Source organism: Nyctibius grandis, chromosome 30, assembly GCF_013368605.1.
Source record: "Nyctibius grandis isolate bNycGra1 chromosome 30, bNycGra1.pri, whole genome shotgun sequence".
NCBI classification, from domain to species: domain Eukaryota; kingdom Metazoa; phylum Chordata; class Aves; order Nyctibiiformes; family Nyctibiidae; genus Nyctibius; species Nyctibius grandis.
In genome coordinates this window covers 2,659,808-2,801,331 of record NC_090687.1, presented here as the reverse complement: position 1 = coordinate 2,801,331, position 141,524 = coordinate 2,659,808, and the positions used below count along the sequence as shown (strand labels likewise).

Here is a 141,524-nt window from a genome sequence, read left to right as displayed (position 1 = left end):
CTCAAGTTGAATCTCCCTCCGCCTCCTGTCACAGCTCTGACTTCCCGAGTTTCTAAGAGTTTAATTTGGGACAGTTCCATGAAGGATTTACTGACTGATTTATTCCTGGATCAGGTTTTAACCCCAATTACCCCTCATCTATTTGGGCTGCAAAAGGAGAACCAAGCTTTGCTTGGCTTCACAGACTGCTTCTTTGTTGACAGCTGTTACCTGACCCCAAATCCCTTGCAGGTCCTATCTTGACATTTGGAATAAAGTCAGACAGATATGTTTAATGGACAATTCATTACAATACTTTTGCCATATAGATTTAAAAAAGAGGAGGAAACTCTGCGTCTTTCACCCATTTTTCATCCTTCCTGCTGCTGTAAATAGATTAACAGCAATAAGACCATCAGGAGTGCTTACAAATGTAAGTACTTACAGAAGCCTTTGGTCCTTGCTCTCCTGCCAACTATTCCATTTCGACCAGGACTGACGGCAGATATTTTTACCCATTCCCACCTGTTCACACTCCAGACAGTTTCCAGGAGGAGTGCGATGGGAAAGGACTTGTGATTTGAGACAAAATTCTTGCTAGAAGGGGCTCCAGGTCTGACAGTGGGAGGCAGCACCAAGGAGCACCCTTCTGTCATGGGTGCGAACGGGAAAATGACTGTCCAGGCAGATCAACTCCCCTCCTGGGCTGGCCTGTGTTGCAACCACAGCATTGGCCACTAAGTGATCTAGAGAAGATGGAGGTTAAGTGTAAAGGGGGAGGTAAAGGAGAAACAAAAGATGATTCTGATTGCAGAGGGAGAACAAATGACTTCTCCTGGAAGAAAAGCTTCCTGCTGATGAAAGAAAAGGAAAACTTGCGTTCAACCCACTCCAGAAGCATCAGGAGGTGAGCTGTCCTGGGTCAAGAAAGATAGCAAGATAGATTTTAGCATGCCACCCTCTTCTTCCCAAGCAATAGGGGAGGCAACCAGCTGGAAAGGGCTTTGTACAGGATAATCTCAGTAAGCAGCCAAGCTTCCAGGACTCCTCTAAAATCTAAGGAATTTTTGAACCCCAGTGTTACTGGGAAAGCCCATGATGTCACCAGAGAAGGTTTGGGCAGACCCAAAACTGCCCTGGGAAGCACTTCCATACAAGTGGGGTATTGGGCAGAGATGCTGTCAAAGTTGCCATTACATTTGTGTTGATGCCTCATCCAAACCCAGCAGGTATTTGCCTTCATGCCTCTGGATCTTGGAAGGGGTTTGTTTTGCTTTGTGCTGGGATTCTGAGTCCTGGGCTGTGTCCCCAACTCAGATTCACTGTGTTTCTTAGGGAAATTCAATTAAGCTTCATGCAGACCTTATTTGTACAGTAAGAATAATTCTGACTTACTTCACAAGGAGAGTGGGAGGATTAATTAACAACTGAGAGGCCCTACAGAAGTGCTAAACATTATTAATGGCTCCCAAGTTTTCTTCTTTTGGAAACAGTGGCCACTTCTTCCCATAATGTTTTAAACAGTTGCTGCTCAAGGAGCTTAGATTGCAGATTCCTGGCCTGTGGTTTGTCCATAAATCACGGACCTGGAGCCTACCCAAGACACTCTCGATAGTCTCAGCAGGAAGTCTGGACGAGAGAAAACTCTGTTCTCAATCTGGCCCAGTGAACTACTTTATGAGCTGGTCCAGTTTCAAGGACCTAAGCCAGACGTGAGAGGGCTTCTGTCCAAGTTTAAAAGCACGAGGTCTCAGGAATGTCCTTTCAAACTGGATTTCGCTGCCTATAAAGTTTTTCCATCTTCTGCCCTGGAGGATACAGGTTTGACTCCACAGCTGATGAGCCTGGGCAGAGCAGGAGGGAAGGCCACGTTGTTTATCACCAACGGTTTGTCAGCACACAAAGTTTAACTTGTAGAAAAATGAACAACAACAACAAAAAAAACCAAAAAGCAACAAGAGACAGGAAAAAACAATAAAAATCAGACCCAATAGATTGATTTTCTGCACAAAGCAGGGTTCAGCATTGCTTACAGCCGGGAAACCAAATAAGCTCCATGAGATTCTTCCAGGTTGGAGACCCCTAATTCCATCCCATGGGGACTACCACCACCTCTCACCATGTTTGATAGCAACGGTGACAAAGGCTGGGTTTGCACTCCAATAGCAAAAATCTTATTTGATCTTTTAGTCATAAATCTCTCGTGGCAAAAAATTAGCACCTCAAGGGCTGCTGGGATTCCCGGAGGATTCCCAGGACTGGAGAGGTTAAAGATGTGTCAGGCTGTTCATGACCATCTCACAGTAAGCATGCTCCGCTTCTCACTGCATCAGATTTTAAAACCTAACATCCAGCTGAAGTCGATTCCAGCTGAAGTTCAGGCATTGTATCAACTGATCCCATTTTTAGGCACTTTATCAGTGAGCACCAGGTGACCAGCGTGCAGGCTAATGCACTCACCTGATTTTGTTAGCATCAAATATCACCAAAGGTTTTAATTTCTTCAGTCTGTGGTCATGAAACAGCCCACATTGTGAAGTGGCCACATTGTATTGCTCCTTGCAAGTGTCCCACAAGGCTCTGTGCATCCATGTACAGCTCAAGTAATTTTTCCTGCGTATTTATGTCAATTTTGATGGCAAAGGATCTTACATCTACTTGGAAGACAGGAATAGTGCCCAGTCTGCAAAGTGCATAGCTGAACTCCACGTATGTTGTCTGTTTCGGGAGCAAAACCTTATGCATGTTCACCTGTGACACCTTAGCTGCTGGCTTACTCTTCTAACTTTGAGGATGGACAATTTAAGGGTATTTCATTATTGCACAATCAAGGAATCTCAGCATAATCAAAAGATGCCATCTGTATCTTACCAGGAGCTGGATCAAGACTCATGGCCTCTAGCTGTGCTACACAGCTACCCTAGGGATGTAGAAGGTGGCTCCTTGTTCTTCTCAACACTCCCTATCACGTTCCTCTTCTGCAACAGAATAAAAATTAAATTTTAGGTGATGTTAATAAAACTTCTAAAATGGCATCCCACGCAGCAGACCCCCTGCATTCCTCTTTGCACAGCCAGGCTTCCTTTAGCTTAATGAGCTGGAGGTTGTCCCATCCAGCAGACCATCCAGTTATCCAAATCCAGATCCAGAATCTTAATCTGGCAATTTAAAGATAAGCTAAACAAACATCACAGCTGCCTCAGAGAGGCAGAAGAAAGAATTCCTGTAAACAAGTTTGCATGGTGTAAACCAGACACACAGAGGGAGATCGACTGTGGCGTTTTCTGTTCCAAAGGCCTCTGCTGAACGGCCATTGCTCCTCAGAAAGGATTCAAAGAGCTAAACTCCACTTTCACAGACAAGGCTAAGAGGGTTCACAGCTGCAGATGCTCTCGTTTTCCCTCCACACTCTGCTACTACCTACTGTTTTCACAGCCCTCTCTTCCCACATAATGCCCTGAAGAACCAAGCAGCATCTGAAGAGAGAAGAACCAACAAATCACCAGCTGGAAGACACAAAGACCAAGACAGTAAGGGTAAGAGAGAAGAGTGGAGGGGTCTGGAAAAGGAGTTTATTTATCACAAATACAGATCAGCTAAACACGCAGTTTAACCCACAGAAGAGGTAAAAACCCTGGAGACTCCCCAGAAAGCCACACGCTGGAAAACTGTTTCCCAGTTACTCCCCTTTCTCCACAGCAAGACCAGGATGAACTCAATTACCCAGCAGCTCAGTGATCTCTTCTGCCATGGGATTGTACTGACATGTTCCACCAACAGTACCTGTGTCTGCTAACGGCAGCAATCTATCTCCAAGCCGGCAAACTCCTCCTGCCTGGTCAGAGGTGGAGGTTTCTTACATTAATTAATTCTGTCAGTGCTTGTTCAGAGCACAACAGTGCACAGGGATTCAGTGGATGGGGGGGATGTGTTCACAGACCTAACTGGGGATCTTGCTGCCAACATCTGTTTTGGTAAAGGCCATTTCTAGAAACAGTATGGAACGAGGCTCTCTAGGCTTGTGTCAGAAATTTGGGCGTATTGTTTTAGCAGCCACCTCTGGATTTTGTTCCCACTAAGAACACCACACTTTGAACAGGCTGATGACACGTGATCTAATAATTACAACGGGCTCCTCCCTGTGCAGTGAGGGTCAGAAGTCCCCTGCATTCCCCCTGGCCCTCTGCCACATGAACCCCTCGCTGCACAGTGCCTGCAAGCAGATGCTGCAATAGCTGACAGAGTGACTGCATGTGAGAGAAGAGATATCAGCACAGAGTTCATCCTTCAGTCTTCTGGGGCTCAGTTCTTCTGCAGGATTCTGGTGAGGAGTTCGTTCAGCCGGCTCACCATTGGTCTGGGATCCTCATTCAGCCCGGCTGTTATCATGGCATTCTCATAAATCTGAAAAAGAGAAGAAAGCATTAAATAAGCAGCAAGAGCGAGCTGGATGAGAAAGTGAATGTCACTCTCCAGGACTTGCATGCTGACACCAAGCATGTCTTCTAGGCCATCTGGTAGGAAAACACATGTACCACAAGTTCCAGAAATACCCCGAGTGGGGACCGCAGAAGGATGTGATTCCTGCCCACTACAAGGGCTTCACCCCGTTCCCTGTCACACATGGCCTGTGAGCTGGTTCTGGGGAGGATGCTGCTGCTTCTGGAGAATGCCTGGCTCTCACCTGATCAAGTAACAGCTGGGCCAGATCAGGCTGACTGTCCTTCAGCTCGTTAAGCTTCTTAATGAGAGCATGCCTGTGAGAGTGAGAGAGATCAACACTGAGACTTGGTATTTTTGGACACAATGAGAAATTTATTTCCAGAATCAGGAGCTAAGCCAAGGTAGGACAGAAAAGGTTCTATGTAAAGGCCAAAATAGCTCCAACTTCCTTGCTTCTGTTCTGGGGCCTTCTCTCTTCTCTCCCATCCTGTCCCTATGACCCCCATGGTCCTCAGAGGGCTGGACACAGTGTGTGTGGGTGGCTCATGTCAAGGCACTGTGGCACACACTGCATTTAATGGGGAGGGCTCTGCTAATTGGGAGCCTTATATTGCCTCCTGTCTGCCTCCACCCAACAAGACTGCAGCGCCCCAGGCTTAGCACTGGTCATGCTCCCCCTTACCCTGTGTTGATCTCCAGGGTGGGCTGCAGGAGCTGGGCACGCTCCTCTTGGGTCTTGGCCAGCTGCTGCATGCGAAGAAAGTGGCGGGCAGCCCCCATCTCGAGCACAGTGATCATGGCGGGGTGGGTGTCCAGCCGTGTAGTCACCTGTGGCAAAACCAGCAATCAGTGCTGAGATGGAAAATGCACGTGGGTTAGAGGTGGGGGCTGTTCAAGGACTTGGGGTCAGCACAGATCCACACCAAGCCCCCATGTGATTTGTCCCAACCCCACAGGAAAGCTGGGGCCCCCAATGGCCCCACTGGTCCACAGGCAAGACAGTCACCAGCCTGTTCTTCTGGTAACCTGAGCATGAACACTAGTTCATGGGCTTTGTTTATCACACATTAAGATGTGGTTCTTCTGCTGCCATGCTGACCATCCGAATGCCAAATGCCAGCATTCATACCATTTACAGAAAGGAGGCACAGAGAAGAATGATTTCTCTCAGGGTCCAAAGAAAAATCCGTGGCAGCAGATCCCCAGTCACCCACCATCTTTTTTTCCCTAGATTATTACCTCCATGGATCTCCTGTACTCAGTTACCCAGGCACAGCACACCTACCTTAACATCAGTGACTCGAGAGCCCAAGGCATTTCTCATCCAGGCCATCAGATCCTCAGCCTCTTTCTCTGTCAGACGTTCTGCAGCTGGCAGGGGAAAGAGGACACATCTGAGCGTGTGTCTATAGCATGCCAACGGACAGTGAGCTTTACACCTGAGCTCAGTCCACTTCATATTTCCATTTATCTGTTCTCTTGTGGAAATGGGAAGGCAGCACCACTCAGCACACACCTACGTATATGCCCTCACCCCGGACTGTGCCATACCCAGAGAGGGCAGGCTCCTGTCCTGCCAACGCCTGCCTGCCTCTGTCAGGGCACCAGATGTGCGCGCGTTGTTAAAACTCACATCATGGAAACTCCATCTGTGACATTCCGTCTGTTTAAATTAGCAAATCGCTTAAACCTTGATAATGAGGGATGAAAGGGATCTGCAAGAACTGCAAGTTGCCTCAGATCAGGAGAATGGCAGGGTGGAAAGGAGCGCTCCTGCTCACACACTCAGGAGCTGCAAGAGTGCTGGACGAGGTGCACCCTCAGTGGCAGGCACAGGGCAGCAGGACTGCATGCAGCAGGAAGGGCCAGGGGAGCCTCACATACCTGGGCTGCTCTCCTCAAACTTCTCTTCCTTATAGTGATCAACAACAATATCTGTCTCCACTGAGATCAGCTTCTTCTTGTCAAACTCCCGAAGGTGCAAGAGCGTCAGCTCATCAAATTGCTCATAGCAGAACAGGACCTGTGCCAAAAAAGGGACGGTAACACGTTGTTTGGGATGTAACAGCGTGTCCTCCTTCCCAAGAACATCACAAGGGAAACTAGCAGGTTCAGCCCCATGGTGACTATTGCTCAGGGCCCCAAATGAAAGCAAACCCTTGGAGGGCTCTGTACCATGGGTGGCAGGTCTGCAGCTGAACAAGTCCTGCTGCCCCACGGAAAGTGAGAACCAGCACTGGCTCCAGCCCTGGAAGGGCCACCTGCCTGCAGAGGACATCGGTAACACGGTTCCCAGCCCTGCACAGCCGCTCCTAGGCTCCTGCTCTGGGGCTCAGTGAAGGTATTACACAGATGTTAGAACTAGATGTCTGCACAAGCACTAACCTGCCTGCACAGAGCGTGTCACGGCTCCTTCCTGGCCTCACCCTGCTGTAGCCAGTCTGAGTGGAGACGGAGGAAGCCCAGGCAAAGACACCACAGTGGTGGGGGTCTACCACAGGCCTCACTGCTCTGCTCAGCTGAGATCCAGGTGAGCCCTGACCTCTGATGGGGCAGCTCAGGGTGTTCCCCTGGCCATGGCACACTGCTTACCCACCTCCATGTCCTTTTTCTTCATGGCCTCAAAGTACGGGGAGTGCTCGGCCAGGTGCCGGTTGGGCACACACAGGTAGTAGATGTTTCTGCTCCCGGCCTTCATGCGGGAGGCGTAGTCGGTCAGGCTGGTCAGCTGGCCTGCGGGCAGGGCAGACGATTCGTAACGCAGCAGCTTTGCTATGTCCTCCTGGAAGAAATGTGCTCCTGTGAGCTGAGGGCAGGTGACTACAGCTCTACCCGACCACTCCCAGCCCCAAGACACCCCTTTGTAGCATGCAGGCCTGTTTGCAGCCCCGCAAAAAGGCTCAGGGGATTCCGAGTCCCTCCTTTCCTGCTCCAGATATTAAGGAGGCAGAAAAGCGACCTAGACACGATGTAGGTCAAGCTCTCCTGGAAATGGGAATCCAGGCAGAGGACAACAGCAGGGGAAAGCCCTACTTTATTGCCTGTTGTAGTTCATATTGCTCCAGGGAGGGCTGACAACAGTGTGGGTAGAGAGACTCTGCAGTGTCTTGAATTAAGTGGGAAGCAGCACTCGGTCAGAGGGAGAGTTGGGGCACTAGAGAACATGTAGGTCTTGTTAGACCCAGGAACACAAGTTATGGGCCTGTAAGATTCACAGAGAAATAGCAGCCTCCCTCATCCCAGGTCATGGTAGGAGTTACTTTCCCACCAGCTGCAGTGTTTCGGGACTCCTGGTACCTTGACATCCTGCTCTGCTATCGTGACAATCCCCTCTCTCATGAATACCCCGTAGTCCTCAAAGAATTTGGCATATTTCTCAGGGTCCTTCTTGCTCTGGTCAATGAAGAACTTGACCAACCTCTTCTGCAAAACATCTCGGAGCTTCCTGCAGCAGGAACAAGCCTTTTTAAAGATAGCTGCTAGGCCAAGACAAGAGGTTTTAGGTGAACATCCCTCTCCCTGTGCAGTGTTTTAGTGATGCATTTGCAAATATGAGGATGAAGAAAAAACTCTAGGTCCACTGTCTCCTTTACCTCATGGCTCTACAGCTGTTCTTTGTACCTCAGCCAAGAGCAGTTCTTGAGCTGGAGGTAGCTAGGGCTGTGACACAAATGAAGTTGAAATCTCCAGTGACTCGGTGATGCTGCAGTACACAACCAACTGTGCACAGGGCATCTGTCTCATTCCCACAGCTACCCTTAAACATGGGAAGGAAGCAGCTATAAAAGGGTTACAATTGGAGGAACCATTTCTGAAGGCCTGAAAATCCACTGTGAAGTGCCAGGGTTAATTTCCTGACTACAGTGAGGCACTTTACCACCTGCAGAATACAAAGTCAGCCATCAAACCTAACAAGATAACAGCACCAATGCTAAGGAGTGAGAGCCTGCTCTTATCCTTCCCTCCAGTCCCAACAACGGCAGGTGCTTGAGAAGGGACTCGAAGCACAAAAAGTAAGGAAAAACCAAAGCCAAATCTAAGGGGTTCTTCGAGGAGACTGGCCTGCCAGCAGTCAGCCTCCCTGCGCCTCAGCACCAATGAAAACCCTGCTGGCTGGCACTAGGTTTTGACAAACGTGTGTGTGAGCACAGCAGAGCTTCGAAGGAAGTCTGGAGACCACAGGCACAAGGTGCTATTTGAATATCTACACAGAAATAACGGTGACACTGAAGTACAGCCAAGCTTCCCAGTATTGACAGCTGACTTACTGCTTGGTTTTGTCTTCCAAACCACTTGGTGGTGCAGACCGGACACTTTAAATAGCAAACCCACTGCTACTGCTGTAGAGCAGAGATACCAAAAGGCAGCCTAGGACGTGAGGGGCACGTGGCCCAAGCTGGTGGCAGCAGATTGTACGACACAGGACACTGCTCCCACACCTCAAGATGTGACCAGCAGGGCTGAGAAACAGCTCACTTTATAGACTACAGAAATTCTCAAGGATGGAAATGCTGCAGCTTACATGCCAGGTCCCTCCAAGCCCCTCTAACTATCCCACCATGTCCCCTCCTCAACCACCAAGAAGCCAGAAGAGCCTCAGCAGTCCACACGATCTACCTCTTGCTTACCTGATAAGGGCACTCTCCTGCAGCAGCTCCCTGCTGAGGTTCAGGGGTATATCCTCGCTGTCCACAACACCTGGAACACAGAGCAACCCTTGAGCAGCGAGGCAAAAATGAGTGCCAGGCTCAGGAAGGCAGCCTCTCGCCCCACGGCCTGCAGAAGCCATGGCCCACAGCCCGCTATTCCTGGCCCCAGCACGCACCTCGAAGAAAACGCAGCCATTTAGGCAGGATGTCTGCAGCTTTGGTTTGGATGAGAATTTTGCGGCTGTAGAGGGCAACGCTGGAGCCCAGTTCCCTGCTGATGTCAAACATGGATGGTTTCTGCAGGAACAAGAGACAGAAGGGTAACACCAGCACTGTGCAGGGTGCCGAGCTGCACACCATGCTGCAGTATCTGTGGCTGCACCAGCTGACCAGGTCACACTGTGGTCTTCTCTACCAGTGCTGAACCCAATGAGAGCTGAAATCTTGCCTGTCTTCCCTAAGGACCTACCCAATCCATCTCCCTGCTCCTGTCGTGGCTCAGTACCCCCCCAGCCCACTGCATAGATGCCACACTGGATACTCCTCCTTGCAATTCTGCAGCCTTAGCTGCCTCCTCTCCCTGGGGAGCTCTCCTATTCTCTTCAGAGCAACGGGGCAGATGTCCCACTGTTCCCTGGGCAGAAGGGCACGTACTTGCTCAGGCACGTAGAAGATGCTGCGGATGTTGAGGGGAGCGTCGGTCTTGTAGTGCAGGACGTAGCGGGGCTTGTCGTAAGCCTGCGCTATGAAGCGGTAGAACTCCTCGTGCTGCCACTCGCCGATGTCCTTGGGGTCCAGCATCCAGAGTGCCTGCAGAGGAGCAGGGAGATGAGTTCCCATCAGCTCTCAAGACCTGTGGCCTCCCAGCGCAGGAGGGAGGGAATACGATCTTTCAAACAGACACGACTCCTCCGCACAGCCCGAGGGCAGTGGGATGTGTTATGCTTCAGGCACGTTATCACAGACTAACAAATTACTGCCCCTCAGCTGATCTCGGGTCACCTCTCACAGAGGTACTCTTACCCTGCAACACATATAAGGCAGCTTTGTTTAGCCCAAAACAAAAGGGATTTGGCTAACATCCATTGCCTCACACCTGCTACTGGCCAAGAGCATCCTGGACAGTCACCGCAGCTCAGCTGACCGGCAGTACTAGCCCAGGGCCTCAAGGCCTGACCAGCAAGCAAAAGAAACGTGAAAGCTGAAATGGGTCTGTTGCAACCGGCCTGCCTCCCTGATGAAGGTCACTATCCCACTACAAGGTCAGCTGAGTGCTTGTGAAGCAACTCCTGGATTGCCTGTTTGCTGCTGATTTGTTTTGGAAAGGTTCAGAAGATGCTTTATGACCTCTTGGCCACCCCTGCTGCAGGGTCAGAAAGTGCTTCAGCAGCACCCTTTCACACATCAACACATGAGTTAAAGTCACGAGCTCCAGCCCAGCTCCTTCCCCGTGGCCGTGCTTTCCACCTGCTGCTGCTCTAAACCCCCCAACGCTTTCTGGAGCGCTCAGCCCATGCTCACACCACTTTTCAGTTTCCAGTACCTCAGCAAAAGACCAGCACCTAGCAAAGACGTGGGAGGTTCTGCCCATTTAACAAGGATGGGGACTCACATAAGGATCTCATGTTTCCAGATGGGTGAAGCCCACTACGCTCACTGCCACTCCCTTCTACACCAGCCCTAATGAGCGACAGGAGCGATTGCTGGGGGCAACACAAACATCCAGCCCACCCTCCACCTACCAGTCCAAGGGATTCAGGGCTCTGTCAGCCCTGCCATGCTGCCATACTCCTTAAAGCATCTTCTGCCTCAAAGCCTTGTTCCACAAATGGCTTCATAACATTTCCAGCACTATGTCCTGGAGGGTTTGCAGGATCACAGGTAGGATTACGGACTCAACGGGGTACGAAGGTGCTTTACAGCAGCTGTTGGTAGGTGAAGTGCTGCTTTCCCAGAGGCTTACTTGTAGCTACAGTTATCACAGTTAGACTGGAAAATCCTCTAGCTCCACATTGTCAGCTCCACGGCAAGCAGGCAAGAGCTTATCTAGGAAAACCCACAGCAGGGATCTAACTAGGTAGTTAGATCATCTGTTTACAGCGAACTGATGTTGATGTGTGGAAAAACACAAAAACAAGCTCCTGGATAAAGAAGAGGCCTGAAATGGTGAGGATAATGAGAATAAAGCTGTGGCTGTATCCCAAGGGAAAACAGACTTTCTGAGAAGAAGATAAAAGTACACGACTCTATTAAGGGTATCTCACCCCTTGCTCTAGCACTGCTCTTCTCTAGGGAGTCTGTTCTATCGATCGTCAGGTAGAAAGAGCAAACAGCTGTCTAGATCTATTTCTGGTTCTGTAATTTAAAGGAAACAGCAAGCCTTTGGAAGAGAAACACTATTATGCAGGAATCCAAATAAATATCAGTAACTACTAACACCAATTACAGAACCTTAGATAAATTAACATGATAAAATATTTAAGTACAGTCTTGAAGGTCTGTGCATTCAGTGCCACATTCCAGGAAACTAAAAACCCCCCCACACACTCTCTACCTGCTCTCTTAGGTAAGGAAGCTTTAAACAACCAGAAAAGGAGATGCTGGAGGAAAACAATTCATAGATTTTTGTTTTAAAGATAATTAATTTCATCTAGGTGATCCCTGTAATTGGGCCAAGAACTTCTGGCTAAAATGGATCTGGCTGCTATGTAGTTTCTAGTGGTCAGAAAATGCCAGCACCACGCAGTGCTCTGCTAAGAGCTGTGAATAAAATCAGGCTGTGAGCTGAGCCGCTAAGAAAACCAGCCACCCACTGGCACTGGCTACCTCACACTGAAGGACACAGAGAACCACAGGAAGAGGTGCCAGCCCACCAGCGACGAGAGCAACCCTGCATCACTAACCTGTCACCTGGCTTAAACACTTAAAGTAAAGTATTATAAAGCACTGAGATAATAATTTAGATTGAGGGAAAATACAGAAGATATCTATAAATAAAAACTGCTTTGCTCATCTGTAAGAATTCTCTCCAACAAATGCACAGCAAGCAGTTCCGGGCATGACTTCTGCTGGATTGTCTCCTTTTGTTCTAATTAACTGATCACTACAGGGTCTATGACAACCTGGACAACCCTCCCCTGACTTCTAGGGACAGCAGTGGCTTTATTCTGTTTCCCGTCTCTAGTGGAGGAATACAATGGTTCTTCTCCACAAGTGACCTGCCCGTGGCCCTCCTGCTCACCTGTAACGTGTTAATTCTTCTCCCATTGAGATACAGTGGGAAGCTGATGAAGTTGCTGTATTTTGTCACCACCTCTGGAATGGAAATAAGACACAGAGGAGTCACATATGTGAAAACAACACAGTCAGGATTTCTTCAGTAACAGCAGGTGAAAGGTGTCGCAGCAGAGGAAAACCACTGTAAATTCACCTCCTGCTCAAGGGGCAGCAACAGACTTCACAGCCCTCAGCAAGTAACAGCATTTCCCTCCTCCACTCACCTCTGACTCGGTCTTCATTTGCAAACTCCTTGCAGTCGTCTTTGAGATGTATAATAATCTTCGTCCCAGTTCTGACACCAGATGCTTCGGCAATCTCAAACACTCCTGAACTAGGATTAGAAACAGACTTCATGTCAGCTTGTGCCTCAGATACATCAACGATGGGGGATACAAATATTTTATTAAACTAAGAGCACACACAACCCTTCAGCACCGAGAGGAAAAGGCAAAAAGCCTTGAGTGCCTGAATGCTCTCTGTGCCTCTGAGAAGCCCCTCCAGAACATGTGGCTGTCTCCCCTACAGAGACTCCAGACCCAGGACACACTGCCCTGCAGTTTCAGCCCCAGGAGCTCCAACTTCACCACGGTCCAGCAGTCCACAGCTTTGCCATCACAGATGTTTGCAGCTTCAAGCAAAAAGCAAAGGATGAGCACACAGATCCAACCCACAGAAGACACCTGCCTACAGAGCCACAGCCCTGCACGAGCCCTGCCTACTGTGAGGGCCCTCGAGCAAAAACCCAGGGGACGACTAGGCCAAAGAGGTTAAATTTCTCTCCGCAGTCTGGGGCACTGCTAAGATGACTGTCTGCCAGCAGGGAAGGAACAGAAGAGGCAGGTACTCTGTCCACAACACGCCTGCTCTGACAAACCAAGCTCGTCCCCGTGGTTTTCACTCTGGCATGTTTGGCCACACTTTGTTACAGAATCACAGAAACACAGAATCAATCAGGTTGGAAGAGACCTCAGGGATCGTCGAGTCCAACCGTTGCCCTGACACCACCCTGTTGACTAGACCCTGGCACTAAGTGCCATGTCCAGTCTTTTCTTAAACCCCTCCAGAGATGGTGACTCCACCACCTCCCTGGGCAGCCCAATCCGATGTCTAATAACCCTTTCTGAAAAGAAATTCTTCCTAATGTCCAACCTGGATAATCTGAGCAGGACCTAAAGCAGTAAGCCTGGTCATGAAGGACCACACAAGCCCTGTCTTGCTTCACACAGCTTTCAGTCCATGCCCGGTCTGGACACAATCTCCCCACCCACCCCACTTCCCTCCCATTCTGCAGCCTTACCCGTCTGAAGACCAGTGGTAGCCTGGGCTCCCCGGCTCTGCAGACTGCGAGAACACCTCCACTTTATCAGCCACCATGAAAGCTGAGTAGAAACCTACTCCAAACTGGCCAATGATTTTACTACTGGCTTCAGTTTGGCCCTGTAGAGCATCGAGAAAAGCCTGGAGGAACAAAGGAGATATAAACCAGTGCACAGTGACTTCAGGTACCACTGGGAGGCTGCAACCCATCCTCCAGCTGGGCTCCTCCGAGCACCGATCCAGCCCTACGCCAGGTACCGCAGGCCTGGCAGTCCAGTACCCCCGTCCCATACCTCTGCGTCAGTGCTTTGAGGAGGGTGCCCACAGGGACTGTACCTCTGGAAAAGGGGAGCCTTGCTTAGGGCAACACTCACTGCCGCTAGCAGTGAAGGAAAACAAGCGAGGGCTCAGTCAATGAGGAGCACGAAACCTTACGATGGTGACTCCAGAGATGAAAAAAATAAATCAGGTACATACATATAGCAACCTGCCAGCATGAGGACACAGCTGCTGCCCTCCCGCACACAGGGTGAATACCCAGTGAGCATGTGCCCCTCTAACAATGGCCTGGGGAGGAAGGCACTTGCTTTTGGGAGTGAGGGCAGCCAGGCACCGCAGCATTACCCACAGGGCCCATCAGCGCTGCCTGGGCACCACGGGCCTCCCACGGCACACAGCAGAGACCATTAAGAGCTAGAAGACTCCACAGGTAGGTTTCACCTTCCGAGGGGTGTAATTTCACAGCTGGGCTGGTAGCCAAGGGACAAAATGGAATGAGAAATTACTCGGAGAACAAAAGCGGCTGTAATTGGAGCAGACTCTTCCAAGGGGGGAGAAGGGGTGCCTCATCCCACGTTACCTTTGAGCCTGATCGAGCAATGGTACCGAGGTTAGAAACCAGCTCCTCCTCCGTCATCCCAATACCTGTGTCCTGCAAAGAAACGGCAATTATAGCTGAAATAGCTGTAGAGAAGCATTGCTTGAGCAACCAGCACCTGAGCAACTTCCACCTCTGCCTCCCGCTCTCTCCCAGCCAGCTGAGCAGTAAATGCACCAGCAGACAACCTGCACGTGGTCAGGACAGTGGACTCAAGAGGCACACAGCTCCCAGGGGCAGCCAGCTGCCTTGTGGCTATAAACCATCAGAAAGCTCAGAGACTGAAGCCCTTTATTGAGAGAAAACAAAACCAGACTAGGCTGCAACTTCATTTGTTGCCACAACACGTTTGCACGACCCCAAGGCAACGTGGATAACAGCAAACCTCAGCTAGAAATGGCCACCCTGTCACACAGGACCACAATAAAAATCTTTCCCACTTTGTAGTCCAAGGTATTTTCAGACTTGCTCCACACGCATCTTCCACAGAAGCAAAGCGCAGGCTAACGCTCTCCAGGATGCCACTTCTGAAAACCAAGCGCCATTCCCCCTCCCAGATCCCAGCAGCTTCTCTGCCTGGCAGAAACATCCCGAGAAGCCACTCTTACAGGTTCTCTGAGCCACTCCGTAAGGTGGCAGCAGCGTGAAAATTAGCCAAGTGAAAGGTGATTCTCGTTTGAGTGAGGAGTTGGAGTACCTGTGAGCACAGTTATCAGCTGACAGCTGCCTGCACACCCAGAAGCGGGCTGACACACTCCAGGGTTGTTCGTGCAGGGGTGGGATTTGGTGTGCAGGGGTCAGCAAAACGAGCTAGAGTGGAACTTGCTGCTGCCGGATTGCTTGGAGGTGAGATGCCAGAGTGACTTCTGGCACAGCATGCCTCTGCCACCCATGTGGGGCACTTAGTGGGCTTATTTACTAGCAAAGTAAGTTAATGTCAGTGCATATTTTTTAATCTAGTGTTATACTCCACTGAAGGATCAAACTGTGATCAACTTATGAGGTTACTGAGTGAGGTGCCATGTGGGTAATATTTTTCTGCATCCCCAAAAGCCACAGCACAGCAGCACCTTCCCCTTGATTAAATATGGTAAGGCCAGTCAGTCATCTTGGCTGAGAAGAGGGATGATGCCCGGTAAGATCTCAACAGCGGGAGGTGAAAAGCCAGAAAAAACAAACAGGGTATGGCAAAATCTCAGGAATCTGACATGGTCCCTTCCCCCAGGGAAGAAAAAGCCAGAAAGAAAAGTTTTCAGCATCTGGTTCAGGTTTTGTTCATGCCAGACCCTGAACAGAACTCTTAACTCCTCTGATCCCCTCCTATTTATAGCACAGCGTGTCATTCCCAAATTCCAGCATGTTAAAAAAAAATATATCCCTACCCTGTGCATTTATTTGGCTATTGAATTCCGAACTCCCTGCCAAACCTATTGCAAAATGCTTAACGACAAGTCCTGGAGACTAGTTTGATGGGGGTGAATCGCAACGAACAAAGAGAGCACGGCTCAAAGCAGTCTGCTCCCCCGACAGCGCCGAGCCGCTGCCAGGGGAAGCGGAAAGTGTCCTGTTAGGGGGCCGGCCGCAGAGCTGGCAAAGCCGGCTGCAGGAGAACACCTGGGTGGACAACGACGCAAACGCCATGAAGATTCAAACTGCTCTTGCAGAGCACGCGTTCCCTGCGGCCGGCCTTCGCGCTGCGCCTCTCGGCTGCCTTCACCAGATGGTGCTGGTCCGGGGAACCAGTGGCAGCGGAGACGGCAGCTGGGCTTCTGCAGAGCAGGCCCTCTTCAGCCACGGGAGGCAAACGAACCTGCCCACGAGGAGCCTGCCTTGGGCTGGGCCGACGCGAGCGCCGTGTCATCACACAACCCTCCGCAAACACTTTCTACCCGCGATCAGACAGCCTAACCGCAAGGACTGCTGCTGCTCCACCATCAACATCACAACTCTTCTACCCTTGCGGACAGTTTCAAGCCCTCCCTTCAGTCTGCAAGACAAGTTTTACCAGGCTGAGAACAGCCACAGCAGGGTTATTCGTAAAAGCACGAAGCAAATTGTACGTGGGGCTTCACAAATCGCAAGACGTGAGGGATATGATCGAAGCGCCAAACACTACTCCACAACTGGAGGAAACCAACCACCGTATACCATGAAACAGAGTTCAGTGCACTGACACTTCATTAGCTGAAGGTTAATTACAGAAACCCTTCTGTTACTCAGCAGAACAACAATCTACTCACCTGGTTGAATTTCCCTTCTGGGATTTCTTAGACTGCAGAGTTAACAGCCTCCCCCTGAACCATCCCCTCTACAGCTCTGTCCTTCTGCAAGACAACACAACAGGCTGCAGACCTTCAGCCCACCTTCGGAGGGACCACGATGAGCTCTATGGCCACACTTGTGGAACTGCACTTCTCAATTAAGTAACACTTCCCCTGAACAGAGAGCAGCTGAACATCGATATTAGAACTCTTTGTGTGTGTGGAAACCTCCCAGGGACCCTGGTGCTTTCTCTGCACTTTGTTCTAATCTTTGTGGCCTGGGTGCCGGACGTTTGCTAACGGAGACCGTTCTGTGTAACGACGGCTGGATAACTGTCGGGCACACAGCACCTCAGGGCTCCACCACGGTATCCTCTGCGTTCGCTCCACAGCCCTGAGGAGCTCCGTCTTCCTTGACAGAGGGGTAAATGAACACCTTCGGCCCCACTACCTGTCTCATCAAGTCAGTCAGCCCACAGCTCTTGTATTCATATAGTAATTTTGGTAAAGCAGAAACAAACTGCAACAAATCTAGTTTAAATCAACAATTTGCTCAGCTGGTAAACAAGAACTTAGGTAATGTCACACCTTTGCTTGTTACCCGAGTCCAATTTAAGGTATTGCAGAGCCTCGTTACACCAAACAAGCCATTAACTAACTATTACCTGCTGCCTTTGCCACGGCTGCATCTGAAAGAATTCTTGCAGTTAGAGGCACATGTGTGAGCTACTGAGCCTTTCATTTCACTTGTTGCAAAACGAACACTTGAAACACTTATTTCAGTGCAAAATCTCGACGGGGCATCAGAAGAACACTGACCACATTACAAAATAAGGACATGCTGCTTTCACCAACTGATAAGGTAATAAAATCCCCAAATGTCCCATTAGCAAGTGTCCCTTCTGTTATTTAAATACCTTGTTTAAAGAGACTTAACAAGACCAGGACAGCAGCCGCACTGGGGCAGTGTTCTGGTTTAGAACCAATACAGCATCTGCAGCAGCAACCAACAGAAGAAAAGGCACAATAAAACTGATGCACACAGATTCGAGGTAATCTTGGCCAAAGCAGAGAGCCTGAGGTTTCCTTTCCAATAGTGTTAACACAAGGTATTTTCAACAATGCTACAGGCTCAGCCTCCACCCATCCAGGTCTAACCACCCCTGTTCAGAAAAGCATTTCCTTTCATCCACTTTGAATTTCCCATTTTGCAATGTGACATGCTCTTATTCTGGCATGAAGAGGAAGAAAAGATTCTGCGCTTCCTTCCCTAGGCCGCAGGTTATTTGGGATGCTTTTATAATTTTTGGCTTATTTGTTAAGGATGATGCAACAGCTGGAAGCTCTAACCCACCCCTGCAATCAGTGGCACGTTTCTGTAAGCTCAGATCCACCTCGGGCTTGTCCAAGGACAGCCAGCTTTACCCCTCCATCGCTACCTGCGTTGTTGTCCAGCTCCTGCTCCCCCAGCCCAAGTGGCAGACGGATGCTGCAATGCTGCACGCAGCTAAGGACGTAACCCTCTCTCTGCTGCAGCCTGGTAGCACAGGGTGGCTGCCAGGACGCGAGCCAGTGTGGAGGGGGACGGGCTCCCCCACCTGCACGAGCTTTGTTGGACATACCAGTGCACCTGCACCGAAGTCCAAACACCTCCATTCCTTATTAGAGCCCCAGGACAGCCCAGTCCTTGTAGCAGCCTGTTTATAACTCGTAAGCCAGGAGAGATCTGCTCAGTGACACAGGGAGCTGTTGCAGGGAGGAGTGGTGTTTGCAGTCATTTTAACTCCTCCCCAACACAGCAAACGTTATTTTGTGGTTTCATAAACACTGATTTTGGATGCCTGCAACAGCGAGGAGAAAGCCCAGCAAAGAGCCCTGAGCAGCCTCAGCTCTGGCAGCAATTATGCTGCTTACCCGTGTCAAAACAGCAGTCACACTCCTTCACCCAGCAGCAGCTAGGAGCTCTGTAAACATTTCCAACAATTTCCTCTAAACTGCTCGCACTGCCCTAGCCCTAAATTAAGCACCAGCAACCAGCACAGCTCCCCAGCTCACACGAACGCAGGGTTACCACCAGACACTGCTGCGAGCAGCAGCACCGACTGCACCACGGGTGAGCCTCGTGCAGGTGATGGAGGAGAGCTCTGCGGTCACAGGGCTTTGGGGTCTGTAAGGGCTTCGCTGTTCCCACCTCAAAGGGTCCAAAGCCAGGCCTGTAAAGCCTTAGCACGCAGAACTGCGGAGCTCTGCAGATCCGTCCTCATTGAAAACACACCCCTAATGTTTCAAGTGGATTTTCTGAAGAGATTTGACCTTGCAGGCTGTGGCTGCTACCAGATGGAGCCGTCCTAGAAAGAGAACGAGGCCGTTTTCAAAGGGGTGGAGGAAAGAGTGCCATTTGCTAAAACAACAGGACTTTGGTGAAGGAACTGAGGTGGCGTAATCCAGTCAACTAGACAGTGAACGTTTTCCTCTGAGCAGATAAAACACTTGGCAACGCTTAGGTAGGATATCCCTGAATGAGGACATCGTATTAAAATTCTGAGCCTTGCTACACTTACAGCTGAAATTCACTCCTGACAGAGAAGTAAGCAGAACTGCAGTCACTTAACAGAGATCAACGTAGTCCTTTACTGCAGCTAGATCATCTCCTCCAGGAACATGCCTGTAACAGAGGCCATCACACCTTACAGACCTGCCTCTTCTCAACTGGTGAGACACAGAGAGATGCTACAGGGCTTGGAAGGAGAGAGATCCAGCAGATCCAGGGGCCAAGAGCAGCATGAAGATCTGAGAAGGCCCATGGGGTCAGAGAGACAACGAGACCTTTCTAGGAAAAAAAAAATGGGGTGACCATTGCTACAGATCACATATGAGGGACCTGCTGCCTCTGTTTTGGTGGGTCCTAGTGGGTACAGAAAACAAAACAGAGACTAAGGGACAGGTCCATCTCTGCCTCAATGACTGCAGGCAAGCTTTCTTGCACCTTTGCATTCCCAGAAGGCAGGGAAATGTTCTGAATGAGGCTTGTTCAAAGTAATCATTACATGCAGTATGTTTCTTCAAGAGGTTATAAATAAACCCTTCACTGGAGGTAAGGAGCTTTAGGCACCACTGAGAAGGCAAACCTATTAAAAGGGATTGGAGCAGCGCCGTTCTCTCTCCCTTCTCACAGCACAGCACTGCTGCAGTTAAAAGCTTCCTAGTTGAGACTCATTTAGTCGCATTAGAGATGCGCAGCCAGACAGACGGGGGTTATGAAAAGGCCAATCCCTAACACGTCTAATTGGGTATGACACCAAATGCACCCTACCTGCAAGGTGGGCAAACAGGCGTCTTGACCACACTGCCAAAAAGGGGACAGCTTCCACAGTTACAGGGCAGGAGTTGTAAGGATGTCTCGATGGGTTCAGAAGCTACGTTGTCCAGTATGATCTCAAAAGGGAAAGAGGAGAGCAAGGCAGGAATGACACCCTACTTGGGGCTAAACGAGAGCTCATTAAAGAATCGGAGTTACGCAGCCATTAGAAAAACGCAGCAGTTGGGTGCGACAGGAATAGCAAAGCCTCTGCATCACGGTTTGAGAATCTTTGGGTTGAGGACTGCGTTGCCCACTGACGATCACTAACTTCCCCATGGCAACCGCAGCTGCTTGCTCTGCGGAGAAACCCAAGTGTAAAATAACTAAGCAGCCTCTAACAGCCAGCACTTTTGTCCCACGTGAAAACTACTAGACCGTGTGCTTTGGCTGTGCCACATCTCCATGGACCTGCTATGGTCAGCCTTCACGCACACGCTGCTGTCTGCCTCGACCTCTGCTCTCCTAAGAACAGTCCACAGCTACGCTCCCACACCTGACACTGGTCCATGATGAAATGCAAAGCAAACTGGTAACTTAAGAATTTTGCCAAGAAACCACCACAGATGATCCTCAGCCTTCCACCCTGGCCAACAGCCACGAACAAGAGCAATCAAAGTACAGAGAGAAGGACCAGCTCCACGCTCCCTCACCAGGCTGAGGCCCACAGCTCAGCAAGCTTATGCTCATCGTCCCCCTCCTGCTACGCATTTTGTAACTGCATTGGGTCTGGCTGAGACGGAGTTCATTCTCCCCCTAGCAGCCCTCCTAGTGCTGCACTGGTAGCTAGAAAGGGGTTGATAACACACCAGTGTCTTGGCTACTGCACCGCGCAGCATCACGGCTGTCCCTCGGACACACACCCCTCACCAGCAGGCTGGGGAGGGGCCAGATCTTGCGAGGGGACATCGCCAGGAGAGCTGACCCCAACTGACCCAAGGGATATTCCGTACCATGTGACGTCTGCCCAGCAATAAAAGCAAAGAGAAAGGAGGAGGCGGGGGGGCATTCGTTATTACAACGTTTGTCTTCAGAAGCAACCGCTACACGTACTGAGGTCCCCCTTCCCGGGAAGCGGCTGGACGTCACCTGCTGATGGAAAGTAGACAAGAAATCTTTTGTTTGCCTTTGCTTCCTTGCATAGCCTTTGCTTTTGCTTTATTAAACTGCCTTTATCTTGACTCTCGAGTTTTTTCCATCTTATTTTCTTCCCCTGGCACCATCCTCCTGAGGAGGGGAGTGCTAGAGTGGCTTGGTGGGCACCTGGTGTCCAGCCAAGGTCAACCCACCACAGACACCAGTAGGGAACAACTAAAACCAGGGCTGCAGAAAGGAGGACGGACAAGTGCTACGGTACTGCCATAATCCATAGTCCCACTTGCACGTTAGTGCAGAGCATCAGCTGGACTGGCCTGTCCTGGAGCAGGAGAAGATAGAGACAATCAGCAATGGGAGGTTCTTCTCACCACCCCAGCATCTCCCAGCGACTCAGGTGAGAGGGAAGGTCTGTGAGCTACCATGAAACACCTCAGACTTAAGGAGGTGACAGAATTCCTTCCCAAAGGTCAGGATGAAACCACACTCCCAACTTTTCCACTAGTGAGAAATGCACACACAACCTGTGAAGGCCACCAGACAAGGTACTGGGAGAAAAGCTACTGGTAGTTCCTAGTAGGGAAGGAAGGAGCAATGAATTTCGTGAGGAACAGGTAAGTTAGTGGTTTCTCATTAAATCCTGAGGTTACAGCCTCATAAGCCAGAGTCCAGCTAAGGGCAAAACACTTCTTCAGGCAGGTTTGGGAATCCATGGGACTGCGCTGCCACTCGGCTTCCACTGATCCTTCACGGGACAAAGGCTAGTGATGACAGCAGGGAATAACGCTCTCCTGTCACCAAAGGGAGGTACCTGGATCGTGATGGTTCCCTTTCTGCTGTCTGTCTGCAGATGGATCTCCATCTCTGACAAGGCCTTCCCTTCTGCCATGAGCTGATGGCGCAGCTTCTCCAGCGCATCGCTGCCGTTGGAGATCAGCTCCCGGATAAACACCTGGGGACGAGACACAACCTGACACTGCAGCCTGGCCTTGCCCGCTGCACGGGACTCCCAGAGCCCTGGGAACTCACTGCCTACTCACAAATGAATTCCCAGCTGGCTAGAAAAAGAACTGTGTTGCCCCATTATCTGCTTGGAGAACAGTTTGTCTGAACTGAATATTAAAGCGCAGAGGCTCTGAGGCTCACAGTCACCTGGCCATACCTACAAATGGTTTTCAAAACACATTTTCAAGGTGTCTTAAGAAAACGCCATGACGTGTGAACAGCACAGGACTGGCTGGGAAACTGAGCAGGTATTCTCTTAGCTCAACCGTTTTGGATGTACCTGCTGACAGAGACAGGGCTTTGCCAACGGAAAATCTACCAGCGAGTAGTGGGTGCCTTACCTCCTTCTCCGAGTACAGGGAACGGGCAACGATGTCCAGCAGTTTCTTCGTTTCAGCCTGAAACTCATGTTTAGAGGCTGCACCTAGAATAAAATCACAAACGCGCTTTTAAGGCACTTCACCAGGGTCCTTTTGGGAAGGGAGGCCACACTGCAGTCTACCATGTGCTTCAGCTTCCCAGAAGCAAAAGCCTGAAGCAGGATGGGACACGGGGAGCTGTGGCCTCCAACAAGACGACAACAACGGTGGTGTTTACACACCCCTACGAGGCAGCACGCTTGGCCGAGCAGACACTTGGCCTCTGCACCTCAACTCCTGGCACACAAACCTCCAGGCAGTCACAGCCTGTGGTGCCAGCACATCACTCACCACGCCTGGGCTGCAGAGCAATCAGCAAACGAGAAGTGAAGGGTGGTTCCTCTTGCTCCTAACGCGTGGCTCCATGCAACCCCCAACCACTGTCCCAAGTGCCTCCCGTGGGTTATAGCCCACCCTCCATACTCTTCCTTGACTCAATTTTCAAGGGAACCACCTGCACATTCCCTGCTCCAAGAGCTTCTACGGCCAGGTAGCATTTCTCATGCCCAAACAAGTACCTGGAGCCTTGGGCAGAACAAAGTAGATTCTCCAGTGTCTCTGTGGAGCAGGCAAGGGAGGGCATGCGTACAGCCACCTACACAGGTAGGCACCTGTGCCCAGAAATAACACTACAACACAACTCAGCTGAAAGACCATCCCTGGCCTTTTAAAAACAGCGTATCTCCTGCCAGAGGCATTAGAGAACCCTGAAGCAACATGGGGAGAGCCACGGGTCACACACCACCTCCGCCGTGCCTTCCTGTTGAGGACCTACATTCCCCAGCGACAGGGGCGAAGCCAGGGTGTGGACAGCAGCAGTGCATCGACCCCACTGGGGGCTTCACAGCCTGGCAGCCTCAAAAGTACCTGCCAGAAAAGCCACAGGAGCATGGAGTTAAGATGCTCTTTCTGTGCTTTAATAACTCGTGTGACTTTGCTTTAAAGCCCCTCTCCCTGGGGATGTGCAAAGGAATTCATTCTAACTAAAAGGTGGAGACCAGGATTCTCATTAGACCTCCATGATCCACAGCAACGACCTGGGCAGGCACAGCTTGCTTCTGGGACAAAAAGGCTCTTTTTTAGGCAAATTCTAGTGCCTGCAGAGCCTCTACACACAGGCATGACCACAACTGCCTGGCTAAGCCCACTTCTTAGCCCTGGCTAAGCAACTTCTTCCCACAGTCTCGATGGCCTCATTTCTCAGCAAAGGCCATTCTGACCTACACGTTTCCGTTTCGGGGAGGTGATGGCACAACACAGATTCAAACTAGGATGTGATGACCAAGATCTGCACCTCCTCCCGAGGCAGAAACACCTCCGCAGAGGGCTCACCCTCACAGGCCAGGGCACCGCTGCAGCCAGGCAATGTTTTGACGTTGTCCCGGGTCTGCCTGCACCCCAGGAGCGCTCCCCCAAGACACCTGTGTGGGTGCCCACCTTTCACGTTCTCCGTGTTGCTGATGATGGTGTGCAGGGGCTCTTCCTCCTTGCTCTCCGCTGTCTGCGTGCTGTACGTCCGCACAGCAGAAAGGCTGGTGGCAGGAACGTTGTACCGGAGGCTCCAGCGACGCAGTGTTTGTCTTTGGAGACATGCTGCTCCTTTTGCTAGAAGACACAATTCAAGGTATTTCAGTATAAATCACAAGTCTCAGCAGCAAGAGGAGCACGCTTTAAAGGTCCCACTTAAGCAATCCTGTGGGGAGTTGCACTGTCCAAGCAAGGCTGAAGCCCCCTCGCAATCAGACACCCACCATTTCCTTCCAGCACTGCCTTCACCACATAAGGAGGGCAAGCTGCTACTTCAGACTGTCTCTTCTGAATTCAAATTCTAGCCAGGAGATGTCAATTAGTAGCTTTCACAACGAATTAACTGGCGAGGAAGAGGCAGTCTGCAGCTTTCATTGCTGTTACCTGGCCAAGCGGAAGACAACAGGAAACGCTTCAACTCCCACATCACTGTCAGGGAAAACGTGAAACCCCGGTGCAAGCACGGCAGCCTGAACCTCCCGGAGATGCCTCTGCTCACACGCAGCTTTGCTGGGTGCTGCCCTGACCCTCACCATCAGGCAGGTCTCGAGGCACCCTCCTCCTGCTCGCTTTCATCCCGCCGACTTTAACCAGCTCCTTTACAAGCAGCTCACTCCCATACCCAAGAACAACTCCAGCCCGCCCTGCTTGGCCCCTGGCAGCCAGCTCAGCAGTTACTTTATGGCAATAAATATTTGGCCCATGACTCTCTGAGCCCAGTTCACAGAGCACAGGGACGACACCCTCCAAGGAAGCCAGCTCTGGGGTAAGCAGCACATGCAGCGACAAAGCCACTCCTCAACAAAGCGATCAGCGGGGAAAACGAGAGACAAGCCAGGAATGAGCACGAGCCCCGTTAAGGACTGGGGTTCCCAGTTCTCCTGCTTCCATTGCACCCAGGTGAACCAAATAGTCTTCTCTGTGGTGGGGGATGAAACAAAGCCAAACCTGGCCACACAACGGCCACTCACAGCACAGCAGAGCAATGTCCAAAGCCTGTTACTTTCTGAATGAGCCCGGAGGGTGTGGATACGGTTGGACTCGATCTTAAAGGTCTTTTCCAGCCTAAAGGATTCTACGATGTGAACACGCAGCTGTGCTGGGGGCAGGCGGTGACTTGGCCTTCCCCAACCCCACAAGGAACATAAACGGACGGGGCTGTTTTGGGAGGCAGAGAGTGACCAGGATGGCCTGGGCAGAGGGGACAGAATCTGGATAAGCCCCTGAAGCTGTTGGAAGCAGTGACAAGCCCAGGCTTTTCTTACATCTCTCTGTGCTTGCAAGCTGTTTCATCAAGCAAGGAAAGGAGACAAACCCTACGCACCAGGCCTGCAAGAGGCACATTTTCAGGTGTCCTTTCTTTAGATGAATGGGTACAAAACCACCAAAAGACTCTGCAAAACTCCTGCCCACCTTAGCAGGTCCTACAGCCACTATGGCCATCAAGAACAGGTCTTGCTGCTCCAGACCATCAGGCTGGGCTCTCACTCACTCCAGATCCGGTGAACACGAACCCCTGAGCCTTAACAGTGCTTCTGGGTCCTGCACCTCATCCCCAAGAGCTGCTCGAGGAGGCTGTCAGTCCTCATTCATCCTCCTCCTCCTCACAGAAAGCTTTGAATCAAGATGCATTTCTCCAGCCAGAAGCTTGAATTACTCCCCAGTCATTCTGCCCTTAAAGCAAAGAGCCCACAAATAGTTCTTAATGCATCCCAACACCTCCTACACCCAGAGCTGCTCGCTCTCTGTGTCACAAACAGCTCTGCCGCATTACCGCAGGGCACATTCTTTATTGTTCATTTGACTGCCTTTGAGAAGGCAACAAAGCAAACAGCCCAGGTGACCAAAGGGGAAGGCTGCGGAGAGCTCACCGTGTGGCTGTCCACGAGCTGCAGAGAGGGAGGGCCTGGATCAGCCCAGGGTTTGCATATTTTATTTACGTATTTACACAGGGTTTACATACTTTATGCTAGATAGTGTAGGATACTCCGAAAAGTCTGCGCTTGGACGTACACACATCTCCCAGCCAGCAGAAATGTTTGTGTTCAGCCCGCACCCAGGGCTAAACAATAACAGTTTTTCTCTCACCCAGTGTCCCTTTCCCAACTGAGGAAGGGAATTGGGAAAAAGAGGGAGACCCGTGGGTTAAAATTAAACAGATTTAATGAAATAAAGAAACCAATATCAATGCTAACACAAAACACACAAAAGTATACTTAGCTACAGGTTGCAGCAGGTTGTCCAGGAATAGCAATTGTCAGCAATGAGGAAAAAAGGGAGGCAAGGAGAGCAAAACCAAATCCCCCTCTCCCCACCAAGCCCTCCCTTTTATAGGGAACTTGATGTTAATGCTACAGAACACACCTGTGGGCCAGCCTGGGGCAGCTGCCCTGGGTTTAGCTGCTAATGGCCTTGATCACCACGGCTGGCCACCAACTGAAACAAAATCCCAGGACAAGAAATAAAAGAGGGAATGTCGCTCCCTCCCTCACTCCAGGATCCAAAAGAGCAGCAGCTCCGTGCTAACCTTAAGGCCACTCTGTCAGATCTCCAGGCAGCAAGGCCCTGGAGCCACCAAACAGCTCACCCCCCAGCCCATAAACACTACCTGCCTCTAGAAACTACAACTACTCATAATTTTTGATGTGTTCACAGTTCTTTTCTCCCTACCTCTAAAGCACAATAATAAATCACCACCAATGAATTCAGAAATTGTTTTTGGATTTGTGTAATGTTTGGTCTTATAATCTGTAATTAACAGCCCGTCCTGTGCCAGGCAGAGCCAAGGCTCGGTAAACGCAACCTGCAGCATCTTCAGACCATTTGTCTCTTGCCTGGCCAGAAGGGAAAAGGCTCCAGGGAATTCTGGATATAAACCCACAATTATCAGCCCACAAAAGCTATTGGGAAAGTATCTGCTGAGTTAACAGGGTAAAGTGACACTCAGAATGAGCCCAAGAAACACATTCCTAAGACCAAGAAGCAAAGAAGGAATGGCTCTTGTCCCCAGTTGAGCGCTGCGATGTGCTGGGGCAAATCAGGCCTTTTTATACCGAGTTAATCAAGTGCTGGGCTTTATCCCAGCCCACGTACCTTCCCATTTGCACCACGGCCCCACCTGCACCGCAGAAGACAGCAGATACCCCCGTTACTCTCCAGCTTCCAGCTCTCTGTGAATCCTAAGTGATCCCCTGCGTACAACCACAGAGCAGCCTGGCACCCAGGGAACATGCCACGGAACAGAGAAGGGCCCTCGGTCTCAGGGGCTCCTTTCAATCCAGGCACCAGGATGCCTCAGTGACTCCCGAAGCCAACCGACCCCCTGGGAAACACGGCCTCCTCTGGGAGCAGGGCTGCAGCGAGCATCCAGCCAAGCCGAATGGCAGTTAAGAAAATCAGGGTGGGAAATCGAGCACAAAGCAGTACGCAGCTCGAAACAAAAGAGGAGAATGTAGGTCAGCAGAAGTTACCATAACAGCTCGATGGCTGTGCAGCCGCCAGCCTGAGGGTGCTCTCGCAAAGAAGAGTGCTGGCAATAAGGTGCTTCCAGCTCGGATCCCACTAGAAGAAAGGGCTCTCCAGCTGGGCACCAAACCCCGTGCAGATCTAGGGAGTAGAGAGTCCTCGACTGATCCGCTCACACCAACACAGCTCCCAAAAAACTCTGCCCCAGCTTCAGCCTTCGGCATCGTGCGAGCCAAGAGAAAACGCGGCCAACTTTGCGCGGGCGAAGGGCAGGGCTGGCTGTGCCCACAGCCAGGGATTTCCGCCTGCAGCCAAGCGAAAGGACATCACCTCCTGCTCCTCCCTCTCCATTTCCACCCCACACACCTTCTGCTCACTTTTTTCCCCCCCCGAAGGAGGTGAGTGACAGGTTAAGGAATAAAACCCTGGCTCGGCTGGAGCACGTCTAACCCAAGGGAGGCACGTGGCTGTTTTCTCAGACACGGATGCTAACAAGGCACTGGGGATTTCTGTGGTGGAAGAACTGAATTGCCCAGAAACACCAAAGTGGCCCTGGATGGCACAATAAATCTAACAATGTGACCCTGACAGTGACCCTATCTGTCAACGCAATTTCCTCTCTGTCATGTTTTCTCTTCATAACCCACAGGGAAACCACAGACCGCACTGACAACTTACAAATCTGTCGATGAGGAGCCAGGCGACAGATAAGGAAACACTGAGCACAGCACGGGCTGCTCACAGCGGGGAGAGAGACGACACACAGGACGCTCCTCACTGTGCCTTGGTTCATGACAACTCACCAGCACGTTTCCAGACCTGCGCTATGGCCTCGATAGCACAGCACCTCCCGTCACCAAGAGCTCAGAGTTTGGATTTTCTCAGCCCTCAATCTCATCCGGTCTCTTCAGCGAAACCTTGGGCTCACCCCTGGGAAACACCAACCCTTTGGGCTCACGGTCAGGTTACCTCGTACTGAAACGGCCAGAAAAGAGAGACACGGCTGCCTTCGGTTCCCTTCCCAGTCCCCAGCTGACCTGGACGTGCTACACACCCTATATGAGCCAGCAGGTGACCCTGGACGTGCTGTACACCCGACGTGGCCAGCAGGTGACCCCCACTATAACACTATACCCTATAGAAGCCCGTCTCCACTCACCTCCCGGCAGAGGGTCACAGCTCACAGCTGCCGTCGCGGCTCCCCAGGAGAGCGGCAGCTCTGGGGAGCAGCTCCCGGGCAGGCACCGCGGCAGCCCGCCGCCCCGGAACCGCGCCTGGGGGCGCCAGCAGCCCCCGGGGAGGCGAAGGAGCGCGACAGTCGTTGGTGCTGCGGGCCGGGCCAGGCCAGCCGCCCCCTCAGCCCCGCTCCCGCCGCCCGCCCCCCGCACACCCACCCGCCGGGGCTCCGCGCAGGCCCGGCGCTCCGCCCCAGCTCACCTGCGGGGGTCCGCGGCCCCGCCCCGGCCCCGGCCCCGGCCCCGGGGCGCAGCAGAGCCGCAAGGCACCGTCCCCGCCGCGCCGCCGCCGCCATACCGCGCGCACCCGTCTCCCGCTCCGCCGCCGGCGCCTGGTGATGACGTCACATGGCGGGGCCCACGCGGGACGCGCACGTACAGACGTTACGCCTCGTCCCACCGCCGCGGCGGGGCCTGCCCTGGCCTCCCGCGTCCGCAGCCCCCGTCCCCGGGTGCCTCCGCAGGCCCCGTCCCCGCGGCGCGGGTGCATCCCCGGCCCCCCCACAGCGCCGCGCCCACCCCCGGGCCTCTGCCCTTCCCTGCCCGCGACAGCGCCTCTCCCCCCGTCCCAGCCACCGCTTGGGGCCGCCTCCGCGGCTGCTGCGTGGGAAGGCCCCGCGCGGGCCTCGGCCGCAGGGCGGGAGGCCCGGCCCCAGCTCCTCCGGGGAAGCCGCCCCTCCGCGGCCGCCGGCCTGCAGCCCGCCCGCACCGAGCGCCTCCTTGCCCGGCTCAGCTCGGGCCGCCCCACTTGAGCACCGGCAAAGCACATCCCAGCCCGCGCCGGGGCCCGCTCTGCCGTGGGTGTCCAGGGCTCCTTCTCCATCCTGCGACAGGTTGTAGCTGTGGGCGCCAATTCCAGGACACCACTGCCAAACCTCCCCTGGTCTGATGGTTAAGATCCCTCCCATGTTTCTTCTACCCTGAGGACTTGCTAGCAAGGGGAGGCCAGACACAGGCTACAAAACCACCCACCTGGCCCCGTACAGACACCCGTGAGGGTATCTCACAGGTAGTGACCCAGTGTTTGCTGCAGGGAGCCCGTTGCACGCACAGGTCGTGGCAGGAGCTCAGCTACTGGAGCTGTCACGGTGTGGCACCTCACGTCTCTCCCAGCTTCCCTGTGGAGGCGGCTGGGGGCCAAGGAAAGGCTGGGAGCAGCCCTCAGGCAGCCCCCGTGTGCCACACCTTGGCCAGGCTCCCCTGCTCAACTTGGGGCAAATTGCTTAATCTCTCATTTTCCAGTTTCTCTGAAATTCCTTGTCTCCTGGGGCTGCTGTGAGTGTAGATCCTTGAGACCTTAAGGGCCGAGGCATTGGAGAAAGGCTTCGGACGGGCTGGGTGTGAGAGAGGAAATAAACCGCTCAGCTGAGAGCCAAATTTGGAACGTGCGTGAGAGCAGAGCCTGGCCTCAACAACCACCACAGCTAAAAATAAAAGATGGAGCAGGTCTCGTTTCAGTGAGCGCTAACCACTTCCAGACAGAGGAGGCGAGGGCCTTCAGGAGGGAACCGTGACACCGAGCAGCGACAGCTTTGTGGTTCCCAGGCTCAGGGGAGCTCGCTGGAAAAGCTACACGTGCAATTCACTCGTGCTTGTGACTTATCTTTGGGCCTATGCCGATCCGCATGGTGTTTGGAGGTTTGCATCTAAGAAACACTCGCAGGCAGTGGGGTTTGTGCAGTGCTGGATGTTACGGATTAGGTGCAACAAACCTAGCGCGAGCCTGTGCATCACTCCGGCACCCCTCTGCTGGGCTGCATTTCCACCTGGAACCAACCCCAGTCCCTCCTCGAGACTGTGCTGCAGCCAACACCAAAACGACTTCTGAGCCTGTTTCAAACACTTCCCTCCTGCTGCTGCGTTCGTTGCTACCTCCAGCTGACCCCACAGCACTCCTGAGCACTGCTCTGCCACCACACCGTACCAGAGCTCTTGTACCAGCTGTGAAACACCTGAATCCTCGTCCAACCTCACCTTGTGCTGTGTCACCCTCCCACCTTGGGTGTGCTTTGAGCACTTTGCTGGGAAGGCTGAGGGACCGCAGGGGATCTGGCACGGATCCTCCCCTCCCCTCAGGCTCATTTCGACTATCCCACGGTTGGCACCGACTGGCTTCTATCGGTGTCCTGGCAGCACGCTGCGGGTGGCAGAAATCACCCCGCTCCCCATTTTAACTTCCCAGACATGGAGAGGAAGCACAGGGAAGGGCAGATGTCTCCCAAACAGCAACCTGTGCGCTCTGCCGTGCTCCCCCAGCACCACAGTGGCTGCCAGATCTGCATTGCACTGAGCAAACCATCAGCCATAATTTGCCTTGGAGGAAGCACCTGGTGCACACCCAGATCACCTCGTAAGCCATTAACTGTGCTGATCGACAGCTGGCTAAACACAAGCCAGCAGTGTGCCCAGGTGGCCAGGAAGGCCAATGGCATCCTGGCCTCTATTAGGAATAGTGTAGCCAGCCGGTCTAGGGAAGTGATCGCCCCTCTGTACTCGGCACTGGTGAGGCCGCACCTTGAATCCTGTGTCCAGTTCTGGGCCCCGCACTTCAAGAAAGATGTTGAGGTGTTGGAGCGAGTCCAGAGGAGGGCGACCAAGCTGGTGAAGGGTCTGGAGGGTCTGACCTCCGAGGAACGGCTGAGGGAGCTGGGGGTGTTTAGCCTGGAGAAGAGGAGGCTCAGAGGTGACCTTAGTGCAGTCTACAACTACCTGAAGGGAGGTTGTAGTGAAGTGGGAGTCGGCCTCTTCTCCCGGGCAACTAGCGACAGGACAAGAGGACACAGCCTCAAGCTTCACCAGGGGAGGTTCAGGTTGGACATGAGGAAGCATTTCTTCTCAGCAAGGGTCATTAGCCATTGGAAGGGGCTGCCCAGGGAGGTGGTGGAGTCACCATCTCTGGAGGTGTTTAAGACTGGTCAAGGCACTTAGTGCCATGGTCTAGTTGACATGGTGGTGTGAGGGCAATGGTTGGACTTGATGATCCCAGAGGTCTCTTCCTGGACTCGATGATCCCAGAGGTCTCTTCCAACCTGATTGATTCTGTCATACTGTAACTGCTTTCACTCGCTGCTGTACACTGCCACTGCCTCGAAGGAACCTTACGCTGCTGTAGCTGTGGACACGTACTGCTTCTGGCTTCAGACAGAGCGACTGACAGGGTCAGTCCCCAGCTTGTTGGCACCTGCCGCACCCCTGGCAGGAGGGCTCCTCTTCCTCAGCCCGCTGCTGCAGTCAGAGCCTCACCCCTTCGCTCCAACGCGCCCAGGTGGAAGTCCAGAGCAGGCAGCGCTTACACAAGTGCTGGGGGCAGATCTCTGGCGCGGTGGGAGAGCGACGAGCAACTGAGCAGGTGAACCTCAGCTTGTGTGTCTGCAGCAAGAAACGAGCTCACAGCCTGCTGCAGCAGCACGGTTGGTGGATGTCAGGACAGCCAGGAGCAGAGAGCAGAGCGTGGCGGACAGCTGAAGAAAAGAAGAGCAGAGAAGCAAGTTGTTCAGATTTAAGCACCTTCCTCCCCTCGGGAATTCAGTAACGGGGAAGGTCTCAGCCGCTCGCTCTGGTCGTAAAGATCCTGCATCGATCTGCAGTGCCTTCTTGCCTGATAACTGGAACCAATTTATCACTAGTACCTCCCCCACCAAAACGCAGGCAAGGACCTCAAAAATCAGGTGCCCGTCCAGACTTCAGCTAGGCTGGATTTCCTATCACCAAAGGAGACCGGAGTGAAGCCCCCCTGACTGTCGGGGCTGTACACCAAGCCCAGCCCCTCCTCGGGTGCGACATCAGCTTTGCACTTCCCTTCTCTCCCTGGTCAAACACCTGCTCTTATCTAAAACAACTGCTCCAGCAAGCTGGGATTATCAGATCCAGATCCTTGCTCTTGCCGTACTTCAGGTTGTACTTAAAAATCCTCCGGTATTTGCTTCCCCTCAGGTTTATTTTTCCACTCTTCCCCAGGAGCGGGAACCCAAGCGAGCTGCAGCCCGAGAGCCACACACCACCTCTCCGTGCTCCAAACAGGACTCGGTTTATCCAAACCCAGGAGTGGTGCCAATGCTTTTAAAATGGAGGCCACTTAAAGGTATTAACGAGATTGAGTGCCTTTATCTTAACCGTGGGTGCCAGGCTTCGCCGATCGTAGTGGGCACCAGCCAAGTGCAACCATCCTTCAATCCACGCAGTTTTACCAGCTTTTATTAGAAACACCAGCACACTTCCAAGTTTCCTCTTTTTGACCACAAATGTAGTATTTTTCCCTCTTTTTAAGTACACAGCATGAGACAGCATCAGGGCTTTCCATTGGTTTTTTTTTTTTTAAACAGCAATTTCTTTTGGACAAGCTTTGGGTTAGCATTCACTGGCCTCACCCCAGCCCCAAATTTTGACATCTTGAATTGCTGAAGACAATTGCGTGGGCAGATGAATCCAATGGTAGTGATAAAGCTACAAGAGTTAAAAGTTGGCAAGAAAAGTTTCAGCAGAGACCCTCTCCAGTTAAAAAGAAGGAAGCAATGCCGCAGCGCATTGTTTTCACAGCGTGGCGATAAAAGTTGAGATAAATCATTTGCTCTTCTCCCCTCGTCCTCCCCCAACACCGTTCTAATAAAATCGTCAAGGCTGGAGGAAGCACTGACTTCAGCTGAAACGCCGAGCGTGGCCGGAGCTCCCCGCCGGAGTGGCAGCCCTTGCTGGGTTTGCTGGAAATCCCACGCCCTTCAGACCTTGAGGCTTCTCAATGACATTTTTTTAGGCTAGACGTGGTTTTAGCTCACACCTACGCTGGGAAAGTTTCCCTGGACTTTTTAACTCCAAGAAAGTAATTCATTGGCGGGGAGGAGGGGCAAGTGTCCCAGGAACATGAGGGCATGGTGACAGGATATTAAAGGGAACATGGACATGATTTGTTATTTTTTATTCCACAGAAAACCCTCAAATCTAGACTCAGAGTTAACAGCAGAAAAATAGTGTTAAAGTCAATAGGTTCATATTTTACTGTAGACTAAATAAATTAGCCTAGAATTAATACTCTCTATTTTCCTTTCATCGGTGATCCTTCCCTAAATTAATGCAGTTTTATTTAAAAAGCAACGGCTATTAATAATTTATTCCAGTTAACCCTTATGGATGAACACCTGCAAAATATTCCATGTCTGGGAACCATTCCCCTTCTCCTCTTCCTCCCCGAAAAGAAAACAAATCACTAAAGGGTGGTGTAAAACAGACATACTACCTACAATAATCCATGTATCGTGCCACTGCTACCGCCGCCTCTCTGCTCTGTGTAATGAGTGAATATTCATAGCCAGGTCTACAAAGAACCTGAACCAAAAAAAAAAATATATAAATAAATAAAAACCTTAAACATTCTTACATGGATTTTAAAGAACAGAATACATGTTAAAAACTTCAGTAATTTATATCAATTTTAAGCAATACTTTATATACAATGGAAAAAAGACATGCATAGTCCAAATACAATGTTGAAAACAGCATTTTCATAACAAAAAACCCAAACACTAAGTGTTAATACCATGTACATGAGTTCAAGAAGGACCACCCTTTTTGTCTGTTGCACACAGTTTATTTAACAATATGATATTATAAGTAAGAAATGAGTTTGCTGTTTTTGTTTTTTTTTTTACCATTCTATACAGTGATTGAATCTTCTTGGATTTTCTTATTTATAGTAATTATAGCGCTTGCATGATTTACACTAGAATTGCTTTTCCTCATTTCAAGTTTCACACAGAAAGAAAGAAAGAAAAGAATGCTTCTTCTCTATTCAAATCAGCACGGTCTAAGAGTGATCATCCCTATTTTCAGCTAAAACCAGTTTTATCAGAGAAACAAAGCAACAATTTCTACATCTGCAAGACAAGGATTTTTGGCATTGGCCAATGTGTGGTTTTGTGTGCAAGAGTCAATTCCTATCCTTCCAGGGGTAATACTTCAAACGTCTGCAGAGTTCACTATAGAAAAAAAAAAATATCTTCCCGCAACGTGTCAAGGTTACCGGGATACATTACAATGTTGCATTATTTCAGGAAACAGTTTCTGAATATTATTTTTTTTTTTTTCTTCTTTTAAACGCAAGTGTTTAAAGTCTTGAAAATACAAATAAAAAATATGAATATAATGAACTTGTTTTCCCCGTTAAAAAAAAGGTATGAGTCAACAGCAACAAAAAAATAAAAACCAAAAAAAAAAACCAACCCCCAAAAGAGACCAGATATTTTAACCTCCTGGCTTTAACAAAAAAATATATTCTTTGTATTGTTTTTTCTTTCTTTTTTTTTTTTTTTTTAAACAGCAATTCATTCTTCCATGTGTAGGAAGCAGCAGTTCCATCTAGGATTCAAAACAACCCAGATGTCTGAATTTTCAGTACAAAATGTCCAAGAACACGAAAGAAAAAAACCCAACAAAACAAACAATAAAACCCCCCCAAACGTGATGCTCCCATAATGCTACAAACCCTCCACAAATTTTTCTAATGTGTCCCCGGTGGTGTCACCGACCAGAGACAACTCGTTAGACAACGCACTCCTGTTGGGGGTGTTTAGTTGTGGAAGCATTGCACTCTGTTCTGGGTTGCCCAAGTGTCCCTGATCCATGGAGCTAGCCATAGTAACTGCGAGTCCTGGGTGGGGGGAACCAGTCTGGGGAGAGACGTGGTGAGGCGACGGCTGGGGCTGTATCCTGGGTGACGGGCTGGAATGTGGCGGCTGGGACTGGGGACGGGGAGACTGAACGGGCGCTGGGGACCGCACCTGGTTGCTGAGGGAGGTGGCGATCTGCTGGCCAGGGAGATGAGACGCCTGCGGTTGTCCTGAGAGCATGTGCTGCTGCGGGCTCATGGGGTTGGGCTGCCCGGGGGACCCTATCTGCTGTTTCATCTGCTGCTGCTGCAGGATGCGCTGCTGCAGTGCCTGCTGGATGTTGGGGGTGCCGTCGGCCCCCATGCCAGGCTGGCCCATCTGGTTCAGCTGCCCCATCTGAGCCATCTGTCCCATGGAACCCCCCTGTATCGATATATGCTGCTGCATCCGCTGCTGCTGCATGGCCTGGGGGTACCCGCCCGGTCCTTGAGGCTGCTGGAACTGGTTGTGTGCTGCCATCCCTCCTGCCATGCCAGCCCCTCCTTGCTGCTGCTGCTGCTGCTGTTGCTGCTGCAGCAGCTGCCGCCGCAGTATCTCTCTGTACTGCGGACTCATGTTTGCCATGCCGGGGTTGTGCCCGGGGTTCATGATGTTTATCGCTTGTCCCTGGGGATTCATCGCTCCTATCCCTTGCTGCTGGGGAGGAACGCTCGGTCTCTGCACGCCGGCTTGCATCGCGTTCATGTTCTGCAGTCCCGCCTGCGCGTGCATGCCCGCCTGTTGCATGCCGGTCTGCGGCTGCTGCATCCCGGGCTGGGGCTGTATGCCCGCCTGTGGCTGCATCCCGGGCTGGTTAGCCACGTATTTGGCCGTTCTTTGCTTTATAAAAGCTGCCATAAGCTGAGGGTTGGATTTAAGGATATTAAGAACCTGCTGTTGCTGCTGCGGAGAACTCGGTGATTTCAAGGTCCTCAGTAAGTCCTGAAGTGCATTCGGGGGGATGCTCCGTGGCGGCTGCTGCACGCCCGGCATCCTTGGCCCGGCCACGGCCTGTGGCGTCGCCATCGGCATAACCGGCCTGGCCATTCCCGGCTGCATTGGCTGCTGCTGCGGCATCGGAGGTGACTGCCACTGTCCGGGCTGCATGTTGGACATCACCGGGCCGCTCACAGGGTTGGGCCGGGGTACATTCATGCTGACTGGCTGCATCTGGTTCACTGAACCCACCGTCGGGTTTACTAGTCCTGGGCGACCAGGAGGCAAACCATTGTTAATGTTGTTGACCCTGTAGAGCTGCTGCTGCTGCTGGGCAGCTTCTCTCTCAATCTGCCGAGCCGCTTCCACCGCGGCCGGCGGAGGCTGAGCCGGAGGTGGAGGTGCAGAAACCGGGTTTGCAGGTTTTCCTGTTGAAACAGTAGTAGGGGGCTGAGTTCTCGACACACTGGGAAAGCCAGCCGGTGACATATTTACAGGGGAAGGCTGGGGCTGGGGAGGAGGCTGCGGTGTTTGCGGTGTACTTGGCTGCTGTGTAGGGGTACCAGGCGTTGCTGAGGTAGGAGAAGGCAAACTTTGCTGAGGCACGTTTCGGGTGTTCATGGTCGCCATCCTTCTGCGCATGAGCTGAGCCTGCTGCAGGCGGTGCTGGATCTGCTGCTGTCGAAGCTTGTGTTTGATATTGAGACAGAATGGCACAGGGCATTTGTTCTCTTGGCAGTGTTTGGCATGGTAGCAGCAAAGAGCTATGAGCTGTTTGCACACCGGACAGCCACCGTTGGTCTTGCGCTTGCAGCCCTTGGTGTGCTGGACAACCCGTTTCATCTTCTGGCAGGATGGCAACGAGCAGTTTGCATTGCGGCACTGACAGGCGTGGACAAGGGACTGAATGCAGCGCTGGATGCTCAGCCGCCGCGACTCCTGGGGGCTCTTTGACTGTTGCTCTCCTTGGCTGTTGCTCTCATCATCCAGGCCCAGGCCCCACTTAACCATCTTGTGGTCATGGCTCTTAGTGTTGTAGCAGTTAATGCAGAGGTCGTAGTCCTGAAAGCAAAGAAAAAACACAGTTCAGTTGTCTGCAGACCACCAGCTGCACCAGCAAAACAGCAGAACGGTTGAGAGTGGTGCTAGGTGAGCAACACGAGCCTGGTGTGGAAGCACGCTTTGGGTTTCAGTGGGTACAAACACACGGAACAAAAGCAGGACAACAGCCATGTGCTGTGAGCAGCTGCCAGTTTTGATTTACACCTCATACACCGAGGTGGAGAAGCGGCTGCACAGCCTGCAGCGACAGTGGGAGTGGACCTTTGGGGCAGGCAGTGCTGGGCAGCTGAGGGCAGAAGCCACGTCAGTGCCTCTGCAAAGCGAGCCTGAAACCACAAGGCTCAGCTACGGTGGGTAACAATGTGAATAGGGGCTGTAATTGTGTCTTCATTTTATTACATGAAAAAGTCTTGCAGGAATTGCCTTTTTTTCATTTTTCCCTTTTCATGACAGGAACTGTTTACTTTTCTGTGATGTCTACTGGGGTACCTACACAAGGAGGGCCAAAACCTCCAATCAAACTACTGTCATTGCCTAAAAAATAGGGTTTGGCCCTCCATTTAGCTATTCTTTGTGTAACTACTGACTAATAATTACTACCCTGAAATATGTACCCTTTTCATCTCTAAAACGACCCTCAAATCAAGTGCAAGTTTCATGCTAAGACAGACACTTACCTGAAAACCTGCTCACCCCACCACATTTGCACTACCCTGTCCTTTTTTTTTGCTGGAGGAAGGGCACTCCCTTATACACAAGTACCCAGAAGACACCTAAAGGCCATACCTCCTTCCACCACTTAATTCCCCTCGCGTGTACGATCCATTTCCTGCAGTCTTGCCTCAAGAAGCCCCGTTCAATGCTTTCCTCAGAGGGATTCATTAAGACTCTTCCACCACAAACCTGGCAATAACTTGCAGTGTAAAAACTAGGCTGCACTTATTCGCTACAGCCAGAGGTCATCACAAGCCCTCTGGAGGCTGCCTTGTCCTCAAGCCCACCGCTGTAACTCGGTGCGTAATTGCTCTCTAACAGAGTTCAGTGGAAGTGATCTATGCTGTAAAAGGACTAGTCATTAAAAGCCTTGAGCCAGGTTAGGAAGCAATTATTTGGGCTGATCTGAAGGGCAGGTAACCGCTAATGCTCAGCCGAAGAGGCAATGATGAAGAGCCGTGGCAGCCTCCTCACCCAGCTTTGCGGCAGCCTGGACACGTGCCTGGCTGCCCTCCTGACAGCATGAAGCACCACGTACAAAGCAGAACGAAAGCCACCTTGCAGGAAGGTGCGCTAACTTCTCTCGTGGACATCCATTTAATGGGGATGAGCTGGTGCCCTGCAGATTCAGACTAGTCTGACGCAGTCACACCCTACTACCCAGTCCTAAAGTTCTTAATATTAAAGTTAAAAACTTGTCTATGCAAGTTCTTTTAGAAGAGGTACCCCACTGTGGTAGTCACCTTCCCTTAAGGCTCAGGAGCCCTTTTATCAGGACAGGCTTAATTTGGAGGAACTTTGGGGCAATATCAAAAAAAAAAAATCAAGCTTGGCTGTAGGGCAAGAGAGCAGAAGTCTCTGGTGATATACACCTACCTCACAGACAGTGCAATGCCACCTTGTTTCCACATGATGTTTGCACTCATTGCACGTGTAGACAAAGCGATCCTGCCCTTGAGTGTGTAGTTCTACCAGCATGCAGAGCGTGGACCACTTGGATCGGCGTAGTGAGGAGAACTCCCAGTGCTTATCTCTGGCTAGGGTGAGGAAGGCGTCTCGCCCATCCATCAGATCACAGCTAAGTAATGGATCAGGGTCCACGATGGGATGCAGAGTGTTAATTACAGGCCCAGCATGTAAATGAATCACAAAAAAGACCTGCAGATAAATGGGGGGAAAAAAAATAAAAATCAATGAGGTTAGATCATCTTGCAGGAAAAAGCTCATGTTCTGTTGCAGTAATCGTGTGCTACACATGTTATCTAATTAACTTAATCTCTTCCAATATGTTGTTACACAACAGAAAAAGTTCTAGCACAATCACAAGCTTTACTCCTCCTGAGTTCTGACTATCAATCACCATGCCTGGATCTACAGGAATAAAGTCTTCTCTTTACGCAGCGCATTTTGACGGTACCTCTTTATGCTTCTCCATGGTGGCGTACAGCTTCTGAGACAGATCATTGGACACATTTGGCATGCTGGGTTTCTTCTTGTTAGCTCTGCTGATGCTACTCTTATTCTTGTTGGTCTTTTTGTTGTTCTTTTTCTTGGCGTTTTTGCTGTCACCCTGGCTTCCCTGCAATAAACACACAGGGAAGATGTTACACCTCATCGAGCTCGCTCCCATTCGCTGTAGCTGAAAGTCAAACGCTTTGGCTGTCAATAACAGAACTTTGTTCCAATGCCTGCAAAGCAGCCACACCGTGTTAAATATATCCTAACTCCCAGGAAAAATCAGAAGCCAAACTGGCAGGCAAACAAATTCAAACACTGTTTAAAAATAGATTTTTAAAGTACGCATATACATTAAATAATTCGTATCTTATTTTTTACCTTCTCAAACACTGTACTTCAGCTTCCACTGCTTTGCTTCACAAGATCTTACAGATGATAAAATGAGTTACAAATAAAATGGACTTTAAAAAAATTCCAGAAGTGCAGTATTTTGCTTTGCTGTGCACTTGGGGTTTCATGTACTTGCTTGAGCTTTGATCTAATGGGTTTGGGTTCTGTTTGTTCGTTTTTATTGAACGAATTTAGGGCTAGTACACAGATAAGAACATGTAGGATTTGAAACTAACAAAATACATTGTTCTCCATCCTGAAGGCTTACTGCTGCATATGCAACTCCAAAAAAAATCCCCAAAACCTTCACTTGTGTCTAAGTTACAGCAACATAGACCACAGTGACATATACTGAATCCTACATGTAAGTAAAGCATGTTTTACTACATGTAAAAATAGCAGATGATGCTACTTAGATGACCTGTGAAAACAGAAATAACTTTTAGACTTCATGTCCTTCAAAAATAAAAACCCAAACCCTCAGCAGGGAGCTCGCCACTCAGTAAAAATCCCCTCTCTAACTGCTAGGATGTTGGTTATCATAATATTAAAAATAAGCTACTGAAATATTCTGATATATATACACACATGCAAGGAAGCTTCATGAATATTATGTACAAGCAAACACAGGGCTCACCCGCATGCATATTTATTCAAAGAAAACAAAAATATTCCAACTGAAGAAAGCAATTCTATATATAGACTGTTGCCATCGTTCCGTTCTATTAATTAGGCTTAGAGAGGAATTCCTTGTCCAGTCTTGGCTTTTCTATAACTGATTTTATTGACTTTTTAACCAAATCTGTTTGGAAATTAAAATTATACTATTTTATGGGAAACCAGACAGAGAAGATATTCAGAAATGAGCTATTCTATGTCCCCATCTTGACTTCTTTCTCCCAAATTTTCTACCGTGCAATGGAATTAGGGCACGTCCTCCTTTGCCTAATCATTCTAGAGCATCGAGATAGATTTTAGAATTTAAACACCAAAAGGAAGAATAGATTGAAACTTAGCTGACAGTGTCATTCTGTTTTCTTCCTCCTCCACCTTTAACAAGTTTATATTTGGTTAATTGTAAAAAGCTATTCCAAAATGTTTTAAGAAGCTGCCAGATTGTTATTGTACCACTTCATTTTGATAGCATTTAACAGATTCAGCCAGGTGAATTCACCACCATTCAGAGGTGCCGACAGCACGGTTACTCAGTGAGCCTTGTCCCTTTGGAAGCTTTTTCAAGACCTTCTGAATATTTACCACCTCTTTAGACTCTCTTGTAACTAACACTCGCAGCACACATTGACTTTTAAGCTCTCTCTCCACGTATACGAAGTTTAGGAGTAAGGATTTAACAACAGACAGACACATTCTGTACCATCTCAATACAAGGCACATTGCAAAGATTCATCAAGCGCTTCCACACGTGGAGATCCCCGCTGCTGGGCATAGTTTCCTCCATAAAGTGACACAAGTTTAGGTGACTGCTCTGGAGAAGTTCTCATGCTTTTAATCTCACGCCTTTTTCTGAGCCAAGTGGCAAAGACCACACTGTGATGGCTTTTTGTTGCATTCTTGGATGACACGTTCAGCAACCTGGGTGCAAATTTTGCTCCCCCGCTACGCCAAGTAACATTGATGGCATTAAGTGGGGACGTAGGGACGTTAGCAGCCAAGGTTGCATCTTCTCACTTCAGGCAGACAACTTGTATGAGTTTCACAGTTAGCTGTTCTGGGCTTTTTAAAACACCTTTTTTCCCCTCTTAGATGTAGAGGTTTACACTGGCTTTTCACTGGATGGGCATGCTATGATTTATTGATACTGTTAGCAAAAGAGGACTGCAACTTAAATGCCAAGCCTTGGCTTTCAGTTAACTTTTATACTGCTATGTTTGTTGAAATATTTCAATATTAAAACTTAAATTCAGAAGGAACAAGGTGGAAACTATTAACTTTATGGCTCCATAAAAAAACCCACAGCAACAAACTATATTAGCTTTGAAGGAGCTGCTACGGTTTAATAGAAGGAACTTTCTGACATAATCAAATTGATGGATTAAGGACTATCACTTCACAATCACAGGTAACACATACTATATGCAAATTGTCATGGCATCTAAGCTGAATGCAGTCCCTCTCCAGGTAAAGTTTTTGGTTCCACCTTCATCTGTTAGACTTCAGATTTTCTTACTATATTTATTTTCAAAACACCTTGCTGCAAATCACAAGTCAAAGGGAGAGTATAAAAGCGCTAAGACCATTTGGATACAGATACAATCAAGACAGAAATCAAAATGAATAATGAAATTCTGGCCAGCACCCTGAGAAAGTAAATTTTTTTTTTTAAATATACAAAGAGAGAATGCTGGTGAAGGACCACCCACCATCAGGATCAACGTTTCACACCAATGCAAAGCTTGCAATAAATACTTTTAAATTTCAGCCCCCTACTGTTGCAAGCAACTACAAGTACCTTTGCTTAAATAACAGCAAAATTTAATCCAGCTTTGAAAAATACAGTGTCTTTCAAAACGCAAATACTGAAGTCGATTTGCAACGGTGTGAACCAGAAGCTCAGCTGAGTGACTGCAAGCAAATGTAGCAGTCATGATGCAATCCAAAAGTAGCTTAACACATTTCTCTGAGAACAGAGATGCTGAACTGACATAAGAGACTTCTGATTCCGCTACAAAAAACACAACAAGCCATCAGTATATTTGTTATCCAAGAAGAAAGCCAGAAATGCAGCTAAAGGGAACCCTGATTTCACATCTGATGTGAATGACCTTCTTTTCTAGTTTACTGGATGTGAACTCTCTAATTTATTAAAGTGTTGTCAGCTTTGTGAGGCAGAAGCAAACACAGCATGTGAAGTTAACTCACCTCTGTTGTTTCACTAGCTGCAGTGCTTTCTTCCTTCTTCCTTTCCTCCTCCTCCTGCTCCAACTCTTTAATGCTTTCCTCCAGCACATTGGGCCAAAAATCACCTTCAAAGTAAGGCAGCTCCTTGGCACTTGTCAGCCTGTCCTCAGTCGCTTGTTTGAAGATGTCCTGTTAAGCGTATCACACAACACCAAGAATCAATAAATGAAGACCACTTAGGACAGAGAGGAGAACCAGAGACACGATCCAGTGCTACACGGAACAGCTGTGTCTCACAGCCCACGGCCTTCTGGCTGCAGCTCAAAAACTGGCCTGGCAATACTGATAACAGCCCATTCCCTGTTTCGTCTCAGAACGACCGCTGCCGAGGCTCTCCTGAACCTCCATCGTGCCATCGGTTCATGCTCCTGCCACGATGGGAGAGACTACAATACCTCTGGAAAACATAACGAACCCTGAAGCCTACACCACTTAGCTTTGCCTACGCTGCTCCTGGACAAGAGCAGGAACTGTTCTAGTGACAGCAAGTGTGTCTCATCCAGCCCTTTCCCTTACAAACTTGGAAGTGTGTAAGCTGGGCAGTCTGGGCTGTGCATCACACGTGCAATAAGCCTGGTAACGCCAGGCAGAATCGCTGAATGCGCCGGCCAGCTATTACACACAGGACTACTGAGGTCTGGTTGTGGGGGGGGGAACTGTGTGCAGGCCGTGTCCTTCGCCGACTGCAGCTCTGGGGACCACCCAGCCAGAAAGACTGGGGACCGCTGCGAAGAACAGGTATTCTGAAAAGGGACAGGTATTGTACACAGCTGTGCTGGAGGAGGTTTTTTAAGTGCATTGCGTTTAATGAGCACAGACAAGACTAGCCAATTTTCTTCTTAGGATTAATTTCAAGACCACCTTATTAGGAGAGACACAGATTTTCTAGCTCTTTGCTATGCCAGACCAGATGACAAGGCTTGCTATACTGTTCTATTCCACATATTTAGTAACTGTCACTTGCAATCAAAACATCGAGTTTTGTCCAGCACTGTTACTACCATTAAGAAATTCTTGTAAATTTTAGCATGTAAGGAGTGGCAAATGCTGCCTTTGCCATCTTTAACTTATTTCCTTGGGTACATGTGTGGTATTCTCCAATTACGAAAATCATCCTCCTATTCAAGTAAAGCAGCTGTTTTATAAGCAGTTTTTTTGATTTCACACTGGTGGGGACCAGTATTCCACCTGATCCTCCCAAATTACCAAGAAGCAAAGAATTTCTATAAACCTTAACAAGCTACATACATCCTTGCCTAGAAGATTGCAGTGGAAGACAAGCACGCAAAGACACGCTCTTGCACACTTCTCTTAATGCAGAAACCAAACCTAGGGAATTTTCAGTCTGAAAGGCAGAATCTTCAGAAGATGTAAAAAAAAAAAAAAGAAGACACTAGCTGAGAATAAAACCCCTTGTACAACACCACCACGGTTTAATGCCTTATAAAATAATATCAGCTACCTTCAAATGAAAAGCCCATAAAAATTAATTCAGGAAGTAAACAGTAGCAAACCTTGTAGTCATGGATGATTCTCTCAGCAAATGCCTTGTCCAGCATCTTCTTATACCATTCTTGCAAACGTTTGGGTTTGGGTATTTTCTGGTCAGGTGGATGGCAATGAAAAATATAGTCATCTCCTTCACTTGGGGGACAGGCCCAGATGTGTCCTGTCACATACCTGCGTTTCACACACAAGAAAAAAAATCTTAACCATTTTGACTACCATCAACATTAACTCAAACTGAGATATAAATTCAGACCTCTGGCTTTGTAGGTTTTTTTCCTCTCTTTTCCTTCTGTTCTTTTTTCTTTGTAACAAAGATGCTGAGGCAATAACCTCTATTTATACAAGAGAGGAGAAAAGGTCCGGGATATAAAAATAAAGCTTAAACATCAAGTGAACCTCTGACAAAAAGAATGATATGCTGTCAGTTTAGGAATCCTAACAACAGAAAAACCACCTTAGTGATAAAATCCAAATTTCTCTCTCAACTGCAGAAGAGGCGTGTGTTCCACACGTCAGGGCAGAAGGAAAGAGAGACTATCCCAAGTGAAAAGCTACTTGGCATCCTGGATTTTTTTAAAAAAAAAGAAAAAAAAAAGAAAAAAATATTTCTTTTTTTACAAAATCTCACTCACCCAAGTTTCTTCACGTACTCCAAATATCCAATGAGGATTTCATGATAAACTGCAGTTCGGAGACAACGGGGGCGGAAGAAATGAATACTATCTAGGTACGATATGTACACACGCCTATAGTAATGAGAGAAGAACGACAGAAAGTCATGTATGGCTGAACGTCTGTTGTGTCTACTGAGAACTGACTTTTATACTAAATACATATACAGCCATACTGAACAAGGAAAAATTAGATGACATCATTTTAATGCATATTTAAGCATCTCAACATGGTATAAACAGTTCTGAAAAGATGGGTAGCATTTTTTTTAGACAGCAAGAATATACATCGAGAGGCAAAATTAAATACAGAATACAAAAAACTGTAACATTTTTGTTGCGATACTTGTTTTCCCCTTCAAAATCACCCGCAGTCATACAGTAGGACTTATTGATGCCACAGAATTGAAACACATCTCCCAGTCTTCTGTATTTGAGAGTAATTGTCCAGTGAATGTAGCAAGATGTTCTCTGTGCATGCACCACTGGGACAGAAATGAAAGAGTACCTTGTATTGGGAGGGGGGCAATCCGAGCCATACTCCTGTACGTGCATCCCAAAGAAGCACACATCCACTCCGTCTATCTCCTCAAATGCAAACAGAGCTTTGGTACGGTATGGAAAAGATTCTGACATCTCCCCAGAATCCACAAATCTGAAGGAGAGGGTGGTAGGAAGGAACAGGGAGGGGGAAAAAAAAAAAAACACAACAAAAAGCCAATTATTAAACCAGTGTCCTACCAGAATGAGGAAATTCTTTTCAACCTTATTTTTAACTCACTAGAAACATTTATGCAGAAGTTAAACAGGATCAGAACCAAAATACGGTCAGACTCTCTCTCCAGATTTAGTAATACAAAGCCATAGTGTTATAAGCCAAACCAGGATGTCCCCACTACCTCCCCAAACGGTCAAAATACCATTGTCACCTCCTCGGGGTTCACTTACTGCATGCTGCTTTTTCACCTTTCACAATCTTACTCATGCCAAAGTTTCAAAAACATGCAAAGGGACTAAGGTGCAAATTGGCACAGTTTTGCAATAGTTATGCAGGGAGACTTCAAAAATAATAATAAAAAATAAACCAAGATTGCATTTGTTGTAATTAATAGAACTAACCTGGATTTCATTCCTGGTTTAACTTCTACTGTTTTATCTGAACTTGCTACTACCCTCACAAAGACCTCTCCAGCTTCAGGATGATTCTGTCGCCGCAAAAATTTGTTTACTCTGTCTTCCAAATGGTTTCCTAAACGCGTAGTCTGTAGCCCTAGAAATGAAGGGGGAGAACACGACAACGGAAACGTTAATACTGGAGAAATCACTGTTCAGTTCAGGGTGTTACCACGCTTGTAAGAGCTTTCAGCTTGCTTCTCTGTATAGCAGGCTTTTTTTCCTTTGTTTTACCTCCATATGACAATTTTGATGGTTTTATTTACGCAGCCAAAATTAAAAAAGCAAAACCATCCACGTTTTTACCCAAGCCTTAAGTGTTCACACCCTAACGTGGAAGCTAAAACCACTATAGTGGGAAAATTACTTCATAAATGAGCTAACAAAGGCAGCTCTACACAGCATTTTTAAATTTGCAGGCTTATTTTATGAACACTGCAAATGTTTTCTCCTAACAAAAACACTATCTGGCTGTTTGACAGAGATTACATCACTTGATAGATCTGGCTCCATGCCACACCTTTGCAAGCAAAGCAAAGCAAATCAACAGAAATGAAAAGCTGTTTGACTTCAATGGAGATTTCATTGCTTTTTCTTTTCTTTTCAAGAGAGCTTTTAGATTGAGCAGTTACAGTAGTTCAAGTCCGCATATTGTCCAGATCCCCTCTCTCGGTCTTTACATTTACAATCAGCTTTTGTGGGGATAGCTGGTTTTGTAGTATTACAGGATGTGATGGTTTCCAAATAAATCCACAACAAATTACAGAAATTAAGATGAAGATTTTGATTTAAATTAAGAAAACAGAAGTCGTACGCCGTTTTGACTTGAAGATTTACGACTATTTCTCTTATCCTGCTGTACTTATTTTACCAACTAGTATTTCTGCTTAGTTTTTTATGGTCAATCTGCTCTCTTTGCCAAAGCGATGGCGCAATCTACAGATGTTCACTTTACTAAAGTGCATTTAATTTTCAGCTCTCCATTGCTTCATTTTTCAGTCGTTATTTGGCTACTGACACAAGGCTGTTGGTTCTTCTTCCTGACTACTGAGCTTGCATACAGAATGCTGCAGTGAAATATAGATGGTAAAAATTATTTTAGGCTCCAATACTGGGGGAAAAAGTCACATAAATTCAAAGGAAGATCTCACTTTCTAAGGGATTTATATACTTAAAATTTTACTTTACAATCAGTTTATAGAAATTGCCGAACGCAGCAATCTTGTTTTACATCTTTTAGTCTATCCCCTTGTCCAGTGAGATTCTGTGGTTATAACCAGCACAACATAGTCTAAATATCATTTACCTGGGAGCCAATAATTAAATTCAAAGGCAGGTGAAAGTAAAAATACACTGTGCTCTTTACCAATTCCAATACACTGGCCTTTCCCAATACAATATATTGGGCTCTCCATATGTAATAGAAGGGGGTTGATTTTAAAGGAAATTCAAAGGATTTTTAAAGAAAATTCACAAGTACTTTCTGAAGAAATTATTTCATTTTGTTGATTTCTCCAAAGACAAACAGAAAAAAAAAGAACCGGCTCCACTTCAGCTGATGAGTTGGTACATTTTTAGAAAAGCGATTTCAGTTAACTCTACTGTCTTCTTGTGTTTTCATTTTATCATCTTTCCAATGCTAAGCAACCAAAAGATATCTGCTTCCTTCCTTATGCTGCAATACATGAAGACTTGAAAAAACAAACAAAAAAAAGACCAGATAAGAAGATAAAAGAAAGAGGCAGCACTAAGATTACATGCACCGTAAGGAAAGGATCTAAAAGCCGCATATTTTGATAGGATGTGCAAATTCTTTTGGAAAACAACTGGATTTTGGTTCTTGGACACCTCTACCATAGGTACTTCCTATAAAAGCTCAGGTCTCAATGAAAACTGCAGTGTAAACTTGACAAAATGCATCCAAACTGGTAACAACACAGAAGGCTTTTGGGACGTTGGAGCATAGGAGTTTTGTTGCAGTAGCTACGGCCAGACATTGGTTACTGGATGAGTAATCGGACAGATCGGAAGAAAGTCAGACTTCTGGCTTACTGTGACTTCTTGTCAGGAAACTAATTATAGTGACTTACTTGTCAGGATATCTTTTGTCTGTGAACATCTCTGCAGTAGCTACTGGTTAAGTAATATTTGTAGATTTTCTTAGTAAGAACAGTATTGCAAAAGTTAGGAATTTCACAGCATAATCCAGCTGTACACTGGTTTATAGGTTATATTCGGCATGCTCTCAGTCAGCTTTATGCAACTTCCTTGCGATGTGGTGAGGATAACCATTTTTACTTAATACACATTAAGAATATGAATGTTACTGTAACAGCTGAGCAAGAGCATACAACCTAACTTAACTATTAGCAGTTGTGCCAATGCTTGAGAGGGCACAGAAATACTGATGGCAACTCAGTAAGTAAAGGTTTTTATGGGGAGGGATGGAGAGAGGAGAGGAAACATGTTAATGTTTCAGACTTTCATTGTTCATGTTTGGTTTTAGGTCAGTAGTAAGAGCAAGGTGTTGACAACAAGAGCAGGCTTTCCTTCCCTGGTCTTGTGTTTCCACTAGAGCACTGTTAAAGGAAACTGATTGCAAGAGCTGAGCCCACCAGTGGATTACAGCTGGCAGCAGGACTCAGACCATCATGGGAAAAAGAAAACAAGATAGCCAAACAGCAGGGAAAGGAGAAGGGAAAGGAGATCAATGGAAATGAAAAAAAGCACTCTTATTTCCCTGTCCAGATCCCCAAAGAACTGAATAGTTACCTTGAGCTAAATGCTGGTTACAAACTTTAAGCAATGTCACAGAACAACTGCAGACATCCAAGGAATCACACACTTAAGACAATTGACATCAATATACGCTGTAAAGGCAGCATATGATAGAGGGGACATCTGCGTAAAACGGTTATCTAAAACTACATTTGTATTTCATCATTTCATTAATGTTCTCTTACAATTTTCATGTCTTTAATGAGACTAATTTTAATCTTTTTAACAATACTATCTTGCATGCCTCAGGTTACTCCAGAGACCGTTTTGATTACTGTAACCTATTATGTCTCACACAGCATTATCATCTCCAAATTAACCCCCATAAATCCCTTTATTATGCAATCAACCACACACGAAGTTATCAAGAAGTTACACTCAATGCAGAACCACTCCTCTACTATAATTTGGAAGATTCAGGCTTGCAAAGTCACAGGATGACAAGGTAATGCCCAGAACTTCTAAGGACCAAAGCAGAACAAGGGGGGAACCAAGTGTACCTGCAAGTTCTAGTTGTTCAAGTGTCTGAATCACCCTCTTGATTTCTACACTCGCTCTGTTTTTCTACACTGCATTTCCAATGCCAGCCCCACTCTTCCCCCCACCAAATGTGTATGAGTAGAAGTTATCAAATTATGTTCTCCGATGTTAAATGCACGCAAAGAATGCCGCGTAACGATTCCTAAGGAGACTGAGACAACTTGACCTGGCAGCTTTTGGCACTCTTTTTAGTGCACATTTCAACAAGATTATGACAATGGTTACTTGCAAGAAAATCTAGCCGTGTAGTACAACTGGTGACTTATTCCAGCAGACAGTTCTTATAGCCCAGACCACTCTAGAAGCAAGAACATCTCTTCAAACACATTAGTACTTGGCACAACCACAGTACACCTGAAATGCAGTACAACTTGTTACTACATGCTATTTGAAGGGCACAGAGGTGACAGTAATTTACTACAATTTCAACACTACATGGAAACATGTCTAAATATAGCCAGTAAAGTGCATGCAGCCTTACGTTTCTCCTGTTCTGTGCCCCCATCCTTTTTTTTTTTTTTTCAGTCTTAGAAAGGACATAGATGCCAAATACCTCAAGCAACATTAAGACTGACCACAAACACATAAAGAGCAGGTCTTTAAAATGTTGATTAAAATTCTGACAGCTACTAAAGCCTTGAGCTATGCTACTCCCCATTGTGCAAACGTTCCTGTACTGTCTATCATGACAACAGAAAGTCTCAATCAAAAAGCTATTAGGGGTGGCAGAGGAAAGATGAAAGTTAAAGATGAAAATAGAAATATCAAACTCACTTTTAGCACTGAATTTGTTTTCTTTGCGTGTTCTACCAGTTTTCTTCAGACAATTATCACAGACAAACCTAATGAGAAAAAAAATTGCCAAAAACTTAGCACAGACCCATTACTGGCTAGCTTAAGACCAGTGTTTGAACCCATAATTTAAATGTCAGAGTACAACGTATTTTTCCTGGATTTGAACAGCCTGTATCTCTGCATTTTTGAGGAACTTAAAGCCTTTATGAGCTGGTTTAATTCTGCCAAGCAGTTACACCTGCGTTTGTGCTCTGTGCCATACAAACTTACCTCCAACCAGCTGCCATTGTTTAGTAGTTAGAAAGAAACCACAGAAATCTGCATATATGAACAAGTTGGTTTCATGCACATTTTCATCTGAATACCCTGAAATAAGACCCCAAACACCAAGAAGAAGTACTTTATTTAGAAAGGCTTTGTCCTTCTGTACTCCGTTCTTAAAAGGCAGTGACTGCGTATTAAAGAGCAAAGGCAGAAAGTCTTAATTATATAAACTACATTGGTCTTATTGTACAAGGGGTAAAAAACTAACAAACATCTTACCCTGAAGGCCAAATAATATCATAATGTAGTACACAAATCTGGTGCATCTTCCGACCACACTCTTTGCAGTCAACAAACCTGAGAAGAAAAGACAGCAGCCAATGACTTTTGTTGTTAGGCAAGTAATCTTCCAGAATTCAGCAAAGGAGGACTTTCCAACCCTCTGCTAAGAACGGAATCAACTTCAGCAGGCCCAATTTATGTATCAGTTTAAAAAAAATACTCATTAGAATAGCTTCAGATATACATCTATCAATCTCATGTGCAAATAAGAGAGATATATATAAAAAACCCTGTAAAAAGTACTAGTTTAAAGATGTGAAATGGGCTTTCAAGCACAACTTTTTCTGGATCTTTTTTATCCTTTTCTAAGTGGAGTTCTGAGAATTCTGCTCAACAGTACCTCTACAGATTTAATTTTTAATCATTGCAACAACCACAAGCTGACTAAATGGTTGCTCAACTTACTGCAAATGCAAAAACTAGTCATTTGTGAATCACTGTGCCAAGAAAACATGTATTAGCTTGTCTTCACCTGCATGGCTCTGCTGTAGTCTTTTTTTTTTTTTTTTTGTCAAAATATGTCAAAATTCTTTTTTTGGATGGGAAAACCATCAGAGGTTTTCCCAGTCAAGACTGCAACACTGGTTATGGAGCCAAATGCACTGGGGTCTCGCTCTCTTCAGAGGTCTGGGGGAGGAGCTTTATTTAGTGTTTGCAAAGGTGAGAAAAGGAATTCAAATGTAAACTGCCAAAGAACAAAGCAGCAGTAAGATAGAGTCTTGCTTCAGCTACTTAAGGATGGTAGGAAAAGTAGCACTAAAGAAATGTTCGACTTGGCTTTTACTGAACTTCCTGAGAGTAACACCACAAGGAAGGAGGATGCCTCCTTCAGCGGGCTAAGCACTCAGGGGAAGAGAAAAATGTGTTCTAGGATAGCAATGGTAGACGTCAAGTTCCTATGTTGTGCTACAAACTCTAGAGAAAGATTCTGCAGCCTGTTTGGGCAGAGATCGGGGACCAAGGAAGACTTCTTTATTCTCTGCCCAATTTCTGAAGTGCTGGCTAAAGGACAAGTGAAAGCGGTGAGATTATCTTAACAGAAGAACAGCCTGGTACTTACGGCTCTGGATCTAGTGTATCATTTTTCTTCTTTTCAAACTGATCCTTAGAGATGGTTCTAGAGACAAAGAGTTAACATGAAAACTCAGTAGAACATGTATATCATAGGCTGAGACAATATCATGCTTTTCCGAACTGCAGCAAACCTCAAGTCTGAAGAAAGCACATCAGTATTTATTTTCTATTCTGAGAAAGCAATTCAGTTCATTTTACTTTAAGCTACAGAAAATATTTTTCCCATTTCACTTTCTTTGTAAATTAAAAGCAAAATAAGAGATACCCAAATATACACATAAATTTAAAATCATGCAGAACAAGGGAAGCTATCGTCAGTAAAGCAGCCACCTTCCAAAACAGCTTGTGTTCCTCAGATCTTAGAGCATCTTATTTTCTGGCCAGGTTAAAGACAAGCCATTGGTTTCATAAAACAAAAGCTGTGCTTCAAAAGGTGAGATAACAGAATCAGACAGTCTTTCATTTGAAAAGGCAATGGATTAGTGACATTTATTGACACAGCTTCCATTCCCCCCACCTCCAACCACATTATCTAGTGTCTGCCACCCCCTGCAACCGGTCTACGGGCAGCTCTTCAGTAGCACAACTGGACACAAGCGACATTGTTGGGCAGATTAGTAAGACCCAACACAGTAATGACTGTTAATCATCTGTTACTGTAAAAAAATCTCCTATTAGTAGGCAAGTAGGCATTTCCCCATGAACACCACCACTGGCCACAGGTTTTTACTATCAAATCAGGACTACACATCACCCCACCTATTTAAAAAGGCGGCATGCAGAAGAAAGGAAGCGACTTACGTTTGAGGCTGGGAAGGGTCATCACCCAGGGTGACATTCTCCCCCTGGATTTCAGTGAAACACTTCTCACAGAAGTGATACCTGTCAGCAAGAAGGCCATATTTGGGTGAACTGGTCCAGCACAACATACAGCCACCCAAGCACGGAGCCACCAACCAGAGCAGGGCAGATCACCACGACGGAAGGGGGAACGTTGTTGGTTGATTGATGGGTCAAGTGTGGACAATGAGGAGGAACAGAGGGGAGGGGAGGGCAGGATTAGAGAACAGGGGAGGGAACAAACAGCACAGACGTAAGAGGTAAGACGCAAACACCAAGACAACACAGAGCAGAAAGCCAAGGCAAAGCACAGATTAGCATTCGGTCTCATTTTAGACATTAAAACAAGTCGTCGGGCGTCAAATTCAAAATTTGGGGAGGATTAATGGAGTAGCTACCAAGTGCTACGTTTGTATTGACTTCAAATTTAAGAATTTGGATTTGATTTGCATTACTTAGGAAAAAATGCTCTTTGATTCCAGGCTTGTGACTGATCGAGTTTCCTTTGGGTAGAAAAATAGCCTGTCAAAAAGCTTTAAGAACACATTTATTACAGTTTTAAGTAATTAGAAAAGATGCTGAAAGCATTTACTGATTGTCAGTAAAAACTGTAAAAGCAGAAACACTTGGGATTGAAAAAAAAAATCTATAAAAATATTAAATTCAAAAGTTATTTGACTGTAAGATTAAATGTGACCAATTGCTCAGCTAATATTATTTAATATAAATGAAACCAAATCCATACTCTAGACAAACATTTAACAGAAATGCAATTATGGGTCAGAGTTTCCAGCCATTTATCTATGTAAGTACAATATATGTATATATGTGAACAACATTAAATATTGTACATACATATTTATCAGGTACATTAAAGATGTGGAATTAAGCTTTACAAATTGAATATGAGGCTAGGTACAGTTTTTGGTCACCAGACCAAAAGCCAATCCAAGTTATACTCAGCAAAACCAATACTGCAGTTTAACAAAGCCAGCTGAGTAAATTGGAATACAACTCTATGAAAATACAATCTGCATTTGAAAAAAAATAAAATCAAAGTTACATGGATTTTGGGTTTGTTGTTTTTTTTTTGTTGTTTGTTTCAGATGAACTGGAACCAAAGTTGTCAGGGTCATTTAAAAAAAAAAAAAAAAAAAGGAGGCTAAATGTTTGGAAAGGATATGAATTCACACATGAACAAAGGTAACAAAGAGAGGCCACAGCTGTAAAATGCAGGAAGGCCACAAAGGGTCACCAAAATAAAGGAGCTTTATGGAGGGTCAAGAGTGAGAGAGTATAAGCAGCAACAGCAGCACAGTAAAACGCAGGTTTAGTACTCAAACACCAGAACCGTAAGAGTGGTGAGTATAAAAGGCATCAAACGAGACTCCGTGCCACAATGAACCAACAACTTAAGGGACGGAGATTAATAACCGTGGCAGCTTGCCCCTTCAAACCCATCCTCATACACTTAAACTACTGTAACGCAGGTGACAGATCCCCAAGGCTGTGCGTTCCTGGGGACAACCGAAGCCATTTATAGCCACTAATTAAAATGTACAGATCAGAATTTCCTCCTGCAACACACACCAGCCATCACGTCACCACTACACGTTTACTAAATGCTCGTGAAACACAGCCCAAGCGAGCGGGAGCGGGTCCTTCAGCAGCGCCTGATGTGTCGGGGAAGACGTTCTGCAGCGCAGTCCGCATCCTCCCCAGGCTGGAGCCAGGTCCGTGTTACCACAGCGTAATTTGCAAGAGCCTGAAAACTTCTGCGCGCTCTGCCAGCTGGCTCGGGCTTCAAGAGCTACTCTGCTAGCCAAGAACCACTTAAGTGCAGCAGTACGCTGAATGCTCCCCTCTGCTGCGGGACTGACACAAAGAGCAAAAAGGTGTATTTTATTCTAGTTAATGTGGCCCGTACTGACACATCCACATCATCATCTTATCAGCAGGGCAGCTAACTTTGATAGCAGCCACGTGAGCTAAAACGCCGCGCTCCCTGCCACAGGGCTGCCTGCCAGCCTACCACAAGTTAAACTGCAAGTGACTTCTCCTGGGTCAGCTCAACTAGGATTAAATACATCACCCTCCCGAGGAAAACCAAGGCTTTTGGGGCTGATAATGCAACAGAACAAGGCCAGGGGAAAAAAAAAAATGTATTCCATTTAATTTGTAATCCTTGGGAATGATAAATATATCATGGTTATTACAGAGCAATGTTACAAGAGAATTTCAGGAGTGGATACTGACACTGCACATCTCATTTACACTGACTTCACTTGCCCCTCACCCCATATCCCGAAATTGATACAGTATCATCTAATTTTTTTTAAAAAAACAAACATAACAGGTTCAGAATTTTACATCCTTTTACACAGTGTCCATGTCTTTTTTGTTTTTCTTATAAAGTGTTTCTTTAAATTTTTCTTCGATTAAAAAAACCCCACTCATTATTGTCCTTACTAACAAGGTTGCTCATTTTAAGAGTCAGATTGGGAAGGACCCAAACACAGGAGCATGTAGCCAGAAAAATCCATGCTCACGGCTCCTATTAATACTCTGCTACCCTTAAACAGTCCAAGAAAAGGTTAATTCAGATCCATTTTCAGAATAATTTATGGGCTTTCAAAGCACCCATGAAACTGAGCAACGAGGCTGCCTTCGATACCGGATTTAAGTTACACGGCAGAACCTAACTAGCTCCACCAGCAGAGATTTCACTCCTGTGGCCGTGGGAAGCTCACTCTCGCAGGGATGAGCCCTTTGGCTCGGCAGCGGGTTAAGCTCGTGCTCCGGCGATCCGCGGATGCGAAGGGCAGCACAGGATTTCACACGCCGCAGAACCGGAGCCTAACGCTAGCGAGAGTGAAGCCTTCATCCATGATATTAAAATGAGGAAATAAAGATTGAAATACAGTGGAAATGAATCACCTAAGGATCATGAACGTTTGCCCATCAAATAACCAAGGTGAAGCAATAGTTATAACTTATTATGAATACGGACCTTCAGAAACAGACTTGCTGTAATTCACTGACTTTTGCATGTCACTACAAATATTCAACAAAACCTACAGAAAGCGTACAACATTCTAGTGTTAACAGTCATAGAGAATCCAAAGAATGTACTTATTGCAACACATCAGACATGAAAAGCTTTTCAAATGCAGACTGTTCAGGTGACTGATTCCCATTTATCAGAGAGCAACGTTATGGTTCAGTACCAAAGTCCAGAAAATGCTCAATCTCTGCATTAATAGGTGAATTTCCAACTGTAATTAAGTGCATTCAAAGGAAATTCTAGATTAGTAACTGGATGCTAGCACTGATATGAAATACCCATCAGTTCTCAACTGGATATTCACACATGAAGGATATTTTCTGAATGCTTACTTTAACCTAAACTTCTGCCTTATTATGGAAGCTACACAGCCCTACACAAAATAATTAACTTTTAATCACTGAACTGTAGTGCCAGAGTTCATTTACTCAATGCTGCCTAAATATTCTTAGTTGTAATTTAGTTATGCGACACGCTGGACTTCAAGTACATCCAATTTTGTCTGTTCCGTAAATGGAAAAAGTCAAGAACATCTGACTAATTAAAGATCTGCTGGAACCACAGAATTTGTTTTTCACTGATTTGCTACTCAGTTAAGAAAAATCTAAGATTTGAAGATCACTGTCACGGGAAACAGTAAATTTGACTCTTTCAGAGCAATACAGTTGGTGGATAAGGGCTTTCTAGGATCTGACAGACAAATGCACATTAAAAATATGGTGATTGATCTTTAGAAATATTTTGTTAAAAACCGAACCCAAAAAACCATTCATCACTCGATTTAGTTCGCCTGACATGGAAAACCTCACAGCCCCCCAGCTCAAAACCACCCCAAACCCCAACCCTTTCTCAAGACATCTGCAAGAACAGAAATCTACACCTATTTCTGTTCTGCTACTGCCTACTGACACTTCGACAAATCACCTCCCTTTTACTACTACCTTTTTAGACTAAACTCAATGTCAATGGACTATCACACTTACAACAGGTAGGAAACTGAAATATTGCATCTCCGAGTCCAGAGGAACCTGTTGCCCCATCAGCTCTGTACTTCTTGCTAGCAACCACCATCGCCTTCCACCGAGTAATCCAAATGATTTAATAGTAAAACTTAAATCTGAAAGGTATAACTGAAAGAAAAACGACCCCTTCTTCAATTATTTTTGAAGTTGCTATTCTTTTCAAATACAGTACTACCTGGATGCATAATACGAAAAGTATTTGAAATTCTACCACACAGAGTTGGTATTGGAGGGTTATTTCCCTCAAATTTCCCTTCCAGTTCTGAAGTAGTATCTCTTTAAATGCATTTTAATGGCTTTATTTCTTTTCAGATTGATTTTTTTTTTGGAGTTCACAGCGGCTGTACAAAACCTTTTATGAGAGCTCATGAATTTACATTCCTCTGTGTCAACATCTGCCTTACAAACACCACCTAAGACCCAACATACAATGTAAGACAACGCTTTTTTATCTCCTACACGTGGTGCACAACAGTCCTGCACCATCTTACACCACGTTTGGTGATGTAGGGATCACCCTAAGAGAGACTAAATGCAAGCACCCCCATCTGAATTAGTTCTGTAACTTCAGTTCGATAACAAGCCGCTCTGCACGTCAAAGCTGGCAAGAGTTACAGACTGCCAAGCCTCTGGAAAGCAATTCATAACTTTGTTTTAAACAGGGAAAAGGAAATTTCTGTCTTAGCCCTTTTATGTTTTGCATATTTTACAGGGGGGGGGAATATCTAAGAAACCAAAACGAAAGCCAAGTTCTAAGTTTGCTTTGTTATTATAGCACTGTTGATGTAAGCATTACATGGAAAATTAATATTATAATATAACAATTGTTCAATGATCATGCAAACGCCAAATCCTAATATCAATTGAAAAATAACAAAAACTATTGTTTTCACAGCTTCTCATGGAGTCTCTTGGTAGTTTTCAATGTTAACTCAACTCTAATTTAAATAGAATTAAATACTAACTAGGAAGGGAGAACATAAGTCTTGCAATCAATCACTGTACCCCTTACTTTGCAAATTCTGACACTAATTTGAAAACAAACCTGCATAGTTTTACAATTCTCCCAGAAAAAGGCAACATGATTTCTCAGTGCCTTTTTGCAGTTCTGCCCTTCTCCCTCCACCAAGCCCCGCTACTCATTTTGTGGAAAACATGGACAACACCCACTTCGCGTGGCGCAGCGTAGCTAAGAGCAAGCGCTTAAGTACAGTGTGTATCAAGCTGCAGTGCAGGAAACTACAGGGTCACCTGCGAGAGGACAGCATGCAAAGATATAAAAGTAACTTTTTCCTGACTTAGCTGACAAAGGAAAGAGAAAGTTAATAATCCTCTTCCTCTGTACGTGCAGAGAACTCAGAGGATCTCTCTTCCTGAATACGGAAAAAAAAACAAAGTCAAGGACTTACCTATTCTGGTAACTGTAGTAGGCAGCATCACGAGGAATAGTACACAACTGCTTGCCATAGCAGCACAAGGTCTGTGGAGAAAACTCATACTGCAAAGCAACGGTGAGAAAAGAGGCTTTAAAATGTGATCTTATGTTAACCAAGTATCTATCAGGCAAACCTGACACTTACGGATATCATAATACATTATGTTTATCACACTTTTCCAAGCGATTTTAGGTATATTAGCACAGCTCTCAGTGTAATTACAACTATATAAGCTAAACAGCTGACCCTCAAACCACCTACTTTATTGCAACGGACATGGGAAACAAGCAAAGCATTTTAATATCACTTATGACCAAAAAGGTGTTCTCTGAGGGAGAAAAATACAACACTAATAATACAACAGCAGCAAGAAGGATGCTATCTATCCTTTTTAGCTCTCAGTATGCTTATAATAAAGCCAAGCTTTTAGCAACCGTTTCATTCAGCATTTCAATTTTTTAAAAAAGAGCATACAAAGCTAATTAATATTTTCTCTGATTAATCAAGCTAAGCTCTTTGGAAGAACACAACCCCATCCCTGGAATACACACCTTGCGCCCACAACAGTAGCCAAGTGATTGCATAACAGGATCAATTTCTTGTTCAAACACCTCCGCCAGTTTAGTGCAAAACTTATAGACCCTGGAAGTCTTGCGATTGTAAAGCCAGGCATTGTTAAACATTAGCCAAACATCGTCCACATACTGCCAGGGTTCTTGGTACTGCCCTGTATCCAATTTACGCTTAATGGTTGAAAGATCCATAGGATTCTTCACAATGTCGAAGTAGTCCTTCAAACACACACACAAAACCCATTATTTTTAAGATGTGAACTGTTCACACCATGTTATATAGAAAAGGTGAACCGTTTACATGAACAAAGACAAAACACAATAACATTTTGCGTTTTTTTAATGCCCACTCACCGGAATCCCTAAAAGCTGGGGATCCACAGGCTGTCTAAAAGGTAGGGACTCTGGGTCCTGCCGGTACAAAGCTTCAAGGGTAGGCATGAGAGCCTGGCGCAGCTCCTCAGGTTTGAAAACTGTTAATGAAAGTCAGAAAGGTTAGAAAATTTCCTTCCACGTTGCCTAACCTCTTGAGTCCCCTAAAAAAAAAAAAAAAAAAAAAAAGTAAAAAACTACGTTAACACAAAAAGCTTAAGAGGGATTTCTTGATCTGCATAGCTGATTAGAGGCAAAACTTACAATTAAGAGGCTACCACACAGCCTTTAAGTTTACTCAAATCACAGCAGGTGATATTCACAGAGTAAGGCGACAGGAACAACTGTAGCCCTTAATGATACATATTCTAGAGTATAAAAAACCCCCACACCTTATCCAGAACCAAATTAATTCCACTGCTTCACCATGGATGAACCGTAGCTCTTCAGAGAAGAGAGTAAACATATTTTCCTCTCCCTTACTTCTAAACCTTGTTTGCTATTTCCAAGCCAAGATTCTTCTAGCAAAAAAACACCGTAGTGGTCAGGGCCAAAGAGCCAGCTCTACAGAGTGTAACCAGATGTCTTGCTAGCTGGGCACAGGAATTTTCTGGCAGTAGTATACAAACAGTCCTGGTCTGATGGACTGTTAATTGATTTCGAAATTATTAATACTTCCAGATTTATATGCATCATTACAACCACTTGGCAACAGTGGCATGGCAACAGCCATGCTTCTTTCAATAGTGGATGACAAGGACAAGAAAGGCAATGCATTTTCTGAAAAATAATGATAACTTGGAGAGCTCTTTGAACATCTCAGCAGTGTAATTACATTTATTTCCTTAGGAACAAAGTCTTTAAATAGGGAAGAATGCCTATTATTGAGGGGAAAGGCAACTAAGGAAAGCAGGATGGCATCTAATATTTATCCACCTGGCTGAAAAGAGAACGATATCAATAAAAGGGAGCAATTAGGAGTTCTGTTGGAAGCACTTAAATCAACAGGGCTAAAGTGACCCCTTCGAGGCTGATCACTGCTTTTGTCACTCAAATGGTGTTTCGGTAAGATAGAAATTGCTTTTTTGGGACTTCTAGTAAAAATCTGTGATTTTAAAGAAGTTTTTTTTCCCTTTTGCATTTGGGTGATATTTCGGAGAGGAAGTCTTTCCATCTCAACTACACTCACTGAAATTACACACAAAAATAAAGCAAGACAAGACATTAAGTTAACACTACTCGAAAAACTTCTGAAGCATTAAGTTCTCAAATTTTTTAGCCATTTGTAGATGCTGCAGCTCCTGGAAACTGTTAGCCAGGATGAAAACTGTAAGAGTCTGAGTGCACTGCCTCTGACTAGAGAGAGGATTGCTGCTCATGCACACAACAGGCACGATCCCACCCAAGGGCAGCTAAACCATGGCAAAGGAGGGAGCAAGGTGCCAGAAGAGCTTCCACAAGGGCTTGCCTTACAGACACACCAAGAGCTCGTGCTGCCACTGCTGAACTCAGACTCGTCAGGTTAAAAACGAGACGAGCCAAGGAGGCCTGCGTGTGTTGTTACAATGACGAATGCAACTCGATGATCATTTCAGCTGTTGCCACAATCTCAGTCCCGATAAAATGGCAATCTCTTAGGTATTTATTGTATCATATATGCAGGCACTCTCCTGTGAAAGGAACTCTGCCATATACTCTCAAAGTTTTATAAACAACTACTAAATTATATTATGGAATTCTTGAGAAACGAAGGAAATATTGAATCCCATTCATGAGAAAAAGTATTCTCTATTGCTTCTGGGACCATCTTGCTCTAGCTCAGGTAGTTCATAACCTGAATATCTGAATTATTTCATTTAATGAATGAAATAATTAATAATATCATTTAATGGAATGTAAAGGTCAAAAAGCACCTTTTAATAATCTATTCTGGCCACCTGCTTGACATTGCTTTTAGAATTGTCCCTGTACCAACCCCTATAACAACACACCGCTAAGCTAGAGTTATCTTTCAGAATAAATCCCACCTTAATTTAAACCCAAGCTAGAGAGATTCATCCCAACTTTTGCAAAGTTCCTTAAAGCCTAATTATCTTTGCTGATAAAGTTTACAACCTACTTTCATTCTGAAGTTTGAAAAATAAAAATCAAAATCCAGTCATTATTTCAATTTATGACTTCACCCAAAAACTTAAACACAGATTTTACAAGAAAGTCGCTGTTCTCCCCTCTCCCCTTTTTCCACAATTAAATGCTTTTGGTCTCCTCCGGTAGCTAGAAGATCTTTGTAAGGAGCTGGCATCCAGTTATCCCATTTTGTTTTGGACGCGTGGGTGGTAAAAAGAAAATGGGATCTTTGCCTGAATCATCATGATGTATTATCTGCCAGAGAAGACTATAACACTACCTTTTTTTACCTTTTTAAATTTTTCTTTCTTTCAAACAGAGGAAATCCTGCTTATGATTACTAAGGAGAAAATGCATAAAGGAAGGTGAAGACATCTTCAAAACAATACAGTCAATACACCTGAATATCCCCCCCAAAATCAAGCCCTTGCAGTTTTTGCATTATTATGACTTATAAAGAAGGGAAGAAACCAGTAAAACTAATCTTGAAGTTCAACCTAAGGCAGCAGTCTACAATGAGAAGAGGAGACAGGAGCCACCCAAATGAGTATTATACTGTTTCTTTTGAGAAGACTGCAGGGGAAGAGGCAAGGAACCAAAAACCTTCCTTTCTGGCTTACATTAGATTCACAGAAGAAAAGCAAACCAAACCCTGAATTTGGAAGGGTTTGGTTGCCCCCATTTATGAGGCAAAACCTTGATGAGGAAGAAGAACTTGCTGAAGGGGTGTCTGCAATGCTCCGAAAAAGCTAAACTAAAAAACCTCAGGTGTCAGTGAACTGAGCAGACCAGTATCTCAGCAGTATTTTCTCAGCCTTCTCTAGCCCACAGAGATTTCCCATCACTTAAGCCAGGTTACAGCCTAGTTATACGATGTGAGCACAGCCAGGCCGGTGGTGTTCAGTACATCTGGATGGGTGGTACAAGCAGATGAGACTCCCAACTCCATAAGCCACTTGTACCCAGAAAAACGCTCCATTAGGGTCCAGAAGAACCTTTTCAAACATTAAGGTATCAGGCTACAACTTGCTAAGTTATCTCACAGCATACACTCCACGACACTTCCACCTGCAAGCCTTCCCCTCAGCAGCAGCAGCACGTATCTGCCACACCCCACGTTACTGTGGGGTGCACCTCAGCAATCTGGCTGCACTGGAAGAAAGAAGAGTTTCCAAAACTTTTGTAACCCTTCAAAAAATCCAGATGAGTCTCATAAGTAGTTTAAAAATATTATATAACCCTTAAGCACACTTCACTGTACTTGCTCTCAAATACCTCTTGGTTTATTTAGCATTTTAATACAAACGCTCTATTAAAGTTGGACCAACTACTTGGTGAGAAAACGTCACCATTTAAAATTGTGTATGCTGCTGAACCTGCCCATGCTGCACATGCATTACACTATACGGTTACTTAGTGACAGTATTTCTAAGACAAAAATGTGAGGCTAAATGAGGTATTGGAAATAGGTAGTAACCCAGACTGAATCAGAACGACAGTGCAGCTCTTCCACGGACTAATTCTGCAAGAACCTTCCTCTTTCAACCACTTGCCTCCATTTACTTGCAAGTGAACTCCTCCTAACAAGCAGCAATGATTCTTTCCACTGGGAATATAACTGGTTTATAAATGCTAATAAGCTTTCCACTCCCTATGTTACATTTTGTTCGAAATAGGCTCTGCCAGTTAGTTCTGCAGCACACTCATTTGGCTGGCCCACTGTGCTACAACTGCAAATACAATCTACAGGAAAATGTGTTTCATAGCGGTTTATTATAAAAAGATTATGCTTAGTAATTAAATGCAACTTAAGGCATATACAAAAGATCAAGATTCAAGCTGCACAAACTTTAAAACTTTACGATTTCTTGATCACACTCTGGAAAGCACACACCCATAACGTTCTCCTGATGTAGCTATGTGCAGCTTCCTTTGCAAGGGAAGAAGAAAAAAGTAATGAAATGCATCATCACTTTCCTTTTTTTGACATTTGCAGCACGTTCAAAGCCTACCTTTGGCCAAAATCTAAAAACTAACCACAGCAAATGTCATCTCAAAAAACTGGATGCGAAGAGACAGAGGTCTCTAAATAGCTAAGGTTGTTGAGCTCAAAAACTTATCTTGCATGCTCCCACAAAGCCTGCACTACAAATGGAGTAATTTCTTCTTGCCTGTTTTCTTTAAGAATCATATTCATATATTTCTTACTAACACAAAGTACACAATCATTTATGTAAGTCAATCAAGATCTGTAATGCCATGAAGTTTCCTTTTGGAAAAATATACAGTATGCACATATAGTCACACCTAAATCTGTGCTAACACTGTAGATTAATTTAAGAGACTACTTGACCTAACTATTTCTTTGCAGAAAGCTTTCACATGAACACTACACAGAAAACTACACAGGACTTCAAAGATTAAGGCTATTGCAGCACACCAGCCTTGGACGAACACAGATTCAGCAGAAGAGTTCAAGCACCCGACTCTCAGAGAAGTGAAGGCTAAAACTCAGTATGAAGGGGGTGTGTGCAGCCTCTAACGGAAAAGCAAAGCAATGGACAGTTCTGGTTACTGAGAGCACTCTGACACTAAGCTCCCTCGAAAGAGCACCAAACAAGATGTACAGGGAGAGATTTATGTATATCATTTCTCCAGCAATCACTGCCTTACTGCCTTGGTCCTTCTGGGCAGAAACTGGAAGCTCTGAGAAGACTGCTTGAAACAAGACCACAATGACATGCTTTTCTCACCTGTGATTCATATAACATTAAAGAAACACTACTTTCAGAGATAAATGACACAAAGCATGGGTCTCCTAGAGCTTCATGTGCAGGAATACGTGTGCAAAACATCCCTCCCTGCAGGAACGGAGACCGCGGAAAACAAACTGTACTAAAACAAAGTACACAAGAAAAACTCAGTTTTCATACACGTACTTTTTTTGCGGGGCTGAGATGGTGATGTGGATTGTGAAGTGGTTCCGTTAGTGCCGCTCTCCTCTTCCTCTTTAGCATCTACTTTTATTTCAGGCTTCTTTTCATCTATTTCCATTGGCTCCTGTTTCAGTTCTGTTCCATCTGTTTCTTCTTTTGTTTGTGAAGATCCTTGTAAATCCTCCTCCACCTTAAGAAAGGATGCAACAAGATGTACTATTACATCTACGACCCAAACTTGAGTCATTAAAATATTAGTTTGAGATTGTCAAAGCACTCTCCATCCATGGCTTTCCTCAGGACAGTTACTTTCCAGTAACTACCCTCCTCTCGCCCCTTAGCTCACCAATTCAGACACATCATTAAGTGCTTTTATATCTATCACTGCTTTCAGTTAAGCTGTATAGAATCTCATTTACCTCAGTCTTAGCTTCCACTTGTGTCTCACTAGTCTCTGGCTCAGTTTCTTCAGTTTTAACTTCTGATTTGATTTCTAGCATTGGTGCATCTGGTCCTAGTTGCTGGGAATTCGTATCAGCACTAGCAACTGAGGCAGGGGTGGGGACCCTGTTATCAATACTAGCTGCTGCCTGGGATAGCTGTTGTAAAAACAGTACAAAAGAAAGACACTGCATATATAGAAATATTTTCCTTTACTAAAAATGAACAGCACAAAAAAGACATGAGATGATATTCTAAAACAGTGCAGAACATGGATACAGGAGCCGACTGTAGCCAAGTTTTGATATAACACATTTATTAGCTCTGCTTTACAGAGGAGAAGCCAAGGAAGAATTCTGCCCCAAAGAGGCTTCTTTTACAGAGAAAACACCTGCCCAGCAAAACAGCGTACATTCCTTGACACGTGCATTCATCCTGACTAAAGCTTAGAAGAAAAAATATATGCAAATTTCATGATCAAAAAAGACTGATTCTGATTAAGGCCAAACACAGTATTAGGCCTGTTTTGCCTCCTCTTTCTGCACACTGCTGCCATTTTTACTTTGAGCAGTTCAAAGCCATTCAACACACCCCCCTCCTTCAAACAACACTGAACATCTGAACGCACACATTTTTTACACATCCCTATAATGAACCCTCTGGTCTAAAGTAGAAACTACTATCGACAGCTATGGGCTCTATACATTCACGACATGGTGCTATACATATGGAGAACTCACGTGGAATGCCACTACACAAGGAAAATGCAACTAGCTGGTACTTACTGGAGTGCCAGGTTGCTGTGCCTGCACAGATGTCGGCTGCTGTTGAGCTGGCTGTGGGGTTGGCACAGACTGGGGCTGAACTGGGGTCTGAGGTTGCGGTGTGACTTGAGCCTGTGCCGCAGTCTGCCCCGTAGGCGTGCTCTGTGTCTGTGTCGCGTTGGGAACAGAACCCGGTGTCGGTGTTGGTGTTTGTCCTGAAGATGAGACTGGTGTCGATGGCTGAGTGGGTGCTGCTGGCTGAGGAGGAGTCATACCAGGGGGCGTTTGGTGCTGGATAGGTGGCATCCCCGCAGCAGTGGACACGGGAGGTGTAGTCTGATGTAGAGGTGGCTGGGTCACTGGTGGACATGGTAGCTGCCCACTCTGCGGTCCTAGCATGTTCATGGAGTTGGGAAGAGCAGCACCGGGAACCTGCCCCTGCTAGAGAAAGAGATTCTCTTACAGATGTGTGACTCCCAAAACTCTGGGAATCACACTTATCCTTTAAATCACAGCACTGAAGTCTTCTTTAACAGAATACTTTAAGTCTAAACACAAGATCAGCTATAAACAAGTGCTGCTACTGCAAATGACTACGCTCTGATTTCTCTAATCATTTTCATCAGCTCTTAGTCAAAGACCCTGCTCCTAGACCTCGATGTGCCATACACGTCTTTTTACATTAATTCTGCTGGCGCAGAAAGGAAATCCTCACGATCTCCGAGTCACACAGAAACCCACAGGCAGACAACCTCTGTATCATGCCATTAGCTGGGCAAAGGTCAGACTTTGCATACTAAATAGTTTTGAGCAAATACATGTTTTAGGCCAGGAATCTAGAGCAGCCCTGCTTTAGAAGACAGTTCAACACATTCAATGCCCACCCCACAGCACAGTGCAAGACTTCAGAGGGATTTGTTTGGTTTGGGTTTGTTTGTTTTGTTTTGTTTTTAAATTCTAATTAGACAACTCCAGGTGCTTAAGAAAACTGTGGATGTGTTTTTCAGAGCAGCAACAATAAAGTTTTCTGGATGTGCACAGATTTTAAAACTATGTATTTTACTAAAAATTGCATCAGATAACTAGTGATAGAATACTCTATCCTCAGATGTACCTCTTACCCTTAGAAATCTAAATCAATTAATAGTTTCCTGCAGATGAGGTTTCAAATTTAAAACATGCTTCTATATTGCCTGTACACAGTCAGTGTTAATGAACTAAGTGCATTAGGAGAAAAATGTTCACCACAAACGTGGTCAAACAACTGAGCCAGGCCCAAGAAATTGTAGATGCTCCATCCTGAACATATTCCGAACTTGAATCGACAGAGCCCTTCGTAACCTGACCTAAGTGACATCTCATTTGAAGATGTGGCTAGATGAGAGAACTCTGGAGGTCCCAACTAACCTAAACTACTTGGACTCTCAGTTAAAAAACAAGACTCTCCCTGGGGAAAAGCATATACTTTGGCATCATAAGCACAGCTGCTACTTCACTGACCACTACTGTAACAGAAAAATGTTACAGGAAAAAAAAACCAAAACAATTTTCTCTTCAGAAGTAGAAAGGTTAAAACAAACTTTAAAAGATCTTCCCCAACCACTTTATTGTAATTCTTCATTTAAAGTTAGCTACTAAGGTCCACACAAAGACAAAAGCACATATGCTCATAAACGTCCCATAAACTAACTTCTGATATTCCCCCTGAAAATCTCATCAGCATGTCATTTTTTAGAATTTAAATCAGCAATTACAGGGTGTTTACCCCAGTCAGCATATGCACATAGGTTATATAAGAGATTATGAAGAAGGCAGTTGAAACCCAGGATCCCCCAAAGTCAGGGGTGCCTACAATAAACAATGGCTACATAAATATAAACAAACATACATAAAATTAAATTAGAACAAAATAATTAAGAGTAAATAACTCAAATATTAGAAAATGCATCTTACCTGTGCCACCCCGGCCTGGGCTGTTGATTGACCCATGCCCACATTGTTCACATTCATGGCTCCAGTGGATGCTGGAAACTGATTCTGGGGCAGGAATTGGTTCTGAGTAGGAGCCTGACCCATCATGTTGTTGGAATGAGCTCCCATCATGTTCTGCGGCTGAGGCATTCGGGAAGGAGACATTGCCATCTAAAAATTAACACCCAAATTAAAGATATTACCATTTAGTATTACGTAGCAAGACAAAGGAAAATACCCTCAATGTAAATGACCAAAATATAGGACAAAAAAAAAGAAAGGAAAACTAGTTTCAGTAAACCAAATGGAAGTGGGCATACGCATATAACTTCAGCATTTGTTCCACAGTATTCATGAGGCAGTTATATTTAAACAGGTAATATTCAAAACTCTACTAAGAGCATTAAAACCTGTTTTGTTCTCTGAGCTAACAGAGATAATCCAGTGAAACTTAAAATATTTTTGTTTTTCTAAAGAACAAAAACATGTTTTCCGGAGGAATAAAGAAGGTGTATATACTGCAAAGACAGAGTTTCTGAAAGAACTCTGCTTTTCCACAGACTGTTGCAGATTACTGCACTCTGGCATCTACCCCTGTAAAGATTTGTTTTTTTGAAAACACGTAAATATTGAAAACAAACGCCTCAATAAAAGCCTGACAGACTCAGTATGTTCCTATGAAATTATCCTACAATTTACAGCACTACTCTATGACACGGCCTTTTCAGAACAGCATTAACACTCCTAAGGGTAATCAACCAATTTTGAGAAGAACTTGGTAGCAAGAAGTACGAACCGCAGGAACGGCACCCATGTTGTTCATCTGTACAGGATGGTTCATTGGAGAAGCTGCACGGGGTCCCATGGGTGCTTGTGGCATCTGTACATTCCCTATGGACATGGGGTTAAACTGATTCATTCCTGCAAATGCACCCCCAAAACAACTCATTAGGAACAAGTCATCAGAATTTATGTATTTATACTCTACTATAAAATTCACATTTATTATGACTACAGCTTGACTGCCCTACACCTCATCTTTTTCTTCTAACTTTGTTCAAGTAACTTGGCTTAAGAGACAAATCAGGATGCAAGAAGTATGTAGAAGAATACCAGTTAGGGTGAAATACAACTTTTGGTGTCTAAAAAAAAAAAATAATGCCAAAGATGAAGAATGTGGATGATCTGCAAAGACAGGATGCTATTTGTAAATAATACCTCGGGACGGTTTCTTAAATCAGGCATTTGCTTTGAAACACCAATGTCTTACTCAGGCCTCGCTGAAATGGTTGAAGTAAATATAAAAATACATATTGTATATAACGAAGACAACTCCTAGCCTCAAATCAGGACAAAAGCTAGCAATATGCTTAAACAGGTGGTGTGCTTTTTATGCAAAACATTTAACCCCTCCAAAAAACCCAAAGTTGTCTAACAGGAAGAAAGGTGTAAATAAATAATTATGGAGCTAATACTTGCTATCAGCTTTTTCTCCTATTGAAAAGAATTTTAACTTCTCAAGGACATTTCAACACAAGTTTCAACTTACTACTAACTCTGAACCAAGAAATAAAATAATTGGGGACGCTTTTTGGAGGAAGCTGAAGCACCTCAAAGTCACGGGTCTGTATTTTTCAGAAAAAATACCACCCATGAGCCCACAGCAGCCTAAATCAGTGATGGCAAAGCCATCAGTGCTACTAAAAAGCTACAAGGCTTTTTTAGATGCACTTTGCATCAGAAACCAAGAAAGGATATCTTTAGTTATACAGATTCTAGGATTAATGTGCTAAATTTCCAGCTACAGGTATGTTTTGGGCTAATTAACTGATGAAAACATGCTAACATGCTCCCCCCGCCCCATTACAATGTTTTAAATGAGATTATCCAGAGTGTTCTTGCTTGTGCTCTCCACTTTTTGAAAGGACTGAATTACTTCCCAATCACTAGCAAACTATTGTGCACACATTGCCAGTTCTTAAGACCCCACTGAGACAGTTCTTGCCACAGAGCAACAACAAAGACTGATGCTGAAAAAAGGGAGACCCAGTAGTTCCCCCCAACCCCGGCTCCAAAAGAAAAACAGAACATCAGCTGTTCCCCCTAACAACCATTCTGAACCCACAAATTGAAGTTAGAGAGGAAAACATAGATACCTTGAGAAACCTGCATACGACTTATAGGCACGGTTGGCATGGACATAGGCCCATCTGCAACACAACAGAAGAAAGGTCAGCAAAAAACCAATTTAAAATACAAACTCAAGATCAGCACGAGAGCCCAAGGACCCAAAGTGTGCAGAGCTACGGCTGAAATGCAGAAGTACCTCCTACAGAAGTACTTACTGGGTGGCCTCACGGGCTGTGCCTGGCCCATGGCAGCAGCCACCTGGGGGATACCAGGGGGCTGAGGTCCTGGGGTCTGTAAGGCTGGCTGGTTCCCCAACATTCCTTGCTTATGTAGACGAGACCTCCGTTTCTCTTCTAGTTCCTTTTGTATCTTATAGATTTTCTCTGCTAATAAATGATAGTATTCATCCTAAAAGAGAAAAAAATAGTGCTCAGTGTCAAGTATAAGAAACCAGCAACAAAACTCATGTAGTCTACCAGAGTGCTGTCACCTGTTTGTGTTTTTTTTTTTTAACGTATACACCTGCCTATTTAAACAAGAAATATTTCTTTTCAGAATTCTTATAAACTGAGACAGTCTCATCACTGCTTTAATGCAGAAAAGGAAAAACAAAGCTTCCAGAAAACATGAGACTTGGTTTTATGGCTATCCATCATATCTACTGAGTAGATTAACAGACAAAGACGACTGTAGGTTCTCTGTTGCTTGGACAAAAAAAACAACAGGAAGCTGTGATTGAATTTGTAAGTGTTAATGATTTTTAAGTGTTATTTTCATAATAAGCATTTCCACTAACACATAGATGAAAGAAAAAGATGTCCCCAGCAACCCAGTTATGTTGAATAAACTTCAGGAGACATGTTAAGCACAGATCAATTTTTATACAAAGAAAGGAACCGATCTTTTCCTAAAGAGTCTGACTACCAACAGCCATTGCAAGGAATAAACAAAACCAAACAAAACCCCAAAGGAATGGAGGAAATCAGTGAAAAATAGTCCACAGGCACAGACAACTAAACACTACATCTGTACAAGATGAAAAATCCATTTTACTCAATCCACATTGACAACAGATCAAATAAGACAGTCACAGTGCCCAGCAAGGCAGACAATTTTGTTTGTCAGCAATTGCTGGACACATTTGCCAAGTGCATGAGATTATGCACCTGCTAAAGGCATAAAAACACCACAAACCCTCAAGTCTGTATTTATTTTGTGGGGTCACCTATGCTCTTAAAACCCAGTGTTACATGGAGCAAAGACTGAGTGATGCTTGCCCCACAATCATTTTGTCTTCACCCAGTTTTCATCAAAACTAGGATTTGTAGGATCGAGTTCATTTCAGAAAACTAACACGGGACAGGTATTCCTCACCAGCCTTGTTCAGAAAGTCCAGTGCTGCAATGTAAAGCTTTGTTTTTAAGTCACTTCCCTCCTCCAAATGTCTCAAAAATCCATCAGTGCAGACACCTGCTGTCCAATTTAAAAGCACTACAGCCCCTTCCCTCCTCCTGCTCAAGACACTTCACCTATAACTACCTACTCGTAAATTTAATATTGTACTTTCACACTGCAAAGATTCCTGGAAAAGGATGTGTTCAGAGGGAGCACATACTACTAAAACTACAAACTGCTTACAATGATGCCTCATGCTAATCTGTTTTTCAATGTCAAAGTAGAACGATGCTCCTCAGAAAGGAGGATGCGATTCCACATGGCATTGTTAATACATTCTAAACTATTCCCTTCTTCCAAGTTTGCTGCTTGGAGTCAAATACATTAGATGAATTCCCATACAAGTGTCTTCTGGCAATGAGGCTCTGACAGCTGTTTTAAGGGGTGAAGAAAAGATACTTCTGGGTATTTGTCTGGCATAGAGGTCAGAAGACTTAATTTTATAACCAGAAGACTACCAGGGTTCATCCTTACTGAGAAAGGTATTTAGATGCCTGTGTATGTCTATGAAATCCTCATTCTCTCTAAATTTGTTCTCTAAAGCTGCCAGGGCGATCAAGGGTGATCACAAAATAACCTCTTGGTAGCCACAAGGAGAACAGGATACTGTCACTGACCAATGCTGACGCAGCAGTGGTATTATAAATACGGCCACTGCCTACCTGCCTCTAGGAAACAGAACTTGCATTCCATCTTCAGCTCTTCTGGGAGATGGTCTCAGAGGCACAGATTAAGTCTTACTGGATGATTATCACCTGAAGTGCCACTAACTACTCTCTTCAGACATTTTATTTAAGAAAGGACCTCAAGATTCTGATCAGGTAAGATCTCACTAGCTATTATTACTGGCACTACTAACATTGTCTTCACCTGATGAAAACTTTCAGGGAGTGGTTCCTTTAGGGTAGAATTACCAGTGTGTCATAACAAAATAGTATCCTCAGCATGTCAGTCAACAGGGGTTACCCCTCTGAGTAACAGAGATTTGCACTGACACCTCTTCGCAGACAGGGCAAAAATCATGAACAGGAATTCTGCCTTGTTTCCCACGCACAAGGACAAACGCAGGCAAACTGACTTCTTATGTTGAGACGTGAAACAGCTACGTGTCGTAGCCGAATCACTCTCAGCACTGCTGAGTAGAGGAGAAATAATTCCAACAGCATGAGGGAAAGGTAAGTAATTTAACAGGACTGAGTCCTAGACAAAACCTCCAATGGTAGAGAGGCATTAAGAAAGTTTTAAAACTACTATTTACACAGACTCCCAGATAGGAGAAAGTCAGCAAGGGAAATATCAAGAACAGCAAGCTGTGCTCCAGTCCTCATGCACGTCAATCACACTTTCAGGAGGAACGCAAATAGGGCTGGGACAATGTTGTCTACTTTTCATGAAGCTGAAGGAGCTGAATTAGCCTGGAGTGACACTAATCAGAAGGCCTGGGACTACACAAACGCTGTCACAGACTGAAAGCATGACTTTCCTCATCAAGAGGACAGTGAATGATTCTCTGTGGTTTTCATTATGCTTGTAACATTTGTGACATTACTGTTCTTTAACATATACTGAATACCTGGACTGAAGCAACATACCCTGCTATTAGCAGATTCATACATATCTCCTTCCACTTTCCTGGCATAAGCCACCAAGTTCTCCATGCGGCGATCCTTCAGTGCTGCTGGATCAGGAGTGGGGAAGATGGCTTGGACACTACAAGACAGGAGAAAAAATAAAAGAAAAATTATTCAGAAAAAAAAATAATTCAATACGGCTTTATGATATTCACCCTGCACATTCCCTTATATATCAGATATGTAAAAGCATATTGAATGTTTAAAAAAAAAAAAAAAATCAATATTGTACTATTTCCCACAAGATTAAAGCAAATTCAATGATGAAAAAAAATGTGAAGCTTAACAGTCTGGAGTCTAAATACTTGTTTACTACAGCAGAGTGAATTTACTAGCAATATAAACTAATTTCATGCCCACTCCTTAATGAGCATGAAGAATGAACTGAAGAGGCGGGTTAAACAGCTCATCCTCAGCGGCCCAGCATCACAGAACCACTACTGGTAACTTTCTAAACAACTTTTCAGCTTAATAGCAGAACCACTGTATTGAAATTCTTTAAAAACATTCAGGAAAAACACGCAGTCTTGGGTGAATACTTACAGTTTATGCACTAAATGATTGCGCAGGTCCTGAGTGACATGTTCATGCCATGCTTTCCTTACCCCGGTGCTAGAAGGGGGTGCAGCCGTTGGCATTGAGCTGAGGTTTCCAACATTGCCAGAATTTGTGCCATCGTTCATTAGTGGGCTAAAGCAAAAAGAAAAGGGAGTGTTACAGTACAAGGATGCAGACTTTTGTTGTATGTTTGATGCCTAAAGTAATTTTTGAGTAATTGCTTTCATCAATTCTAGCTATTGCATCAAACATTCTCTAACTGAAATTTTGATAACAAACTGCAACGTCTAAAGCTGCAAAGCTCAGCAGTTTACAAGACACGGTATGAACAATAAAGAATCACAACTGTTAAGATATTTTTACACTTAAACCCACAAAATATTCTTCCTTTGGGAGTTCATTTAAAACTACTAAATGTTCTGGGGCTCTCTGGGGGGACAAAGTGGTAGATACAGAATAGAAACAGGAAAAAAGAGCATAGCTATAGATGTGACCATTTCCATGCCAATACAATTAGTTTTTAAAGCATGCTCTTTATTTACATTCATAAGCATGTAAATAAATGTTTAATTGAGTAAGAATGAAAATGTGTGCATTACTTATTTGTCCCAAGGGATGTTGGAAGAGCAGTTTCAGAAATTAGATTAGCTTGCTGGTCTGTTGTTATTCCTCCCGCGGGAAGGTTCATCTGGTTGGCTCCTTTGGGACAAAATTAAACATCATTGGTACCCAGTTCACAATTTTGACAATAACATGGCAAAACCACACTTTACTGGCCCAACTGGTGAACAAAAGCAGCAGTGTATTGGATAACTACTTTTATGATAACACCTGCTGTGGTGCATATATGTAGCTACTTATGGAATCAAATAATTTTCAGCCTGAACAATTTTTTTTTTTCCTACAAAAATTAGACTATTAAAATTTCAAATTAATAAACTCTTAAGACTAATTCAATAAGTTAAAAAGAAGATAATACTAACAATTAAGTTCCAGAAAGAAATTAGCATTTGAGACAATATTGTGTGCTAGAACTGGTGAAATGGTTAAACCAAAATCCTTCAGCAATTCTGTCTAATCACCTCAGACAACTACGCTATGGACTGTATTTTAAAAGAAACTAAAACTACTGCTATTTGCCAGAAGCAATATATTCAAAGCTTTCTAATATTCAAATATAAATGAAAGGTAGTGTTTATAAACAGTATAATTTTAAGTTATTAATCAACATGAACAGAAAGTCACTACTCTGATCAAGTGAAATACTAGACTATCCTAAAAATTCAACAGTTCAGTTTATTTTAACACCTTAGTTTCTTGGTATTTTTTCCACCTACCCAATGCATTAATGGTCCTCATCTGCTGGTGAGCCTGAGGCTGGGCCGGCTGCTGGCCTTGTACCTGGGGCTGCAACTGTGTTTGAGGCTGGTTGCCATAGGGCAGTCCGAGAGCAGCGTAGGCTCGCTGCATGGAGCTGGGGTCAATCGGATTAGGATTACTGAGCGATGGAGTGTTCTGCTGGCCTGTGCCAACAGAACCAATGGAATTTTGGATTCCACCAGCTGGAGACCCTAAAAGGGCTATAAAAAAGAAAGGATAAGAGAAAATTGAAAATCAATTAGGACAAACAGTAAAACTTGCAAATCATGCCAAGAATCAACAGAACGTGCACATAGTTCTAAGGTATATATTTTTCTGCCAAAGGACAGAACGACACCCGAGATGCCAAGTGGGGAAGCTCAGCCTTCCATTCTAGAGGATAGAAACCACCCTAGCAATTAACACATGCAGCCTAAAGAGAAGTGCCGTAAATTTCAGGCAGATAAGCCCATAATTACTGTAATATACATAAAACACAGGCTCCAATTTAAGGCTAAATAGGATTTTCAAGCTTGGGACAACAGGCTAAGGGTGGGGGGGACGGGAATATTAATTCCTCTACTTCCCTCTTTCCCATCAATCCCATTTTAGGTCAAAATATTTGGCTCCAGAACAGAGATCCTGAGTTCAGCAGAAATACTGTGTCCCTGGACACAAAGGTAATACTGAAGATCTCTCGGTAGAAATTTTCATTCCGAGCAGTCACTAGGTGAATCCTCTGAAGGCCAAATTACCCTAAAACCCAAGTTATTCGGAGATATGAAAAGCCCTGATGGGTTTGAGATTGTACTGACAAAATCTAAAATAATTCAAAGAGTCAGAAAGAGAATGAACCTGCCACAGGTTTTGGTAAATGATTTAGATAATAATATTTAGGTATTCATTAACCTATATGACCACCACAACCAACTACCCTCTCACCGCACAGATGTATGGAGGAGTAATTTCCACAGTAGACAGGAAATGGAAACAACAGGGAAAAGTAGTTTTTACTAAACCCAAAAGTGAATAAAAATCTGCTTTCTGGTCCTCATTTTAGCTGCCATTCTAAGTAATAACATGTTCCATTGTGAATGACACATGGAGTATATCCTTCACTACAGAGACACTGCGTTTTGATAACGGAGACTCTGGTAGAAGTAATACATACTTCACATTTTCCCCCTCAAGTAATTATATATGTAATGTGCATTACAAATTCATTAGCTAAACATAGCAACAATAATAGCTTTTAATATAGGCAACAATAGCTGTTTTATTGAAATATTAGGAGAGGCACATGGTTAGAAAAAAAAAAAAATCAGGAAAACAAGCCTTCTGAGACATTAACAGCATTATCTCGGCTTTCCTAAATCCTTACCCACTATGGAACTGAATCACTGAAAGATACACACACTTTAGCTTCCATCCAAGACGAAATACACATATTACAGAGCCCACACTTTTCCCTCTCCAGATGAGAATTCTGTCTGATCTCATTTGCCAAAGAATGACAAATATATCTAGTCAGAGATCCCCCTCTCCAGGATAAGCAGCCCCACAGAAAACATCCTTTCCCCTCCAAGGACAACCCACAGTATTTTCAACACCGAGTCTACCATGGAACTTAGGCTTACGTATGTTTGCACTCTGTGGACACATTCATAATAACTTTTGACCTCACTGATCATTTCCAAGCAAGTTTAAAAACAAAGACAGAAGCTGACTGAGATCCTATGAGTTTCATTTAAAGAAAAAAAAAAAAAAGACATATTAAAGAGCAACCGTATGAATTCCTTGTTGGACCTGCACTCTGGAATTACAGCGTCTGAGAGAAAGATGCCTTTACACAAGAAATAGGAAGTCTCTAGAAAAGCGATACAAATGAAACCTGGCACAGCTGTTCCTTGCAAAGAATCTAAACACGAAGACATGGAGTAAGATACCTGGAAAGAAAGAGCTCCATGGTAATAACCTAAACCCCAGGGCTTTTTGCAGGATGCAGAGGGAATCCCCCAAGGAGCAGGGGTAGATAGCTACAAAGAGCATGTGAACCACTGCACATGGGAAGGGTGGAAGGAAGCCACCATATGGCAATGTTTCAGGAGTGCTGAACTGCAGAACCTTCTAAAAGATCGGCACACTCGGAAGGAGCCACTTGAAAACCCAGCACAGATACAACAGGACTCGAAACAACAATGGTGGAACAGGCATGAGCACAGAAAGGAAGATTTGAGGACTCAGGCTTCAGTGATCATCATGTGGTCATTCATTCTGTGAGGACGACAGCCTGACAGAAGTAACGAGGGTTGCTGGGCTTCTCTTTTCTTTTTCCCTTTCTCCATGTTCTCACCATATTCTGCCGTACGCAGATCCCCTCCTCCCCCCAGTTCAGTAGATGCTGTAATTATTTATTCCTAGGGGAGCCAACATTTTCTTCAAGTCTTCAACTAACCCAGCCTCATCAGGCACAGGGTTTTCAAGTGCACGTACTAACGTAAATCATTTCACAAACGTTTCTGAATGCCTCAAAAGGGGTATCCTCCATATCTAAACAAGTATTTTTAGTGTTCATCTTTTACCTTCAAACAAAGCACGAGGTGTCACATATATGACTCAGACATAATTCAGAACAAAGAACCTTCCACCTCAGCACACTAAGCTGCAAATTTTCATGGTTATTACCATTAGATTAACTGGATAGAAGAAGGAGATTTCATACTTATTTCCCCTGCATGCAACAAGAGAGCCAAACTCTACACTCACCCATTACAATTCTGGTGCATTCAAACAACATCCTATTTGATCCCATATAAATTTTTTTTAGGGATTGTTTTTGTTCAAGTGCCTTCTCTTTTGAAGAGTTGTGTGAATAGCATAAAAACAAATACTGCACAAACTACTCTTCCACAGCAGCTTGTATCAAAAAAACCCCAATTCTGTTGTGCTAGATGTTGTTAGCACTTTGATAACTGTGTAGTAAGGATGTTATGCAAAATGGACCACGTCATAGTAAAAAGCAAAGCTTTCAACAGATTTTTCAAAGGCCAAACATAACTAATCATTTGCAACAAATTACTACTTTTAAAGCACAAGACATATCTTGTTTACAAGAAGAAGTTTGGTAAAATGAGAACAAAATCCTTACCTCCAAGTAGCTCTATATTCATAATTTTTCAGTTTTGGAGGGAAAAACCACCCTCCTGAAACTATTAACGAGAGCATCCTCAATGGATAATTCGGACAGTCTCACCAGCTACTCTCCCCTCTGCCTTAATCTCACCTAACCTAGGAGCTCTTCTCTATCCTCCAAGATTTAGTGTTCCTCACTGCAGCCTCAGCCTAAACAAAAATCAGCAGAATGCTTCCGCCAACACAATTCAAACGTACAAGCTTCACAAGTCCTCCAGCAATTTTCCACTTCTTAACCCTTATTTAAATATACTTAGGCATAACATTACTCAGACTTCTAGAACTGCTACATCTATGCTGTAAAATGTTCTACCTTGGCATCTTTTCAAAGGATTTGATGAGAAGCAAATCTACCAACAGAAGTTGAGTATTTCGTGTTTCAGAGCAAGAGGGAAGAAATGCACTAGAAATTGACTGCGCCCAAACATCAGTAACAGCTCAGCTGTTACAAACAAACAGGCACGGGCAAAACCACTATGATTTGCAGAACTTCAGCTAGTCTATACCAGCATCAAATACACTTTATGACACCCAAATGAGATCTTTTTGTGCACAAGAATTCCTTTTTTTAAACAAACATTTTTGATTATTCTTCATCACCAACATGTTGATTTAAGTTATTTCTAGCAGCAAGAAAAACAATGAAGTAGCTTATATCTTCCCCAAAACCCTACCTACACCCAAAACTGCATTATAACTGGAATCTATTGACATGCCTCACGATAAAACACCAGCTAGAAGCTGCCACACCCTTTAAAATGGGATGATTTTTGATCTTGATCTGAGACTTTTCCTTTTCAATTATTGTGTATGTAAGGAATAAATTGCATTCAACGTTCAGAAAGGAGAATTCACTAGTATATTCATCCTTCTACAAGATTATTAAACAGCTATTAAGTTTGTTGGGACACTGTCAAAGTTTATTCCTACACTGCACATTTGATCAGCTTTATTTTAACAGTATCAGTCCATTGTGACAACAGTAACACAACTACTTACGTTGTTGATTTCTTTTGTCACTGGCATTTTTCAAAGGAAGGCACACAGGACAGTCGTGCCGAGTACAATTCTTCCAGTGGGAAATGATTTGTCTCGAAGATGCACAATGAGCAACTGTAACAAGGAAAAGCAATAGCATTAAAGTCACTCCTTGGTTAACTGGTTTTGAATTAACTCACCTCATTTTTCAGAGCAACTCTATTCTTTCTCCTTTACAAGCAATACTGTACATATAACTAAACACAGCTAAACGCAACTAAAATTTTTTGGGACCCACCAATAATGCCATAACAAGTGAAGGAAACTCGTACTAAAATCTAAGATGAAGACATGGTGGATATTACACCCTCTTTATACAACTGAGGAGACGAAAGAGATGCTTGCAAGGCTACATTGGTACTATCCTACTTCTAAAGGGCAAATATTGCATTCTCTTTTCTAAACTGACAACTGCAAAGAGATCAGAAGTGGAAACCAGGCAAAGGTAATGAAAAAGGGAGCAGCTGTTTAATTAAAGAACCAGTTTTGGCACTCATTTGTGCCAGGCAGAGGGATCTCCTTGACAGCAAGAGAAACACTGCTGACAAATAGGCAAGAAACCTTACACAGCTCATTTGCAACAGTAGCTTCAGCAACACGCTCTCACCTTGACAGGCCTTCCCAGCTTGGCAGTGCGTCATGTGGTTGAGGACGTTCTTCATGGTTCGACAGTGTGGCAGAGCACAAGCCCGCACCTCTCCATTCGCTTGCTCACGCCTCTGACATTTGTGAGCGTGGAGCAGCAAAACCAGCTGCTGCTGGATCAGTTTGCGCTTCTCTGGATCTGCTGTTGGTCCAGTTGCCATCGCCTGCGTCGGTACGATCCCCACTTGTTGTACTTGGGTTTGCATCTGGGACTGAGAGAACAGATAGTTTAGCGCCGCGTTTGCAAGTCTCAATTCTGATCTTCATCTTGTATAATAATTTGAGTATTACAAGACTATTCACCATTCTGCTATGAGTGGCTACAAGGATTCTTACGCCAGTCTCTCTAGCATTCTCAAACATTTCTATTCTCACCTTGGAACAGCAAAAATATATCAAGAGGTTCCTCTGTTAAATTTATAAACAATAGTTTAAGGAACAAGCCATCCAAAATCTTCTGTTTATTAGACAGATCTCAATTCCAACAGGAATGTGCTCTTACCACACTTGGAGGTGGAATTCAAGTCTGTTTAGTATTATATTTTCATATTTTAGGTTTTATACAATTCAATCCTAATTTCTTGTCCCCAACAGAAAGAGGAGTCCAATGGGAGAAGACAGTCAAAATTATATAACTGCCTCTACATATTACAGTAAAAGGCAGAACTGATTTTCCAAGCCTAAATTAGCCTTTCTTCTCACGAGTGCTGATAGTCCTTTCATAGAGAAAACTTCCAAGGTAAGATGTATACGGTTTTCTCCCAGAAAGGGCCACCTAAATCTGGATTGCATTATGTCTACTGAAGTGAACTGGAGTTAACTACAAGGTGACGCTGGGCTTTATCAGCTTGTAAAACCCGCTATTTCCAGCATCCATTCTTCATGGACACACTTCTGTAGCGATGCCCAAGCCCTGCCTGACAGAGCCTGCACGCCCACAGAGATCTGCAGTCTAAGACATGGCTCTTAACAGTGCAGAAGAGAAATAGCTTCCTTAACACGGCATTTCTTCAGCACAGATTTAGAAGCTTTTCTACTATCTTCTCGGACCTTTGAAGGACAACAAACGTACAAACCTGATTTTCAAAATTAGATACATCTACAGCCTGCAACGACTCCACTAGCAGGAGCAGATATGGGCTGCAAAAGTGCTTAAATCCCTGTGATTCGCAGCCTGAATTAATCTCATGGACAAACATGAAACTGTCCCAAGAATTACTTTGATTATGCACTGTAAATACAGGTTACCGTAGAAGAGCTCACCAACTTCCAAGCTACATAAGGAAAATCAGCCATGAAAAACATTTAGAATATAGGAAGAACAGGATTATTCTACGGAGGTAGCAGAGGAAATACTGCGGTGCTGTCTATAGAGCTACTGACCAAAGCCTGCTTGCTACATTCAAGGAAAATCATCCTTAAGTGACAGAATACACCATTTGTAGCCCACGCTACTTTTGACCTTTGAGAAGGACTCCCCAGAAAATGCCACAGCCTACAAAACCGAGCACATAACAGCAACAAACTCATTTCCTTAGGTCAATGAAAAGGTTCCCTGGCACAAGTTCCCACAACTCCAGCAGCAAGCTTTGTCCTCAGCTTTGCCACCGGCACATCAGGTCTTAAAGAGCTGTTTTTTCTTCTGGGGAATGAAGCACACAAGATCAAGTAGAAAACATGATGTCTAGTATTTCATGGAGGAGGTGGGGACTCTGCCACTGATAATGATTATAGTAAGTCTTAAAGAGGAATTGCTGCATCTGTTTGTCTTGAGCTTGGAAGAAAAAGAGCAGTAAAAGAGGGTGAGGGAAACCCATCCACTGATGCTCCCAGTGCATGCAGCTGAAATTAAGCCTTCCATTTCTTCTGTGAACAAATCCACATGAGCAGACAGGTTTTGCTGAAACAATCCTTGGGTCACAAATAGGAAACAATTAGTTCAGCCAATCTGCAGAAAAACACAGAGACCATGCCAAAGAAAATCTTGTTGGAAGCAATGTTTTCATCCCAGTCAAAGAACTGTTTCCCAAGCCAAAGTTCTCCTTTTGTTACTACCCTACCAGTTAACAGATATGACTACAGCTGTATTAGCACAGACACACTGACCCAAAAGGACTTCTTGAAGATTGAGTAAAAAAAAAGCAGAATCCTGAAATATCAGTAGTTAGAAGAATGTTAGAAGTAGTTAGAAGTCTTGGTCCAGAAGAGAGTGTCTGCAGGTAGGCACAAAACAAGAACTGAGAATATTGCCTAAGCTCTAGAGAGTTACATTGGTCACTATTTCAACCTTGTAAAGTCCTAAATCTGGAACTATAATGGATGATCTTTCCACCATCTATCTGACTTTCAAGACTGTTGACTGTTTGAGGAAGTTGATCTCTTCCCTGTTAGTTTCTCTTTTAAGAACAGGACCCGTTCGAAAGCGGAGATATGCCAGTGCACTGCAGCCGTGCCAAAGGTGTGTAAATCCTCCGTCAGCTACAGAAATCACTCCACTCCAGAGTGAGCGGAGGCTTCACGTTGCTTCACCTGAATGACTAACAATTTTCTTGATGAAGCAGGAAATTCAGACACTTTGCTCCTACAATTAAAATAAATGCTTCAATGGTCAGATGCAGGAGGAAAAACAGATAGTTTTGCTTCTCCTGCTGCCTCATTGAGCTCCACCATAAACAGAACAAACAGATCAGGGGTTGAAAGTCTGCTACAACAGGTGGCTTCATTAACCAGTTTTCTAGAAACAGTAATACAACACTCCTACAATGTAAAGCAGCTATTAATACTGTTCAAAATTATGGAAACTATATATTCATACAGGAAGATAGTTCTGCCCTGTCCCTAGTCCGAAGAGCAAAAACTTCCTGTGCTTCTGGGCAGCACAGATGCACAAGTATCTCATCTTGACGGACACAAAATTCACTGGTGGTTTTACTCTACTGAGAAGACCAGGAAACCTCTATGGTTTGATGCGTTTATATGCAAAGGTGCCCAACAATGTCTGTCAAGATCAAACACCATCTACCTTTTCTTATAAAGCAGGCACTGATTTTAGTAGCACTGGGGATCTTTCATGAGGTAAACAACCTGATAGAGAACTCAGGGTCACCCTTGTAATAGTTGGTCCTAGAGAGTGCCCTCAATGCACTTGGCTTTTAGTTGTCAAGAGTTTTCTTCTAAAACCAGAAAATGCCTCAATATTATACAGCCGACTCTGCTGGGTATCAAGGCTGGATCAGCATCTTTCTTAAGGACACACTTTTGGAGTTTTATCTTCTTGTCTTTATAAGCTTTCTGATTTGAAGGACCAGCAAATGACATGAAGCACATAATGAAGAAGTGTTTCAAAGTAACAAAAAGGAACAAAGCTTGATACAGAAATCTGCAGTGTCCACCTCTCACATACAGGAAATTCAGTGAACAAAATTTTAAGAGAGCTTTACACAGAATTTACTGGGTGATAACACAGACTGAGGAATGATCAACATTTAAAATCCCAATCTGTGGATAAGAGACAAATGATCTATTGATAGAGATTTCTCATAAAGCCTTTTATTTCTAGTCTCTAGAATAAAATAAGAGTTGTCTAATTTTAAATAGCTACAGTTCTACTTGTTCTAATTAAACCTGGCCTCCTGGTTTAAAAGCTTTCTTCCACTCTCTAGGAGGTCCACAGCAAGATACACCTAAGACATCCTCATCCCCCAGTCTCTGTTTTCCTCTCTTCTGATCACAATCTGTTAATAAAGAAATTCAAAGGACATAAAAAGAGAGGAACAAGGAAGAACGCAACAGAAAACTTGAGGTGTAGTTTAATAAGAGATCGGGGGAAAAAAGCAAAAGAAGATGTGCCACTCCAATCAAGAGAACTGAGGAGAAACGATTTCCTTCGCTTCCAAAAAGTAATACTCTCTCAACTCCATCTGCTGGTCAGAAGGATAACTGTGAAACCGAAGCCAAGCTTCACACATCGTACTCCTAACCCATGTAGAAATACTAGATTTACTGGTACATCCACGAAGAAACCATCCACCACCACGCCTGGAACACGCAGCACTGCAGACACCGCAAAGCTTCAGCACGCTTGATGGAATAAGTCTAACAGGGTTCCCCTCGCTGACAGCATATCCCGGAGTCTGGGTACCCCGAAAACAAGAGGCTCCTGTACAGGCTGCACACCGCGCTGAGTGCCAAAGTGCAGAGCACGGCTCGCTTCCACAGCCCAGAGATTTTGCATGATCTCACCGCAGCGGAGCGTTGCCAATCCTGCATCGAACAACTTAAGTGACACTGAATCTCAACAGCGCATCACTAAAGCCTCCAACAACCTCGGAAGGAACATCTTTCTTTTGGGAACAAGTCATGCACTCAAGGTTTCAAGCTGCCTGTTCTGTAAGGAAAACTGGTTGTATTCTATAACAGTCACACAAAGCAATAGCTAATATGCTGTTCAGATCCATAGTTAAGAAAACAAACAAAAAAAATCAATCCATCTGGCTGGCACTGAAAATTAATACCTTAATGCTGACCTTTTAATCATTTTAATACCGTAAGGTTCGTTACTTCTTTCCTAATTAAAGAGATTAAACCAAATGTGCTTCTTGGGGTCTAGTGTGAGGTCATGCTTGGAACAAGGGCTGGAGGATGCACTGACCTAACGCTTCTGAGAACCACTTCATTTGGGAGGCGGGGGGGAAGAGAGAGAGAGTTGTTCTTAGGAGAGCAGTAGCCTGAATTTGGATTAAAAAAAATTCACTGCTGCAGCAGAGGATTATCCTGGCTGCCAGTGTGAGGGTTATGCCTGGCAGTGGGAAAACTCCTGGTTAGTGTTTGGGACTGGGGTGCCACATATAATGATGCTTGGAATAATGGGGGTTAAAGAACATACTCATCTTTTGGTTTACTTTTGCAGCATACATATGAGTTTACAGAGAAAGGCAAAAGATCGAAAAGAGTATTCAAGAAATGTCCTGCTTTTCAGGACCCAGGGGTCTTAAGACAATGGCAGCACCTTTCCACGTCCTCTTCTCTTATTTAGATATTCTTAGTGGCAACCAAGGTGTTTAATGTCATGCTGGAACCTGGTTTCCTGCCTCAGACATGCCACATATAACCAATGTTTTCAGTCACATGGGTTTGTCTCTCACATGGAATAGTACTTTCAGGGCCCCTTAAGATAAGGATAGTATAGAGGGCTGGATTAGCAAGATACGTGGTTCCAGTCATCTCACAGAAAAACCCTGGAGGTCCTTTTAAAAAGATGTAGTTGGTCTTTCATTTGCTGTAGTAGATGGAGTCTGAACTGATCCTCCACAGGTTCATCTTTGATAGATGGTAACATAACGCTATGCCCTGTTCCACTTCAGTCCTGCCTCCTCCAAGAAACAGGACAGACCGTGTCTCCAGCAGACCACGCACACGGCCAAATGCACCAAATCAAATCGCCATCTCTAGGGTCCTGAAGCATCATGGGCCACAGCGAATGGCCACGGGATTGCAGCAAGGAAGCATGGCGTAACAGCTCAAACACTGCAGCTCTGCTCTGGGGACCTGCCTCTGTCACAAGCAACACTTCACAGGTGCCATTTGGGTCATATTTTAGTTGCCCAATGTGAGACAGAGAGATCACTTCCAGGAGTTATGGGAGCACACATCTAACCAAATGGCACTTTACCCTTAGATAAGGTCTTAACATATGACATGAGGAAGGCTTTAGCAAGCCAGAGCCTACAAACCTCAAGTTTAGAGTCAGCAGATTCTTCCAGTCTTACTCTCTTCATGCTTTCTGCCTCATGTTTAAAACGGGGACAAGACATCTTTATCTCAGAGAGGCACTGTGAAAATTAACTAATCCAAAGCGTAAGCCTGCTCCAGTGATGAGTGCCACAGAAAAGATCATTTGGAAAAGACTGGCTGAGTGAAATATATTACTACATACAGTCAACACGGCTCACGGCTACACACTGAGCAGCAAAAATAGAACAAAATGTTGAATATATGCTCTTTCAGAGGGCACCCTTCATACTGTACACTGAATAAAGCAAGGATCCTGTGGAAGGAATAAGCATATGGCCGTGTATGTACTATTACCAAACAATTACACTGCCCTACCTACTGCTGCCAAGTAAAGGTTAAAATTTAACAAGTCTGACATTTCCTTTTAATTTCTTGGTTTTGCAATAAAAACGTTTAGATGGAAACTTCAGCTTTTAAAGATGAAAGTTCCACCCCCATCAGGACCGCAATCAAACTCTAACCACTACGTGGTCCACAAGCAGGGTTGAGACCTTTTGGCTGAGTACAGATGTCTGTCGGCTGAAACGGCTAGTACTGTCCGTATTGGCTTGAGGGAGAAAAAGATACATTGGACATATGAAGCTTTTGACACCTGAGAAACGAAGAAAGATGGGTTTGGTTGTCCCCTCAGAAGACAACTCATATTTTTGGCGTTTTACAGAAACTGCAATTGACAGTACTGGGAAAGTAAGGTCCCCCTACTTTCCTCCGTCTCTTATCTAAGATAGGAGAAAGGAAACAAAGTTGTTGTTTTTTTTTACTTCCTCCCCCACCACTAGACAAGCCTTCATGGCAAACAAAGGCATTACATCCTATACTAGTGAGTACATTAAGATTTAGGCTTCCCAAAACCTGAGATTTAAATGAGCACAAAATCAGGCTTCAGAATCAGCCAGTCCCTGAGATGAATACCCCACTTTGGGCAGATGTGCAGCTTCTCTGCAGAATCAGGGCAATAATTCATTTGCTTTACACCCGGTCCAAACTGAAAGTATTTTAAAAACAAAATTAGAATAGTCATGCAGAAAATAGTCTCACAAATATTCTGCACGAGTGCAAGTGGTATTCTGAACGTGGTCTTAAACCCAGTCACCAGCTCCTTTCCATAATCATAAGCAGTAAATGACAGATGATATTAAACAAAGATTTCACAGTGTAACTAAAGGAAAATTACAAACTGGTCCTCTAAAATCAGGAGACAAGAGGAAGTTTATCACATCCTGTTCCTTCTCATATATAGCCTTATTAGTGATAGGCAGGTAGCAAACTCACTGATGGAAGGACAAGCATTGCTTGTGCCAAAAAATAGCTCGTTTTCTAGTTAAATTAAAAAATAAGCAATTTGCATCTTATGGAAGGCTTTACAAGTTTCTATAGTAACTGCTATCATGTATAATATAAAATGCAACAAGCTGGAGTTTCCATAGAAACGACACAAGCAGTTTGATTAATACGCAGACATACTGAGACAAATGGGAATATTTCATTTCACTTTATAAAGAAAACTCTAGTAAACAGAATACTACGAACTTGGGCAAGGTATCCTAATAAGAACTATTCTCATAAGCTTGTGAGCTGCGAGTTATGCATGATATAAACTGAGAAGCACATGGTGTGTTTACCGTATTAGATTCAAAGGATATGAAAGGTACTATTTAGTTTCAGGGAAGCTGATGATGTATCCAACATGTTCTAATTGATTTAAGAATTTAAACCTACAAACAGCACGTACAGAGAAGATATTTTCATCTGGTTTGGAACTAAATGTACCAGACAAAATGAAAAGATGTAATGCAATACTTAAAACACTGTGATTGTTTAGAAAGTGAAATTGCTGCATAAAAACGTACACAAACTTTCTACACACACTGCAGAATGGTAGTGAGGAACCACAGGGCTACTCTGATGTTTAAATGACCACAGAGAAGTAGTCCAGTAATGTTGCAGAAGCTGTTATCACCCAAGAATTTAGAATGCACTATCAAGTCATAACAGATAAGGCAAACAGGCAGGTACAACTCACCATATTTGGCACACTGGTGACGGGAGTACTCTTGATGTCGGCAGGAAAGGCAGACAAACTGTTCGCCATGCCTGGCTTGTTTGGTAACTGAGGATTCACTCCTGTAGCTCCCATCTGCTGCCCTCCAGTTTGACTGAAAGGCTGCCCAAAGGGAGTAGTGTTACTGGTCATTCCCATCTGGAAAAGAATGAATGAAATTATTACAATTTCCTTGATTCCAAAGGGATATTAAAAAAAAGAAAGCATATGTCAAATATCCATCTTTGCACTCACAGAGACCAAATTCCATTTTAAGTTGCTTAATATTAAATTCTCAATTTCACAACTTTAATCAAATTTAAATTAAATTTTCAAAGCATATTTTACAAATTTACACAGCTGTGTGTGGCTGAAGTCTGGCAACTCAACTTACAAAATCATTGTGCAAATGCAAAGGAGAAAACAAGATTATCCTTCCCAGTCTGCACTGACAGAAATTACTTTTTCCAACAGTGCAAAAACTTTTGAAAACCAAACCAACCTCAAATCCTGTAACGCTCTGTGCATTCTGTGCACAAGGGGTGGCTTTGTACATAGACAAGAGGGGAAGGGCGGGGAATATATAGAGGCATCTAGTAAATGCTTATCTGCTTATGTTTTGGTGCTTGAGGAAAAGTGCCTGAACAAAAGGGCATCTATCCAAGGCTGACATCCCTGATAAATTACACCCCCAAAACTCCTTAGGAATAGCAAAAGCAGAAATACGCCTTCCCCTGAACGAGTAAAGAGAACACTGTCCACCCAAAGAACAGTCTCCCAAGTGAAGTGGTGAAAGCTCTAGTACTGGAGCCAGTTAATGTGACACTGGACAAAAGGTCCCAAAAAGACATTTTAGCAGGAATCCACTTCTTTCAAAGAGGATGACTAAGACTAGGACCCTCCTTCCTCTCTCTAAATAAGGAGGAAATAAAAGTTGACAGATCACGCTTGTGCTCCCCCCTGCCCCGTACTGGGAGGATTTCTAGATGACTTTATCACCTGTCAGAATGTCTTAAATATAAATCCAACCACTGAGCGAGTCTTTATTTGAAATATTAAATCCTCTTTTCCCCTTCCTTTGACCTCTGCAGCCCTTCCTTACACGACACACTGGTTTTCCATTGTCCTGGTCTTTTTACCAGCAGGGATTCAGGAGGGCTATTCCCGTGGCTGGAAGAGGGACCGCGCACATCAGCTTATCAGTGTAACAGCCTTGTAATAAGGAATCGCTCAGTGGTTGCTTTTCCATGCTTACGGAATCGGATTGAAAGACCAGTTTATGAAGCACTGGTTAAGAGCAGTAAATTATACTGGGGCAGAGTCCAATAAACACAGTTTGACTGTGCCTTGTCCTCTTTGTCAGTGTACTTTGTACACCTGGGTTTCAGAGAGCTGGCCCAGCCGCACTCGAAGTAGCTTTACGTTAGGAAATGTTTCCTTAACCCGCATCCTGGGGGGGGCCAGTTGCCAGATTCAGGCCTTTCTCCACTGTTCAAAATGTTGTATCTTTCCAGAAGAATCTGACCCACTACATACATACATAAAAAAACAAAAAACAAACAAACAAAGAAAAACACAACACAACACAACTGTTACTTGGCAGTGTAAGAGGTTATCGTGTATGTGCTGTGTTCCAGACTAAAGCTGAGTAACTGAAATAGCATAAGATCAAAAAACCCCTATTGCTTAAAAGCTTGGTAATAAAGACTGCTTTTAAAGTCTTTTAAAGTAGTATTCGCTACTATCACATTGCACAAATATCAAGAATTTTATCTTCTGCATTTCTGTGTTTGTTTCGTGGGACTGTATGTTCAAAGAAATTAGGTTTTTTAATTATTATCTATTACAACATGGATTTTGGCAGCTTTTCTCTAAAGAATTAATAGCGAAGTATTTAATAAACTTACCCACCCATCTTAACCCCCTATTTCAGACAAGGCACGAGAAAGGATTATCTGATATCTACAGCTATTCATTAATACCACGATGGTCTATCAGATGAACAGTGAAAAAAATTTCTGAAACTAAAAGTGAGATTCTGAGAAAGCAGCTTATGACCGACTATTTAAACCTTTCAGAGGCCAGAAATAGGAACATCAGCTGTTTGGCTGTTGTTTCCCCTTGGGTTTAAATCCCAAACTACAAATTTCATTTGTCTGCAGAAGGACTTGGCCCTTCTAGCCCTCTTTGAACTTGCTCACAGGTTAGTTGGAGTCTTTTAAAAATTGAATAATATATTGCCTATTTTAGCAACCACTGCGATGCTACAGCTTCCCACGAGTCCCTACAGCCACCACTACCACTGTGAAAGCACAGTGATGAGCCCAAACTGGGACAGAGAAATGCTACATACACAAGAACTTATTTCTACTATTTCCATGGCCCCACTCAGGGCACACCACCCTGCAGGAGACAGCGCGAGCAAAGTCCTTCTCAGACCTTGCAGCTTAAGGCTGGAGCACATTCAGCCACCGGTGAGGAGATAGAAAAGACTCAGTGCAGACAACGAAGCTGCCCAACGTGGCTGTGCTGAGCTTGCGCGACATGTTATAAACCTCTGGTAGAATCCTAAACACAGCTGAATTTTCAAAAAGCAGAAGAGAGATTTTCTTGAGGCAGTGAGAATGCTAAGCAAGTTTTACAACAAATTTAAGTTCTTGATCCAAAAGAAACAGAGAGGTGTTCTTCGTCTCATTATCAGGAAAGATTAACTTTTTTTTATTAAAGGAAAAATGTTTAAAAATAGATGTTTAGGAAAAATATTACAAAATATTGCGGTCTCAAAAAATAAAGAACAGACAATTTCATTTTAAGTTTGTTAAAACTCTACACTACTAGAACATCCCAAAAGCACCAAGGAACTGCAATCCTAACAGGTACCACACGGGTGGTTTATCAAATTTGAAGAGTTCCTTTTCAGGAACTTCAGATCTTATTACTAAATGTATCACAACTCGGTACAACAGCAAAGCAACCTTTCAAGTCTTCCTAACTGAGTGCTTATTACGATGAGGATAATTTTCCCTTTTCTAGGTGGTCGCTAAGTAATAGATACTTAACTGAAATTTTAAGAAGTGCCTTGCTGTTCTTCGAAATCAAGCTGGAGGCAGAGGCACTTCCCTTCGAAACCCTGTATTATTTTAAACTTGCCCTCTGCCACATGGTATTTCAACGTCTAAAGCTGTGCTTCAATAAGTGAAAGGAACCTAAGGCTAAAGAGTTACACCAGTCTACAGCTTAAAAAAAAATATAGCAATAGCTTGATAACATTGTAAAACATTAGACATGCCCTTTAACCTACACTTCATTTTTGCAAATTACTGCCACTGAAACAAACTGCCAAAGACTTTTTTAGTTTGAAGTCCATCTTTACAAAAAAAAAAAAATTAAGATCTGAAAAAGTGGAAAGACCTATCTTTCTTATGTGGCAATCCCTGAAGTAAATGTGGAGACAAAAATCGGAGGGATCATACATAAGATGAGTTTATTAAAGCTCACAGATATTTGTAGTTTCAGGTTTTTTTTTTAAGCTGAGTTTTGCCTCCAAGGAGCTAAGCTTATTGACAGGACTGTGATTTCCAGAGGCTCGGAGACGTGCACAACACAATGCAAGAACTGCTCTAATGAACTCATCTATTTATAACAGTTTTCCACCCAGGCTAGGATCGACAAGGAGGTTTAGTGGCAGAACAACCTGCTGCCAAACTGCATTAAGACCAGCAGCGTTTCAGAGCTGTTACTGGTAACCCAAGGCGAAGCTCAGCATTTATTCCAGCAGCAACCACCTCCAGCAAACGCAGCCAGGCAGCAACTCCAGCAAAGCAAACTGCTGTCAGCTCCTCGCTGTCGGGAGGGCAACAAATACACGGGGGAAGAAAAGGACGAATCGGGCAGATCCCCTGTATATCAAACACTGAAAAGCCATCCGAGTGCACAAGGCATTAACTGGCATTTCCCAGTTAATTATCTGAACGCTGAGATCAGGTGACCTTCCATAAAACTTTTATCTAAACCACTGCTAATTGAAATCTCGAAAAAACAACGGGCAAATGTAATCAGATGATTGAGCCTATACGTAGTAAAGATTTTACGCTGCTTATTCATTCTGCAAACTGAAACCAGCAGCTCCAAAGTAAATGGAGTCAGAAAGCTCGAATACTGCGGCTCCTGCCTCTGCCCCCAGGTTTCTTCCTATGTGAAATGAGGGGGCAGGTGGGGGAAGGCAGATACTCAGAAGATCTTTGTTTTTATATTTCTGAAACAGAACTCTGATCCTGAATTAGCTAGTGCAGGGGAAGATTACGAGGTAATTACAAATCATCAAAAAAGATAAACCAGCAAGAACATGGGAGTTAGCAGCCTGGTAAGAACAGTCATTTTGACGTGGGACTCAGTGGGGCATCACAAATACCTGTATTTTGCTTAAAGTTTGTTAAACTAACTTTCCCGAAAGCAACGAAAGCAAAAAGCAATCCAGTGCGAGTTGTTCTTCTTCCACCTGCACTGAATGGGCACGGATGGGTATCACAGGGCTACCCAAGCTCCAACAGATCAGCGTGGTAGCCGGTGCATTTCCACTACAACAAAAGCATAAAGCTTCTCTCTGAAAACCTGGGTTATGCTGCAGTTCACTCTCACTTTGTTCTAAGCTTAAGGATGTTCCCTGCCCCGTTGCCTTCTCTATCAGTTCATCCAACTGTCAGTTCATCTCCTTTCTTCTCCATCTGATGCAACCACCATTTTCTGCAGGCCACGTTCTCTGCACTCCTCCGTCCTGGTGTGGCTCCTTTCATCCCACCTCATCCTCTGCCAACTCATGTTTTATACTCGTGTTTCTGTGTTACAATTTTGCGTAACTCTTGCTTCTTGCCCGGTTCTTTGTGGTCACAACTGCAATGGCTGCTGATGGAGTAAAGCACTTTCACAAGCGAGGTGTCTCCCACACAGCGGCTCCATCAACTGCAATGGGGGAGATGCGGGAGTGCTATAAACCACCCCAGCACAGAACCGCAAGTCCAGGCTAGACGTGCCTGAAGATGTGACATGATTAATGCAGGACACCAGCTTAAACACATTATTTCTACTCTAAAACAGTTCTTCTCAGAAATATGATAATGCTAACTCTCCTTTAATGGAAAAGATGCATTTAATGTAATAATTCTGCTATCGCAGAAAGACAAGCAGATTCTGTTCCCTTTTTTATCACTATGGCAACTCTCTAAGATACTTGAATCTTACTGAGTGTGGATAGGGTATAAGGGCATTGCACTCTACTCTCACAAGCCAAGGAAGGTACAAACTTCCAAGCTGAAAAAGGAAAAACTTAAAACCTTTGTTTAGCTGACTTGACTACACAAGACACCTCGCACTGCCGTGTTTTGAGCAGCAGGTGTGGGAGGTTACTTCCCTTTGTTTTGCCTTTTAGTTATTTTCAGAGCAGAACAGCAATTCAATTTCCTCCAGCTCCTGGAGTCTCATAGAGACCATAGATCAAGTCTGGGACCAAGTCCATATACCTCATCTGTTGGTGCAACTCAGAGTTGATATGACAGAAATGAGAAGTTCACAAATCTAATTTAAAAGACACCTCAGGACCAGAGCAGATCTTCATCCTATGCCATTTCTTCTATTTTTAAAGCTCTTTTCCTCCCTTCTTTATCACTGTTGATATACCACAGTACTTCTCCCTCTAGTCCAGCATCAAGGAGCAACTCCCTCTTTGTACACCAAGCGTCTTGGCCATAAATAAATCCCGTCCTTTCCTCCGACTCTAAGTTTTTATTAAGTGTCCCTTCACCTCTGCCACTACAGCGAATTCTCATTCAAGTAGTCAGAGTTACTTCACTACTGCATATTCCTCTGAGCCTCCCAACCAACCCTGCTCTCCTCTGTTGCCCTCACCCACCTTTCACACCAGGGCTTCCAAACTTATTAGAAGGTCTGGCAGGACAGACCGAGTTCACTATCAGTTTTCCTACAAGAGAGAAAGATGTCCTCATTTGCAGGCACATGCCAAGGAGCAGCACCTACCTCTGACAACACTCCTGTTTTATATCTTGCACCACCACTGCCTACATAAAGTTAATGCCATAATTTTTTTAAAAAATTAGTTAGTCCAGACAGATTAGTCCAGAAAAAGAACTTATCTCTAAGTTAAAAGCTGATTTTCATTAAGTTTTGAAGCACTGACTCTTCTGTACAAAAATGGAAGAAGGTTATTCTGGCCAAGTATTTAAAAACAAAACAATATCACCAGATGTGGACTAGGCTGACAGCAGAAAAAATACTGCAAGGTTGATACAAGAATCAAAGCACCCAAAGCAGCACGGGTTCAGTGGAAAATAAGCCTGGCTGAAGTAATCTGATTATGATCCAATCCTGTAAACTAAAAATAGTTATCGTTAATATTCAATTCGCTACCTATTAGATTTTTAACTAGAAAACAGTCCTTCAAAAAGCTGTGTCGAAGTCAGGACTTCGAAAGCTGTGAATCTGCAAAGTGCTTGAACAACACATCTGAGCTCTCACTGTGACACCAGGAGGTACAAGATGACGACTGGGTAAGTGTAAATCAACATCTTTATGCGTTTGGCTTGATGTGACTGCTATTGTAACGATGACGATCATGCTGCATTAGTTCTTCATGAACGATACGTAAAAATGACAGGATTCAGAGACCTCAAGAACTATTCAAAGCACTAAAAGGCACGGCTACAACAGACAGTCTAATTGCAATCTAATAGCCTAATTTATTTAGCTTACTATTTAAGCTTATTAATTTGCTTATCTTATTAAGGCAAGGACTGGAGTGATCCTAAAGTACTGATTTTGGGAATATAAAGGTGATAATACAAATATTTTCTATTTAGCAAAGACACATCAACAGGTAAGAGCTGAAGATGAATTGCTTCAAGCCAAAAATTAGGAAAAAATGTAAGTGACCAAATACCACTAAAATTCTTAAGATTATATTAATCTTTTATCTAAATAGTGTGTGCTTGTACTCATCAACAGGAATTTATTCACAAAAGCCATAAGGCCTATAATCAGAGGTATTCTGTCTGACTTTACATCACTGTCATTTTTATGTGCTTATTTCTTTATAAAATAGAACTTAATAATAGAAAGGGAACTAGAAGTTCCCTTCTGCTCGTCTACAGAAAACACAAAGATGAGAAGAAAAAGTTATCCCAAGAAGCAAAAATTATCCAAGACCTTGACCAATCTGCCAAGTCCATTAACCAAACCCAGAGACAAGTATCAAAGTCCAGGAAAGCAGAGGTGCAGAACAGAACCAAAAACTGCATCAGACTATGGTATCCTCCTCTGTACTGCAGAACTCTATCTGACTGAGCATGGCTAAGTGCAACTTCAGGTGATTGCTCTTCTAACAGCATGAGATCAGAGACGGAATGGACTGCGAGACAGAATTTCATTCATTCACTCAATCCAGCAGCAATTAAGTTGTCTCTTCAGACTGACATTGATTGCAGGATCACAAAACCAGCTATGTTGTTAGCGAGGTATCCTAAGGAAACTGGGCTTAAGCAACAGTGCTGTGACAATCAGTGTCCCACCTCTCCCGCTTCCTCAAATCAATTTTTCTCTAATCACTGGAAATCACTGGTCAATTTGACCCATTTGTTAAAGGTCTCACATATAATTAAGTTCCTAAGATTGCTGAGTAGAGAGATGGACAGATAGATTATGACACTCAGATTAACATCTTCACAATGAAAAGGCACAAAGACCTTTGCCATTCCCCGCTGTGTTCAGCAGCGGACAGTGTACCCGGGGCTCTCGGTGAGCCACTATTATTGCCAGTTTTGTCCTGTCAGCACCTCAGAAAGATTATCTGAGGGCATGGGAGGGAGTTGAAAGCACAATAGGAAAGGGTTTACCAGACCCTTGGGGAGGGGTGCCGTGAAGAACTACAGCCTCCACATCGGCAGTGTGAGGATACACAGCCAATCTGCTGGTTAGGCTACTCCCAGCCCTGTTTTGGCAACAGGAAAAATAGGAAGGTCAGAGCTGTTTTTCCCACCAAACTGCTCCCATACCTCTGTATCTGACAAAACAGTTATACGAGGAAGACACAAAGACAGCCTTTTAGTGAGCCGCCACTATCCTTATATTATTCTGGACTTAGTCTATGGTATAAGACCTAAAATCAATTTAACTGTCAGCCTCAGATTAATAATTCAAATTATTTCAGAGAACAGAACATGCACGTCATAATTAAGGAAAGAGAGAGCAAGTAGAGGCATTCTAGATATGATCTGTTTTATACAAACGGCCAGATCTTCACAAACTAACGGTGTTGAAGAGACGTATGCCCGAGAGCTTGCTGTTCAACAGGATAAATTGCTCTAGTAAGACACCTCTGTCACTCACTACTGCCTTCATCTAAATCCCTTGTATTTGCAAGGACGTTCCCCCTACTTCTTCCTGTTGTATCACCAACGACCCAGGGTGAAATAACATGCTAAATGCTGAGGAGACAATAACTAGTTCTACCTTTCAAAACCCACCTATAAAGTATGATTCAGTTTTCCGAATGCCTGAGCTGTAACTTTAGGGTTATAAACAATAGCCTTAGGTTGACAGAGCAACCGTGCATAAATAATCCAACCCTTCTACAGCCATCGCTACTCATCATCTCACATGGTTCATCCAAAATCCCCTATTACATCACTGATATGTTAGGGACACTTTTCTTCTCTTTCCTTTTTTTTTTTGAAAGCACAAGCTGGCACAAAATGGAAATTCTGCAGTTCCCCCTATGACCCACAGATCCAAGAAGTGTCCTTTGGGTTTGGCATGAACAGAATGACTGGGTATACCCAGTGGTACACTGCTCCTGCCTCCAAGCTATCGCTGTCATAAGTCACTACGGGACAGGGATGATTCAGAACTACTTCTGTACTTGCTGCCACCAAGCCATGCAGTCCCACGCACCCTTTACTTTTCTCTTTTACGGGCCTCACCAAAACCAGCCACTTAATACTCCATTATTGGACTAAGCCTTCAAATCTCTTGTCATCAGATTACTACATCTACTTCAAATCTGGGCTTTCAACACACAACTTGGTTAAACAAGCTCTGCATTTTGCCCCCTTCTCCCTTCCCATTCATTGAAATGTTTTTGCTACCAGAAAGTGTGTCACCTTGCTTGGCTTCAATAATTTTTACTTTCTTCCTTCTGACCTTTCTTACCTTTCTCTCAAGACAAGGAAATCGAGCATTCAGGTGTCTCAGACGTTCAGAAGTTATCAATTAAAGTATACGAAGTACTATGAGTGCAAGAGTAGATCTGCTCTAAGTAACAGAGGAGTATCAGAAATTCAGACTATTTGACAATTCAGCTGCTTTTAATACAGTTAGAAAGCAACAGTGAAAGAGGACTGAACTGCCCTCAAAAGGCTTATTTCTGCCTTACAGAGTGGTAACCCAATGATGGACAGAGACCTATGCTTTGCCATCTGCACCGCTTCACCACCGCTTCCCAGATGAGTTTCACACACACAAGTTCCAGAGCTACTATGATCTGGCATCAACCACCTGGAGTCAATCCCTCCTCCGTCCCCGTGTGCTGCTGCCGTGACTCTGCTCGGCTGCCTTGCTTGCACTCCCAGTACAAAAGAGCAGCCTTCCAGTCAGGCACACGCCGAGGACTTCGCACTTTGGACTCTTATCTCCCTCTGGTATGAAACACAAATCTCTAACACGAAGCAAGGTCCACCTAAGCGATTAAGGCTCTCAGAGAAGGGTAAAAGACAGGTCCATTGGGAACTATGTTCATTTGTGAAGTGGGAAAGACAGGCTCTCTTTACTATGTTGGCATCATCTTGTGTCTGTTTACTGAAAAAAAGTCAGTCCTACTAATTACCATTTCATCCTATAGTAAACGTGTTCCAGAAGAAAGTCGTCACGGTCCTTGGAATGGATATGCCAGAGGGACAGATGGAGAAGCAAGGAAAAGATTAATCATTTCAGGGCAGAAAGCCAGTGGCGTTACCAAAAAAAAAAAGTGAATTCAGTTTCAGTGCAAGAATGTTGGTGATCCTATTACCTCAGCTGAGGTGAGAGCTCCTCACCTAAACCAATCTGCAGGTTGGGCAGTTTGACAAAAATACTAATTTAAAAATACTCACTTTTAAAGCCAGTGACAAGAATGGCTTAAAAAAAGGTAATATTTCAAGAATCAGTTTTGAGAATTAAATCACAATCTGGCTAGCAGCATTCAGAGGAAGCCTATCTTGGGCTGAAAGTCTCCACTCTCCAACCTCTTTAAGCTAATTGCTATCACAAAAGCCTACCGCAACAGATCCATGAAGCATTTAGAGTGTCTTGCTCTTCAGCAGTAAACTAACACAAAGAAAAATACTCAAATCCCCAGGATTAATTATAATTTACTTCATCCTTTATTTCAGGATGAAAGATTCGGTAAAGCTCGAAATAAAATTTAAAAAATCCCATTAAGAGGAAGCCAGGTGTTTTATTACAACTTGTAATAAGATTTGAAATTCCCTTCCAAGCGTTTCACGGAGGTCAAAGACAAATTTAAGTATTCCAAGGCAACAAGACTACTTAAAAAAAATGTACAAACGTTTTTGCACAATCACTAAAATACAAAAGACAGAATTTTGTGGGAAAACGCTCTTTACAAATGACTGGTTATATAGAGAACAAAATCTTTTAATATATTTAACTAGAAATTAACCTTTTTCCAGGGGAACAAAAAAAGAAAATAACCATATGCTTGCACTATATATATATCTAAAGAAAGAAAATGTCTCCAAAATTCCGCACAAGCCCGAGTGCTGAGACAACGGAATATACTATAGGAAGAATCAAAGTAATTTCTGCACTGAGCATCATTGTTGAACTTACGAATCCAGAATAAAGCTCAGAAGGCTTCCTTTGTGATGAGTGTAACCTCTGCAAATAAAAACCTCAAAGCTCTAATAGGTAATTAGCCACAATTGATCAATGTATTCTAATTGCTTCGAGAGCTTCTATGAGTGCCAAGCAGAAAAAGTGGCTTTCTTCAGATAAACAAGAACTATTCATACTGTGTAAGAGAAGAGAGTTAACCAGAACTGCCAAACAAACTAAAGGTGTTTCAAAGGTTTGTTTCACCAAGAAAATCTAGTTTTGACACAAACAGTAATTCAACACTTACAAAGAGGATTCTGAAAGACTGAAATTCAGTTAAGATACATCTCTACAGATACTTGATTGTGTATTCACAGGCCAAAATCTTTATGAGTTACTTCCAGAAGAAATATCAGCAGGTACTAAAACACATTTATAGTCACATCAAAACAGACTTTTATAACACAGGAGTCTCAACTCAGATGTCCCTGTCCTCCTTCAATTCCTGTATTTCATCATCATTAGGCTAAATGCAGGTTTCTAAGCCAAGAGCAAATCTCAACACAACATCCGTGCTTCCTCCTTTATTTTCTGTATCGTAGATCTTAGCCTCTTGAAATGTACCCAATGGGCCACACAAGAATTGACAGAGGTGTCTGCTGGTACCTCAGCAGCTCTGGAGTTCCTATAGTTGGCCGGAGACAGCCGAGTAAGAGGAGAGAACATCATGCTTCAAAAATTTGGTATTTTAAGGAATAAACTGTTTTGGTAAGAAAACCAGTAGCACTGTTTAAGGGAGATTCTTTTCCATTTATCTCCCAGAAGCTGGCCAAAGATACATTATCAGGCAGTCTGTGTGATATGATACTCTACAGAGGTGGGGAAAAGGCAATAGTAGCTCCACAGAGTAACAGCAATAGGAAAGGTATCTCAAATACCTCAAAAAGAGGGATTCTGTTTCCTTTCTTTACATATTTACTCTCCCTGACAGACATGAATCCTAAAGGAAAAGTAGACACACTGCAGGGAGAGACTGTGCTTCTAAAAGAAGTAATTATTCTATTTTAATCCAGAACCAGTGGAGGGAAATCATATAGACAAGAAACAAATTTACACTACAGGTTACGTTAAATAAATTAAAAGAAAAAATCAATATAGCTTACTCAAAACAACCACTTAGCACAAATAGCATAGCCTGGCATTAATGGTAACTAAGGAGAAACAGAACTATAAATAATTCACACTGTTGTAATAATTTTTAAATAACTTTAAGAGCCAAATATGTTTATTTTGAAACAGCACACTGACTTCAACAGCTACCTTGAAATCTCCAGCCTTTCTGTAGACACATGCTCTCCTCAAAGATTTAACAACACACGTGAAGCTATCCAGAGACTTCTCAATAGTTTTTACACAAGGTAAGATCTGATCTGTGTGTCTCTAAACACATCCTTAAAATTGAAGTGTGAACAAACTCGGGCTGTACACACACGCTTCTCCCTGAAGGCAGCCTGCACACAGCACTACCCAGAAAGACATTTTACCCCAAGATGCCCAATATCAGACTAAGGAAGCAAACACTGCTCGTTCCAGGAGTGAAATCCCATCTTCGACTCCTGGTATTCCCACACTTTTCCATTTCCAGGGTACAAAGCTCCTCCCATCACAAAGGCAGTTATTTAATTTAGTCAATTTGCCAAAAGTTTCAAAGGGCACTTGTTTTTTGTTTGTTTGTTTTTAAAAATCCCCTTCAAAAAAAGAATACCATACAGACAGGACAGCATTATGCTCCAGTCACTCTGAAAACACAAAACCTTTCCACCCCAGAACAGCAGCATCTCTCCGAGGCTGCTAAATAATCTATTTACAACTCTCTTCTACAAGTCTATTTCATAGACAGGTCCTTTTGGCAAGGATGTTCCTATATTTAACGTGTTGTATTTTCATTATGATTCATTCTAAAACAAAGGCACCACTGAATCCCTTTTATGGCACAGTATGCTGCTTATTTGCCAAACCTAAAGCAGATTCTTACAAACATATACCAAAAAAATACAACTATCACTTTGGGGCTTGAGCATCTTCAGAACATGTACGTACTAACATTTCCAGGTGCTACTTAGAGGTATATCTTGTAGCATCAGGAGTTCAAAAATCATCCGAAACTTCCAAACAAAAACCAACAGGTATTTCCTCCAAGCATTCACAAGAAGAAAGGAAAATGCTATTATATTTTGCATTACTTATAACTCAGCCCTGCAAAGTAAACCAGCAATTTTGTCAATAAGAATTCAGGATTTTTTTTTTTTTTTGAGATATGGGTGGAGAGTGTGTATTGAAACATCTTTGCTAGTTTAAGAGTTAATCTTTAAATAAAGGTAAAAAATAACTCGCCCGCTATAAAGGAGACTTGGGCACGCTCTGTGTAGCCTCTTGTATTGAAATTTCAACCCCCCAGCTAAGTGAGGGGATTTCAAAATTCCGAAGTGCAACTTTCAGACATAATTGTGTATTTTGTCTGATGGTAGAAGCTGTCCCACTTGTACTTCAACAAAGCGTTTTCATTTCTGGAAACCACAGAAGGAGAATCACCTCCTCTCACTGCTTCTCCACTCCCGATGCCCTTCTGAGGCAGGCTGACCCAGGATATCACCCTATACATAATTTTCCAAGTTTTCTGTATTGCCTTTTTTCTAAGAAAACAGACCACCAGCATTTAGTTTTCAGACCATAATAGCAGCTGCTTTGACACATTTCTGTGTGTTCTTCCAATTACAGGATTTACAACATCATCACAGCTCACTGTCGAGTACAAATACCAAGTTTATCTTTTAAGTGAGGAGAAGTTTTGAGACCTGCTAAAAGGTCTTGTCATCAGAAATGCTCCCGTGCAATAGTATCTATAGGCATGATTTGAGTTTATTAAGAAAATTACTAAGACAAGGACATTTCCTTCTGACTGAAGTAACTAGGCATTTCGTAACGTCTACACATCAACATTTAAGCTGGCAGGCTTTCCTCCCTTTCAACATCTGAGTCATTCTTTTACCTACCTATAAAAAAAAACCAAACTACGAACACCAGGAAGATTTGTGAAAACAGCCTAAAACTACAAAGAAATGATTTCAGTCACATCTGTTAGTAAGGACTTGGAAGTTTATGTTGTCATTTGAATAAACCTCCCAAAACAACACTGGAAATCTTGCTTTTAACCTGTGGCTTCCAAAAGAACCGGTGGATCCGTTAGTTTCACTTCCAAAACCTTCTTTCACGTACACTACTTAGAAATAAATGCCATTCCAACAACGAAAATTGAAGAATCACAAGACAGTAACCACTATGATTTATAGTGACAAAATCCTTAACGTCTGTGTTGTGCTGCCACAGCAGAAGATAATGGCTCAATTCTACTCTGAAAAGATACCATAAACGTTTCATTTTTGTCAGCTGGATGATAAGCCAGTGCAAGTTAACAGAGACAGGGTTTTTAACTGCCCGAGCTGGAAGCAGAAGGAGGGGAAACCAAGCTGTGGTCTGCCCCCGTGAAGGCAGACTGTTCTTTCTTGCAGCATTTACCTTGCAGCACTCGAGCCGCACTGAACGTAGGTACCTGCTTAAGCGTAAGTAGAAGATAGAAGCCAAGTGACTATCGCTCCAAAGATCTTCAATGACATTGCACAACTGCAAGTGAAATTTAACTTGTGTACTAGAAATAGGAAACAACTCAATTTCAGGTGCCAGGAGTAATAGTTGTGGTAAGTAAGCTTTTTGAATCACCAAATCTCTTCGGTACATCAGAGTAAACTCATCTGTGGAGTAGCACTTTGCATGGTCATGTTTCAAAACTAAACTGCATTACAGATATTTTAATTTTACTATAAGTCAGTGAGTTTTGCTGTTATGTGTTTCTATATATTTATTTCCTTCTTCTGTTTGTATTATTATAAAAGCACATATGTCTCTTCTCAGTAAAAATGCTGTTTTGGTGATAAAGTTATTCAACAGAGAACCAAGCGATGATGGTCAAGTCTGTAACATCATTAAGAGTCCCTTGAAACTGAGAAGCAGCAGTATTTGGAACACAATTTGGCCTGGCTACTTGTGTTTGCCAGAGCCATCGTCTGCTAGGAGACAGCTTGGCAGCCTCCTACGGACAACTTACGAGGATGAGAAGCAAATTAACTGCAAGTCATGTTAAAACAATTCAGGCAGATTCAGACAGATTGAGAGTCACCGGAGAAACAAACAGCACCTGCAGTTTGCTAAAACACACAGAACTGCAAAGGAATGAGAACATCTTCAGCTGACTTAATTCACAATCAGCAAGCGTATCTAAATCTGGCACTTAGCAATATCAGCTGGGTAATCTGTTTAAATAAATAGTTTGCTTCATTTTTTCTGACCACAGACTTTCCTTAGTACAGATTCCTCAAAACACTGAGTCAAGCAACATAACGACATATAGAACTGAAACCTTGTATCAGAATTCTTGCTCTTTAGAGCAGTTCATTATTAAATTTACTCAAGATTTATATCCAACACCAAAACACCACTAAGTGAACAACCACAGGGAGCAAAACCATGAATATGCTTGTCAAAGGCACATGTATTGCATATACACACCCAGACTAGAAAAAAACAAATAACAGAATCCAGTTCTTTTATAGCTCAACAATAAAAAAAAAGAATGAGACAACTGGTTATTCTCTTGGTAGACATAAAAATGGTTTTACTCTTTTCTGAAGTTCACTTCTGGTAAGAGTTCCTCCTCCTCCTCTGTAATTTAAAATTTCTCCTGCAACATGCACTGCCATGTGACTATTTTGACTAAAACAAAGTTGAAAGCATGCACTATTCAAATTAATTAGGCCAATACAGTTAAGAGAAAAGTATGGAAACAAAAAACTATTTTCTCCCGGTCTCTATAGATTCAGACTAAGGTCTAACCAAACAATTACATGCTTTTATTGGGCATACGGAGCCCAATAACATGCTTGATTAAACTGCACCTGTCAGAAAGAAAACTAACCTTGAAGCAGGTTTACTAGTCCTATAGAGAAAAACACTTCAAAAGGAACCTCCAGCAAGCTGTAGTTTCACTGCAGGCTAAAAGCAATGGCTTCCACAGATCACCAGCCACACACAATTCCAGAAATTTTTCCTAAGTTTCTGCTGCTGGGTACCAGAATATCCTTATTTGAGTGATAAAGCTCTGAAGTTACTGAAGAAAAGGTGATTCCTTTTACAGGACTGTATAGGGAGGCATTACACCTTGGAAACACAAGAAAAAGAAAATACTCAGGAGTCCTACTCGTCTCAGTGGGACTTTACTACTTCTTAAGGGAAAGAGCGAAAGTACCAATTAGGGGAATCACTGTCTGAAACTCTTAACAAAGTGCAAGAAGTAATTTGAAAATAAATGGGAACTTCCCAAAATTTTCTTCTGATTTTCCACAAGCTCTGACAGCAGCATTAGGATGAGGGGAATGCATTTCAGCACAAGACTACATAACATCTCATACACAGAAACACAACTTCAAGCTCTAGCTGCCAGCCACAACGAGCTACATGAAGGCTTCATCTCCCTCTTTTGAAAAAGATGGACTCTCACAGCAACAGGAGAGTATTAGGCACAGAGCACCCTTGCGATGAAGTGCTCATTTCTATGGAAGCAACAGACCATCTGCTTAGCTTTGCTACTGCTTAAAGTGTTCGACAACCAACAATCTTAACTCTAATTTAAAAAGATTTTCTAGATGGTCTCAACACGTTTTCTGGACTTCATGGACTTCACAAACACAAAAGGTCAATTCTACTGCTACTGGAAATTCCTGTGACAAGATGATCTGTTCCTCCATCCTCGCCAAGTGACAATTGTTCTAAGAATCCTTCTGTTAAGCAGATTTCTCAAAGAACTTCAATCCAGTCAAATGAGAACTATCCTTGTAGTGTCATCCAAGAAAACAGGGCCATAATGCCACAGTTACAAGCAAAATTGTTACAGGAAAGGAGCCTGTTAGTGAACGGAGCAGATTATATATATATATATATATACACACACACAAGCATAGAAGAGAGGTTTCCTCAAGGGTTTCCAGATGATCTCAGACAAGTCAAAATCACAAAGCAGGAGCTCTAAATAAATCTGAATATCTAAATTGCACAGATGTGGCCAATAAATAATTCAAATTCTTGCTGCAGTAAGTTGGTATATCTTTAAATTCACAAAACCTTCTCAGGGACTACTGTACTCCCTATTTCCAAAAATATTCTAGGCTATCAAGAACATGCTATGTACTCCCAAGAAGACATGACTATGATTTCAATAGCTATTGTTTAACTTGTATTAACAGGTTGCTGCTTCTGGAGGATCATATGAAATCTATGAAATCCTTTGCTCATGTGTCTATAGGGAGTATTTTGCTTTAACCTCTCCCTACCAATGGAAAAACATTTGTCTTGATGTCAGCCCCTTACGGCCCTCTGACATTGAGGATCAGTTATTTTTCATTCCCTTTTCAACCGGTTAGGGGTAAGGTTTATCTGCCACCTTCGGCTTTTGCAAGCAATGCATCACGAGTTTGAGTTACCATGCATGCTCATTTCTGGCGTACTTTTCATTCTTTCAGGAGCTGCCTTAAAATGGTGAGTCCAGCTCAAAATTAACAATATTGGCTTATGATGCTCCCGATGAAATGAACCCCAGTCATTCTTGGGAGCAGGTGAAAGGATCAGATTCTGGATTTTTTTTTTTTTTTCTAATTTTTCTCTTACTAGAAAGAACACTTACAAAAATTTCCTTGATCAGTCATGTACTAAAAGGATTAGAACAAACCATCAAGGAAGCAAGGTCTTGCCCGGCAAAACAGGTCCCAAACCATAGACGGTCACAAGTGCTACTCACTGCATATAAACACACTGAATTGAGAAAAATGGGCTTCTGAGCCATACCTGAATGAGGTTCATCAGTGATACACATCACTTATTTTAAACATAATGAGAAAATCTTGGTTTAAAAAGTTCTTTTAGATTTTTTTTTCTGCATTTGTACTTCACACCTCTTTCCTTCCCTTAGGATAGATTGCTACAGTCACCACCTAGAGAATTTGCTTCCAGCCTTGATACAGTTCTTCAAGCGTGACGGCAGCTCCATTTTAAGCCGTTTAGTCAAGTTAGGCACATTCACTATTAGGTAGATCAGCTGCCTCACCACTTTTATTGCTGCTCTTCAAATCTTTTAAGCTGTATACATTAAGTGGTAAACATCAGGGAACAGGAGGTGAAAAAAACAAACTAACCCACGTTCTCCTTCAGCAGAAATTTCAGTTTCAGAAGAACAAACTCACTGAAGTGTTTCTTTACTTTCCTTAAAAGCTTTCATCACAACTGGAGCATCAACAGGAGAAAAAGCTAACGCACAATCACAGTTCATAATCCTGTTAAGACAATAAACTGGGGGATGGGAAGAGACTGGAAGAGGATGCCAATCCTCAAATGCCTATTAAGGAAAATGGTAAAAATAGAGAATGCTTCTGCTTGTCAAAAGAAAATCCAGGGAGCAAGTAATTTGTTCCAAAATGGAAACACAAAGTATTTGTGTAAAACATTGATCTTGCTTGCTCTCTTACTAAGAGAAAATGAAGATGTAAATGAAGTAAAATTTAAAAAAAAACACAATGCTTTTAAGCTTCATCTTGTTCAACATGAGATGGAGCCCTGGAAAACACCAAATTTCCTTTTTTCTTTCCAAGTTGGCCAAGTTTTTAAAATTGTTTTCTCTTAAGTGCTAGCACCTTCACAGAAGCACTATTTTATCACTTATGGTCTGTCATTAAATAGTCCTTCCTACCTTTTCAGTTTCTCCAAACAATTTTGTGTCTAAGGACTTCCAAAAGCACTAATTTTGCTCTAATTTTTTGGAAATGCATCACCAGTGCTGAGCACAGCACTGCATACAAGGACTACCTAATGATTTGCGTAACAGGAACACTTCCACTACTCTTTTGTAACACATCCCTTGCCCAAATTAACTTTTATTTTGCTTCTTGAGCATATGCTAAGTCAGAAAGTCCAAGTCGCCTTCCTGAGCTGGTGAATCCCATTTGCAGCTGGCATCAGGCTAAGACTGAAGTCCTTGAAAAACGGAATTTGTGCAGGTGCTGGCCTATTCCTTACCAGGGGTGGGTTTGTTTAAAAGAAACCAAGACAACACAGAACCTCTCCCTCCAGGTTCAGACATACTCCATCAGATGAAGACCATAGGCAAGTCCCTTTGCTTTGGGGTAATTCTACTTGAGCTAGTTCACATTAAAAAAAATCAGTAGTTTCATCACATAATTGTGTAGTGGCTAGGAAATATCTACTCCTAAGAACTTAGGTTTTCTAAGTTTACAGAAATAAGCCAGCTAATTAGAATTTGTCACTCTTCCCACAAATTTCAAAGAAAAAAAAATGAAAGGTAAGCTCAATTTCTTTCTGTGCAGACCAACCCCCTCCACACAACAAATATAGCCAATTCAGAGCCTGGAGACAGCTATATCCACTTGCTATGACCTTCATTCAAATCACAAGCATCTCTTCCTTAAGCAAAGGGATCCCCTTCAGTGCCAAGAGAATGCTTTTTTGTATTTTTACTTCAAAAACTAATATGAACTACACAGTACTCCACAATGATGTCAGCATTTCTTCAGAGAACTTCACTTCTTCTGTGTCAGGCAATTTTTTCCATGATTCCTAACACATCATTGAATTAACACTTCCATGTTAATAAACTAGAACAATAATGACTAGTGATGTATGAATAGATAAAATATGTAGAAAAAGGTAATTTCATCTCTGGCATCAGAACAGGGTGGGTTTGCCATCAAAATTTCAGGAAGGAACTGGACCAAAGCAACACAGACAAGAGATGAGGCACGCTGTTACCCAACTGAAAGACAGGAGGAGCAGCAATCAGAACACTTCTCTAAGCTCACACCTGGAAAATGAACAACTAAAAAGCAATGACTGTATCAAGTAGGGATCAGAGCACCACCTCATGACTGCAGATACTTCCAGGTGTATATATTCCCTGCCCCCATCTGCAATGGCCATTGAATGAAACTTTATGCCCAGACACTGCCCTTCCCTTTCACAGAGTTTGCATTAGCTTGGTAATTATGTGAAATTTAATGTTTTCAGATGAGTTCCTCTATATTTGAAAAACATTCACTGCACAGCTGTTGAGATTGGTCCTTGACAAGAGGAACGACTGCTACACCTCTCCCTTCGGTCTACAAAGAGTCCTCTAACAATTTTCACATTGCTTTAGAAGATACTGTTGTCTGGCAGCTAAATTGAGATCCTGCACAGATCTGATCATCTGCTTCCTTTTTGCAGGATTACGCTACTCTTCTAATTCACCCTGCTAAGATACTACCCAACTTTTAACTTCAAGGACGTGTTTTTCAACAAGTGCTTTCATTTCTGATTACATGAGAAATACTGTTTCAATTGTTTTCCTTTCATGACATTCCTGGTGACTGACACAGAAAACTACAGACTCAAGAAAGTGCATTCTTTACTTCTGCTCCAGAAAAGAATCTACTACATTTTCCAAACACCTGTATGGAGAAAAACCAAGTGCAATAAATAGAAAATATTAATTTATATGTACATACTTTAGTCATTGCTCCTGTCTGTGCTGTGTTCAGTCCGGTGTGACCAGCCATCTGTGGAGATACTTGGGTTAAAGTCTCTGCCAGCACACTGCCTGCATTCCCCTGCATGGCAGGGGCAGAATATTGCATTCCTGCTCCCCTTCCTCTTCCAGCTGCCCCAAGAGATCCATTCATTACCTGCCCTTGTCCTTGCTGAGGCTGATTCATTAAACTGTGACCAGAATTACTGTTGAGAAGGCTCTGGTGTGTCTGACTGAAATTAGTATTCATACATATCCCAGGTCCAGTCTGTGATGTTGCAGGGCTGCTCGTCACCACCCCAACTTGTTTTTGTGCTTGAGAGTTCAGAGTTTGCGACGCAGGTGTGGTAGGTCCAGAGGTGCTGGCTGCTTGCTTCGCCAGGCCTGAAGCAGAAGAGTCTCCCGGGTTTAAAGGGCTCTTACCCAAAGCACCCAGATTACCGATATTAGCACTGTTCGGCTGCCCTTGAACTTGACCACCAACTCCCTGCTGGACAGGGCTATTTGAGTTCACGTTTCCAATTCCTGGGTTTAAGGAAGAGCCGCTGCCTCCCCGTAGAAGTTCAGAGAGTTGTTTGTGTTTGGAAGCTGCATCTGGAACAAGGTTCCCACTGCTGTTTAAAAGGCCCAACTCGCCATTGGGGATCAGCTCATCGGGAAGATCGTTTTCCAAGTCAAAGAAAGATCCAAAATCTACAAGTTAAAAACAGAAACACAGGTGAGAAAAACATGACAAACAAGTAACTGAAATGTTCACTTCTATTCACAAACACTTCTTTGTACTAGGCTTAAACAATGACATGTATTAAGGTACATCTTCACCCAAGACTCAATATTGCCAGCAAGTGAGTGAGGGCCCCCGCGACATGAACTGCAGAGCCTTTCAGACAGCACGGTCACTGGTAGGTACTGTGCACATACAACCACACAGGGTACAGCACTGGCTAACAAGTAGGCTTTTTGCAAGACTTTTGTCAAAACGTCGTACCAAGCTTAAGAAACTAAGGTTAGATCATCGGGTTTGTGCCACTTAATGCTTAAATTTCTCCTGTTTTGGCTAAAAGGCGGCAGCAGAAATATCAAGAGATTTTTTTTTTCCTGTTGATTTACTCTCCCAAAAGAGCCATTACATCACCTTCTCCAACCTCCTATGTAATCCCAGGCCACTGCATTTCACCCAGCAATCCTACCTCAACCTTGTAATTTATGTTTGCACATGGCCAAAGATTATGTTCCAGCTAGGCTTCGAAGCTTGATCAAAATACAACAACTACTTCTTCGGTAGTTTGATATCAGTCTCACATATAAATGTGTTCAATATCAGCTCCTGGTCATTGATTTGTATCACCATCCACTACCTCAGAAGACCCCGAAAGGCACTCAGCATTTTCTCCTCATAATGCCTCTTGAATCAAGTCACTGCTCGATCCCTGAATGGCTCAAATAATTCCAATTGCTAAGTGCCCAGCCCTCATTTATCATGTCCAATATTGACAGAGGTAATCCACACACTCTCCGAATGAGCAAAATAAATCAATCAAATCTTCATTAAGCCACTTGAAGGAACTGCTCTGCCTGGCTGGAACATCCAGACTGATAAAAAGTGGTGGGTTTTTTTGTTTTGTTTTGTTGGTTTTTTTTTTCCTTTTTAAAAAGGAGCAACTCAGGTTCACTAAAATATTTTATAGCACATCATAAGCAACATCTGAGTAACAGCGTTATTTTTGGTATGTAACTAAGAATAGAAAGTTACTTGACTGTATATAGGTACTTCCATGTGAAAATAGAAGTTACATATTGGAAGACACAAGGACAAGTGCACACAGTAATATTAATAAACACGTAAGCAGACTAGCCTCAATTTATCAGAGTAGCTGTTCAAATATGCAGCATGTCAGAAAAGTTTTCCAGTCCAAGGACATGATCTAAAACAACCACTTTTTACTGTAACATAACAGAAACGTGTGAAAACTTTATTTTGCCCCTCCAAAGCCAGTGCTGAAAAACCTCAGTCCGTCACAGTGACTGACAGACAAATTTCTGAATTTTTTCCAGGTTAGAGCAAACAAAAGTTCTCTTCTAAAGAAGGGCATCCCACAAGCTTCATTATTTTAATGTCTAATTCACTCTCTTCAACCACAAAAAGTTGGTGCAAGACGCAGGTTGCAGAAGTGGCGTAAGATCGTTCAGCACATGACAGCCTGGACCACACTAACTACAACAAAAAGGCACACCAAAACCCAAACAACACGTAACCTCTATCACAAAGCCGGGACGCATTACCAACACATCTCAGTACACCCGAATACAACGCATTTCATCAGCATTCGAATTTTCAATTCAACCTAACTGAAGAAAAATGAATAAAAATCTTTACCTGTCTTGCAATGACCAGTGAATTACATAAACATACACAGTAAACACAGCCAAAAATGTTAAATCCTGCCTGTTCTGAGGTGCTCACAGCAGCCCGTCCTGGAGCACAACCCAAAGCCATCTGCCCACGCGTCACAAAGGGTGGTGACACGGGGTCCGTGGCTGGAGCTTTGCCTTTGTGACGTTGCTCTCGTCATCCCGGCTCGCTGGGAAGTTCAAGGTTTACAGCACTTGTTCAGACAACTTTTGTAAATCCCAGAACGGTGCTTTTCCAAGCTTCTGCACTCAAATTGTTAATATTTCATGAACAAAAGACATTTGCGTGTGTGTGCATGCACACACGGGGCCGGGGGAAGAAGCGACAAAACGTGGAGGGGGAAGATGTTGCTGTGGCTTAAAAGAAGAAGAGTAGTTTTTTCCAGTTGTGTTTCAAAATGGGATGCTGGGGTATAAGTGCACAAATTTCGTTTCACTGGCTGGACTCCTAACAGTCTTACAAGAGCCAAGGACTGGAAATGTTTTTGCAGTTTACAAAAAGAGTGAGGGAAGCGTTGGGGAATACTGCCTCTTAAAACCTAAAACCTACCACTCTTAAGCTCCTGTAAGAAGGCTATACATTAAGGTTAGGCATGGAAAGTTTACAGCTCTGCCAGCAGGAAAATAAAAAGCAGGTAAACAGCTTTGCACAGCGGCGGTGTAAAAATTCACGGAGTATTCAAATGTTCAGGCAATGATTAATCTTCCTGGTTTTATATTTTAATCAGTCATGTATGTTAAAAACATCAACAAAAGGCACATTTTACAACAGTTATAAAATACAACAGAAAACAAAAGTCTACTTCAGCATGCCTGCAACAAACCTATAAAGATAAGAGATTGTCTAGGTAGTTATAAAAATAATAAAGATATTTCTACAGATATAACAAGCTGCTACAATAAGAATGCAGCCCATTTCTACTGGCAGCAAAATGAAAAGTAACCTCAGCCCCCAATCCTCCCAAGAAGAACGTAACTGATCCCATTCTCAGTGCTTCAACTATTTCTCAAAGTCAACAGCAGCTACCGAGAGCCTAAAAAAATCGAGAGTTGCCTTTGCCTTTACATACTGTTACCTGAAACACCGACACTGAGGAGCCCCACTCCAATTATCGAGCTTTGTACGTGCTCCATCTCCCAAACCTGCCGCCTACCGAGCACAAAATGGAACAGAAGAAGTGGTCTTTATTTTAAAAGAGGACAGATTCCCTCAACTCCTAAGGCACGCACGTCTAATTTCAGTGCTCAGGAAGCAGCAGGGCTGACTTAGGCTGCGGAGACCCACCTCGTGGCGTCCCGTCTCTAACACAGCCCTTCCGATGCCAAACCTCACACCTTTCATTACCTCTGTCACACAAAACCAAACGTCCCCTTAAGAGGAGAGAGCCAAAAACCAGAGATAACATGGCTTTCTGAAGGGATGGAAAAGCACTAGGCAACTACAACACAATTTGAGAATTCTGCATTCTTTGAGCAGCTATTTTCACACATAGAAGATAACCACACTTAAGAGACACTCTCTCCTAATTTCAGTTTTATGAGCTTAAATGTCACAGTTTTCCGCCTTTCTGAACAACACTTTTAGCAACCAGAATAAAAAAGATCTTCTGCTTCCTTCCAAACCTTCTCAGAAGAAAAAAAACGGTGCTGTGTTCTCAAGGCAGAACGTTCTCATCTGTATGACTACTTGCAACTCTTATCAGGAGACTATTCTTTAATATACATATTCAATCAATTAATTTGTTTCAACGTAACCATTTTTTTCCCTTTAGCTCAGCCTGGAAAGGTGACAAACATTCTAAGGCACTTTTTAGTGTGATTTACTATCTCAAATGTATCACACAGCAAGCAGGTGGAGAACTATCAAATTCAGTTTCATTTTTTACGGCATAATCTCCACTTGAAACGTGCTTGGGAGTTTTCCCATCCCAAGCTTTGCCTGCCCATCCACGGAGCAGACACTGAACTCACACTGCAGTCCCAGCACACAAGCAGTATTTTCACCGTGCCTTCCTCTCATGCCAACATAGCTGTTACATTTCAGTGAGCCCAATCTTGTTTTGTAAGGCTTCTTTCAATCATGCCAGACCCCAGCAGACAAAGCCTCAACAGTTCAGAGCTCCAGCCATTCCCTAAAATTCGATGTCAGGTAACTCAAGTCAATAGCCATACTGTTTGGTGCAGTCAGTGATTACCACATCCATGCCAACCTCCTTTCGAGGCTTGAGGATTCTATAATTTATTGTTTCATAAAAGACAGTTAACACATTTAATGTTTTAGAGCAATTCTACAATGCATTCATAGAAAAAATAAAATTTACAGGAAGGAAACTTTACATTAGTGTCTTAACTTAATGAGACACGCAGAAAGGTTGTAAACTGACATGCATCTAACCTTGACTTTCAGAAGAGCAGCACCACTCCTTTAGAACATGATGCTTAACAACCAGGTTGAGAAAGACAGCGATGAGGGACCTGGCTGGGCCAAGGAGACCCTAAAGGCTGGGTGGAGGAGGGTGAGGGGGAAATGAGAGATCCTATAGCAGGCATCTGAATGAGTCCCAACAAGTTATGGCTTGCATAATAAGAGATTCAGATATTTAACTGAATTTCTTTCTGCCTGATCTTTTGAACTACTTGCATTTGAGATGAGAAAGAAACACAGCCTGGTTTGCTTGTTCCTAAGTCAGTGGACTGGTCAAAATTCAAATATATCAATACACAGAAACAAGCCTCCCCTTGAGGCATTTTAGGTACTTGCCTCTAGGAAACTCATTAGAATAGTCATCACAGTGCTCTCTTGCTTTCCTGTGGCTGAGATTTTAGGGGTAGGGAGATTGAGAAGGAGGCATTCGTTATACCACACTTCCTTTGCAACTTGTCTTCTGGCAAAGCTTGATTCTCCGTAAGATGAATATCATTCCGGGTACAGACGTGCAACTAAGCAGCAACACAGTTCCTAAAAACAATTAAATTAGATCCATTTTTGTGCATCCCAATAACCAAAAGGGACACTATCAGCTTAGAATCTAGTTTGTCTTAAGTTAAAGTAGCTTCAAGCTCCTAAAATCTCCCCCAATCCACGTCTGTAAGACTTCAGCAACTAAGTGACTTTTCAAAACTGAAGCTCATTACACAGAGCAAACAAATCAAGAAGCTCATGAAAAAGAATCAGTTCTCTCCTAACCTCTACTGCAACACTACCAGTATTATTGATGCAGTTTTTAAAACGCCCCCGACACCAGCCTGAACACCAGGCATACAAGTCAGGATGGGGAAAATGCACATATCTATATCCCCTATACCACAACTAACGTGTGTGATAACAACAACTACCCAATACAGGAAAGATAAACTGTTCTGCCCCCCGCTTCTTTCTCACCTCCCTGAAAAGAGAACGGTATAAACTGAGATCCTCCCTTGATTGCACCGAGTTTAGCTCCCAGCCTCTCTTTCCTCTTGCACGTTGTGTATCACAATGTCATAACCTCAAGTTTCAATCTACTGCACTTATCCAAATTGTCTCTGTCATTTCTCTTTTGCTGTGCTTATAATGAAAATACAAGCTGTGTCGAAGGTTCAGAAAAACCTAAGATACTAGCTTCTTTCAGGAATAACCCCTGTTTTCAGATCTACTTCTACTACCCTTCCATTAAAAAAAGAAAAAAAAAACCAACAAAGAAGCCCAGATTACTTCAATGTTCCACTATTGAAAACAAAGTAGCATATAAGGGCACATAAAACACACCTGGTTCCAAAGTTAATATACAGAAACAAATATGAAAAGCACATTCAGATAAGAAGCTAGTCTCTCATCTCTTCCCAGATGCTAGAGAGGAATAAAAGCAAAACAACCCCCAAAACACGTGGCAGAAGCAGCCCAAGAGTGCTCACTCTGGTCTGTTCTTGGAAGCACTGGATAGCAAATGACAGATTGACTTTGCTTTCCTCTGGTCCTACACAGCCTCTCCATAATCATTCTTCCTCTTAATTGTTTCCCAGGGTGTCTTCACTATTTTGACACTGTTGCTGAGTCTGCTCTTGCAAGTAACTTTAAATCCTACCCAGCACCATCAACAACACGGACATGACTATTGTCACATTGTACGTGGCAATCACGCTACACACACCTACTGACCAAAAGGCTTCAGTAACTTTCTCTGCTGCAAGAGCAGAAATCTGGGCAGAAGGAATGGGAGGTAAGCAATCTGCCTACAGACTGTGAGACCACCGCACTGGTAACACCAGCTTCTCATTCACAAGAGCATCCTGATGAAGATTCAGTATCTCAGGGCTCTTGGAGCACGTTAACAGAAGCAAGATCTCCTTCTCATCCTATCACAAACATGCACATCTTTTCTGTTGCCCTATTTTAACAGCTGACAAAACATTTAAGTTCGGGATGACCCTTTAAAGAGGAATCATCTGAGAATCCAGTATTTAGTAGTAGGCATTTGCTTAGGGCAGCATGAAATGCAGAGTCTGTACCAAAACAGAGTGATTGCATGCAAATGCCTTCGGTCAGCTCACACAACTGACAGATCCACTGCTTCACGTTAAGGCTGTGCATCTGGAAAAAAAATCAGCAGATAACGCACAGAAACATGAATTATCTTGACAAACAAGCTTTAACTGTGATGTTCTCTGGCCATAGATTTCTTATTAAATACATATTTAGGTGGTTCAGATTTAAAGTTTTTCAGTCCTCCACCCTCCCCACAACGACTGCCAGCATCGGTGGTGAGAACTCCACGCTCAGCATTGCCTTCTGGCTCAGGCTGCTTCCAACGCTCCCTTCAGCCACACGAGTCCTTCTCTGAAAGTCCCACCTTTATGCACCTTCTGTAACAGAGGCACAGAACAGGCCTATTCTGCAAAGACTTAAAACAGCAATGATTAATATGTACTTGAAGTAATATTATGAAACAAACAAAAGTTTTACATAAGATTACTAGGAAACAGGCAAGTTCTGTGTCTCCTTTACAATGTAGAATAGCTACAAAAAGCGTGTTTCTGTTCTCTTTGCTTTAATGCCACTTTTTCCTCCCTATTTCTAACAGCAAATTATAAGTGAAGGGTCTTTTGCTTGGCAACTCAAACTCACCTGTGCAAGAACATACAAACCAAACCAAACGCGTGTAAGGAAGCAACAGCAGACATGCGCTTAAAACGAATGATTTTTATATATTTCGGTCTAAAAATGCTTCTGACCGTAACTGACTGAATACAGAAAAATCAATGCCCCCACAAATCTGGTTTACTTTAAACCATTCATTTCAGTGAGATGAGGCTGTTCTGAATCATTCTCATTAATACTTTCCTTAAAAGAGTTTATGAACCTTAGGAAAAAACTTCACAGCCACTACAAAACAGATTTACACTCAGTATTTACCGAATTCAAGTCTTGGTAATTTCCACGTTTCTTTGCTCCATTAGATGAAAACTACACAGGAGATGACACAGAAGCTATGTCATCAACAACACCCACTAAAGCAGCTATCAAAGTACCGGCAGCGGTGAAGTTGGGCAGAGCGAGAGAGCAGCTCGTGCTCTGCAGGTGTGACACACACGGACAGAGGCTGGATTTTAATATTGCATCTTCTCGCTGTGCAATAGAAAGCAGCTGGCTCTGACGTCTGCCTCAGAGGTGTCCACCAGCAGCAATGAAATAATGTCTACCTGCTGAGACTGGGAGGCACGTCCCCTAGAAAGAGCAACTCACTTTGACGACGCTCTCTTCCTGAGGAAGTTCCCACAGCATTAAAGATGACCCTCAGAAAAGCAGATTATTTTACAGCCTTCTATATGTATAAATTAAAATATACACAGACACACATGAAGCTACTGCAAATCAAAGATACTGTATTTATCCAGTGTTCCAAATAAGATCCTTATTTCTCAATGGTGGTGAATAAGAAAAGAGGAAATGCAAGACGCAGTGAAGCTTTTGAAGAGTGTATGTTAAGAGATTTAGATTCTGAGTTATGATTGCGAATTGCCAGCGATAATAGAAGTTTCAGTTTTCTTTTGATTCACACTATGGGTCTGCACAATACTTGATAGTATTTGTTGAGACATCTCTCTGAAAGAGAGTTTTCCAAATAAAAGACTTAGGTTCTCTCTGTATCTTAGACATCTGAGAAGACAGATGGAAAACATAACATATGTTAAAAGGACAATTTACAAAGCAAAAATTCTTGAAAGTGTAAACCAAATTAGGAGGGAAGTGTCAGATTTCTAAGCTATCCCACATGCTTTTTTCCTTGTATAAGACAAACTCCAGAATTTTTCAAATCCTGTTTTGCAACTACTCCCTCCACCCCGATTTCACATTAACCTGCAGTATTTTCCTAAGAGAGTGAGATTTTTGCTCATGTTCTTCTCTATTAGCAGGTAACAACAGAGAGCACAATCTCTAATAAAAATAAACCCCAAGAGCAGGTGGATGTTTTTAATGTGGAGTTGCAGATATAATAGCAAAACGCAGCACCTTGCTGTAGAAATAATTAATGGTGCTGGACCACAGCCCAAGAAACATTCAGCCAGAATAGAAAGCGAATAATCTGCAACAGAAAACTGGGAATCATTTCACAAGCTCTCAAGAGATCTCTGGGGTACAACAAAGCCTGACCCCCCGAGCACAGCCTTTATTCCTGCCTGCTGTTGGCAGGGCTTCTCCAGGAGCCACAGCACAAGACAGCATTTACCGCATTAATTTTAAGTCATGATGCAGGGGGGAGGCATCAATTTGATAAACTCCCAAGCATGTATGCAATTATCACTCCAAGTCTGAATTGCAAAAAAGGAAGGGGCACAACTGTAGGACTGTGGACTGTCCCATAAAATCAGGCTGGCAGATCATCTGCTCAACTTTTCATCTCACACAGGTGTTAGTATCAAACTCCCTGGAAAAAAAAAAAAATCTATAAAAAACCCAAAAAATGAGAAAGTAGACAATAACCTGCTATCAGCGATGCTTCATGAATTGGTAAGAGTTAGCTGCACTAGACTCTCAATAAATGAGCCAATCCCTAATCTTACAGATCGCCTGTCCCAGGTTACAACTGCAGGCATGAAGTTATGCAGGTCAGTCACTTAACGTGCAAAAAAAAAAAAACAAAACCAGCTTGTATCAAACTTAGCACAGCTCAAAGTAAACATTTTTGCTTGGCATCACCATCTCCCATCCACCACCCCCATCATTACATGTACATGGTAAGCCTTAAGAAACAATATAGCCATGAAATATCACACCACATTCCTTCCCATCCCAGCTAGTTACGCTGCAAGTACCACAAAACAAAGGCCATTCCTGTGAAATAATTACAACTACACTTGCTCCTTTACCTACATCTTTCCAGAAGAAGCATTTCTTCCCCCAATTTTCTGCTTATAAATCCAGGTCTGTTCACTGAATGGAATTATGGTTTTTCTTATTGCAGGGAGAGATGGAGAAAGCACGTGTATAAAAGCGATTCTTACTGTCACGGCGCACAAATGACACGAAAGTTTCGCACACATCACACGACACAAGAGCAGAGCGATTAAACAGGCTTCCGTGACACTTTCCAACTGCGCAGGAATGAACCCCTCTAAAACACACACGCTAACGCTTTCGTGCGCACAGACAAAATCTGGTTTTAGATCACCGAGATGTCAGCCCCTCTGAAGTCTCGGCTAAGTATGTGAACATAAGCTCAGAAAGCCTCGCTGTCTCTCCTTAAGCTACTTTGTTTTAAAGGTAGTACATCTCTTAAAATCCACTGAAATACACCTAGCTGGTTTTTGGCAAGAGAGTAAGATCAAATCATGCTGCATATCGACACAAACTCCCTTCTGCGAAGTTCTGTAGCTCGCTGGGCGTCAGCCAGAGATCTGCTTATCTCCGCACGTACGAAGGCACGTGCGACAAGGCCAGTCTTTCCCCAGTTTTAAAACACGGGCACTGCGATGCTAGTGCACTGGGCCATAAAGAGAACGTGAATTACCCATCTCGGCCTGCAGCTTTTGCAGCAGCAGCCACGCTGCTTAATCTGGTTATGATCTGAAGTTGTGGAGAAAAAAAACCCCACCAAAATCACACACACGAGAAAGTACAAGGTGAAAATCCGGCTCTAATGGACTTTTGAAGCTGCTCATTTCACCTTCTTTCCAACTTCACCTATTTCAGGAATTCATTAACTCATAACACCGTTAAGGACACCCTCTGCTTTGGCCCAAATTATGATTTCTCGTTTCTGGAATGAGCAGAGCTCTACAACAGCAGAAGGCTGCAGGGTATGTAACAATGCAGACTGAGGCATTACCTGCGACGCAGCACAGACCCCCAACCACGGCGAAGGAGCACCTGGAGAATGCCAGCTTTGCTGCTGCTCCATTCAAGCAGGTTTTTCACAATCTGTGTGCACAGTTCAGACCAAGACCAGCTCAGGAACGCTGCCAGTTCGCTGTATATTCTGTCGAAGGACCGATGCCAGCAATGTACAAAATAAATCACGACGCTCAACATTAAAATAATACGCTGCCATAACCAAAGTTACTGTAGTTCTACTTTTCTTATGAGTCCCTTGTTGATTCTGCAGCACGCTAGATGAGAATGCCTTGTAACAGTTATAGAAGGGACAAATGCTTACGTATGAAAAATACCATGTACCTAATAAAGTAGTAATTAGACAAAAGCACTACTCCTACCTGGCTAGACAAGGAAAAAACCTTTCCCATGGATATTTTACCATAGGAGTCAGCTTGTTCAATACTGGCAAGCTAAGTTAACAGCCACAAGTCTTAACCTTCCTCATTGATTTAAAGAGCAACGGGGCAACTGCAAAACGGGACTATCGTAAAACTTAACGATGGTCACCGTATACATTTCTGTTATCCCTTCATCTCGATTCCCTTCTCTCAGGCCACATGTCTGATGTAGCCGCTTAGGTTTAACAGCAAAGGTTGTATTTTCAGAACGTAAGTAGACCAATTTCAACTGCACAAACTTTGCTCCGGTAAGCTGAGGCGCTATTTTTATCAGAAAGATTAAAGGCAGCTAAAATTCACCCTGACAAAAGGAGTTGCTTAACATCACCGCATCAAAGCGTAAAGTGAAATATAAACAAGGGTGAGCAGTTGCTTTCTGCCAAACGCTCAGGCCTGCCATCAGACCCTTTGCCATCGCACCGCTACGCTCAGCTACAAGGATTTGCAGGCTCAGGGCCCGACCGTTCAGCGACAGAACTGCACAACCGGGCCTAACGCGACGTCTTTTAAAGCACGTCCCGCTCACGCAAGCCGCAGCACCAAGCGGCGCGGGTTTACGACTGCGATTACAGTTCAGTTAACCAACACACACCTCGCTGTTCGTTCAGGGTGTGAGCCTCAAACCCACCTCCCCGAGCACCTCTGGTCACAAAGGCAACTTTCCAGGTTGCAACTTAACTTTTCTGTTTAAGCCTCAGCGCAAGGGAGCAGCCTGGTTTAGGTTCAGGAGCAGGTATTTGATAGCAATCGCGACTCAAACTATTTGTATCACCTGCTACAACGCACAGAAACGTTCAGCGACCTTTCAATAAGCAGCATTAGCTGCTGGCAATAAACCTAAAGAGATTTTTGTTTTTGGAAAAGCACTTCTAAGTGTATAAACATTACCTGCACTCTCAAGCAGAGAGGTATTTTTGCCCGAAGAACACCAGGATGACGATACAATGCTACAGACACACTCCTAGTTGTTCAAAATACAACCTGGTGTTTGCCGTCCCTGGTGACCAAAGGCCCCCTCAGCTGTGCAAAACTTTATGCAGATGCCGGAGTTTACATATCTAGCACTGCACAGAGCTCACCGAGACGCATTAGAACTCGCTGAACAGGACGTAATTATGACTGAAGCATTCCAGAACAGACCAAGTGAACTTCAAAAAAGAAAAAAAAAAAAAAAAAAAAAAAAAGACACCGCTTCAAACATCTTTCACTGGCTACCAGCAGAGCCTAAAATGTCTAGCTGAAGAATTAAAGAAAAACTGTGCTTTCCCCGAGTTACTGTGGTGCAATTCGTAGCGACTTGCTATCAGCCTTCCGTAGGATATTCCACTGCTTCCACGAAGGGGATTAACGTAGTTCAATCACAAGACCTCACCTAGATACTCTCTGCCAGTTCTTACTCTCAATACCGTTTCTTTTTGGTATGTTTCGTTTATTTGTAGGCTGAGAAGAAAAATATTCCATAAAAAAACCCCAGAAGGACTGAAGTATCTATAAGCTATTGCTAAACGCAGATTAAGCAAACAGAAAAAACCCACAGAATTTATCGGTTCAATTACAGTAATCATTTTTTGGGTCTATAAAGACACAGCAGGCATAGCGTGATTAACTTATCACTGTCCCTCCTACAAGATTCATTAATCTCTGAAAACAGAAACGCAAGTCCAACACACTTCGTGTTCCTACAAAACCACTGTTTCAGTGATTAAAACAGTTGGAACACTGAAAGACGTCAGAACACGCACACATGCTCTTATGCACACACGTGCGTATTTACAGCAGGCACGCGCTTGCTGGAAATGAAAAATTTTGATGCGTTTTATTACCTACAAACCCATTATGATTGAAAAAAGAAAGCACGCCGAAGACTCTACGCGACATACGAGTCGCAGCGACTGCCAGGCTGATGGGCATTTCATCACGCAAGCAACCCCACAACTTCAGTTATTATCTGCAAATGATTCGGTTTTTAAGGAAAAATGCTCGGAATGGGTCGAACCGAGCACCTTAAACCAGGGTCACAGGTGGCAGGATAGAAAAAGCAAAATATTAATACGCTGTTAGTTTTTATTCCGTAGTGTGTCGCACGCAGGGGCACCGTGGAAGAAGCTGTCCGCGTAGGGCTTTTAGTTGTGGGCGATATATAGGTTTTAAGAAGTAGAGATAGAAAACCCAACCACCCCCTCCAGAAGCAGGGTGGGTCGGTGTTTCTGCTGCTTGGGTTTTCCTCCATCCCTACCCGCTCCCCGCTCACCTGGACACCCCAAAACATCCAAAGCCGAGGCCGATCCCCCCTCCATCCCTTCACCATTAAGACGAAACGGTGGTCGACGATGAAGGAAAGGGAAATTTAACTCAAAAAAAGAGCCTTTACCCGTCTCTCCCAACCGCTATTTATAGCCGGGATGGGTACTTGGTGTACGGGTCCCGCCCGGTAACTTCGACTGGAGGAGGCCCAACCGCTCCGGGAGGGATCCTTCCCCCCTCCCCTTGCCCGGCACCTCGCCAGGCCGGTTCCCACCCCCGCCGGGAACCGAGGTAGGGCGGGCGGTTCCCCCCCCCCCTCCACCCCCTCCGGCGGGCGGTCGGGCCTGGCGACCGCCAGGCCCGACCGCCCGCCGGAGGGGGTGGAGGGGGGGAGCCGCCGGTGAGGCCCGCCCGCCCCCGCACCGCCCCGCAGGCCTTACCTGTGCTATCGCTGGCGGAGAAACCCGGCGAGTTGAGCTTGGCTCGCTTGGGGTTGGGCGGCCCGTCGAGTAAGTTCTCCGCCATGGTAACCGGCCGAGGAGAGGCCGCCGAGCCGGTAATCGCTAGAGAGCGGAGGGAGTCCGAGGTGGTGGTGGGGGTTGAAGCTCGTTTTCCCCGTTCTTCCAAAGGGGAACCCACCGTCGAACAACAGCGCCGCTCAGTGCCCGACCGGCGGCGGCCCCCGTTCCCCCATACCCGGGCCGGGCCGCCGCCGCCGCAGCAGGCCGCAGGGGAGGAGGGTTCGGGGCGGGGTGGGGAAGAACCCAGCGCCCCCTCCCTGCCGGCCTCGCTCCTCCCGGCCTCTTCCCCCCCCGGCCGCCGCCGCCGCCGCTGAGGAGGTGCCCGGATGGCGGCTCAGTCAGTCACTGGGGGAGCATAGCGCCCCCCCCACCGCCACACACCCCCCCCCTTTCCACCTCGCCCGGTCCCCTCCCCTCCGCGCCGGGGGTTCGCCCCGGCCCCGCGGCGGCCCCCCGCCCGCCGCCCCCGGCCGAACCGTGGCCGAGGTAGGGGAGGGAGGGGGGGGGGGGGGGAAGGAAAGAGGGAAAAAAAAAAATTTAAAAAACCCACAAAAAACGGGAAAAAACCCGAAAACAGCCAAAAACCGCCTCAAAACAATGAGCGCGGCGCGGCGGCGTCCGCAGCTACCGGTCCCCGCGGCGGCGCTGGGTTGGTTCCGGCCAGCTCTGCCTCGCTACCCCGAGCCCTTCTGGCCGTTGGCGGCGCTCCGCGCGGCTGCCCGTATCCAGGCGGGCGCCCCCGTATCCAGGCGGGCGACCCCGTTGCCCCGGCCCGGCCCCGCTCCGCTCGCGCCGCGCTCCGGCTCCGCGACAAGATGGCGGCTGTTGATTCCTCAATTAAAAAAAAAAGTTTTTTTTTCTCTTCTCTTTTCCAGAGACCATGGGGGCGGCGCCGGGGCGGGGCCTGCGCCCTGCGTCACCGCGCACGGAGAACGCCCCCCCCCCACCGCCCCCGCCGCCGCCGGAAAGGCGCGATCGGCGCCGGAAAGAGACGGGCTCGTCCTCAGTTGCTCCGCGGCGGGGTTGGGGGACGGGGGTCCGCGGCGGGCCCGGCGGGGGCGCCCTGCCCCGGGGCCCAGTGGTGCGCTCGCCCCCCTCAGGGACCCCTTCGGCGCCCCCACGGTTGCCCGTTCGCAGTGTCCCCCCTCAGCGTCCCCCTCGGGTGCCTGCAGTCGCTCACCTCCGTCTCTCCTACTTGTTCCTGTCAGGGTTCTCCCTCAGCGCCCTCACAGTGTCCCCTCAGTCGCCTCACAGTCGTTCCCCACATCATCCTCCTCTCAGTCCCCACCACTTTCCCCTCTCAGTCTCCCCTCAATCTCACAGTCTCCCCTCTCAGTCCCACAACAGATGTTTCCTCTCAACGCCCCCCTCACAGTGTCCCCTCACAGTCACTCCCCACATCATCCTCCCCTCAGTACCACCAGTTTCCCCTCTCGGTCTCCCCTGTCCCCTCACAATCACCCCCCAGAGTCTCCCTTCTCAGTCCCACTGCACATTCCTCAACTCCCCCCTCACAGTGTCCCCTCTCAGTCTCCCCTCAGTCCCCTCACAGTCGTTCCCCACATTATCCTCCCCTCAGTCCCTCAGTTTCCCCTCTCAATCTCCCCTCAATCTCTTCCCAGTCACCCTCCACAGTCTCGCCTCTCAGTCCCACCACAAATGTCCCCCTCAATGCCCCCAGTTCCCCCGGGGCTGTGCCTTGTGCTCTGTCTAGACAGACTTCCCCAGCCCGGAACAGGTTTATAGGACTGGAACTCATATACTTCTGTGGATTTCCATACTGGTTCCCAACCTGAGAAGCAGGTCGTATAAGCTCCGGTGACGTGATGTGCCAATGTGGCAGCAGAGCTCCTTGTACCCAAACTGGTTGCTCGGGGCTGTTTTCATCGCCTACACGTCGGTATGTCCCCGAAGAGCAGACACAACCCGAGGACAGGCTGGAGAAGGGCACCGAGACAATCCTGAGGATGTGTCCATGAAGTCCATAAGCTGTGATCGATTAATCAAGCAACATTTTATTGGTTGAAAGGAGACCTATAATGACACCTTCTTTTGCAAAGAGCAAGTCTGTCTTTTGTTTACGGAAAAACTCGAATTCATTATGTTTACTTCCACATTTATGTGCATTTCATTATATTTACTTGCAAATTCTGTATTTATTTACATGGTGCCTGTCCTTGCTGAGGTCTGCTGTAATCACGCTGGAGGCCTCTTACAGGCCTCGGCTTATATCACTATATTACTGATTAGTTACACAAGTAAGTGCTCTCTGCTTATGCCTGCCTTAATTTCTTTCAGAAGCAGCGAGTTCCTGTCTGTTTTAGGATGGTTCAGCATGGGACAGGGTTCAGTGTCTCACAGTGGCTCCAGACGTGAGAGCAACAGCTCTTGTCCAGCAGTGTTTCACTGTAATATAATGCATTTGCCCCGGTTGAGGGAAAATGTTTTGCTGTTGGAAGTTGGGTGTGGAAATCAGGGCAGACTGTCTGTCAGACACAACCGAGGACAGCAGTGCCCTTTGCTATCTGCTGCTTCAACTTTTTAACAAGTTTGGTCAGTGCATTTAGAACTGCAGCCTGGGTAGCCTTTTGTGCTTGACTTGCCCATTACACATCACTTGTGGTCTTGGAAACGAAGGATTTGCTGGAGCAGCTGACACCCAAAGACCCCCCATAGCATTTTACTCCCCTTATAACCCCCTTCTATGCTGCTGCAATGACTGTGCAGCTCTGGCGTGAAGTCAGGATGGAGATCGACCACTGGGGACAGAACATGAGCGGTCCCACAGCTACCTCTCAGCTCCACGAAGATGTTCATGCCACCTGGTGCCAGCCAATACACTGACGTTATGTGAATACTTCAGCTCTGACCGAACAGCCATCAAGCAAGAGGCCTTGATGCCACCATGACCACAACCGTAACAGGAGCTGGTGTGCCAGGGTGCCTGCCAGGGCAATGCTACGTGCTCGATGGTGGGAATGGGGAGCAGAGAGAAGGAATCATGGAGGCCATGATTCCTCTCCCATTAGCTGGGAGAGATCCTCTACCTTCACAGCAAGTGCCAGGCTTGCCACAACGGTGAAATCAGAGGGGGGCTGTGAGCCCTGGGGACGGAGCAGGAGAGGAAGGAGGTGCTTTGGAGGGAGGGAATCCTATACCCCCGGCAGGAGGGGAGGAGGAGGATCCTGTTGCTGCTGTGTCCTGCAGCTTCTCTGTGACACAATGTCCTCTTAAGGATGGCCCCAGTTGCCCCCTGCTATAGGATTAGAACAGCATCGGGTTAATGGCAGGAGGGAGGGAAGACCTTGGCCCATATCTGCTGCCCCTGGAAACAGGGCTATGATTAAATCCCCAAAAGGCTTAGTAGTACTGCAGTGCTCGGGGTACCATAGCCCTTTGGTACTGGTAGATGGCCTCACCCACTGGTAATGCCAAACACAGAACAAGTTCAAACAGAGTAGGAGGATTTTGGGAGAAGAAAGGAAACTGAAAGAGACTGACTATATAGCAAGAAAACAAGCCCTACTACTGCAAACCTGCACCCAGGATTCCCAGTCTGGACCCCAGCGCACAGCTCCCTGCTCCTCCAGCTGATGGTTAAGCCCTTGCACGGATTCCTGAGGACTTCATCAGTGGTACGCAGGAGGCACGATGAAGCAGGTGCTTAATGGATAACTCCTTTATTCAGGGCTAGTTTCAAGAGAAATTGCATAATAAAATCTGCACTGCTGCAGCCCGTTTCCAGACTTCCTGTCTCCAAAACTAAGCTGCTTAAAGATACAGCTCCCGAGATCCTACCTTCCTTCCTCGGCCAAAACATGGAAGTATCATTTCTATAGCTTGTGACCTCAAAACCTTACAGCCAAACAATTAACAATGTCTGAATAACTTCTGAGGAGCTCTGTGCTGTAGCTTGTAGTCACCGTGGCATCATCAGAGCAGTTCACATTGGGAATAAGACAGCTCTTTTTCCCTGGTAAAGTTACGTCCTGGCATCTGGTCGCCCTGCCATCCCTGTGTGCTGCCAAATGAAGCTGTCCCAGGCAAAAAGACAAGCCCAGCGCCCGTTACCTCCTCTCCTCCTGGCAGCTGCAGAAGGTGCTGCCTGTTCTTCCTCTGAGCACGTCCATCTGGTTACACACACCCTGCGCTCATGGGATTGTGGAGTAACTTTCTGTGAAATAACTGTTGTTTCTGGCTTCTGATTTTCATTGTACGTGTGAATTCTTGTCGTGTTCAGGAAGTGGTGGTAACCCCTGGGACCGCAATCATAGTGCTGATTTGTGTTTAAGCCATGTGCCCGCACACTTCTGCAAACCCTTCACTCCATGGGCTATGGAGCCTAACATCCCAAGTGGTCTCCTTCATTCATTTTATGGACAAAAAAGTATCTGCAGGTGGCTAGCCATATTTCGTAGGTGGCACCCTGCCATCTAATGCTGTCAGCCACTGGTCAGACCTGATTCTCCTTTCCTTTTCAGTACGTATTCATTATTTTAAAGCCATTTCCTACCTACTTGTTGAATAGAGTCTAGTTGGGACTGGATGCAAACATGGGCATTACTGTGAACTGCTCAAAATCATGTCGAGACCATCCTCTCTACTAGCATAACTGTGATGTATAGGAATCGCCCACGTAACAAGTAAAGCTGTCTCACAGAAGTAAGAATAACCATTCGGGAAAAACACGTAGTCTCCTGTCATCGACATAATCAAATCTGTCACTCCGAGTAGTCCTTTTTTCTTATGTCCCAATGTGAAGCCCTTTTGCTGGAGCTGGCCTGTAATTTTGCCATGCCTGACAAAACATTATGAAAAAAATCTGTATAAATCTGTCTTTAAACTCTCATCATGGGTTGTTGCTCTAGAAATCATAGTTTGCACTTTGAGAGACAACAGTTCATTCGCTTTACTTTTTAGAAGTCAAATTGCTATGAAAAATGTCTGTCTTTGAGCTCTGCCACACTACAGTTTTGTCCGTCTGACACCAGCTCTCACCCAGCTTCACAGTCTGAAAATTGTATTTCTATCCATAAAATAGTAATCTGGATAATCTGGGCAAGTTTCACAGCTGCCAGCTCCCTTTTAGCAGTGGCAATTAGTGGTTTATGGGTGGTTTCAGCCAACATGGGCCAAAAGAAAGATATGAATTTTTTTTTCCCTGCAAATTAGGGTGAAAGATCCCTTCCTCGAGCGCATGGAAATACAGGGTGCCCATAGGTACACTCTGGCCATGCAAGATGGGAAGATTTCAGCGTTTTCCACCTCCCTGCTCTCTGCCTTGTACCCCTGTCAGAGGCTTGGCCTTCCCCAGTACACAGGCAGTAGGAGGGAGCATTTGCAAGCTCTTCAGGTGCTGCAGGTCACAGCTTGGCATTAGTTTAATCCCCAATGAGTGGCAGCCCAAGTTAATATGCTCAGCTGTGAGCTCCAGTGGCAAGTTCTGCTCGCTTTCCCATCTGCTAAGTTCTTCTTCTAAGAATCCAGCTCTTCCCTGAACCTGTATCTCAGAGGAAGACCTCGTCCTTCCCACCGGAGCTGGTGCCTCCATCCGTTCTTTCTTCTGGTCACTCCATGCATCTCGGAGCAGTGACACGTTAGCATCTTTGAACCTCTGCCCCAAGGTGGGGAATTGAGTCATTCCCTGTCCCTTGAAAAGTGTCTTCAGATTCCTCCTCACTCACTTCTGTCCTCTGCTCTTTCCGTGAGGGCATGGAAGAGACGAGATCACGGGCTCAGCACATTTTACCACCCTAAGCATTGCTCCTTTTGATCAAATGCGATCCAAGCATTTATTAACCTACTTGGACAGACTGCATATTTCTTCTGTGGAAGTAAATTCATTACTATAAATCTCGTAGTTCAGCTGTTTTTCTCCCTCTGCGTACAGCTTGCTTTTTGTATTGGTAGCAGTGCTCACAGCAATGCAGTGACTTCCACCTAAGCGTCTAAGATGACATTTGGAAATGCCCTCCTTGCTGGCTGACAGTCATTTTTTGCTGCAGCAAAACCTGATGTTCCTATGAAAACTCTGCCTGAGCTCGTAGCTTCACCATCATCCTGTTAGTCACCCATTCTGCTGAGCCTTTGCAAAGCCATGGGGACACTGACTGCATTTTTCCTCTGCTCTGCCCGGGGGTCCCCTCACAATCACCCTTCTCGAGGTGCTCCCCAGCCTACATCTCCCACAGGTCACCCTGAGAGGAACAGGGGTGCTCGTCCCCCTCAAGCCTTCGAGCAAGGCTGTGGACTGCGCTCTACTCCCATGGAGGGAAGGGCCCCCAGCAGCGACCAGGAAGCCTTTCTGGGCTGGGTCTCTGCAAAAATGTCCTGCTGAACCAGTTCCAATTTGTATAAAATTCTTCAATATTCATCAGGGCAGGGAGCCCATTGAGCTGGGTTGACAAGGTGAATACATTAACTGCCTTCTTGTTTCTCCAGCCTTACTCTTCCTCCACCTCAAGGGTTCTTCCCCTCTTTTAGACAAAAAAAGTGCAACTTCCACAGGAGAGAGGAGCTCAGAGCTTGGTGTGGTCTGGTTCAAAGTGGGACCTGTTGTGACCCAGCCCTGTGTTGCTTGAAGAGCACCCCACCAAGCCATGCCGTGGGTGTCTGGTCCTCATCACCATGTTGGCCAAGCAGCTATTGGGAAAGATCTATCTCCAGGCTCAGCCCTGGGGTGGGTGGGTGGACACGATAGTCTCTTGAGGGCCCTCCTGCTCAGGAGCTGAGGTTCAGGAGACCTGGGGCCAAATGAGGCAGGCTGTGGCATAGGGCTGGACATCAGAAGAGGGTTACAGTGGCAGATGTCAAGTGGAGGAGACACCTTCCTCTGGTCTGGAGTTAGGAACTGCATTTTCTAGGAGAAATGAAGCTGAATGCTGGTTGTCTTCTCAGCATTTTGGGAGGACTGGTAGAGTTGGATGATGGTGGCTTTTCTTCCTCTCTTTCTACAAAATAATATGTTTGTGGAAAACTGCACTTTCCTGCAGGTGGATAACTCTTGCATATTCAAGTATTCAGCGAGTATTCAGAGAACCCCTGAGGTTTCAGCTTTTGGAATTTGGAAAGCACTGAAACCGTCTGATCTATTAATTGATAAAGAAAACATTTAATTTCCATGCTGCACGAGCAAAGCTTTAAAAACCAGCTTTTAGCTCCAAAACTGGGAAAATAAAAGGAGTAAGAAAGGACAAAGTGACCAAAAGATATCATTTCACTGACCTTCCCCTCACTGAATTTTTCACATCAGTTTGATCCGAACCAAATTCTTCGTTTTTTCTTGTTATGGCAACAACCTGTTCAAAGGCTCCGCTCTTTCTCTAGCACCGTGGTTCTCTCGAAGAGCTCCTTCGTTATCGTGCATCCCACTCACATGCGTCTCACTTCCCTGCTATCGACTTGCGTTGGCTGCCTGAATCACACCTGGCATCTCCTCGGTGCTCGGCATAGAGCGTGGTAGAGCCAAACCCAAACCCTTTCTGTCAAGAGTCCCGAGTTTCTCCCAAACACATCACGAGGGCTTCAGCTGTAAAACCTTTTTCAGTAGAAATCACCTTTCGCCTTATGTTTGCAACTCCGACGAGGTGCTCTGCTCTGTTGCTTTCAAGGTTATCAAAAAAATGATCACCCTCTCTGCTGTGATGCCCCATTCTGTGACATTAATGGCAGGAGAATTTAAAGCCGAAGGAATCTCTTGGCACAGTGTGTAATTTGCCTGGGGAAATTAGTTTCAAAAAGGATCAGAAAGTTAAATACTATTGCTGGGCTTAAAATGAGGGCGAACAATTTTATAGCCAAAATAATATTTTTCTACAATAAATTATGTAGAAGGCAAGAGTAATAAAATGTCATGCTCCAGGGTATAAAACAATCCCTGTAAAGGTCAGGAACCACTTTTGAAGTATATGCACATCACTGCACATTAGTCCAGACGCATTTTAATTTGTTTGGATTTTGTGTCCTTGGTTGGACACCATACTCTTCTTGCCTGAAGCTCCTGAAGGCCAAACACCTTGTTGGCTGGAACAGCAGAGAAACCTTCCATGCCTCTCTCAGATGATTGCTCCATTCGGTTGGACTCGATGATCCCTGAGGTCTCTTCCAACCTGGTTGATTCTGTGATTCCTTTAAGCATGAGGCTGGATTATTTTGTCATGCATATTACTCCTGTCCCATTCTTGTAAGACTTGACACACTGTAAGGTCTTGGTGGCATCTCGCTCTCTGATTCGTGACTCTGGGATTTTGCTGTTACAACACTGTCTCTCGTTATACCAGGATTAACTTTTCAAGCCGACCTGTCTACCTTACACATGCTGCTTACTTCCTACAATGCCGATTTCAACAGGTTGGCTGTCGATGTGCACAGCGCTGAGCACACCGTGCTTAGGACTTAGATCATCCCAGGTCGCTTGTTTTTCTGTTTTCTTAAGTCAACGGCAGATTAGGCGTTAAGAAGGGAAACTCCCTTTTTTCCTGGTTTTCTTCCTGTCCCACATCAACCATTAAAGCTTATTCCTGCCTTGTGCTTAGCAGGGGAGTGGAGCCAGATCAGCTCAGAATCACCCAGCCTGGAGGTCCCATCGTCATGATGCTGGAGAGGTGCTTGACAAACTACCACACCTTGGATCTGTCCCCCAGCTCCACCATATCCAGTTTATGGTCACATCTATTAAATCAGCCTGTATACAACCAGTTTGGGCCCTCTGCCAGGTCAGCTCCACGCCCCGTGGTCCAAGCCCTGCTTATCTGAAGGCTTCTCAGCTGCCTTCCAGGCTCTCCTACACAAGAAGGCACTCGGTGCTCATTTAGGGCAATTTACCAGGCTGGTTTGAATTTGAGACCTCTGAAATACACTTGTGAAATAAAAACAGACCCAAGCTTTTTACAACGGCTTTCAGTGATGCTCGCAGCATCCTGAAACGCTCGGGTGGAATTTGCTCGTGAGCTTTGTAAAATTACCCCCTGGGAGAGAGCAAATAGGGGAGAATTCAAGCTAGGAAAGCCAATTTACATCACTGAAGTGTTAAAAAAGGACAGAGCTGTGAACTCAAACCCATGCTACAAAAGCAGCCACAGACCTCATAAAATACAAGATTTTGCATGGGTGGAGGCTCCGCCAGGAAGAGTTTCTCACTTAAGACATCACAAAATGTAACTTAAAGCATCACAAAAGCACCAGAGCCAGCATGAGCCCAGTTGTTGGAGCAAGTGCAGTCCCGTGACCCCAGCCCACGCGTGGGGAGAGCGAAGCAGTCGGGAAGGAGAGTGACATGAGACTTCCAGATATGGAGGGACCAGCCTGGACTGACCCCCCAACACAGGCGATGGTGCTTGGGTTGAGGTTTCATTGACAGCACCAACACCAGCTGCACACTGTGCTCTCGAGCCCCTTTTTGCACCCTGGGTCCTGCCTCCTTCTGCAGTTGAAAGGAAGGGCCCAGGCAGCCAAGGCTGAGTGGCCGGCACAAGTAAGGGTGCAAACCCACCACAGAGTAGCTTAAAAGCTTCTAGGAAGCATCCAGCGAAGAGGGAGACCTGGAGAGGGGATGTGGATTTCACTCACAACATGGTGCTTCATTTATCCTCTTGTGGCTTCAGCAGCTGGTGCCAACTTCTCCTTGGTGGAGCCCAGACATCCATTTTTGGGCCTCTCAGGGATATCCCAGGGCTGCTCCCTTGGTGGCTTCTCATCCTGCCAAAGCCAGGGACCATCCTGGCAAGGTTTTGGCAGTGGGTGGGCAGTCTGCGGCTCTGGACATGGAGTTCAAATCCCTCCTGACAGACACCTCGGGCTTTTTGGAGAGTTGCTGGAAAGAAGTCTCATTCTCATCCTTCTCCTCCTTCAGTCTACAAGTAGTTGCTGTCATGACATGGCCCTGCTCTCCCTCCAGCCTTCAGAGATGCTCAGAATTATCTCTGCCTCTTTCAGAGCAAAGGCAGCCCCATCCCCATCTTCCCCACCTCTCCTCGAGCAAGCAGTGACCCTCTGCAGTCCCATGTCAGCGCGAGTTCCCACCACGACACTGGGATATCTTTTTAACTTTAGTTACGAATTTGGATCATTGGCTGGCTGTGCCCAAACCATCAAAAATCCATCCCAAAACTGCCTGGCTTTGTATTTTCCTGAAGTTCAAGTCCAACTGAAACCGTTAGATCATCTTTTCTGTATTTTCAGGTGTCACAGGTTGCTGCGTTTCACTTGAACACTGAGCCCTGTAACTTGGGTCATATTAAAACCCCGCAGCCCTCGGCACAGCGGAGCTGCTGTGGGCTGAGATGGGAAGTGACGAGGTGCCAGCGTGGCCCTGGAGCTGCCAGGGAGGGTTTAAACGCTCGCGGCACGAGCCCCGAAGGAAGGGGGATGATCCGGGCACCCCGGAGCCCTCTCCCTCCCCGGCTGACACAGGGCACCGAGCTCTCGGATGGGTGATCTTGCAGCACAGGGACAAGGCAAAAAATCCCTGTGGCTTCACCTCCCGGCTCCCCACTCGCAGGCTGAGCCATTCTTCCCAGAAACTGAATTAAAAACGTGCAGTTGAAAATGAGCTAATTTTGCTTTAAAGGCTGCAAGCCCCGGTGAGTGCACCGCTCCCCTTGCAAATTGTCGCAGTGTGCAGTTACTGTCGCTGTGAGAGAGCTGCAGCTTATTTCAAGGTTGAATTTGTCCAGCTTCTCGTCCCCGGGACATTTACATCTCTGGAAATAATCTGGGGACGTCGCAGCCTGTTATAGCGGAGCTGTCGCTTTCCTTGGTCAGATTCCTAGGCAGGAGCTTGGTTTTTAACGGTCCGATGTCACTATCTACCCCCTTCTTTATATTCTCTGTTTTATTTAACATTAAGGAAAACATATGTTTTATTTTCAGGCTTTTCTTTGCAATTGCAAGGACCAGATACTTTTTTTTCTAATGAGGAGAGCTGAGAATCTCATGCAGTCGCGTGACTGCAACCAATGGCTTTAAAAACCACCATAACTAAACCACCGCCCAGAATTTATCAGAGACTCCCAAGGGTGATGCCCAGGAGGGCTGCTGACCCCCAGCACCGAACACACGAGCCCTTAAGTACCTAAAATTACCTCGCGTTAGCTTTGCAAAATACGTCCCCACCCTCCATTCACAACGACAACTTTTGGCAACAACAAGAAAACAGAAATGACAGATGGCAACAAAATCTGGTACACAAACATGACAGTAGGCAACAGGATGAACGTTTCACCCGCTCGTTCCTCTGTGCTCGTCATCGCTTTTGAGCAACCCGAATCGTTACGCCAGGCAGCAGCGCGGGCCGGAGCGCGGCGTAGCAAACCTCAAAGGGCCACCGACCTGAAACCAGAATAAACCCCTCACCAGGCTGCTCGTCATGAATGAAATTAAAAGTACCACTAAACTACAACCTGCTCTGACAGCTGCTGAAAAATCCCTCCGCTCCTAAAAGGCACTTTGAACTCTCCTCCTGCCCTGAAATCCCTGCCCTGACAAACGCCACGGCCACAGAACAGAGCTAGTCCGGTTTTCCTGCTGCCCAAAGCTTCACCAAAACTCAGATGAACCAGCAAAAATTGGCAGGCAAAGGTGCGAATTAGCATCCTGCAGTAAATGCGTGTTGTGCTAACGAAACACATCTTTTATGGCGACAAAAATTTTCTTTTACAAGCGCTTTCCTCCCAGACTAAGCTCCCCGGTACGAATTCAGTCCCCACGGGAAAATATTTCCTCTTTGATTTGAAGCCCACTTATCTCACGCTGACATTCTCAGTGGAAGGTGCTATGTCACCCACAAACCTCCTTTTATTTCCTATAAAAATGTAAATCAGCCTATTGTTTTTTTCCCCAACAACCTCATGTAGTGAACAGTATCCTTGCTCAATTATTTTGAAGACACGCTTTTAGCCTCCGTTTTATGCAGAAATCTGTAAGATTGAAACCATTTCTCCCCCGATGTTTCCGTGCTTGCTCCTATGCCTGCTGATGCAAAGGTCTGTCAATGTTCCTGGGGTTGGTAGGACCTAAAAAACATCTCAGAAGGCAACAGCAACACCATTTGATTCTCCTGAGGGTGTAAAATAAGTTTTCTCACAAATAAATCACCAGCGCTTTCAGGAAAAAAAGAGGCAATCTTGAGCAAGTACAGTTGTACAGTTGTACAAACCTGTATATACTTGTCGTCATAAACGAGGCCAGTCCTCTGTGATGAAGATCTCCAGATGCTGCCCTTTATGAGACCCAATCTTCATTTGCTTACAACGCTGTCAAACATCACCTATGGCAGATGAAACGCTCTCTTCTGGGGCCACAATCGCAGTGAAAACTCACATGAAAAGTACATTTCAGCCAAACTATTTCAGTCGCTTTTGAGGGGGAAAAAAAAATGACTATATGGTCTTGGTAGGTTTCCCATAACCACGCCTGCAAGTCCTACGCTCAGCCCCAGGAGAAGGGGTTGGAGATAAACTTTGTGTCAGCGATGCATCTCCCATCATCTTCATGAAGATCCACCCAGATTTGTGTGACCTGGGGAAAATGTTGCTTTTCCTGCCTTCTGTCTTCTTTCCCTTGTCATCTCCTGCCCTGGATGAAGCATCCCAGCCTGTTTAGTTGTTCCTTGGGTGGAAGCCACTCCATTTCTTTGATCACCCTTGTTGCCCATCTCCGCTTCTTCTAGAACTTCTAGGAGACCTTCTAGAAGAAGTGGAGATGGGCACAAAGAAATATATCTGAGTCAAGGGGATCTCAACAGCATGGAGTGGTCAAAGCACAACCCCACCATGGATGTAGACATGCCAGACCAGGGCTTTTTGTTCTCCTCTCTGCTTCAGTCTCAATCATTCCTAAAAACGATGCCCCAACCAACTCCCAGCCACAGCAATGCTGCTGCTGGAGAAACACTGATCAGCGGGGATGGGGTCTTCCTAACCAAGCATGCACCAGGCAACATCTCTCTGAGACACTTCTCTTCTTTCCCTTGCACTTGACAAGACCAGTCTCCCATGTAGACCGCTGATGTCCACATAGACCAGGACACTGACAGACCATCTGATGGCTGTGGACAGTGCTGCAGATTTGGGATGACCCCAGCAGCAGGACAACCTCGGGCTGAAGATGGGGCCTTGGTGGGGAGCAGGGCTCAGCAGTACTGGGCAGCAGCAACGCATGGCATGAGGCTCCCCATGACCATAGAGTGGCGGTGGCCATCGGTGAGCCCAGCGTGTCCTCCAGCCTCTCACCCGTCTGTTGCAAACCATACCGACACGGACAAACCGACTGCGGCGTCGAACGTGGGGCCCGTCACTCCATAGGTGCAGCTCCCACCTGTTAAAAGAAAAGCAAATCCTCTTTTTTGTTGTTTTTAGGGTTTTTTTCCATGGCTTTGCACCCGCACACAGGCTTCCCATCCCTCCCACCCCCAGTTCCCCCCACTCCTCTGCCCTGTTTCAGAGTTAGGAAGCCAGACGTGATGTTGCTCTGCTTTGCTCCAGGTTGGCAGGTCGTCTGGTGGGAAGGGATCTGGCCCGGGACAGCGTGAGGAGGTGGGAGCTCCTGCCTGGTGTGTGCCGTGGGAAGGGGGACACGTCTGTGTCCTGCCAACAGCACATGGGGAACACCACCTCGGGAGGACGCTGCTCCGACGCCGTGGCCGAAGGGGGCACAACCTCACGTCCTCGGTCACCCAGGCGTGTTCACGGGGGGTCCCACAGCCCAGGGACCCCGGGGAGCCCTGGTGCTGCCTGGCCGTGGGGTGCCCAGGTCCGGAGCGGGGTGTGCAGGGACCAGGACTTGGTAGCAGATTGTCTCGAGGCTGGGACCCCCGACAGTCTCCAGCTCTGCCAGGGCCTCCCCGTGTCTCCAGCTCGGGTTGTGCCTGCTCGCTGGACACGCTCAAAGTTCACCGTGCTATAAATACCCGGGCCAGGGCTGCCAGCGTCCTCCCTGGGGGGGTGCTGACACCAAACGGGGTTTCATTGCCATTAACCCTTTGGGTGTCTCCCCTCTACAGGGTTTGAACATGAGGAATCCTCTGATCTGAAGCCAGAAGAGTGCAGCAAGTTCCTTCGGTGGGCTGAGTCCTGCTGGGAACGGCCCAGGGATCGGTACGGGGAGCACAGCGGGGCTGGGGGACGCTGCAGAGGACGGGTGTTTTGTGGCCAGGCACACGCGTGATCCCCTGGCTCAGGCAGGTCCTCACACTGGGGACACGGTGGTGTGGGGCCAGCACCGCTCGTGTCCCCCCCCCCAGAGCAGAGGCTGCCTGTGCGCTCCCCGCAGAGCACAGCCTCACATCCCCCGGACCCAGGGTCCCATCCAGCCCGGCTGTGCTGCACAGCCCCGCACCCTGCCCTGTATGGCCCCACAGAGCAACCCCACCACCCTGCACCAGAGGATCCCATAGCCCATGGCCCCACACTCTGCACCAGAGGGTCCCATAGCCCACGGCCCCACACCCTGCACCAGACGGTCCCAACGGGCTGTGTGTGACCCACGGCTCCCGCTGAGGCTGGACGTAGCTCAGTGCACGCATGGCCCAGGGACAAGATGGGCTCAGGACCGAGCGTGGTCCTTGTCCCCAGAGGTCCCACAGCACCCAGAGCCCATTTCCAGCTCCAGTGGGGCCGGGGCTGCCCTGAGCGCAGTGCAGAGGCCCAGCGGGGCTTGGCCTTACAGCCCCCCGGGGCCCCACAGCCTGGGGACAGCCCTCTCCTTTTGCCCCGGGGATCCTCGCAGCGGCGATGAACCGTTAACCTCAGGCCTGTGCTGGTCACGTCGTCCAGCTGACCCCGGCACTGAAACCACCTCACTGCAGCCTCGGGAACGGCACCTTTCGGGTACCTTTGGACCAAGCGACGGCGCCTTCATCGCTTCGCTCTCCACCATCCCCCTCTCCTCCCCATCGTCACCGCAGCGGTACGACCCCACGATGCCCAACGCCGCCTTATCGCTGTGGGAGGCGGCGGCTCTGACAGATTTTGGGTTCTATCAGCTCCTGATGCCGACTGGGGTCCTGCCCCACCACGACGCGGCAGCCCGTGCCCCCAGGCCATGCCCAGTCCCCTGGGCCGGTCTGGGATGTCGCTGCCCCAGGGTTTTCCCCCCAGAGCTGGGTGTCCCCCAGCCCCATGGCAGCCAGTGCGGCACCGCCAGACCCCGCACACTGCGCAGCGCCGGAGCAACGAGCCGAGCGGGCGGCACTAGGGGGAGATAAAGGCCGGGACATGCCTTTGCCTTCGCCAGCCCACTCCTGTCCCCGCGTCCCCAGGGCCACCCAGGTCCCAGCCGCCCGCAGGGGCGAAGGGCAGAGCTCCAAGTCACCATCCCTTCGCTTTGCGGGGTCTTTCCTGGCGTCTTTGGGAAGCACCTTCAGCGACGAGGCTCCTTTAGGCACTTACACCTTCTTGCAGCAGGTATAAAAGCAAGAAGCTGCCTTCTGCCACGTGCAGACAGCACAGGGGCACCCGAAAAATGCACCCAGGAGGAAGGAAAACAGCCCACAACACACAGAACAGGGTCCAGCAGTGAAAGAAGAGTCTGGGGACCCAGCCTGGAAGCAGAGAGTGCCGCACGCTGCAGGACCTCAGCTGGAAACTCAGCCCTGGCTCCCCTTCCTGATGTCCCCATGGGTGCCCTCGGCATCGGCACAGCGGTGCCAGCTCCCGCGGGGTCCCTACGCCTGCAAACCGGGCTCCTCCAGCGCTAAAAACCATCCCAGGCAACAGGCACCTCCTGGTATCGCAGCGGCCCCTCTCCTCCCCTGGACGCTGCCCTCTCTGTGGGCTCCCCGTGACCCCTCTCACTGGAGACGGGAGGATTTCACCAGGCAGAGTTTGGGAGAGCTCCCGGGAGCCGAGGAGCCAGCCCCACAGGACCTGCCCCATCGGAGCTGTTTGCACAGCTGGATCTCTCCGGCACCCATAGGTCCTGCGGCGCGACTCAGCCCCACACACCGGGGTGAGCACAGGCGAGAGCGGCTCCACGGGGCAGGGGCAACATGAGGGGGGCACTTTGCACTTGTATTTTCTATGGATTAAAAAAGAAAAGGTAAAACTTACCCCTTTTCTCCGGGAGGAGGGACTCGGAGCCCGGCTGGCCCAGCACCTCCAGTGTTATAAACATAACGGACGTTGATAAAGGTCTGTCCATCGCCCACGATGCCACCAAACCACGGGGCCCCTGGGGTCTGCGCTCACCGGGCACAGCTCTGAGCTCCCCCCGAAACACCCACACAGCACCTGCCTCCAGACCCACCGATCGCGCCCAAACCACGTTTTCTCTCCCCGTTGCCCTCAGCCTGCACTTGCAGAGGGTTTGGGCTTGTGGCCTCCCCAGACCCCAGTGCCGGCAGGGAGCTGGACGCAGCAGGGGGCTTCAGCCTTTGCTGGCAGCTCCTTTTACAGAGCGAAGCCCGACTGTGGGTCTGTGCTGGCTCTCCACATCCTCCGCCACGGCTCGGTGAGGGCCCTGTGGCTGTGGACGGGTCCCTGTGCCCACGGCCACGCAGCAGCATCGCTCACCCTGCAGCCACATCTCTGTTTGTGCCACGTGCCCAGAGGTTTCGGTGCTTCGGGGGGCGCTGAGCATCCTTCTGGCTCCAGCATCCCGGTGTGCAGCCCCTAAACTCACTGTGTCACTGTCACTTGTTTAAATTTTTTTAGAGCTCCAGCTCTAAATTTTGCAATATCCTCACTCTTAAACTTCGTGTGTGGCTGCGCTAGAACAAAACGGGGAGGCCAGGGTGGCTGGTAACTCGATAGCGACATTGGCCTTGGCCCAGGGAGGCTGGAGGAAGGCAGAGGGTACCCGGGCCAGGGTGTCATCTGAGCCCCCACGGGAACGAGGTGTCTTTGCCACGATGCGAGTTGGCAAGAGCAAGAGGAGGGAAGGGGATCCTCCGTCAGCGCTCCGCTATGCGCCGCGCTCCCACGCACACAGACCCACCGCTGTGGGGCAGGACACCCGTCCCCAGGGCTGGGCAGCTCCGGGGTTGCTGCACACCGGGTCCTCGCTCCCTCCCAGGCCTGGGAAAACAAATTCACATTCTGCTTCATTACGAACATACCCCCGATGAGCGGCGATTCAGTGCGAAGCCACATCCCTGCTTGTCCCGGGACGCGGAGGGCGAGGGCACGCGGCAGGACCCCGATGGGTCAGCCCTGCGCGCCAAGGCCACCGACAGAGGCAGCTCTGGCACGACGCTGTCGTATAAAAAAGCTACAGGTTTGCACCAAGTCCCGCTCTTGGCTTGTTTTTCCCTGCCCCCAGTGCCCAACCTCAGCACCTCCAGCCCCGCACCCCAACCCTGCGGCCGCCGCGTGCCCCCTTCGGAGCCGCTCCCCGCGCTCAGCCCCCCGTTACGGCCCGAGAACCCTCCAGGGGCCCTGGCGCAAGCCTGGGATTTGCACTGTCTCTTACCCAGCAGATCTCTGGATTTGCAAGGCAGCCTGGAAGTAAAGGCTCGGGTTTTATGGTACTTTTGAATAAAATAAGGCCAAAAGCATTCCCTGCGATACTGCCTGTGGCACCCAGTGCTGCGACTGCAGCGCAGCCTCCCCGCTGCGAAGCCATCGTGTGCCACCGTGGGACACGAGTGCAGGATCTTGGGCTGCGCACGGGCAGGGTTTGGGGTGTAACTGTTCCCCACGCAGGAGAGGAGCCGGCCGGCGGGGAAGGCTCTGCTGCTTCACGTTCCCCAAACCGGGCTGCAGCATTCACCAACAAACCATGCAGTTGGACCCAGAGATTCAGCTCAGAGAAGACCCCATCAGGCTCTCGCGTGGTCTCGTGCCTCTGCCTCCAGCTTTGCTCCGTGCGCCGGCAGAACCCAGGGACTCGCCCCAGGCTGTTTCGCTGGCTGACATCCGAGCGGAGCACCCATGGGTGCTCTGCTCGACCCCACAGCTCCCCCGCACCACCAACAGTCCCTGGGTGTGAGAGAGGAGGGAGCCTGACCTGAGCACCAGCACAAAGCTCCATGGTGACCCTGCCAGCAAACCCCTCCTCTGCACATCGTCTGGCTTCACACCCCCCCGCTAGCGATGCCTCCGCGCGGCACCAAGAGGCCGGGGCTCTTCGAAGACTGGCCCAAAGCTTTTCGATAGTGAACCCCCTCGGGGCGAAGATCCTGGCTCTGGCTCTGCCTCCCCAGCCCCAGCCTCTCGCCCGGCCGGGAGCTGCCGGCCCGCAGCCCCTCGCCAGCGTCTCTCCCCTTTGGACACACCAGAAAACTTTCCACGCTGTTTTTTTTTGCTTTTAGCAAATCATTCTTAAGATCGCACTGCCCTGCCGCGTGTTGTACCTGCTCATTTCCAGGCTCCCAGCTCGGACCCGGCCTTTGAAAAACGCCGTTTCACCTCCAACACGCGGCCCCGGCGTTAAAGCCTGGTCCCTCCGCAGGCAGAGCTGGGCTCTCCCCAAGGGCTCCCGCTCGCAGCCGCCTCGTGCCAAGCCTACATGGTCGCTTGTCTTAAAGCATTGAGTCCAAAGCATATGCAGGACAGATGGATATGAGGTTTATAAGATAATTAAGCATGTTAATGAAGTTCATTTGCATCTAGCTCTTAAATTCCCATAAACTCTGCAAAGCTGTGAAATGAGAATTGCTGCTCGACACCACAAAGCAACAAAAATTTAGTCGCCAAAAGCAAAACGCTGATGAACAAGTGAGAACAAAACTGGCTGCGGCCCGGCCGAGCGCAGCCCCATCAGGTCCCCGCTCCGCCGGGCGCTGGGGCAGACCCGCGCCGCACGGTGCCACCGACAGGAATGGAATACAAATGGCTTCATGAAACCAGGGAGAGCTGGGGGGAAAGTCATTGCTTCCAAGAAAGGTTCGGCCCCAGCAATGGAGGAAAAGCTTTTTGGGGGGTGTGAAAACGCACGGCAGCCGCAGGTGTGGGGAGCCAGGCTCGAGCACCCCCGCTGCCGCGCCGCACCCGAAGCAGTTCCATGGGCAGGTCCTTCGGTGAAGCCTCGGCGATGGCGGAGCACAGCGAGGTGGGCGTCCCCTTGAGCAGGGATTGCGTCCAGCTCGGGCTGGGCTGCCAGGCTGTGGGGCTGAGACCCAGCAGGAGCTGGAGCAACCCCAGGAAACGAGGGGAGCATCCCTCAGGAAACCTTGGGGATCCCCAGGGAAACCCCCAGGGACCCCCCCCAAGGATACACCACGGCAACCGGGTCAGAAGATGGCAGATCTGCCCCACACCCACCTCCCACAGCACAGGAGCTGGAGGGCACTGTGCTGAGCCCAGGCCAGCAGCCACTCTCAGGTGCCCTGGGGCACCGTGCACATTCCCATCTCTCTTACCCCAGAGTTGATGTTGGCTCCTCAGAAGCAGCGGACCCCAGAGCAGCACAGCCAGGCGCTCACCAGCCCAGGACCCCCACACGACACTACTACACCACGGGGGACGTTAACCCTTCTCTTTCAGGCACCCAGGGCAATCCTGAAACACAAAGGTGGCAGAAACCAGTGGCTCCCGCAGAGCCC

The 141,524-nt window shown here is 45.5% G+C and overlaps 2 protein-coding genes across 6 annotated transcripts; both read right to left on the bottom strand.

The window, feature by feature from the left end:
- Positions 1 to 3,529: 3,529 nt before the first annotated feature.
- Positions 3,530 to 29,213, bottom strand: TRAP1 (TNF receptor associated protein 1). The gene is made up of 18 exons (XM_068420105.1): positions 29,112 to 29,213; positions 24,120 to 24,287; positions 22,605 to 22,687; positions 22,070 to 22,210; positions 14,527 to 14,598; positions 13,648 to 13,808; positions 12,572 to 12,681; positions 12,313 to 12,386; positions 9,726 to 9,881; positions 9,248 to 9,368; positions 9,051 to 9,120; positions 7,720 to 7,867; positions 7,019 to 7,204; positions 6,307 to 6,445; positions 5,708 to 5,793; positions 5,105 to 5,250; positions 4,664 to 4,736; positions 3,530 to 4,383 (listed from the first exon to the last, which is right to left on the bottom strand). The coding sequence occupies exons 1-18, from the start codon at positions 29,203 to 29,205 to the stop codon at positions 4,282 to 4,284; spliced, it is 2,130 nt and encodes a 709-aa protein (XP_068276206.1). The 5' UTR covers positions 29,206 to 29,213; the 3' UTR covers positions 3,530 to 4,281.
- Positions 29,214 to 33,087: 3,874 nt separating this feature from the next.
- Positions 33,088 to 122,519, bottom strand: CREBBP (CREB binding protein). Of its 5 annotated transcripts, XM_068420056.1 has the most exons (32): positions 121,964 to 122,519; positions 108,274 to 108,809; positions 108,097 to 108,147; positions 87,542 to 87,718; positions 79,688 to 79,937; positions 79,042 to 79,155; positions 74,829 to 75,071; positions 74,091 to 74,190; positions 73,477 to 73,623; positions 72,895 to 73,012; positions 70,063 to 70,255; positions 69,874 to 69,927; positions 68,514 to 68,638; positions 67,700 to 67,888; positions 65,768 to 66,187; positions 64,961 to 65,140; positions 64,545 to 64,731; positions 59,461 to 59,579; positions 59,086 to 59,325; positions 58,508 to 58,596; positions 52,974 to 53,054; positions 52,159 to 52,215; positions 51,036 to 51,113; positions 50,472 to 50,539; positions 46,326 to 46,476; positions 45,715 to 45,861; positions 45,168 to 45,281; positions 44,541 to 44,706; positions 42,988 to 43,155; positions 39,677 to 39,838; positions 39,136 to 39,417; positions 33,088 to 37,545 (listed from the first exon to the last, which is right to left on the bottom strand). In XM_068420056.1, exons 1-32 carry the CDS (start codon positions 122,046 to 122,048, stop codon positions 35,377 to 35,379), a joined length of 7,260 nt encoding a protein of 2,419 aa, XP_068276157.1. In that variant the 5' UTR covers positions 122,049 to 122,519; the 3' UTR covers positions 33,088 to 35,376. The 5 variants fall into 5 exon arrangements, with proteins under 5 accessions (XP_068276157.1, XP_068276155.1, XP_068276156.1 ...); XM_068420054.1 differs by having other exon boundaries at positions 108,097 to 108,809; XM_068420055.1 differs by having other exon boundaries at positions 65,768 to 66,184; positions 108,097 to 108,809.
- Positions 122,520 to 141,524: the final 19,005 nt, after the last annotated feature.

Coding starts and splice junctions, on each gene's coding strand:
- CREBBP (XM_068420054.1), bottom strand. CDS start 122,048: ATGGCGGAGAACTTACTCGACGGGCCGCCCAACCCCAAGCGAGCCAAG. Junction 59,326..59,460: donor CCCAGCTTTTAGGGATTCCG/GTGAGTGGGCAT, acceptor GTGTGTTTGAAG/GACTACTTCGACATTGTGAA. Junction 51,114..52,158: donor GATACACTAGATCCAGAGCC/GTAAGTACCAGG, acceptor TTTTCTTCTCAG/GTTTGTTGACTGCAAAGAGT.
- TRAP1 (XM_068420105.1), bottom strand. CDS start 29,205: ATGGCGGCGGCGGCGCGGCGGGGACGGTGCCTTGCGGCTCTGCTGCGC. Junction 12,682..13,647: donor TACCACTGGTCTTCAGACGG/GTAAGGCTGCAG, acceptor TTCTAATCCTAG/TTCAGGAGTGTTTGAGATTG. Junction 5,251..5,707: donor CTCGAGTCACTGATGTTAAG/GTAGGTGTGCTG, acceptor GTTTTGCCACAG/GTGACTACACGGCTGGACAC.